This window comes from Lepisosteus oculatus, chromosome 16 (genome assembly GCF_040954835.1).
Source record: "Lepisosteus oculatus isolate fLepOcu1 chromosome 16, fLepOcu1.hap2, whole genome shotgun sequence".
NCBI lineage: Eukaryota > Metazoa > Chordata > Actinopteri > Semionotiformes > Lepisosteidae > Lepisosteus > Lepisosteus oculatus.
Window position 1 is genome coordinate 14,625,172 of NC_090711.1, and position 108,164 is coordinate 14,733,335.

At 41.5% G+C, this 108,164-nt stretch overlaps 2 protein-coding genes across 4 annotated transcripts; both read left to right on the forward strand.

Annotated features, from left to right (window-relative positions):
• Nucleotides 1–3,045: 3,045 nt before the first annotated feature.
• Nucleotides 3,046–53,267, forward strand: LOC102684030 (pleckstrin homology domain-containing family G member 4B). Of its 3 annotated transcripts, none has more exons than XM_015364689.2 (24): nucleotides 3,046–3,402; nucleotides 17,297–17,494; nucleotides 19,701–20,994; nucleotides 22,643–22,855; nucleotides 23,516–23,639; nucleotides 32,636–32,729; nucleotides 33,289–33,375; nucleotides 33,784–33,900; nucleotides 34,859–34,957; nucleotides 35,071–35,219; nucleotides 37,180–37,318; nucleotides 37,780–37,902; nucleotides 38,180–38,371; nucleotides 39,218–40,164; nucleotides 40,626–40,875; nucleotides 41,522–41,611; nucleotides 42,212–42,436; nucleotides 43,835–44,005; nucleotides 44,567–44,744; nucleotides 46,396–46,512; nucleotides 47,166–47,432; nucleotides 47,951–48,231; nucleotides 50,136–50,195; nucleotides 51,084–53,267. In XM_015364689.2, exons 1-23 carry the CDS (start codon nucleotides 3,400–3,402, stop codon nucleotides 50,175–50,177), a joined length of 5,400 nt encoding a protein of 1,799 aa, XP_015220175.2. In that variant the 5' UTR covers nucleotides 3,046–3,399; the 3' UTR covers nucleotides 50,178–50,195; nucleotides 51,084–53,267. The 3 variants fall into 3 exon arrangements, with proteins under 3 accessions (XP_015220175.2, XP_015220177.2, XP_015220176.2); XM_015364691.2 differs by having other exon boundaries at nucleotides 47,951–48,192; XM_015364690.2 differs by having other exon boundaries at nucleotides 33,295–33,375.
• Nucleotides 53,268–78,296: 25,029 nt separating this feature from the next.
• tgm2b (transglutaminase 2b) lies at nucleotides 78,297–107,954 on the forward strand. Its single transcript, XM_006639433.3, has 13 exons — nucleotides 78,297–78,597; nucleotides 92,122–92,301; nucleotides 94,596–94,826; nucleotides 98,218–98,336; nucleotides 98,864–98,992; nucleotides 99,527–99,704; nucleotides 100,760–100,895; nucleotides 101,236–101,339; nucleotides 101,882–102,121; nucleotides 102,968–103,243; nucleotides 104,136–104,296; nucleotides 104,841–104,977; nucleotides 105,748–107,954. The coding sequence occupies exons 1-13, from the start codon at nucleotides 78,588–78,590 to the stop codon at nucleotides 105,893–105,895; spliced, it is 2,049 nt and encodes a 682-aa protein (XP_006639496.2). The 5' UTR covers nucleotides 78,297–78,587; the 3' UTR covers nucleotides 105,896–107,954.
• The last annotated feature ends 210 nt before the right edge of the window (nucleotides 107,955–108,164 follow it).

A 108,164-nucleotide genomic window follows, 5' to 3' on the forward strand; every position in this document is an offset into this window, starting at 1 on the left:
GTGCAGATAAAGAAGACACGTTTAACACTAGACATGGAGAAACATGAGCCCCTTTTTCCCAAGATAAGAAAAGTGAAGTGGTGCAATTCAGTACACCTTCAGACACTTTAGAAACGGGAGCAATATTTATGAAGTCTTTTCTCTGTTCATTTAGCAGCCTGGGGAAATTCAGCTTGGCTTCCTGTCTGGAAGCTGTATTTACATACTGTGACTGATTTTGATATCTCGATGTTTAAGATTACTCCTCCGACAGTCTAAACAAAACTCCTCGGATTATAAACAACCCCGCATCTCACGGAAGGGCAAGCGTCTCTGAAAAGGGAAGCTGTGCTTGCTTCATTGGTTGTTGGGTAGCGCTTGGATACTTGGCTTTCGGAAGCAGAGCTTCGATTAATCTCTCTACAAAGAGCCGAAAGTGCAGGAAGGGTGGACATGAATTCTGAGCACACATTCGCGTCTTCTCAGGTTTGTGAACTGTAACAACAGCGGCTGGTATGCAGGACAGCTCTCGGATGTTTGTCCAGTGAGCATCACACACAGGAAATGAACTTGTTCAGATGCTGTTAGTGGGACAATGGAGAACTGAGAACACGAGGAGTTTTGCTTACACCTCCTTGTGCACTGTGTTCCTGACCACTTCTTGCAGAGTAATTGCTAAAAACCTTCCCAGCATTAGTCATCAAATGTGTCATTTGTTCAGCTGCCCTCTGACTTTGTTTATCTTTTATACTGATGAGAGAGGCTGAAGGACTCCTTGGATTTTCCTAATTACATGCAATGCCCAATTCCCATCATGTTTAGCCATGTTTTTATTCATTTTTTGCAAGCTGTTGAGTTTTGCTTTGTGAGCTATCGCTCGGATGTTTGACAAGGACCAGTAAAACACGTCAGCATTTCATTTACAGTATCACAGCAAATGTACCAAGGACTCACGTAAGATAAAGCCCTCTACATGTTATGGGGAGGGGTGTTCCCTCTCTTGTGTGATACACTCTTGTGTGGTTTGTAAAGGGAGTTTGTTGGCTTCTAAACTTTAATTGTGAAACCCTTACCTTGAGGACAGTGCAATCAAAACTGTCTTAAACAGTGTGGCTGCTTAGTTAGTGCTCAACCTCATAAGCCTCCTCCACCTGCAGCACAGTATCTGCAGGCTGAGCTACAGCTCATTTGTTAATGTTTCTCAGAGTCTGAGAGGTGGTCAGATGACTGTGCTGGTTTGTGCTCAAAGTTTAAATGTGTAGTCCTTTAGTCAGAGCCAGCATTCGCACCTGATGTGTTACAGGTTAGGACAGATATACACCGGGCTTTTTCTCTGCATCTTGCATGGCTAGATTAGTCTTTACACAAATTGGATCCTCCGAGGGTTGCAGTCACTGTAGCTCAGCAACATCTGCTGGTTAGTTTCACTTGGCATGAAAGAGCATCTGACTAAATAATAGTTTTGAAGGAAATCTTAATAATTGCCAGATTATTAATAAATTGCCCCCCCCCCCCTCTCCCCCGACATCTGGACTTTAGCAGCAAGGTAAAATTTGTATCTGGCATTCCTATCAGGTGACAAAAGGGGCACTTTTGCTAGCCTGATTAGAAAACAAACTATTGTCCCCCTCAGGACAATTCCAGATCACCCAGACAGCACCTTGTACCTCCAGCAACCTTATTTACTGTATCTCTTGCAGAAAATGCCCACACCTGAAGAAGGCTCCACGGCCGAAACATTGTGTTCTCTTTCTTCTTTTTTTCAGCACTTGTTCCTAGAAAACAAACTGTCAGCTTAGATGCAGACCATAATACAGAAGAATGTATGTTAGTCATGCAGGAGAAGTATTGCTAACAGAACATTATGGGTGGTAAAGTAAATGTGTTCTGTAATGCCCGGTGAGATGGTGTGGATTTGAAAGAGGGGTCTGTTTATACTGTATCTCTGTTTATTAAAACATAGAAGGGGTAAAGAAAAAGAATGCTTGGAATAATTCACAATAGCAAAGCAGTTCCCCAAGGGGTCTCCCAGTCACTGGAAAGGAATTGTCCGAAAGGATTAAGGCTCATCCCATGGCTCTGTCTTCCTGAAAACTGAAACGCTAAAAACAGAAAGAGAACTGTAGACTAAACAGCCAGAGAGTTACTGCACACAGACCTGGGGCTGTGTGTAATAGACACTGGCCATGAAAATGTGTTGGCTATGTTAGCAAAGATGATTGGAGCTGCATGATATGGTGTTATGAAAATTGGTTTCCAGGCCGCCATATCTGCTGTGTTTGTTTGAAGTGCTCTGACCCGGAAATTCCTCAGTGCCTGTGAATAATCTCATTTTTTGCAGCCATCCCTAGAGGCTGACAGGGTTAAATGAAACCAGAAAAAAAAGACATTTTATTCCCCCATGCCGCTGCAATGGTCTCTTTAAGCAGCTAGTCACACAGTTCTAAAGGAGACCTTGGGCAGTTTCTTGATCCCTCACGATAACATCTGTCTGTTTTATATCTCCTTCTGTTTCAAGGACTATTTGCAAAGCTTTTATTGTTTGCAGCTTGTCTTTTCGAGATCGCAGAACTGATCAGTGCAGCTTTTAAGATTTAAAGACAGACTTTCTCAGTTGCTTCTTAGACATACTTACCAGCTTCTTCTTTTGAAACACAGTGTCGAATTATGACATATGATTTGCCGCTGCTGATAAAAGTTTGATCTGAGTCTGCAAAAGACGGGCTAGGTTCTGGCCAGGGCTGTGCCAGTGCAGGACTTGTCAGCGCCTGCCTGGCTGTGGCACTCCAGCCCAGTTTCACAGTTCTTGTGTTTGCCGTGCAGGATTATAGTTGACGGCAAAATGAGGCAATAGTTATGGAGGCTATGGGATACTTCCAGTCCTAAACACTGGAGGAGAAGAGGTCCAGAAACAAAGGATTTACTAGGTAAAAGGGGGAAGTGCTTAGGTTTTCAGCTGCACAGAGACCTGGGGCTGCCACTGAGAAATGTCTGAAAAGCCTTGAGGGGGGATTTCCTCTGAAAGGGAAAGCAGTTCTCCTCCCCCGCACCAGTTCTCCACTCTCGTTCTCTCTCTCACTTACTTACACTCTCGCCCTGGCCCTCTCCGACTATGGTCACATCCTGCACAGTGCAGAAGGAAGGAGGTAGCAGCCGATCCAGCTGCTCCGGGCTCTGCCTGACTGCTGTAGGGTTTGGAGATCAGAGGACATGGGACTTGCCCCTGGCAGCCTGCAGCGTCCAGCCGTGACTTACTGTTGGGGATTCCTACACCCACCACCTTCTCGGGCACATTTTGATCAGCGTGGACCCAAGGCTGAACTATCCCCGGGGGCTGACAGCCAGCAAAATTCTTTTGGGCAGGATTACATAAAGAAAGATGACCAAACCTAACAGGATAGCCAAGGCACCTTAGGAAAGATGGTAACTGACTTTTTTTATTTATATCTTTAAAGGAAAAAGAAAACTGCAGATGTTTTCTTTTATGAGCACTGGGACATATAGCTTAAAATTTCAATATGCCCTTTAGCTATTCATTCAGGTAGGTTTTTGCTAAACCATTTTTTTTTCTTTGTTTCGAAAGAATTCCTGAACTGCTATTGAATGGAGCTCTCAGTGCTTTCCAAGTGTGTTTGCTTTTCTGGCTGTCACTAGGAGCTGGGGATGACTGAATTGCTGGGGAACTGCTGAATCAAGCAGTTTTAAAGCTTAGTTGGTCTGTCGCAGTTTTATTACTATAATTAAAATTATTGCCACTGACTGTTTCGTTTTAAATGTAAGATCTCCCGCTGATCTTCTTTCTGTTTTTCACTACGCTCACTGTATTTACAACTGGTTTGTCATGCACCTTGTTTATGAGCCCTGTCTCGTGTTTTGTCTTACTGTAGTCTCTAGTTTGAATAGAGCACTTTTTCGCATGTTTAGCACAGTGATGTTTGATGGACATGCTCGTCTTCTTCTTGATATACAGTATATGCTCTGTCTGTTCCAACACTTTTGTTCTGTGCAAAAGAAAAGATCTGCATTTTGGCTTTGTCTGAGGAGTCTATTTGTTAACTTCCTGAAACGATTTTGCAGAATAGGCATGTGGACTTTATCAAAAGATTGCTACTCTTTCAAAAGTACTTTACTTATGTCTGGACATGTCTGCATGAAAGTATTAATTAATTTATTCTTCTTTTCAACTTTTTTCACCCAATTTAAAGAAGAACACCTTCCATAATCCCTTTAAATTAATTACATTCTACTCCTGTTACAGTTGATTAATCAGGCCAGTACGGATAGAGTTACACTCTGATGCTGATGAAAAGGTTTTCACATATCACATTATATTTCCTCTCTGAACTGTAGATGAGGGAGGTGGACAGTTTTTCAGATAACAAGCCATGGCACCTCAATTTGGCAGGAAATACTTGTTTTGCTTTGCTTAATTGCACACTGTAGAGACACTAAGATGCTGTGAGACTCCTGCAATGAAACACTAGGAACACCAGGAGATATGAGTTGAACAGCAGCAATAATGGAAGATGCACCTAAAGAGAGAATTGCATAAGTACAGTTAGTCTTCTGGTCTGGACAGGTCCTGGTACAAACAACTTTAGAGTATTAAGATAGAATAATTAGAACCTAGCTGTGATAAGTCACCATTTGCAAAGGGGTGGTATATTAAGTTTATAACATGTTTTTCTTTCCTTTTTAATGACAGCTTGCTGGAACATTACTTAAAATAGGTGAACTCTACAAGTTGAGTGGTTGTTTCACATAATAATTCTGAATGAAGGAAAATGCAAAAGTCAATAATCATTCAGTTCACCTAATGTCCAAGTCAAGAATATTTCCCTCTTCTGGTTTCTCCTCTCCTAATGCTAGGAAAATATGCAAAGTGGTTGTCATGTTTCAGAATGGAAATTTTACGTTGTAGCTTGAGGTGAGTTTTTCTCGTTTGTCCCAGTATTCATCTTGCAGTTACCAAATCTGTACACGATCATTTCCAAGTGAATATTTGAGAATATATGTTATAAAAGTGGTAGTTATTAAATATCAACCTGACTGTTGCCCTTATGTACTGTAAGTGTAGTTATCTTATCTGTGGCAGTTGCTAGATTAACTGCCTTGGCAGAGGGCAGTCAGGCTTTTGAAATCCTGAGACATAAACTGCTTATCTTTACTTTATCTGGAATTTGTTACTGTTGTATAAAAAGTGTTGCCTACTATCAGACTTGCTATTGTGCTTGCAAAGATGAAGGAGACCTTTTATAGGCCATTTACAGAATTTACGCACCATGCTGGAAGATACCGTATTTTGGTTACAAGCAACCTGAATCAAGTTCTACACAGTAACTGTGATCTTGCCCTGCAGGGCATTGCAGTGAACTATTAGGCATCAGGACTTCAAGACTTTCAAAATGAAAGGAAAGACTAGTAGAGACACTGTGGAACCATGCTTATTTTTAATTCCACAAATTGGATTTCTTTTGGTAGGAGTAGTCCTTCACATTCCATTATTTTTCAGATTGATGGGAAGAACTCCACATATAGTATAAACAGGGACAGAGGTAGAAAAGGAAAATATCTTTGTGGATAAGCTAAAATGATTCTCTGTAGACAAACCATACAGTTGAAATTTGTAACCTTTAATCTTTATATTTTATAGTTATATTAACCTATCCACTAAGGGCCTATATTTTTCTCAATAATAATAATAACAATAATAATAATAATAATAATAATAATAATAATAATAATAATAATAATTGCTTACAATTATATAGCACTTTTCTGGACACTCCACTCAAAGCACTTTACAGCTAATGGAGACTCCCCTCCACCAACAACAATGTGCAGCATCCACCTGGATGATGCGACGGCAGCCATAATGCGCCAGAACGCTCACCACACATCAACTATCAGTGGGGAGGAGAGCAGAGTAATGAAGCCAATTCATAGAGGGGGATTATTAGGAGGCCATGATTGGTAAGGGTCAATGGGAAATTTGGCCAGGACACCGGGGTTACACCCCAACTCTTTTCGAGAAGCGCCCTGGGATTTTTAATGACCACAGAGAGTCAGGACTTCGGTTTTACGTCTCATCTGAAGGACGGTGCCTGTTTACAGTATAGTGTCCCTTTCACTATACTGGGGCATTAGGACCCACATGGACCACAGGGTGAGCACCCCCTGCTGGTCCCATTAACACCTCTTCCAGCAGCAACCTTAATCTATGACTGTTAATGTAATTTTGGTATTTTATTGTTTAGTATTTAGGTTTATTTAAGCAATAAACCAGGCTTCTACTGCATAAAAGTCCAGAGATATTACAAAATGAGTGGACATAATTTTGGTTTGAGGAGACATCATGCCCAGCAGAAATTGATTTTTTCACAAAAACAAGGTGACCCTAATTGGTTAACATCACTTCCACCACAGGTCTCTTGCTTGTATTTAACCAAAAGGATATCACACTGCAAACAGTGCCAGATATGGCTGTACACTTGCAGACTGGAGACAGCTAGGGAAATTGGTGTAAAGCCAGTCTGTTAGCAGCCAGTAGAAACACACAGCTGTTCTTCGAAACAGCCGTTCTTAATGTGAATCTCACTCCCTGGCCACTGACAACTCATCAGTAGTGAACAATACTGTTATTTGTTCTGCGTTCAAATCTACTTTGTTCTCAAAGATTTTCACGGAGGTTTTGCATTCTTTTCCCTCAAACCAAGCCTCCTTTTTTTGTTTGAATATTCCAACTAAAGAAATCGAAAGTTTAAGAAAATAAGCTGATTCGAGTTTAGTGTTTGATTCCTATCGCTGCCAGAACATTCTTCTATTTTCCAAAACAGAAACACACAGATGTACACAGCGGTTACTGAGTTTGCATAACCATATGCAATATATGCATATTTCTTACACTCCAATGGAAAAGAAGGAAGGCTAGTCAGAGCTCAAATGAAAGACATGGCAGTGTTTAATTTTCCACTCAAGTGTGGGGTGTGAAACTCCCTGCCAGTTCACATCAGGAACGCTGAAACTCTTTGTATCCACTTGAGCCTGAGATGAAAACATTTCTTTTCCAACATGTATTTGCACAGGTTTTTGGACTGTAACTGGAGTGGTTTCTCGCTTTGTGTCGCCTTTACTCTGTCAACATATTTAAACAGTTGATTTGCTTTGAATTTTGGATCACATGAGATTCGTTCTGCACTTTCTTATCCTGTAAGGAGCCACCTGTCCCAACACCCTCAAGCAGCTTTCCTGCTGCTCACAGTCCTATCATCGCAGATGCATCAACAGAGAATAGAGAACAGAGAATAGAATCCGCCACTGTTTCCTGCTCAGAAGAACACAAGTGTGCGCAGACACATGCATTTCAATACTCCAGGGTCTGTGTTAAGACTGAGTGTCCCCCATGTGTGGTCTTGTGGCATGCTGAGTTTGTTAGCTCGCATAGATATCACTACATCTCACACCAAGTCATATTGTGTGCTCTGTTCAAAAGATTGCTGATTGGTTACTATTACATTAACATCAATATGCTGCTTTGATACTTAAAAAAAATATTCCTCCTGAGAAAAATAAACATTGATTTCATAATTTATCATTTTCTGTACAATTGAGGAAGACGAATGGCTGCATTGAACCTACTGTAGATGCCGCAATTAACTCAAGTTGTAGGGTGGCTCAAAATGGGAGAAAGCTTGCCAAGACTGGTAAATAAAAACCTCCATCGAACACATTTCTTTTTTTCTTGTTTTTCCACGATGCTGGTAGGGGGACAGAAATAAATTTAATGGAGACATTTGATGTTTAGGATTAAAACCTCAACTTTTTAATGCTCAAACGCGTCCTCATCAGGTTTGGCCTGGGCCTGTCAGAGCATCCCACCCTGTGGCACAGTGGCTGTAGACATGTCAGTGTACAACATGATGAGATATACTCAGAGCACACCCAGCCATACACTGTGGAAGTGTGGGCTATTGTGAAGTGGGATTTTATGTCCCAGACCTGCCCTGTGGTCGGTCTACTTCTGTTCACCTTTTTTGGCTTTTGGTTCTTCACAGCCAACACGCTTTGCAGGTCTGGTCCACTTGGACTCCTCTTCTCATTACCATAAAGCAGCCGATTCTGCAGAAGAGAGCGAATGGGCATCATTTGGCATTCCTGGAATTCTGCGAATGAATTTTAATCAGACACTTATCATTCACTTTGCTATAATGATACTGTGGGGTTCTTGCAATGCACTCTGGTTCTGATGGGCTATTGTCTAAACAAGTCTGCTGCTTAAAGATTCAGAACTGGTTTGTTTCCAGAACAGAGATTTCATTTAGACCCTTTAGGCTCATTCAGATCCCATACTGCTCTGACTCGAACTCAGCTAGACAGCAGGGGTGGTACATGACTGGGTTCAATTAAGAACTAATGCAAAACTTCAGCTCTCTCTGGAGACATCTAGAAGAATTATTTTTTTGGCATTCGCTTTTTAGACAAAGCTGTAAACAAAGCCCAAGTGAAACAGTATTTATTTGAAATATAGGTTAAATGTTTCCAAACAAGATTAGACTTGGTTTCTTTTTTTCTCTGAGAACAAATCCCATATTGCTTCTGACTAAAGCATGCAAGCATTTCCTGTCACTCAGGCAGTCTGCAGGCAGCAGTACTAATCATCAAAGAAGTACAGTTATTAAAACTACGACAATTACGTTTTTCTTAATATTAACTATAATATAACAATGGTATTAGTTGTGTAATAGCACCTCAAAGCAAGGTTTTTTGATATGGGAAAAAATCAGCACATGGTCCCCATCTATCTTGCTTATTAGAGTGCTGTATGAATGCAAAGATCTTTCAACATAAACAGAAAAATAATATAAGCATGAAGCTAGATGCTGTAATTAGAATCTCAGCATCAGTATTCATATAGAATATAATTCCAGTGCTATATTTGGATGACTGCACTGTGGATGCCAGTCCTGTCACTGCACTCCTTAGCTCTTGGTGTGGAGATCCATAGGAGATTAGTTGTCATTTCTTACCTTCATAGGATTGTAGATGTGCATTCCTATTGCTGTTGTTGTATTTGGCTAATGTTTTGATCCATTTTATCCAACGGGTCTTTCAGTTGTACGTATTTATAAAGCTGGGTATTTTAAGGCTCAACATGGTGATACGAGGGTTGGCATTGCTGTCTCACAGTTTAATTCCTGTGGTGCTAACTGGATAGAGTTTGTATCTTCTCCCTGTGTTCACATGGGTTTATTCTGGCTGCTCTAGTTTCCTCCCATAGTCCAAAAACATATTGGAAGATTGACCAGCTTCTGAGAAAATGGGCCCTGCTGTGAGTATGTTCATGTTTGTGTGGGTGCCCCCTTGAGCCCATTGCTTACTGGGATAGGCTTCGATTCTGCACAACCCTATATTGGATAAAGAGGTTAGAAAATGGAAGGCTGGTATTTTATGGGCACAATCTGAGTAAAGTATCTCACTCAAGGATACTACAGCAGTGTCTCATTTGGGATTTGAACCCGCAGCTTCCCAGTTACAAAGCCAAAACGTTGCCCACAATTATAATACGAAGAGGTATGTGATTGAAAAGCTTGAACCTTACACAGTGCCTAACTTAAATGAAAAATGGATACAAACATGTGCTAACAGTACAAGCAGTCTTCAGGTTTCCCTGTTGTTAGTATTTAATACCCCTTGTATCCTCTAATGATATGATCCTCTAATTTATTGGTGGTTATTCATGTTTTATAATTGCCTATCATTATGAGTTTCAAGAGAGAGAAGATCTTACTGATGCAGTTTTCAAAAGTATTTTTTCAAAGGGAGGAGAACTCTTTGTCCCATTCAGCTAAAAGTTCATTTTCTTTACTGGAGCTGTTGGAGACAACATTGTAACGATGAGAAACAAGGAACAAGGCATTTCTGTGGCCTTTTAATTATTCTGAGGTCACATAAACTATAGGTCACAGAAGCAAAAAGGAATGACGATGAACATGGATACAAGCAGTTGAAAGAAGGGATGAAAGAGTTAATGGGCAGTAAAAGGAAATTCCGCGTCTCCTCTCTGAAGAGCCCCTTTTTATGTGAATATAGTGAGGAGGCCTTCAGAATAGGCTGCTTGAATTGTGAGCGTATTGCCAAGCACCAGAACCCAGCTAATAAGAGCCCAGGAGACAAAGCCCACACTGTCCCTGGGAATAGAGCTGGCTCCCCGTGGAATGGGAGAAAGGCTGAGGAGCAGAATGAAAGCTGGGAGGATGGGAAGAAACAAGAGGAGATGGAAGAGGGAAAGCAGCCAGCGAATTTCTTGAGCCCGCTCAGGACATGCACACACAGGCCTTTTGAACCTCAGTTTGTTTTCATTCACTTGCAGCTGCGTGGTGGTGTGGTGGCCCCGCGAGTGCTGGGTGAAGAAGTAAAGGCAGTTTTCCCACAGTGGGTCCCTGTGCTCTTTCCAGCGCTCAGCCACGGGTTGGTTTGCCCAGAGTCTAGGCTGTGCTTGTTTTCCTCCTGCTCGCAGGGATGTGGGGCCCGCTTGTGGGTCACCAAGGCCACATCATAACAGAAGAAAAACATGGATAACATAAACAACAGTCGCTGGCCTTAATACACTTAACAACATTTAAACACCTGCTGCCCGGCTGTATGTGAACACCAAAAGGATATTGGAAACGTGCTTTACATCAGACAGTCAGGGCTGTTGTTCGACGTCTGTGTGATGTTGGTGGGGGTGAGGGATTGTACTAGCCAGACAGAGAATTACCCCTCAAAAGAACTACAACAACAGCATCAAGGTCTTGACAGTATATTGTGTCAGACCCACATAGGAAATCTGCGGTTGTTTGGAATGGATGACCTACCCATGTTGCTGTAGCAGACTAGTGGATTCACTTGGCTTCCAGCAAGAAGCAGCTGAGCTCAATAAGCTACAGTACCACACAAGCAAAGTGATCCAGCTGCTCTCCTTTCTTCGTGTCCCAAAGCTGGTTGATGTTTCAAAATCAGGAGATCTCTATTGCTGTCAGTGACTTGTGTAGGAAGGTACAGTACCAAGGTTCTTGTCTTGTCTTGTATATTATTATCAGTGCATTTGTAGAGAGGGTATCCTCATTAAAGTGCTTTTTTAAAGTTCATGGAAGTTAAAAGAGATTAAAAGTTGTTTTTTTTGCTTTAATGTTTAATTTACAACCCTTAAATGAGCACACAAAATCAGTTGAAATAATCCCCTGCCAATTCACTGGGTCTTGTTTAAGAGACATCTCAGGTATTCATGTCCAACAGAGCTCTCTGAGGTGTACAATAAAACAACTCTCCTACACTAGCCCCTTTATCTTCACAGAGCTTCTCTATCCCCCCTTTAGCTCAAGAATTATATCATTAAGAAATACGTAACCAAAAGAGAGGAATACAGCACAACAGGATTGATACAGCGTCTGCAAAGGTTATTGGACTTAGTCATAGTTAGGCCTCTAAAAACACCTGTTATCTCTACTCTAAACCCACAAGCAGGCATGCATAGCCTGGAGGAGCCGCTTTCGAAGGAGAGATGTTTTTATTTCTTTTTCTAAGCTCTATTGCTCGGCTGCTGGCTATATGATATTGGCTGTGCTCTTGTGTCTGATCGAAGGGTCACACAGGACCTGCCTCCCCACTATTCCAGCTCCGATGAGTCACTGCGAGCTGCCTGCTCACCTCTGCCCTGGCCGCAGTGATGTTTCACAGCACAGTCACTTTTTGTGCTGAATTTCCCACACTGTCTCTGGGCCGGGGGTACTCCTTTGTACTGTACCTGGGGGGCTTCAGACTGCCGTCTCTGAGTGTGTTTAGGGATAAACCTGGAAGTCTGTTGAGCCAGCAGAGGCAGAGGAGGTGTCTTCAGAAAGTATAAGGACCTGGAGGGACAAAGGACCTTTCAGTGTGGATATTCTGTTTTGTTTTTCTAAAAATATTGATTCAAATAAAATCCAATTGTGATTTCCACAGAAATTGACTCAATGAGTAATAAAAATGAACTTTTTTCATTCTTTTTTTGCCACTGTGTGTCAGTACTCATTCTTCCCATGTAATCATTCTTCCACTAATATACTGTAAGGGGTCATAGATCAGGAACTTTGGAGTTCTTCAGAAATCTTAATAAAATACAGAACATATTTTTGGACTGGAACACAAACCGTTGAAAACGTAGCAAGTTGGCTTGATTTAAGGAGTTACTTTCTTCTTGTAATTGGAAAAGATACTGAATGAGATTCTGATTACAGTTTTAAAATTAAATAGTTACCCACTGCACTATTTATTTGACTTTGTGTTTTAATAGGTCAGGCATTTTATTTTCCTGGGATTCGTGGACGTACTGTACCATAGGAAGAATCAAAAGAATGTTCTTTATGATCCGATGGAACCATTGGGGTGACATACTGACTCTGTGAACATGTTTGGGGTCCACCAGATCCATTGAATTCCATTACATTTACAAAGTTTACACTACAGTCCCCCCCAATGTTTATGAGGATGTTTGAATGTTAAGGTACTGCTGTATACTATAGTTGTACTGTATGTATGGCATCTGACAACCTGAACCAGCCAAGCACAATACAGGCCTTGTCAGCTGGTTTATTTGGGCCTGTGAAATAAAGAGACTTAATGGGAGGTTAATAGGAGAGTCTCCAGGGCATTGTGAGAGTTTCTGACAGTGAAATTGTCTTAATTACAGCACAGACACAGACCTCACTCTGCCCAGTAATCTCAGAAGGACAGAGGTCTGACCTGACAGGCTAATAGGCCTAAATTCACTTAATGCAGCCTGTAGCCTAGGAAAAAAAGTAAATCTTTCTCTGAGACAAAAAAGACATGTCCCAGCAACACTCCTGCTTTTTGATAGGTGGTTGGTTTAATCACAAAGGCAGCCATTGGACTGAGAAGGCTGTCAGTTGTCAGAAACCTTAATCTCTGCACAAACAGTTCCACTGTGGTCAGGATTGGCTGACACTCACCTCACAATGCAGGGCACAGCCTTTCCTTTTTTTGTAAAGTGCCGCTTATTTCCCTGAGGATTCTGAGCAATTACAGCCGTCAACGGGGAGCAGGCAAATTCTGTGGTCTTGCAAGCCAAGTTTCAAAATCAAGCTCATTAAAGCTCCTTGCTTAGGATCATCAGGAAACAAATAGGGTGATTAATCAAGCTCAATTAGTTCAGCCCACAACAACCACTACAGTAAGTAAGAGCAATAAAGTCTGCACAGTATTGGAATCTGTTCCTCCAGGTGTGTCTCAGGACCTTAATAATCACCTAGTCTTACAGTTGTGGATGGGTCGATTTACTGAAGTTGTGTGGGTCTTTTAAAAGTTGTCCATCCTCAAGGCAGGCAGCAGGAAGGTCTGATGCAGGTTTTCTTAACTGCAGTCCTGCCACAGCTCCCCATGTCTCTTCCCGGCAGTGGTTCACCTTGATTTCTTATCAAAGCAGCACCTGATTTATTTTAACACTGACACTGCGTCATACAGTGTGCCAAGCCATTACATGTCCTGGAGTTTAAATAAAATGGAGAGGACATCTGCGTGTGTGATAGCCAATGTAGGGAAGTATGGATTTCAAATCAAAAAGAGGGCTTGCCGTATAAAATTCTGGATCACAGCCTTGTAAGCAGTACATCTTTTAATCAGCAGCTCTGCTTGCGTTCAGATGATCCTGGGGTCGCCTTTAGACAGAACTAAATAAGTCTTTGCATCTCTGCATGTGCTCTTATATGTGTTAGGCTGATTTCCATGTGTATTTCAAATTTCTTTATCCAAATACAGAGGCAAGACATGAAGGCATAAAATACTCACAGACTTCTGAGCAAAGCTCATGCCAGAGAGTTGCAATACAAGGCTTGGGGTCGAGTCTGAATAGCGTGCTGGCAGGGCGTCAGGCGTAATCGGATACAAAAGACTTAATGCAAACCTCCCTCTTCACTTGGCTGAAGATCAGCCTTTGAACTGGTTCCAGTTTGGTTGAGATTATGTGCTGTTTATATCAAGGGCTCTGGTCTCGGAGACCCCTGGATGGAGTACAAAAATGTATGTGTTGAACATGGAAACGTGGATGATCCTGGGGCTTAGCAGATTGATTAAGGTCAAGCGATCTCAAACAAGATACAGTATGTAGTGCTGGCTTTGCTCCCCATATGAGGTGCGCAGCCTGGCAAGGTTAGGGGAAATGCAGCAGCAGGTCAATGGCTTCTGCTCTGCATCTACAGCTGTGATACATTAAGTGCAGTGGTATTTTCTTATTAAAATAAACTCATCATGCACCAGAACGTCCTTGTGCAATTAGAATTCGGAGGCGTACATTTCCACTGAGGAAATTAAGCTTTGGCACGTGTATTGGAATTTCAGAGACACTTTTTATGACTGCAGGAAAGAGAAAAACAGCAATAACTGCTCGTTCTCTGTAAGCATGCTAAGGAGAAAGTCTGCTACAATGTTGTAGTTAGCTGCTTATTTACATTTCATAGCTATTGGAACTAGAGTAAAACACTGTAGAATATCTACAGTAAGTGGTAATGATGAAAATAACACTTAACTGTACAGTATATCCATGTAGGCTTGTATGAGCTTATCTGATTGTCATGAAACACGTGAGATTTAGTCAGATTGTCTGAAATGTCTTTCATTGCTTCATTTGAGTCTCAGAAGCTGTTAAAGAGGCTTGTGTATCAACATGAAAAAGAATCTTAAATCACAGGAGAATCTAAGCCATTGTTGGTCTTGTGCTGAAACTGTGCAATACAAAGTAAATGCTCATCTGTTTGTGCAGTACAGTATATGTAGGCTCAGAGGCCTGTTAAACAGGTGGGACAGAATAGCAGCTGTTGAATGGTTTTGAGACTGTGGAGGAAACTAAGAGACTAGTCAGTGGCACACTTGTGGGAGGAAATACAGTATTTAAATTTGTGTTTCATCATTATCCTTTGGCCTTCTGGAATATGGCTGAACTAAATCAAGGAGGGCTAAATATGGAATCATGCAGGTCGCAGGTCAGCAGTAAACTGGGATTGTGTTCTTTATACTATGTGTTTTATATACAGCTACTGTGAATTTCCAAACATCTCATATCAAGACTCCTAGCTATCTCCTTTTACTCTCAATATGCAGAGACTAGATCAGTTAGGAACTTCACCTCTGTTTTAAAAACAAAAGAGCTCGTTTTGACATTTGTCTGCTTTACTACATTAAAAATCTGCAATAAAAATGTTTTGATCTTAACATAAAAAAGAAACTAAATATGAAAGCCTTTTAGCTGAATTGCTTTTGCAGACTGAGATGTTTTGCAGCTGCACTAGGGAAAAAGACGAATTAAGATCAATTGGGTTCAATTCTTATTAGCAAGACTGTGTGAAACAGACATGTAAAGTAAACAGTCTCTCTGGACTTGAAAGTAGTTGAAAGTGTCTTTTTATGTTCCTTATTTTCCAGCAGGGAATAGTATGGTGTGTGTATGTATATTTTTTCTGTTCTCTTCTTTATTTGAGTATGTGAATTGTCTGATTGTATGATTTTTGTGCTTGCTTCTAATGTAGTCTTTTGTGTCCTTCGACTACTACAAGTCCTGGTAACTGGTGGGACCTTACGAATCTCACTGCAATTGTTTTATCTTTTTAGTTTTGCTTCATTATTGAATCTGAATCAAATTCTTTATAGTCTAACACTGTGCCACAAGGCTCCTCCCAGTCAATACTAAAGTCAAATTTCTTTGGAAAATCTCCCAGAAGAATTGGCAAGGGTCAACTTTACATTGCACAGTCAGGAAAAACATTTAAGTGGTGTTTTTGTAAAACCCTAGTTTGTCTTTTACGTATGCATTCATTTATTTGTATTTAGGATAGATAGACCCAATCTAACATGCCAAACACTTTCTGAATAGGAAAGTCTATTTATTTTCTGATAAGAAGATGTAAACTGGAGAGCTTCCATCTATGTTAGCGAAAAACACAAAACAAATGGGTAAGATGTTGTATTGACATTTTCAGTGTCCTTGGATAGTCAGAGACATTTGAAAAAATGCAAGATCCATCCAGCTGTTTTAAGCAGAGGTTAGAGGGAGTGTATGTTAGAGAAAGAAAATGAACAGACAAATTAGAAATACCAACCATGTGTTCTCATTCGAGAGGTTAAAATTCATAAATGAAATTATACATAAACTGAGGAAAATGGGGGAAAAAACTAACAGATAGAAAAAGGTGGCTTTTTACACTTCTGGGAAACATAAGACATCTTTTAGCTCCTTGTCTACAAAACAGACAATAAGGCAATAACACCACAGGACACCTCATGTCACGTGATTTACCAAACCGCTTTATACCATGTGGTGTTGCGGGAAGCCGGGGCCTACCTGACAAGCAACGAGCGCAAGGCAGGGTACACCCTGGACAGGGTGCCAGTCCATCGCAGGGCAAGTGCAAGCCAATCATACCTGGGGACAGTTTGGAGGCCTTGGTAAAGGCAGAGGGGGGAAATTTGGCCCAGACACCAGGATCTGCCTGGGGATCTTTAATGACCGCTAAGAGTCAGGACCTCGGTTTAACATCTCATCTGAAAGACGGCACCTGCTACAGTATAGTGTTCCCGCCACTATACTGGGACATTAAGACCCACACAGACCAGAGGGTGGGTGCCCCCCACTGGTCCCACTGACACCACTTCCAGCATCAACCATAGCCTCCCAGGAGGTCTCCCATCCAGGTACTGACCAGGCTCAACCCTGCTTAGCTTCAGTGGGTAGCCAGTTAAGAGCAGCAGGGTGATATGGCTGCTGTCTAGGACTATATCTAACCAAAATAGTTCAAGTAGGTAGCTGCATCAGCATGCATAGGCTGCAAAGGAACAGGTAACAGGTTCAGGTGAAGAAGGCTTCACAGCTGAAATGTTGTGTTTCCTTTCTTTTCTTTTCAGCATGGAATAAACCCATTACCTGTTCCTTATAACCAAACTAGAGCATTGCTTGCAGTAGTCTTTGAAAACAGAGGTTTCTGTTTCTTTCTCATATTTCTTTAATTTCTGCACCTTGATTTGGTCTAACTGCAACCCATCTGCCCATTTTAAACTTTCCATATAGTAGATGGTGAATTTCTCTTTATTGGTGGCTTTTGCCCAACAGAATAGTACCATCAGCTGGTACAGTACTTTTAGTATTTGTCCAAGTTGCAATTGACTGTTGTGTTAAAATTTGAATTGAATCTGTGCCTGTGTTTGTAAAGGAAATATTAGTTTTGAGAAGAATTGAGCCTTACCATCTACTTCTCAGTCTCCTACATTTTCTCACATTCAGTATCTTCTTCTGCAGAACCCAGACTCGCTGGACTCTTCCATTCAGGGTGCCCTTTCGGCACTCTACCCGCCATTTGAGGCCACTGCACCCACCGTCCTCAGCCAGCTGTTCCGGGTCATTGAGGAGCGTTACCAAGGCGACGCGCTGCAGTGTCTCCTGGACTTCCTCATCCCTGCCAAGCACATCTTGGAAAGTGTACAGCAGGCAGCCTGTGTGAGTGTCTTACAAAACAGAAAAACAATTCATACTATATCAGTTGCTCCACCATATGTGTTTTATTTGTCAACAAGGCAAGCTTTTTAGGGGGGGATGTTGGCATTTGAGGAAGATAGAAGATAGATGAAGATACAAGATAGATGAGAGAAGATGAGATGTTAATGTCAGATATATTTTATGAACATCTTTGACAAAATGTTGCACATAGCTTTAGTTCACCCTAACCCAGTTTGTCCCAGAGCCAGTGTGGACTCCATCTTCTGACTTTACAACCTGTAAAGATGGGAGGGGTGAGGGATGTGAAAACGAAACGCAAAAGGAGTGGGATATTTATACGTAGGTGGGTGGAAGTGGCCGAGATTAGGGTTTGACCTCCTCCTGAATTTTTGTGTTCAACTCCATTTGTTTGTTTGTTCTGCCTCTCAGCGGTTTGAGTTTGGTTCTGTACTTGGGCTGAACTTTCATGGTCTCCTCTCTTTCTCTGGCTGCATTAGTTTCTTCCCATCTAACACAGCTATGCTGACTTGCAAACTCTCAGTTGTCCGTGTGTGCATATGCATTCTTTCCAACCAGGGTGGAGTCCCACCTTGCACTGTGTGCTTCCAAAATGGACCTGATTCTCATGACCTTTACCAAGAATAAGTAGCTTTCTGATATGGATGGATGGGTCGAAGGTTTACAGAGTTTTCCGACAATCTTTTACTAATTACCCACTGAGAGCAATCTCCCATTAATTAAATGCATGGCAATGGCAAAACTAGAATTTTTTGAACAACCAAATAGTTGAAAAGTTGTCTGCTGTTATGAACCGTTAAGTACGACAAAAATAAAATTGTTTAGAAGCTAATCAATTATTGAGCTCAACTCTACATTCATTTCTCTGAAAGATATATTACCTAGACAGGAATACAACAGCACTGGGGAAACATGACTTTGTTTCTTTGTGTTTTTGAAACTGGCAGCTTCAAAGTTAAAAAAAAGCCTAGTTTATCTGTCATAAACATGGATGTTCCATCTTGTGAAAAAATGCTAATCACAGCCTAGGGGTGCTCTGCTGATTCAGGGTTAGGTAACGGGCTTTCTCAAGCATTTACCAAGTGTGTACACATATAAATAATATAAATTCACACTTGAGAAAAAGGTAAAAAGATCAGTTACTCACATTAATGTGATTTGATACCACACAAGAACAAAAGAATTTTATTGTCAACCAACTTAAAGAAAGTCTCTTTTATGTAGCCAGAGAATCAGCCTATTGTTTTGGGGATGGAAGATCCCAGTGGTTTTAGTGTTAAGAGACCCTGTAGCTCAGAGCCAGACAAGAGAGCTTGGGAGGCTTGTCAGTGTTCCAGAGGATTATATTGTTTTGTCAGCGGGATATGTCAATAGATGATGCAATGTTCCACAGATTCCCTTCTCAGGAAGATGGAAAAGCTGTCTTGTCCTGTGTGGCCTTGGTAGCTGCTGTAGCCCTTTAACAGCCCCTTATTCTTACATAGTTGGATATTAACAAGAAAAAACTGGATACCTTCTTTAGGAGTATCATCTTTCCAGCCCAAGTCCTAATTCGTGAAATACTTTTGATCCTGGTTTTGTAGAAATTATGCTTTTCTTTTTGTCTGTGCGCTGTACATGAGTTTTTTTCCCTCTGTCTAGATTAAGCTGCCTCTTCTTTACATTCTTTTGCTTAACCAGATTCTTCCTCGTTTAGTGGGTATTAGCTTCTAAAGAAAGGAGAGTTCCAGGCAGGGCTGTACCCCCAGCTAATCCAGCACTGCATCTGGATATACATGGAGGGTCACACTTCTTATCTTAAGCTTCTTTTAAAGGTGATTTATGAGTTAAAACAAATTCTGCAGCTGTCTGTAATAGATACCAAATGGGTGAGTTTCTGTTGGAGTTTGGATCAGTGGCTACTTCTGATTCCTCTGAACCTGCCTTGCACCATTAATTTACAATAATCCAAAAGGTTGTTTTTCTCAGGCAGACTCATCTGTGGAGAGAATGCTGTTATGCTGTTATCTGGATGTTTGGTTTTGTTCCTTTTGTGGTGTATTGACACGCACATCGTAAGGTTGCCAGAGTAGGTGTTAGGTTACGTCTGGATATGTTTTGAGGGAAAGGGCAGAAATAGGAATAACGTTTCTTTGCTGACGATGGCCTGTGAGCAGAAATAAACTGTAATGTTTGGCCCTGCCCGCAGGCTGTGTTCTCTGACGTGCTGTTTCGCTGCGAGGGCTGGCCGCTCTGCCTGCGAGAGAGGGTGGTGGTCCAGCTTGCCCCTCTCAACCCCTTCCTCCTGCGCCCGGGGGACTTCTACCTCCAGGTGGAGCCCTTTGGAGACCAGGCTGCGCGCATCGTCCTCAAGAGCCTGCTGGAGGACTTCCGGGAGGTGGAGGAGACCCCTGTCCCCGAGACCTCCTACCCCAGCATCTTCACCGAGGAGTGGCTGCGGGAGGTCAACCAGGGCCGCCATGGAACCCCACTGCGCACCTGCCTGCTGTCCACGGATCAGGGAATAGTCAAAGTACCGTGGGAGCAGGTGGCGAATCCTGAGTTTGTGGATAAGCCCAAAGCCATGGCTAGCTCGCCCATCAGTCCGGGGCCTCCTCCTCCAAGCGCACCTCCCTCCTCCTTTTCCGTAGAAACCCGGATTCTCCCTGCCAAGGACGGCATTGCTGTATCCCTGCATCTGATTGACAGCAGCTGCACCAGGCTCATCAAGGTGGACCAGTCCAAGCCACCCAGCAAGCCCATCGGCTGGGTGTCTCCGAACACCTGGGATAGCCGCAACCCAGAGCTTGAAGGGGACTATGTAGACCTGGTGGAGTTCAACAAGGAGAAAACCAGCAGGACCCCTCAAAGGACCAAACCAGACCCCTCTTCTTTGGAGGCACCAAGGCCTCCTCCCTCAGCTAATGTGAATCTCATGCCCTGCGGACGGACTCTCAGGTTTGCCGAGGAGCCCTGCACCCCGTGCTTGAGGAGGAAACTAGGACGGGAGTCCGAACTCCAGGAGCTGAGGTGCAGGTACCGGGAGTCCTATCTGGCAGCACTTCAGAATCCCGTCAGCTTTGAACAAGGGGGATTCGCAGAGATTTTGGAAGAGGCTGCTAGGGGGCTGGACTCTGTCTGTCAGAGAGTGTCACCATCCCAGACCCCTCAGTGCTGCCATGAGGAGCATCTGTACCAGGTTGCCAAAGATGTCAGCGGTTCATCCATGATCTGCAGGGAGGTGGGTGAGGTGAAACCTAAGCACTGTTGTACAGCACAGCACTCTGGGACAGACAGTAGCAAGAATAAAGGGAAGCCAGTACCCCCTCCCCCTGCACCAGAGCTCCTGGGCAAATGTTCTGTAGGCCAAAGGGTGGGTGCAGCTGGAAGCCCTGGCGTTTATACAGAAATGACACCGAGTGTCCAGGTAGTGCACTGTAAGAAGACAACAGCATTTGGATTGCTATCCCCAAAAGTGGAGAGACGAAAATCAGGTAAAAAAGGTAAGACCTATAGTGATGGACTGTACTGACATGACTCTGAATCGATATGGTCTGATCTAGTGCTTTTTTTTCTTGTGTTCTGCTTAGTATTTTTTTGCATTATCACAAATCTCCCCAGTGCAAGTTTATCAGGTTCCGACTCCTGCAAGCATGTAAAATCAATGGGCTTTAAGCAGAAACATTATGGGTCAAAATTGTTTGGCAAATCCATGAGAGATACTGAAAAAGAGTGCAGACTGAGATAGCATCGTTTCTGTTTGACCATTCTGAGGGGGCCTGAGGCCTGACGTTCTGTGTTGACATCTGTTCAGGAATCACTCTGCTATCAGTTCATTATGCTGGAGGCCAAATGACAATAAAACTTGCCTTTCAAAGAGAGATGATTTAGGCACAGCCTTTGATTGCTGCTGTGAAAAGACTTCTCTGTAATACAGACCCACTAACCACTGACCTCCAGCTAATACGAGGGCATTCAAGTTAACCGAGCGGCCCTAGCAGAGTCAGAAATAGCGATTGCTGAAAGATCTGTCCTAGCAGAGGCTGAGGAACTGCAGCATTCCTGTCCCGGAGTTACGTGGCTGTCAGTGAGGGGGAAAGGGCAGGGTCAAACAGTTCTGAATTGCACCAGGAATTCTAAAGATGGATGCAGACCCATATTAAATGGATAAAGGAATCAAGGGAGACTGTGTGCTGGCAGTAAGCGAATTCAGGAGTTAAAACAAGTCAGGTCTTAAAGAGCAGCAGACATATGTTAGCCTATAAACCAAAGAGGAGCAAAAGGAGAGCAACTTTAGTAAAGACAACATTTGCATTTGCTCAACCTAAAAGTGTTCACCATAAAGTTCAAAGCAAGAATTGTGCACTTTCTTTTCTCACCACTATTTAAAATTAAAAAGTGTTAGGACAAATGTGGAGCTGTTACACAGATGCATCAATGAACAGAATGAGACATGTAATTTGTCAGAATTTAAAATATTTTTTAATTATATAAATCATGTTTATATAATTGAAATGGTATAATTTGTTATAATTGATTGCATCTCTGGATGGTTCTACCAGTGATATTTAGTAAGCCTGCTGAGGTCCTGAACATCAGCATATACAGTACATACACTGAAGAGTTTCTTGTTGAGTGAGATTCACAATTCTAGAGGTTTCAGCCTGGGTGATAAAGCCATTCATTATTGTGACACAATGTGTTGCCATGTATCACACATATGTCACAAGAGAAGGGGAGTCTGTTGTGAAACAAGTGTGAAATGAACCCAGTGGTGACTATTTCAGCTCGCCACATCTCCTGCTGTCCATCTATGGAATTACGGGTCAGTGTCTTGATCATTACTCGTAACAAAATAATAGTGAATCTATTGTCCATTGCTCTGAATAATCCAAAGATTTTAAAAAATACAAACAGTAATAAAAATGTAATCATAATTTAATTCATAGTAGCTGTCTTTCATAACATGATCTTTTAAGATATGTAGATACAGTACATATCGATTTTTATGGTAATTGTTCCTCTTACTGTTGTTCATCTACACTTGGCTTCGATCAGTGTCTGACTTTATGACATCAGTGTCTGGGTGTCAAGAGAGATTTACTAACAGTGTGGACACTGGGGTGCAAAACTAATGGCGATACTCTTCAGTCTCCCCTCAGGATGCCAGCCAAACCTGCAAAGCTGAAACAGAGGGACCTGCCCTCCTAGATAATGGCCCTGAGAAAGCAGCCCATTCCTCCCCAGCTGAAAAGCACGTGAGACCACTGCCCCAACCAGGATCCTCCAGAGCCAGCAGCCTGATGCTACCATCTGCACAGTTCAGCAGCCACCTTCTGCACCTGGGAATCGCCTGTCTACCAGGTACAGGGTACAGTGGCCACTGGGGAGAACGAGGGTGTGGGCTAAGGGGCACAGGAGCAGCACAGCTATCTTTACAGATGTCACTGCTGGCAACAAATTGTCCCACATCAAAGGGCAAGAGCTGGCCCAGGACACTTGTGCTACACATTTCTGTGCCAGAGTCCTGTACCCAGCATCTGGATCAATGCCCTTTGTTTATACCAGCCTGTATAATTTGCACACAGCAGCAGATGCAGAAGGGTGTAGTATTCTTAAAAGCAAATTCTGTCATCATGTCCTCTTTAGGTGTTTTACTGTATAATTTGTAAGGCACTCTCTTCCTTTATTTTTTTCTGAATATCGCCATTAAAACATTTAAGCCATTCTGTCCCAGACTTAGCCCTCACTGGACAATAGTGTAAGTCTTGGACAGTGTAGCCTAAATGGTTTAATGGATATCCAATTGTTTGAGAGATTAATTTTCTTTTGGACCTTTGTCTTTGGAGCCCTACTATCTTTTCCCGTTGGAGAAGTCACTTTCTGATTTAGGATCATGTTGAGGGCTCCCAAGTCTCTTGAGTAAGTTGACTTGCGATGAAAGATGGTTGCGAAAAGATCTGAATGGCCTGCTCTTGTGTGAGACCTTTCTAAGTGAGCTCGTTCCTCCTTTCCCCACTGCAGGCAGCAGAGACAGGACTGGCAGGGCTGTGTTGGAGGTCTTTGCAGATCATAACGGCTGGAAGTCCCCGCTGGTCTCCAGCCAGGAGCTCTGCAAGCTGCTTCTCTACTTCCACTCCATCCCCAGGTGAGAGTCTGACAGGGAGGGCCCCTGCTTCCATACACTGGCCAAAATATTAGGAACCCCAGATTAAATGAGCAGTCTCTCTCAAGGTTGGTATTGTGTGCTTGGATTAAGGAGAATTAAGTGATCTCTCCACCAAATCTTCCGATTGCAGTCCTATTGAAGACTGGTGGAATGTGCAGTTCCCACCAATTCCCAGTGCCATCACAACCTCAACAGATGGTGATCTTGCCAGTGAAATGGAATGAGACTTGACAGCCAAATTTTTCAGAAACCTTTGGAATCCAGTTTCTGCTGTCCTTTTCCTTGCAGAAATCCAACATATGATTTGAGAGGAGCTTCTACTATCATGGCCAGCAAATGTATGTTTACCGATGTGATGAGGCACAGGAAGAATTGCAGTTTTCATCTTTTCGTCGTCAGTGGAAGGGATAGTCAACACAAAGACAGGGATTATCGCCCTCTTTCTCATTCTCTGCACAGTATCCAGCAGTCTGAAGCTTTGTCGGCACACAGCTTGATCTACGATAAAAACCCAGAGGCGCCAACATAAATGTGAAATCTAATCCTACAAATCATGCCCATAAATAAAAGCACAATTTAGTCTTCTTACAATATCATTAAACATGATCGGGCACATGGGGAGAAAATCCACCTTAACTAATTACTCAAAATGTTGTTTCTTTGGTTTGAGCTTCCAAAAGAGTCCATTGTTTTCCTGCTCAGGTTTCTAAAATATTCACAAATGGTTTATGACTGGTTTGAGTCTTGGCCTGTTCCCAGTGTAAACACTGAGCTGTTCAAACAAGGGGAGAAGGGAGGACATGTTAAACCTGCAAACAAACATATGAAACTGTTGAATGGAGCCTATAGGAAAAACTCGTCTTACATCGCAGCAGAACTCCTGGGGAGACGTTGTTCTGTTTGGCAATTGACAGTGTTTTAAAAAGGACAGTCAAAGAATCAGTCTGATGCGGAACTGACATCTAGTCACTGAACTGCAGTTGCCCACGGATTCTTACAAGAGCCAACATGTCACTCACACACTTTGCATGATTGCTGTGCATGTAGCTGACAGTAAAAAAACATCGCAGCATTTTTCCTGTCATATGCTGTAGTCAAATCTGTACTCCACAAGGGGGCAGAATGGTATCATGCCAGAATGAGTCAAGCGTTCTCTACATAATACTGTACCCTTTTTTTTGTTGTAGTTGCAGATTAATTCCCCCAAGGGGGCAGCAGAATATTAGCGCAGCCTTCAGAAAAGTGTAGTCCCATAAATGAAGTGCTGCTAAATGCTATTTATTGTCTGGATTCATAGTCCAGATATCAAACTAAATAAATTAAAGAATATCTGTATATATTATTTTAGGGTATATTATTGTTGAAATATATTTTTGTTAGCGTTCTGGATGAATCAATAACTTGCTTGAATAATACGTTTGATTAATTCCAGACTATGGGGGATCAAGCTTCCTGCACCGTTTATCTGAAACAGACATTTATAAAGACAACTATACAAAGCTCATTCTCAGTTATACTTCTGTGTTTATTGGACAGTCAATCTTTGCAGCAAGTGTCACAGGTCTCTTGAGTTTCAGATATACTGTACGATATCAGCACCTTGTGTTTGTTGTGTCTGAAGTGAGCTACAGCCGTACCACCTTATACCCTGATCTTGTTAAGCAAGCTTTCCAATGCTTATCCTAGATCAGGGACTAGATTCTTCTGAGGAAAATCAGGTTGCTACTCAAAGTGTTCGTGTTGGACCAGTAGGTGGTACTCTTCCCTATCATAAAATATTCAACATAATTTGTGTTTGTGGCTAAGTACCAGGTCAAGCTGTCGAAGCTGATTTTCTGGTTTCTTTAGAAAACAACTGAATAGGATCCTCACATACTGTATAACCATGCTGCCTTCCTGGACCTGAATTTGGTTATTGGAGATCCCATGGCATTATAAGAGTAGGATGTGTTAACCTCACTGTACTGCAAAAATTCCACTCTGAGCTCGAACAAGCTGGCTCCTCTAAAGACCCCCCTTAATTCAATTGTTGAAGCTGTTTCTCACTTTAGTTGGGCTACTGGTACAGGTGGGGGCTGCTCTTCTGTGGTGGGTCCAATCATATATGTAAAGTGCATTAGGATGAAAAACAAACATTTCTTAGAAGTTAAGAAGACCCTTAACTGACACTTCCTGGAAAGAATACAAGTTTAATACATTTAAGAAATGTGACAATGTGTAAAGTGTGTCTATTTGAGTCAGGTGCATTATGTCTACTAAGCTATACTCTGTTTTGGCACATCAAAACCTGGCCTCAGATATCCTGTGCACTATGCCCTGTATTTACACAGCTTTAATGACAGTCCTCTTAAGTTCAAGGTGGCATGCTTGTAAAAATATATATACCCCCTCCGTCTCCGGTAGGGGGTTGTTTAGTACAATATAAGCATTGTATTGCAAATTCCAATGAAATGGAACAGTTGTGTTGTCTAAGTAAGCAAGCTTTTCAAAAAACAGATTGGGTTTATTTTTCAGGGTTTTTGGAAGATGTCTTCTAGCAGTGTGGAAGCTCAGGGAGGGAAATTAACTAAAGAGAAATGTATGATGTGAATGTTAGTATAAGGGAGTGGCTTTGCTGCTTTGATGGGGTTGTTTTGGATACTTCTATGGTTATAAGGGTGATAGCTGAATAGGTACAGTGCAATACAAAATGCAGCCACAGACTTCAAAGTGTCTTGTGGGGAAGCAATTATTTTGCACAGCGCCCTACCTCAGTCTGAAAACAAAACAAATTATTCAGTGCACATCACTTAGGAGCCACAGATATGACAAATATGACAAGAATCACAGTGAGCATCAGACTATTTAGCAGCTGCTTTTACAGATCTGTGTTGAAACTGGAGAACATACCAGCAGAACAAAGCGAAGACTTAAACAAAGTAACTAAAAATGACAAAGAAGCACAGCAAAGTCATCAAAAAGCTCATTTGAAATCTTTTCAGCAGAGCTAACTATGGTCGAGATCTCTGCAGATGCCTCTGCCAGCAGATTAAGCTACAGTACCAAAGGGGCTGTGTAGTAATCTGAGTTATGGTCAATGCAGTCGGTGTTGGTCACACCTCACAGGAGACCTGTGAAACAAGGAATGGAACAGAGGCAGGACCTCCGGTGACAAACTGTAGACAAACCAGCGCCTGGTGATGCACAGGTCTGCCAATCTCTCTACATCAAGAGAGCAGGGCGGTTCATCAGGACAACTGTGGGCACCACTGCCCGCAGGTGGAGAGCACTCCATCCACAGGGGCTGACGGGTGGTCAGGATTCTGGACCTGCCCTGTCCTGCAGGGTTAACCAGGCTTTCTTCCGAAGGCATGAATTACACAACATTTTGTTGTCCTGCCACAAGACTTGTACAGGAGCAGCACACTTAAAGGCAGCCAAGCTGCTAAGCTCCTTTTCCTCTGAATTATATAATGATATGAGTTCTGGAGAAAACAAGGACAACTCTAGTCCTCTAGTAGTAAGTTGTTTCTTCATTTCTTCCTGCAATGTGAAGAGTTTTTTAAAGAGATATTTGTATTGTACTTCACATTGTAGGAAGAAATGATGAAACAACTTACCACTAGTGGACTAGAGGCATCCTTGTTTTCCCCAGAACTCATTTCATTATATAGTTCAGAAGAAAAGGATTATAGCAGCTTGTCTGCCTTTATGTGTGCTTCCCCTATACAAGTCTTGTGACAGGTCAATAAAATGTTGCGTAATTCATAAACCCAACATGCATTGTAAAAGGGCAAAAATAGGACAGAATATCAAAGAGCTGCCCCTCTCACATGAATGACAGATCTCTGAAGGAGTGTGATGTTAATTATCTGGTTCCAGAAGAGTTTGCGTGTTGTGTTAGGCAGAACATCTTTTTTCATCATGTTCTCCTGGATTCCGGCCCATTTTTCCAGTTATTCTTCATGCATATACAATTATATGTCATTTGCATAGTTTAACAGTGATGCTAATCTGTTAAAGCCATAACCCTCTGCAACTCACAACTGGCAACCCACTGAACCTAAGCAGGTGTGAGCCTGAGGTGTTAGTGGGGCCAGCAGGGGGCGCTCACCCTGCGGTCCATGTGGGTCCTAATGCCCCAGTATAGTGATGGGGACACTATACTGTAAACAGGCACCGTCCTTCGGATGAGACGTAAAACCGAGGTCCTGACTCTCTGTGGTCATTTAAAATCCCAGGGTGCTTCTCGAAAAGAGTAGGGGTGTAACCCCGGTGTCCTGGCCAAATTTCCCATTGGCCCTTACCAATCATGGCCTCCTAATAATCCCCATCTATGAATTGGCTTCATTACTCTGCTCTCCTCCCCACTGAGAGCTGATGTGTGGTGAGCGTTCTGGTGCTCTATGGCTGCCGTCGCATCAGGGGAGTCCCCATTACCTGTAAAGCACTTTGAGTGGAGTGTCCAGGAAAATGCTACAGTATATAAGTGTAAGCAAGTATTATTATTATTAAGGAACAAGTAATAGGTTTATTCCATGCTGAAAAAAAGAAGAAAGAGAACACAACGTTTCGGCCGTGGAGCCTTCTTCAGGTGTGAGAGAGACAGGGCAGTAGGCAAAGGTAAAGTAGCGGGAGAACAAAGGTTGAGAGGGAGGAGGAGTGAGAGGCGGGAGCAGGGGACAGAAAGAGAGGCCAATCAAGAGGTGTGAAGTCAGAATGGGTGCAGAGAGGTGTGAAATGAAACTTCCAATGAATGGAGAAAATTTAAAAGAACAGTAATCTGTCGTTAAGGGAAGGGAGAATGTGTGATCCTAGCTGCAGAATAATTTTAGTTTCGGTGGTCTTTCTAATGTATGAGTTCGGAAAACCGTCTTTGAGAACACAGACGGAGAGATTAGAGTGGTCGTGGCCGTCAGAGGTGAAATGAGAAACAATGGGCTTGGAGAGATCTTTAATCTTCACAGCCCTGACGTGTTCTCTGAAGCGGTCTCCGAGTCTCCTTCCTGTTTCCCCAATGTAGATGGCTGGGCATTTACTGCAAGAGATACAGTAAATAAGGTTGCTGGAGGTACAAGATGCTGTCTGGGTGATCCGGAATTGTCCTGAGGGGCCTTGAATGAGTGTGGTGGTGGCTGTGTACTTGCAGGTGATACAGCGAGCTCTTTTGCAAGGGAAGGTGCCTGGTGTGGATGGTTGCTGAGGGCGGTCAAGGGAGCTGTGAACGAGGAGGTTACGCAGATTAGGTGGTCGGCGATATGAGATGATAGGGCGATCAGAAAAGAGGGCCCCAATGGAGGGATCATCCTGTAGGATGGAAAAGTTCTGGTTAATGGTCCTGGGGATAGGAAGTGTGTTAGGGTGGTAAGGAAGCACCAAAGGAATGCGGTTGTTACGGCGGGAGTTCCTGATCGGGTTGATGGTCCGGGGGGTGTTTTTGGCTCGGGCAAGGGCCCTGTCAATCACACTGCTGGGGTATCCTCTGTTGATAAAAAATGAGTACATTTCGAGGGCTTGGTTTTCGAAGTCGATGTCGTCGCTGCATAATCGTCGTAACCTAAGGAACTGTGAAAAAGGAAGAGAGTTTTTAGTGTGGTTGGGGTGAAATGAGCTGTACAGGAGGTAGCTGTGTGAATCCGTGGGTTTGTAATAAACTGAAGTGGACAGTCGGGGGTAGTTGATAGACAAGTGGATGTCTAGAAACGGAAGAGTGGTGGAAGAAATGTTAACCGTATATTTGAGGGACGGGTGGAAGTTGGTGAAATGGTGCAGGAAGGATTCAAGCTGATCGTTGGAGCATGTGGCGGCACCGACGCAGTCATCAATATATCGTTTGTAGAGGTCAGGGACATAGCCAGTGTAGGAAGCGAAGAAGCGTTCTTCTACCCAGCCGACAAAAATGTTGGCATAGCTGGGTCCCATTCTGGTGCCCATGGCAACTCCACTGACCTGTTGGTAAAAAAGATTATTGAAAGAGAATGCGTTCAGTGTGAGGACCAATTCCGCAAGGCGTACCAGGGTGTGGGTGGGTGGATCAAGCACTGTGCGTTTGTCCAGCGTGTGCTTGAGGGCTGTAAGGCCATCATTATGGGGAATGACGGTGTACAGAGATGTGATGTCCATGGTAAAAATGTGGCATTCGGTACCCTGAAATCGGAAATCATTGAAAAGTTGGAGCGCGTGGTTGGTGTCTTTGATGTATGAGGGAAGATCTTCAACCAGCGGTCTCATGAGGCTGTCGAGAAAGGCTGAGATGTAAGTAGTTGGACAGTTACATGCTGATACGATGGGGCGTCCAGGGGTGTCCGGTTTGTGGATTTTGGGGAGGAGGTAAAATTGAGATACCTGTGGGTGTTCCATGATGAGCCGGTTCGCCTCCTGGGGGAGCTCGTTGCTGCTGATAAGAAGGGAAATGGTGGATACCACTTCCTTTTGGTAGTCAGTGGTAGGGTCCTGTTGGAGAGGGAGGTAGGCAGAAGTGTCAGTTAGTTGTCTAGAGGCTTCAAAGATATATAGATCTTTACGCCACACCACAACAGCACCTCCTTTGTCCGCTGGTTTGATGACGATATCATCCCTGTTGCGGAGAGACTGGAGCGCCTGATTTTCTCCTTGGGTGAGGTTAGACCTATGTTTACTGGGTATAGAGAGTGCCTTGGGAGCTTGATTAGTGCATTGGTTGATGAAATAATCAACTGGTGGAAAACGGCCAGAGGAGGGAGTCCAACAGCTCTGTTTGGGATTAATGTTGTTAATGACATCAATAACCGGGTTGTTATCAGCTGCCTGTGAAAAGGAATTGTCGGCAAAATGTGCTCTGAGACGGATCCTGCGGTAAAAGCGGTTAAGGTCGACATTGGTCTGGGGGATGTCCAGCTTCCTGGGAACTGGTACAAAACTGAGCCCTTTGCTGAGGAGGGATCGCTCATCCTGTGAGAGGGAAAGGTCAGAAGGTATGGTGACAACAAGGTTAGGGTTGGTGAGGGTGTCCGGGGTGTTGATGGTTTTCTTCTGTAGAAGATGACTGAGTTTTTTGTCCTTCTCTGTAGTGAGAAACTGGTAGAGTTTAGAGTTGAGAGATCTAATGAGGTTAGTTATGAAGGGAAGATGGTGTGGAGCTGTCAGCCGTAGAAATTCCTTAGCCTCTTTGATGTTGTTGTCGGAAAGGATAATCTGTTTTTTGAGGGAGAAAATGGTAGAGAGCATTAGTTTCCTAGAAAATTGTTTTAGAAGTCTCTGAGTGTTACTCTGGGTGTTATCAGAGTCAAAAGAAAAGGTATTAAATTTAAGGCGAAATCCTTTAGGGATGATATTATGTCGACGACATCTGTAAAGGAATAGAAGGTGGTTAGAAAGCCTGGTCTTGGAACAGATAGCTGTAAAGAGACGGAATGCTGGTTTAGTGAGAGAAGCGGGCAAGTGGCCCAGGGAGGAGGAGAAGGTATGACGAAGAGATCTAGAAAAAGATTTGGAGGAAGGCATAGTGGGTCGCAGCAGCTGTAGGCGGTAGTAGTTCAGGTGGGTAGCTGCGTCAGCATGCGTAGGCTGCAAAGGAACAAGTAATAGGTTTATTCCATGCTGAAAAAAAGAAGAAAGAGAACACAACGTTTCGGCCGTGGAGCCTTCTTCAGGTGTGAGAGAGACAGGGCAGTAGGCAAAGGTAAAGTAGCGGGAGAACAAAGGTTGAGAGGGAGGAGGAGTGAGAGGCGGGAGCAGGGGACAGAAAGAGAGGCCAATCAAGAGGTGTGAAGTCAGAATGGGTGCAGAGAGGTGTGAAATGAAACTTCCAATGAATGGAGAAAATTTAAAAGAACAGTAATCTGTCGTTAAGGGAAGGGAGAATGTGTGATCCTAGCTGCAGAATAATTTTAGTTTCGGTGGTCTTTCTAATGTATGAGTTCGGAAAACCGTCTTTGAGAACACAGACGGAGAGATTAGAGTGGTCGTGGCCGTCAGAGGTGAAATGAGAAACAATGGGCTTGGAGAGATCTTTAATCTTCACAGCCCTGACGTGTTCTCTGAAGCGGTCTCCGAGTCTCCTTCCTGTTTCCCCAATGTAGATGGCTGGGCATTTACTGCAAGAGATACAGTAAATAAGGTTGCTGGAGGTACAAGATGCTGTCTGGGTGATCCGGAATTGTCCTGAGGGGCCTTGAATGAGTGTGGTGGTGGCTGTGTACTTGCAGGTGATACAGCGAGCTCTTTTGCAAGGGAAGGTGCCTGGTGTGGATGGTTGCTGAGGGCGGTCAAGGGAGCTGTGAACGAGGAGGTTACGCAGATTAGGTGGTCGGCGATATGAGATGATAGGGCGATCAGAAAAGAGGGCCCCAATGGAGGGATCATCCTGTAGGATGGAAAAGTTCTGGTTAATGGTCCTGGGGATAGGAAGTGTGTTAGGGTGGTAAGGAAGCACCAAAGGAATGCGGTTGTTACGGCGGGAGTTCCTGATCGGGTTATCCTACCATCAGATTATTATTATTAATCTGATGGTAGCTGCAGAAAGCCATGGTAACATCATGGGATCATGACATTCTGTTACCTGCATTTCCTGCAGCTGCTGAGCTTACAGGTGTCCATCTCAGACAAGCTCTGCATGGTTTCCAGCACTGTTCTGGGAAGTGTCCAGTTTGGTCACATTCAAGACCAGGACTATACTAGAGAGCCTGATGTCCTCTCATTCACTGCTCATATCTAACTCTAACTTGTGTCTTACTGCTGTGGTTTCTAATTTGTGTCTGAAATATTTGTATTGGATGTTTTTTTAAGGGATTGTATCCTACACACCAAATCCCACTGAAGCCTTTGTCTCTTTTTTGTACGTATGCACAAACCTAACCAAAAAAGAGCAGCCCTTATTGGTGTCATGAGGCATATCATCAAGTTGTAAATAATGAAAGCAGAACTGTGTTTCTTTTGAAACACAGAGCATGCCATCTAACGTTCCTTGAGTGCAAGCATTATGAAACACGTCTTTACACTTCCTTCTGCAATTGCAGGAAAGAGGTCAGGGATCTTGGAATGACACTGGTCATAGATGCCAGGAAGAAGACCCCTCCTCCAGCCTTGATTCAAGCTTTGATGATGGTCCAGGTATGCAGATCTATATGCAAGACTAACCTGTACTACTACCTCTGACCACAAGGGGGCACATAAGAACATAGAGAGTCTCTTCTACCTCAGCTTCAAAACAAATGCGTAATCTGTCTCTCTGTCTTAAATAATATGGTATTAAATGTGCAGCAATGTATATATGTTGTGGACTGCTCTGCTCATAACATGTTGAACAGTTTAAAATATGTAATAATTGGAAGACCTAATCAGTTAAGCTCTTTTCTAGAGTATGGGCTACCTGTTTCAAGGTTGTGTGCATTCGCATTGTGTAGATACAGTAAGCGGAAGAAACACATTTGCCATTAAGCTGAGTGGGAGACATGAACTGTCTTAGAACATTTTTGCGTTTTCTTTGGAGTCCTAGTTACTGAACTAAAGAATTTGACTAATTGTTGTAAATCTATCAGACAAAGGGTTTTAACATCACAAACAGCTCACATTTCTCTGTGCAGTGTGATGCTGAGGGAATATGGAGGAATATGCTTGTGTAGTGTGTTGTATTGAAGGCTAGTTGTGCTCTTGTCTGCCGCTGGACCAGGAGCAGGTTCTACATGCTGTGCACTGCGTTCTGATGCTGGTGGACAAGGAGACAGGTCCACGGACAGAGAGACATCCAGGACTTCAGGTCAGAGCATCTGCCAGCACTGGGGTCTTCTTCAAGGAAAGGGTCACGATGGCCGCTGCATCTCTGTCCTGCTTGTAAACCTTTAGACACACTTCAGATTTCCACTGTGTCCTCAGTCGATTTTTGTATAGGAAAGAGAGTCTTCCTCTAAATGGGGTGGTAGAGAGAAAAGGATGCGATGCACATTAATCCATTCCTGTGTGAGTGAACAACAAAAACATTACTAAGAAAAACAAAGCGTCCACTACACACTTTTTTCATATTTAAGTGATGTATATTTGCTTTACACATATAGAATAAATAGTACCTTTTGCTGTTAAAGCAAATGAATTTGATTGTCATGATCAGGCCTTTAAGGACTAGGGACTCCTCTAGTAGATAAGAGTCTTTATGTCTCTGACCTTTCAGGTAGAAGTGATGACATCACTGAAGGCTTTGCACAAGATTGTGGAAGGAAGCCAGCTGACGTCAGACTTGGAGGGCACGTTCCCCTACAGCCACAGTGACTGGCTAAAGCTTTATCAGGTCTGATTGACATCCATTGCCAGCTTCCTGACCCAGGTCACTTCCTGAAGAGTGTGTGTGCTGTGGTTACCTGCAGCCCGCTGTCTCAGTCTCAGAGTCATTTCAAACTTTGATTAAAGTCCTTGGTAGATCAAATGTTGTTTTTGCCCAGAAGTGGGGACATATCCATGGTGCATATTAGCAGGTATACTGTGCAAGATAGGTTTCTTTTCTGAGGATGTGTTTACTCCTTGCTAAATCATTTTGGGATGCAATACTTTTTTGCACTACGTCTTCACAAAATTGCACTTTTTTCTTTTAAATGTAAACACAGTAAGTCAGTCAGTGTTAATTGAAAACAACCTTTTGAATATACAAATACCCTAACATGATGTTAGGAAATGGACACCCTCTCCAGTTTTACAATTTAGTAAAATGAGAACATGCTCTCAGATATTAATGTACATCTCTGAAGTACTGTATGTTATGGAAGGATATTATCTGGTGAGGAACAGCAAAGAAGAATTAACAGTTCTGTCCTCTACATCTGCTTACTGTAGTTCATGGTGTTTTAAAACCTGTACTGTAAGTGATTAAATGTTTGGCTTTATTGTTGTACATTATCACTGACGAAAAACCTTTAGCCTTCGTGGATTTTCGGTGTCCTATAAGATATACAGGTCTATCCTCTCCAGATGCAGGAAATAGTAACACGGATGTAATGGATTTCCTTCATTTAATTGCTAAAATATTGTAGGAAGTATCAGAAATCATTTGACATTCTTGATTCTTATCTGTTTGGTGGTGGTGGGGGGGGGGGGGGTTTGAGAGTAAGAGGAATGAATTTGTATCAATTTGGAACAGAAATAAATCTGTCCAATTCAGACACAAAACAATTTGAGATCAGCTGAGAACTAATACACTCAGGACCTGGACCCAACTTCTGAGCCAGTTCTTACAGGACCTGCTTCTCTTACAGAAACTTGGTCCTTTTATGGTCGACTTGCAAGAAGCCTCCAGCTTGCTCCAGAAAGCCATCAGCAAATTTGACGGCAACAAAAAGATTGACACTGTTCAGGTAATGACCCTCCGGCAATAACTTGTGAGAAACCTGCAAGCATACAGCCTCGTTGGGTGGACAGCAGAATAGTCGGCTCCGCTGAGCGTCTGGTGTGTTGTTCCCCGTGGCAGGAAGTCCAGCAGGGGATTCAGGGCCAGAAGACCATGATGAAGGAGGTGCTGGAGGATACCCGCTTGGTGGCCCTGCAGAGGGAAGGTGGGGCCATGCTAGCTAGACTGAGGAAGGAGGAGGCCCGATTTGCCTGCTCTGAGGATTACAGGTATCTCCTCTGCACTTCTTATCTACATCATAATAAATCTTAGAAATTACTCTTATTCTGAAGTGGTACCCTGGGGTACCTGGCACTCACAGTAAGTCATTGTGTTGAAATGTTACACAGCAGTTACACTGCTTGAAAGCTCTTAGGCCCGTGCTTCTTGAACTTAGTATTTGTGTTTCCTTTTGTTGTTGTCCCCTTGTTTGTTTTTGTTTTCTTTGTTCTGAGTCATTTGAGATATGTAGATGACTAATAAAAGGATCCTGACCTGCTTCCTCCACAATAAAAAAGAAACTGAAAAAATGCAGAAATAGATTGAACAGGTACTGTAACAAGGTACAACTTCAGTTTTCAATCAATATTTTCTAAGGCTCTATAGTCTCTTTCAATCTGGAACTGTCTCAAGGGACTTTACATAATTCATGCATTAAAAAAGAGGTACAGTTAACAGAAAAAAAATCACATATAAATGTGTAATTAAAATAATGGGCACAAAGGGAATACAGAAAGGTAATAAATGCTCCCACAGTAAAATTGGAAATTTTGGAACCCAGGACTGCCAAGTTAGTGGACTGCCTCCATTGTAACACCATCCTCCCAGTGGATTCATCCACAACATTCAATCCAGTCAGATTTTGGGAAAAAACAATCATTGTATGGTCTCCAGATTGGGCACTGGGACCAGGAAGCACATAGAATCCATGTGCACGGCTCTTCTGGAGGCCACTGCAAGTTGCAGGAGTTTATTTCTACAGACATTTCTGCTTCACTGACTGACAACTGCTTCTGAAAGAAAGCTAGTGATCCAGCCTTGTTTGCTTTGCTGATGGATCAGAGCTGCGGTTTTTCAACTGGATTATAGCCCAGCAAATGCCTAGCAGAGATGTGCCTTTTCAAGAGTGAGGAAATCATAGATGGAGGCTGTTGTTGTAGCTTGGGGTTGTGGTTGTGTCATGTGCTCCAGGTCCTCCATTCTGCTGGTCAATATTGATTACTTAGATGAAGGAAATGCTTCATTCCTGTTGAGTGGAATACAGTAGCTGTGCTACTTTCTCATGGTGACTCTACTTCTGACATTCCTTTGTTACAGCTGTGCAAATGATTTTTGTTTCATTTTATGCTCTTATGACATTCAGATCCTTTTAAAAATATGATCTCATCCCTGCTGGTACTCGCTGAGTTTGCTTGACTTCGGGTGCAGAGATAAATGTGTCATGAATCATGTACTTGAAAAATGGAAATCAGTGTGGCCACACTGGAAGTGACCAGTCTCTGGCATCTACAGAACTACAGATTTGTTTGTATTTTACTTCTGGGGTGGTAGATGTATGGGGTGGATATTTACTGTACCTTTCAGACAAATACTTTACCTTTTTATTAACTAGATATTAATCATATTCCAGAACTGACTAGATTTTTTCTGAGATGCTCCCTATGTCTCTGTTAGATCATTCTCAGCAGGTGTGTACTAACTGACTAAGCTCCTCTCTCATGTTTCAAACTCACTCAATTTCAAAAGAAGACAGTTCTGTAATAGCTCTGTAGACTAATATGTCTACCCTGTTCTGATACTCACAGCACTGCACCTTGTTCTATGATGATTATATTTGATGATGTATATCTTTTGTAATTATACAGTATATAACATGGGCAATGTCTCCCAATCCCTGTCTGCTAACTATAGATGATTAATAGATGCAGACTTGAACAGATTATCACATTTTCCTAATTCTCTTTAGGCTTGTGTCTCCATAATTAAATAATGAAAATGCTTCCCCCATTGATTTTTATTACTGTGATTCCTTTTTTCCACCCATTAGTTCATATGTAATGGGAAGCTACTGTACCTTCACCTACTTTATTTCCAGTCCCGAGTGAATTACTGTAGAAAGTGATGGCTCTCTAGGGCCAGTGAAGACAGTATTCCAATACAACGCTCATAGTGGCTGACCTCTCTCTTCAGGGATGCCATGAGCACTACCACCAACTTCTATAACCAGGTGGAGGAGCAAGTTCACACGCTTGTCATGAAGTCCAACGAGTCCCTGCAGCACCTTGACTTTCTGCTCAAACTCAGGGAACTGGAGGGCAGGTTTAAGAAGGTAAGAATGACAGTGCACTGTGACAGTTTCCTTAAATAATGCATTCCGTACAGCCTTGCATCCATTTCTATACGTGGAGAGCATTGATAGTTAGCTAAACAAGTCAATGATTGAAAGATCTCTATAAGATGTTTGTGAATGTACGCTAGAGTAGACAGTCATAGTATTACACAAGATCAGAACAGTTCTGCTTTGAGCTCGTACTACATGCAGTATGGGAAAGATGTGTTCTTGGATTGGTGATGTCAAGATGGGAATGGAAAGGGAATTCCCACTTTGATGGGAATACTGATTTAGTATGATAAAATGCCAGTCCAAGTGTAACCAGTGGGAGACCCACACTGGCATACGAGTAATAAGGAAAGCAGACAGTAAGTGCTGTAAGTCCAAAGCAAAGGTGACATACTGTATTGTCAAAGCATTGCTCTTCCTATGGGTCTGAAGTGCTCTCTCACCTGCAGATCAGGGACTGGTTTGATGCAGATGGGGAGAGAAGGCTGCTGGAGGCCGACTCAGTGGAGGACTCCCTGGAGAGGGTGGAGCAGACCCTACACAACTTCAACTCTTTCCTCGAGCAGGCCACTGTGAGTCTGAGATAGGCTTTCCTTTCAGGGACATTTCTACCAGTCAGTGCTGACATTGTTTAGTCAGGAATTCGTGTTATCATGTTTTCAATTACAGCACAACACCTCACAATGGAAATGATGGAAGCTCCTTACAAGGGCAACTCGGTGATCATCTGTGGTTCAAATTGTACCAGTTTTGGGCCCTGGTTATCAATATTAATGCTCATTGCATCATCTGAAGAGGTCACACTGAAACCCCAACCCTAGAGTTCTGCTCTTTTCCCACTCAATTTAGGAGCAGAAGAATCGGGCATTGGCTTTGGTTACAGAGGCTGGCAATATTGAGGCATCTTCTTACCCTGAGAAGGAGATCTTCCGCACAATGGTGTTCACCTTCAAATCCAGCCTGGCTGACTTTCTGTCTCGAGCAGAGCAGTGTCGCATTGAGCTGGAGATTATGGTCAATCTGTACCGGTTCTGTGAAAAGGTTGGTGAAGCACTACAGGGTTCCTCAGCCCTGCTGGACAGTAGGACTTTGATATGCGTATTTTAGACACTATACCATTGCGAGTTCATAAAGTTTGTTGAGGCTTCCTTCACGATGATGTACAGTATTGAGATGCTATGCAGCTTTGTCTCCCATGCACAAGAAGTGTTGTAATGTTCATAGAGCAGAGAGGAATTTTAGCTGTTCTGCCCCAAAATGTCATATTTTAAATGTTAGATTGATGCAACAAATACCTGTTGCCTTTCTGCTTGATATGCATTAACTGATAACTATCACGTAATGTAGAGAACAGTACTGTAGATAAGAGTATAATAATACTTATTGGCCTAGTAACACATTGACCTAGTGATCTCATCCTGTCATCTTATAAAATATCTGCCAGCATCAGCTATAGTACATCAGGCTGGCTACCAAGTTCCAGAAGCTCAACTCCCTTTATGGAAGAAAGTACTTCCTATTTTCAGTTGTGCAATCTCTTAATCTTCATTTATGTCTATTTGTTTATTTTGTACTGCCAAAATAGCCCATTGGGTTAATTTAGTTAATATCCATTAGGATTTTGAATATATATATCATGTCTGCTTCTTATCTCTACTGTTTGAGACTGAAGAGATTAAGTGTTCTTAATCTTAATTTATCAGCGTGTTACATTCCTTTTGTATCCTTTCAAAGTATTTCCTTTTAAAGTAATTAATAGAATCACTCTGAACATTTTTATCTGGGCAGAAATATTTTAGTTACCCTGGTGACTTACCTGCAAAAAATAACTCATGGCTACTCAGAATAATCAAATTGTTTGACAGGCATATATTTTTCTCCTTTCAGGCTACTGAGCTTGCCAAGGGCTGCAGACAGTATCTGGAGCAGGCTGGGCCTGGCTCTTGTGTAGCTAAAGAACACTTAAGTACTCTTGAAAAGTACAAGGAGAAATTCACAACCTTTTCTGCCGCACAGTTCCAGGAGGTGAAGGCTCAGGCCTGCACCCTCAAGGGCTCCAGGGGGATGAGGGTGTGGAACGTTGCCTGGCTGAAGTGCCAGGAAGTCAGGCAGCAGTTGGAGGAGAGGCTGCAGGAATCTGAGAAGGCCCAGAGGCCTGCAGTGGTTGTATCAGGACCCAGGAGACTGGTTCCAGAGGAGACTGCCTTCCTGCTGCCTTCCCCTAGTGAAGGCCCTGCACGTGGAAACCACACACCAGCAAGGACTACAGCAGAATTGCCTGGCAGCAGGGATTACCAAGCCAAGGGAAATGACTTTGCCACGGTAATGTGTTTTAATTTAAATTTCAAACCAGACAGCAAATCATGCAAGGGCCTGAAAGCTGCACCGGCTTCCAAAACTGAGGCCTCTGTGCCCCAGTCCGTAGAAGACAAGGAAGAAAACTCACAGGAGTTTCTCAGCACTCAGGAAAAGAGCCCAGACTTTCCACGTGGTGACTCCTCCAGCCATGAGCAATTATCCAGACAGCAGCAGGCCCTGGGCAGGTCCCTGAGCGAAGGCTCCGGCGTGTGCTCCTCGCCCTCAGAGCCGCTCGTCTCACCGACCGCAAGATCTTGCGGTCAGCCCTCCCGCAAGATCCTGCAGGCTGCCTGGGAGTTTCAGATGTCGCGGCACGGCAGTTTCTGCTCAGAGGAGTCCTACTGTTTGTCCTCACAGGACAGCGATAACCTGGGAACTGGACTCGAGGCTCCAGCCTCCGGTCCTGGGGGACACAGGGCTCAGGGAGGAACACCAGTGCCCACTGCAAACTCTGAGGAGAATGGCAGCAATGTTTTGTAAGTTCCATACTTATTACATATTAACATTTTCCATCAGAAACATATGAAGAACATCTGGCGTTTCTGTTAAAATTCACATTTCTTCTTGTCTCTTCTTCTTTCCAAGCTTGCCACAAAACCACAGAGGTATTATTGTCTTTTTCACTAAGCACACAGATAAAATTAATCTGAAACCAACCTTAGGCAATTCATTTAACAAGTAATTAGACATCAGCAGTGAATGTCTAATTACAAAGCATGTACAAAGTACTTTCTTTTCTGAAATGCTTGGACCAGTTTGAAAAGCAGTGCAGCATTTTCTGTTTTGTGCAAATATTCAGATATTTTATTGTGCTGAAGATGAAGGGTCTGGCCATGTGGATGGCTAGAGTAGCTGCTTTGATTTGGGCGACACCTGGGTCCACAAAGCCTGGCCTTGTTAACACTGGCGTTTCCTGTCCATTTGGGCCTGTCGGCAGGAAGTTGCAGCGAATCGTGGAAGAACTCCTCTTGACAGAGCGGGAGTATGTGCGCTCCCTGAGCTACATCATCACTCACTACTTCCCCCAGCTGGAGCGGCCGGATGTGCCCCAGGACCTGCGGGGACAGCGAGGGAGAATCTTTGGCAACCTGGAAAAGCTGCATGACTTCCACAGGCACTTCTTCCTCAAGGAGCTGGAAGGCTGCCTCAGGGAGCCGCTGAGAGTGGCTCGCTGCTTCCTTAGACATGTGAGTCCGGCCAGTGCCTTCTGTGTGAAAGACAAGCCTTCCCTCAGCAGCTCAGGTGATGTCAGGGAGAATGTGGTTGTTTGCCACAATAATACAATGTGGGCGGCAGTGTGACACAGCGCTGGGACCAGTTCCTCCGAGTGCACTGGTTTCCTCTCACAATCCAAAAACATACTGGTAGGTTAATTGGTTTCTGTAAATTGTCCCTGGTGTGAGAGTGTGTTTGTGTCTATGTGTGCCATGTGATTGGCAGTTTGGAAACTCTCAATGCCATGTGCGCTTGATCACAGATTTCTTCCTTAAGAAAAAAGTGGGTCATAGTTGAAATTCAAAATAAACAAATTACTGCTGGATGTGTCCTGCCTTGAGACATTTTATAAGAACAGTTTCACCGTGTGGCCATTTTTGAGAGGAAACCAATTTGTAGAGGTAGTATCCAGGTGTGAGTGAAAAGAAAAGCCAGATAGCTGCAAGTATCCCCATTTGTCTTACCAGCATAAAACTGCACGAGACATATAGAAAGACAGCCTTTTTAACACCTTAACAGTTATTAAGATTGTGGTTACTTTTAGCCGTACACTAAAATATTGGATTCCTGCCACTTTTCATTCACTAACTCTGGGTCTTGTGCCATTTTTCCATACAGCGGGAGAGCTTTGGGCTTTATGCTCTCTACAGTAAGAACAAACCCCAATCTGACTCTCTGATCATTCACCATGGTCATGCCTTCTTCAAGGTACGAAATCCCCTTCTGAGTCACTAATGCCTGTGCCAGCCAAGAATGTACTGTACAGTATGTGACATAATCTGTTTTTTGGAATATTACCCAAGACTGTTATTGGCCCATTCATGCCTGATGTATTGTTTGCAACACTGAGGTGACTTAAAAGACTGAATCTGTAATAACCACAGGTAAAGGGTTTGGAAGAAAAGGTTTCTATTATTCTGCTTGGGAGCGTTTTTATTCTACAGTAAATGTTTTCACTATAGTACTGTACATGTGCGTAGTGATTTCATGGATTTTTTTTATCACATCTTGCTGTAATTTTGCCATTTTGCTCTTTTGCTGTTTACTCTGAAACTGCTATGTTGTAGAAAAGTTGTACTTTTTGTTCTAATATGTTGTACAAAAGAAACGTTGCCCAGAGGCAAGTTCTCCTTCACTTAGGATCTCATCCAGGTGTTTACAGAAGGATTCCAGAGAATCTGATTCAACTACAGGGCTGAGCAGCTTGTCCAGACTCTTGGAAAGACATGCTTCTTGTTTCCCGTCTTTAATGTGCGTTTCCTTGTTTTCCACTGGCATTCTCACATGACGTTTCCTCCCGGAGAGCAGCAGAAACAGCTGGAGCTGGGGGACAAGATGGACCTGTGGTCGTACCTGCTGAAGCCAGTTCAGAGGATCAGCAAGTACAACCTGCTTCTGCAGGACATGGAGAAAGAATGCGGGCCCCAGCAGGGCCGGGAGCGGTCCGAGATCCAGGCAGCCCTGGAGGTCATCCGTTTCCAGTTACGCCATGGCAATGACCTGCTCGCCATGGACGACATCCAGGACTGTGATGTAAGAGCCACAGGACAGTCAGCTTGTGGAAGGGAATGCATACATGTTACATGTTACATGTCTTCACAATTAGGAGGAAAACCTCATAGTGCCACAAATTAGGTGTAGCAGTGGTGTAACGATCGGTTCTTTCCGGGCCCTATGCGGATGACACGATCCGGAATCGTGAGGATACAATAGGGAAAAATAGTCATGCAGGAGAAGGATCTGGAGACGGGGGGCGTGTCCGAGGAGTGCAGGTGTCCAGGGGGAGTGAATTCAAGGCGAACAATCCAAGAGTATATCCAAAGGGGAAATCCAATACGGGAGGCAGAGTCCAAGACCAGGGGATCCATCCAAAGGAACTAAAAACACGAACCGGGTCGTAACCGGTGGGGCAGGGAATCAGGAACAGGAAACTAAAACCATGACGGAGCCAGACGCGGCAGGACTGCAGGCTCTCACGAAACGGGATTCAATGAGAAGCCTCGGGCAAACGCCTGCGTCTGACTTTAAAGGTGGAACTAAAGAGGGGCTGGGCAAAGGAACAGGTGTAAACAATGGGGGAAAATGAGGAAGGGCTGGAGCGCCCTTGAGAGGGAGAGTAGCGATCGTGACAAGTGGCACTGTGGCTAAGGGTCTGTGCCTGAGGCTGGAAGGTTGCCGGTTTGATTTCTGCGGCTGGAAGAGGAATCCTACTCCGTTGGACCCCTGAGCAAGGCTCTTAATCCCAGCTGCTCCAGGGGCGCCGAATAAATGGCTGACCCTGCGCTCTGACCCCAGGCTTCTCTCACTGTCTGTGTGTCTCATGGAGAGCAAGCTGGGGTACGTGAAAAACACAAATTCCTAATGCAAGAAATTGTATATGGCCAATAAAATGATATTAAATGGATAAAACTATAAGATAATATACACAACACAACAGTGCACTCGGCTCTGGGGTGTGAAAGGGAGCTGCCTCTGTCTGTGAACTTGAGTTTCTCCCACTGTGGGAGAGTTAATAAATGTTCTCCAGTTTGACTCTAAATGTTTTTATTTTCCCCCAGAATCTAGGACAGTGTAAAAAAGAAACCCACTTTATACTTCAAATGTATCTTAAACGTAGCACTAGAATATCATTCTATGAAGAGCTTACATTGTGGCAAATGTTCTGTTGACATTACCACCATTGACCAACCACAAACAACCACAGACCTGCTTTTTCATTTTTCCATATCAGCAGTAGCGTCTGGTCTTTCATCTCTTTTCCTGGGTAGCAGAAAGTCACATTTTGCCCAGAGTGAAAGCTGGGGAGATTGACCTTTATGAGCTCCCAGCCGGCAAAGCCCGAAGAAGAGAATGAAGTGACTGTTGCCACAGTCTGTACTGTTCCAGATATTATTCTCAGGGCCGTTCAAACACCCCCTTCTCCCTGCGCAGGTGAACCTGAAGGAGCAGGGGCAGCTGATCCGGCAGAATGAGTTCCTGGTGTCGTTCAGGAAGAAGAAATGTTTCCGACACGTCTTCCTCTTCCAGGACCTCATCCTCTTCAGCAAGACCAAGAAGACAGAAGTGGGGAATGACATGTATCTTTACAAGCAATCATTTAAGGTACAGTGTCATCGTCCATCCATACATTTTCTAACTGCTTCTCCACTACAGGGTCACAAGGGACCCTATCCCAGCAAGCAATGAATGCAAGGTGGGACACACCCTGGATGAGACATCAGTCTGTTGCAGACAGTGTCACCAGTCAGGCAAAATGGAAAGGAACAGAACTGGATATTACTTGACTCCCCTCAGTCTTAATACCCAGTTTCTTCTCTTCAGTCCGACATTGTAAAAATCCCTGTTTTATGTTATAATGACCAGCCTCCTCATGTTGCTGCAAGGCTTCGTGTTGAATTATAATATTTTTTAAATGTCTAAGGTGCATTTTTCTCCTTAGTGTATTTGTTTCTTAGCAAATTTGCTTAATTAGGTATTTTAATTTTTAGTCATTTATTACAATTACTTCCAATTTAATATAAGATAACGTTTTGTCATTGACTATTGCTTGATATACTGGAATCAACTATATTTGAAGAATTTTGTGCAAGATGTCTTTGAGTGAAATTCCAAGAGGCATGCTGATGTCAACCAAGACTGCATAAACCGTGTTCTTTCATCCAGACCTCGGACATCGGAATGACACGTAATTCTGGGGACAGCGGCCTCTGCTTTGAGATCTGGTTCCGACGGCGGAAGTCCCAGGACACTTATGTCCTGCAGGCTGAGAGTCCGGAGGTGAAGGAGGCCTGGACCACTGACCTGGAGAGGATCCTGTGGGATCAAGCAGTGCGCAACAGAGGTCAGTGCTCTGCCTCTTGATCACACTCTGGGTAACTTTTGGCAGCCATCAGGAGAGATGGGGACTCTTCAAGCTCCTACTGGCACGAGCAGCAGCACATTTTCATTCCCGCTGAAGCCCCCTTATTAATTAACCTGTAATTTGTTCAGTTTTTAGAGTGAATTATTTTTAGAACGTTTAGAAGGGATTAGATGTTCAAGTTACAGTTACTGTTGGACACAGAAGTATGGGGCCAGAAAGGATGAGTTTTGGAAGCTGTCCTGGAAGGTTGAAATTTGACCAGTTTATCACACAGTGGTGTTAATGAGAGTATTGTGAGACCTGATTCTCAGCCACATCCCTAACCCACTCTGACTGGTGACACACAACTGGCTCAGCACCACCAGAATCCCTCCTCCACCCAACACCGACCCTCCTGTATGTGACTGTGAGCCTAGATGCAAAGACTCAATCAACGACTACAAAGCATGGACATACAGAAAAATATAAATGTTAGAATAAAGAAAAAAATTTATACTGCATCCTCCTCATGCTCAAGGTTGACATTCATTGTTTGCAAGTAGGAATTGATCAAATAGAACCAAACCATTGAAAATTACCCTTCTTCCTAATGAATGGCAAACACCTTAATGATGTGTGAATTTCTTTTCCACTTTTGAAACGTTAAAAAATCATAGAGTTAATGATTTAAGGTCTATGTGTACATATAGTAGCTGTACTCAGTATATCCTTTACACTTCTTGAAGTCAAAAGATTCTGGCTCAGTATTGAAAGGCCTTTATGCTGATGTAGGAATTCAGTGTGAAGTGTGTAGTTTGAACCACTCCAGTGTGGGCAAAGGCTCTACACTTCCTGCAGTGTCAGCAGTGACGAGCAGTAAAAGAGGAAACAGGCCTGTGTGTGACCTTGGTGATGTCATAGTTGTGACCCGGCTATGGACAGTGCCTTGCAAAAATATTCAGACCCTTGCACAATTTTCACATTTTGTTGCTTTAAAGCTTGTAGTCATCACAGTTTAAAGTAGCAATTAATATTTGTCATATACACAGCCTGCTCTAAACAAAGTAAAATAAAAAAACACAATTGTGTAGTAACTGCATGAAGTAATAGTGGATTACATAATTTCAGAACTTGCCTCAGAAGTTGTAAAAAGGCACAGTCCAAGAGGTCAGACACACTGAATATTCTTTTGAGCACACTGAAATTGATCATTAAGGGGTGAAAGGTATTTCATACTGGTGAAACACTAGATACTGCCTAGATGTCCCTTTCATTTTAGGTTTTGGTGACACAGTAACTTATCTTACCTGTTTCAATTTCAGCATTCAAGTTTTGAATAAAATAGTCGTTTAAAATAGTGTATTCATTGTTTCGTAATGTTACAAAATGGGACATCATATCATCAAAATGGGTCTGAATAATTTTGCACGTTATGCTATTGTTTTATGATATTCTTTAGCTTTCTAAATAGTCTGCAGATCAGATCTACATACTGTATGTGTTAAGTTAAAGTCAATCCAACACAGAATACAGACAGCAGATCAAAATAACAAAACATACTGTTTAAGAAAAGTTGACCCAAGTGAATATACAGTATGTTCTACTACTGTACGGTCCCTGTGCCAATATTCTCTCCCTGTGTGACATCCAGAGATCCGAATGCAGGAGAGGGTGTTCATGGGAATTGGAAGCAAGCCCTTCATGGACATCAAACCCAGTGCAGCCGCAATCTGTGACAGAGCGGTCAACTGCGTCTACTCTGGAAGAGGTAATTAATTGTTCATCAGTGTTCCCACAGAACCCAGTGACAACCTCTATTGCTGCCAGTATTCTCTATGGCCAGCAGCCATATCACCCTGCAGCTCACAAGTGGCAGCCCACTGGAGCATAGCAGGCGTGAGCCTGACCAGTACCTAGATGGGGGACCTTCTGGGAAAAAACTAAGGGTGTTCACCCTGCAGTCTGTGTGGGTCCTGATGGCCCTGTACTGTAGGAGGACACTGTACTGTAAAAAGGCACCATCCTTCGGATGAGACATTAAACAGAGGTCCTGACTCTCTGGGGTCATTAAAAATCCCAGGGTGTTTCTTGATTGAGTAGAAGTGTTACCCTGGCGTCCTGGCAAAATTTCTCATTGGCCTTAATCAATCATGGCCTCCTAATAATCCAAATCTATGAATTGGTTTCATCACTCTATTCTTCTCCCCACTGATTACTGGTGTGTACTGAGCGTATTGACGCACTATGGCTGCCGTTGCATCATCCAGGTGGGGCTGCACACTGGTGGTGGTGGAGGGGAGTCCCCATTACCTGTAACGGAGTGTCCAGAAAAGCATTATATAAGTGTCAGGAATAATTATTAAATTAATGTTGCTGTCTGAATGCACACTGCTTTTTAATAGGTGTTCTCCCCTTTTCTAGAATCCAAGGCAATGTCTTCCATCACTGTCCCTGCAACACATGGAGGCCTGTTGTCGATGAGGCCTAACTCCATAGACTCAGGCAGCAGCACGTCATCTTCAGGCAGTCACTCGTCCTCTTCCTCCTCCGGGCGGGGATCCCTCCCTCCTCACCGCTACCTCCCTGGCCAGCAGCGGCGAGGGGAGATGGGCCAGGGCGCCTTCCTGGTGACAGGGGTTCTGGAAGAGGACGATCTGGACAATGAGACGGAGAACCTTCATTTACTCAGTGAGTCATGGCTGTGCTGTGAAGTATTTAACATACGCAAAACATTTTAGCAATTCAAAACAGCAGTTTTAGGTGGAGAATTCTCCATTTGTCTGCCTTTAATCTCCTTTCTTTTTATAAAATGGAGAATGAAAAATGCATTTGAACTACAAACTACCAAAAGGGCTCAATGGGCCTACCAGCATCACATTTATAACTGTTCTTATATACTGTACAAACTATAAAACGTCTGTACTTTTTGAAATAGGTATTATGTCTTTTATATGCTTAATACAATGTATATGAAACCCTTCTGAATGGTAACAGCAAAATTGTTCCATGAGATTCACAAATTAAATCTCCTTAAAAGGCAAACACTAGTATTAGTGGATCTAGTCCTGTTAATAAAATAACTATAGATCGAAGTCCCTCCGGTTTCTGTCTTGCGGCCCTTTGTCTGTAGTGTACTAGAGACTGTTTCCTGTCTACTACTGTCTAGTGGTTCTTGTGTAATTGTTGTGGTTTCGATTTTTTCCTAGTGGACAGCTCTGAGTCATCTGGTGAGAGCATCAGTGGTTTCAGCAGCTCGGACCACAGCTGCCTGTCTGTGATTGGAGGAGAGCCGGACGACTCCTCCTCTTTCTCCTCCCTGTTTTCCAAGCCAAGCTCTGCCCATGAGTCTCTGCCTGAATTCCGCAGACGCACCTCTCCCGTTGTTTCCAGAAGTAGACCCTCTAGGACTCCTCCACCTCAGGCCAAGAGTATGGGCCACCCTGGAAAGGTGGGCTACTGCAGTACCACTGTGGACAGCTTGATAGAGGTTAGGCCCTGACGTTTCTCTGCGTATAGTCTGATTTTCACTGGAAAACATCTACAGTGCCTTGCGAAAGTATTCGGCCCCCTTGAACTTTTCAACCTTTTGCCACATTTCAGGCTTCAAACATAAAGATATAAATTTTTTATTTTATGTGAAGAATCACCAACAAGTGGGACACAATTGTGAAGTGGAACGAAATCTATTGGATTTTTGAAACTTTTTTAACTAATAAAAAAATGAAAAGTGGGGCGTGCAAAATTATTCGGCCCCTTTACTTTCAGTGCAGCAAACTCACTCCAGAAGTTCAGCGAGGATCTCTGAATGATCCAATGTTGTCCTAAATGACTGATGGTGATAAATAGAATCCACCTGTGTGTAATCAAGTCTCTGTATAAATGCACCTGCTCTGTGATAGTCTCAAGGTTCTGTTGAAAGCGCAGAGAGCATCATGAAGACCAAGGAACACACCAGGCAGGTCCGTAATACTGTTGTGGAGAAGTTTAAAGCCGGATTTGGATACAAAAAGATTTCCCAAGCTTCAAACATCCCAAGGAGCACTGTGCAAGCGATCATCTTGAAATGGAAGGAGTATCAGACCACTGCAAATCTACCAAGACCTGGCCGTCCCTCTAAACTTTCAGCTCAGACAAGGAGAAGACTGATCAGAGATGCAGCCAAGAGGCCCATGATCACTCTGGATGAACTGCAGAGAACTACAGCTGAGGTGGGAGAGTCTGTCCATAGGACAACAATCAGTCTTACACTGCACAAATCTGGCCTTTATGGAAGAGTGGCAAGAAGAAAGCCATTTCTCAAAGATATCCATAAAAAGTCTCGTCTAAAGTTTGCCACAAGCCACCCAGGAGACACCCCAAACATGTGGAAGAAGGTGCTCTGGTCAGATGAAACCAAAATCGAACTTTTTGGCCACAATGCAAAACGATATGTTTGGCGTAAAAGCAACACAGCTCATCACCCTCAACACACCATACCCACTGTCAGACATGGTGGTGGCAGAATCATGGTTTGGGCCTGCTTTTCTTCAGCAGGGACAGGGAAGATGGTTAAAATTGAGGGGAAGATGGATGCAGCCAAATACAGGACCATTCTGGATGAAAACCTGTTGGAGTCTGCAAAAGACCTGAAACTGGGACGGAGATTTATCTTCCAACAAGACAATGATCCCAAACATACAGCAAAATCTACAAAGGAATGGTTCACAAATAAACGTATCCAGGTGTTTGAATTGCCAAGTCAAAGTCCAGACCTAAATCCAATCGAGAATCTGTGGAAAGAGCTGAAAACTGCTGTTCACAAACGCTCTCCATCCAACCTCACTGAGCTCGAGCTGTTTTGCAAGGAAGAATGGGCAAGAATTTCAGTCTCTCGATGTGCAAAACTGATAGAGACATACCCCAAGCGACTTGCAGCTGTAATCGCAACAAAATGTGGCTCTACAAAGTATTAACGCAAGGGGGCCGAATAATTTTGCACGCCCCACTTTTCATTTTTTTTTTAGTTAAAAAAGTTTCAAAAATCCAATAGATTTTGTTCCACTTCACAATTGTGTCCCACTTGTTGGTGATTCTTCACATAAAATAAAAAATTTATATCTTTATGTTTGAAGCCTGAAATGTGGCAAAAGGTTGAAAAGTTCAAGGGGGCCGAATACTTTCGCAAGGCACTGTATCCATCCCACATTTAAGTATGTAGTAGGCAACATGTATTTGAAATGAAGCCATTCTGCCTTTTGGTTTTAGTACTTGTTTAGTATTTTATTAGTTAAAATGCCACTGTAGCCATCGTTGCTCTATTATGTTGTGCTCTGTGGGGGGGCATTAATGCGTGTCTCATGGCACGGACATGATCTTGTTTAATATGTTTAATATGTTTTCCTGCCCTAACAGAATCATGAAAAAATGGTCATTGGACGATCAACAGAGGTCTAACTTACCCTGGTGATGTGGGTGAGTGATCTAGGTTTACAGTATGTTAGGACTAATAGATCAAGAAAAAATGTATTGACACCTGTGATACTGTGGGGACACAGAGACCACAGAAACATACCAGTCTGATTCTCAAGTCCCAGCAGATGATGCATCTGGGTGAAAGAGTAATGCACATAAACAATAACCAATCCAAAAACACATATATTCTAAAACAAACATATGGTATCCCCATCCAGTGTATGGCTTAGTGTTAAAACCCTGATCGTCGCCGTCACAGATCTCCACTTGTTTCAGGTTCAAATAGTAACAAGCACTGTGTCTTGAACCCTTATGTAATTATATCCAAAACAATGACAGCAGATTGTGATAACCCACTACATCACAGATCCTTGCGACACTTTGCCAATCAGTAATATTGACACAGTTAAAATAATCACACTTTAAGTGAGTTAATATTTTTAATGTGAGCATTTGAAATCCATCTTAACTAGGTATTGCAAATTGACCATTATATTTAATGCATTCTGGATTTGATTTAATTCCTGCGGGAAACAGACTGTGCTGCAAGCTGCAAGCTGAATTTATTATATTTGTACTGGCAAAATGAAACAGCGAGCAATTACTGTTGAGCACCTGCCATTTTCCACAGTGAAACATTGTTTTCAATGGACCAAGAAACGTTTTCATTTAGCCTTTTTAATTTTGATCAAATAAAAAAATATTCCAGTCCTCATTCCTACATTTATGTTTATATAAATATGCTTCATCAGTTATTGGAAGAACACAGAGCAGCAAAGGAATTAAAACCCTTTGAGAATCACACAACAGATTTTGTACTCAAGATGTAGGATAATGTTCATATGCATGCCAATAGAGATGTAAGTGAGTTTCTTGAATATTTTGCAGATGGATGGTTAATAGCTCTGCTGATCTGATCCGATGGGATAAGAGCTGAGCTAAGCCAAAGAAGAACAGGGAAGAGGCACTGGGAAAGGTGCACTGAGATGCTGGGAGCATTTCCAACTATTTGGACTTTAAAGGGAATATCAGAAGATGCACTGGATTTTCAAAGTCATATATCACATACAGTATGCTTTCTTTGATGCTGACTGAATCTTCCACGCAGAGCCTCTTTCTAAGCTGCTTGTGATCACTGGGCATTTTTCTGAACTGTTGGCCAATATGCCTGTCAGATTATAAAGTTAAACTGCCAATCACCACCTGTACAGACATCCATCTACTTAACTAAAGTGACTCGATGCTTCATCTAATCACATATCTGTTTGGGATTCATACAATCTTTGCTGCATCCGCCTATAACCAAGCACAAGAAAGCTTATAAATGAAAGGAACCCGTCTGTCTTTGTGGTAATTTGTGTAAGGTTTGTTTACTCATCATTGTAGAAACCCATTTATGCTAATCGGAGATAAGTAACATTCTATTAAAGTATAAAGAAATGGTACACAGATGCAAGGGTATTTTGCATACAATCTGCGCTTAGTGAACTAAAGACTTTGCGCTTGTAATACAGGGTTTCTAAATGATACATGACCTGTTATTACCTTCACTCTAAAAATATGACAGCTGTATTGCATACCATTTGATATAAAGCATTGAGATGTGATTTTAGCATCCATCCAAAACAATTTATAAACAAATAAATAATGTATCCAACACAGGGTCGTAGGGGAGCCAAAGCCTATCCAGGCAAACAACAGTCACAAGGTGGGATACCAGTCCACTACAGGGCACACAGAGCCTCTCACTCACGCCAAGATCATGTGTCACAGGTCCAGAATTGAATCCGGAGCCCCAACACTGTGAGGCAGCTATGCTAACCATTGATTCTGCAGTGTTGTTTCATATCATATTCTTTGCTTTTTGTAGCATCTTTGCTATAAAAGTATGAATTTGTCAATAATGATATAAAAAACAAATGTGTAATGTTCATACTGTATATATATTTGCAAAATTTCAAAATAATTCAAGCCACTCTTATGTCAAAACAAAACTGTTGAGACATGTTGCAAGAAATGTTACTTGGATTTTAAAATGTCAGGATTTACATTTCTGTTTAGTCAAGATGCTTTCTTTCACAAGGACCAGACTTTTGTGAGAGCTGATTTCCTCTTTTGTAAATTTAATCCGCTTGTGGAAAACTCATCACTGCAGCACTGTGTAAGTAAGAGCATGGGCTTTGTTTTTTAACAATCGTGGTTAGACTCTCAAGAGTCAAATTCCTAATACATCCTTTATGTGTGCTTTTATACAGCAGGAACAATCATAAAAATCCACACATTAAAATATGCAAAGGGGTTCTATGACTGAGAAGAAAAAACAATGAAATTTTCTAGTTACTCTTGTGATCGTGCTGTTTCCAGAATAACTGCTGAAGTTTTTGTGTTCAGTAGTCATTGTTACTTATATCCTTATAATTTATTGTTATTTTAGGAGTGGGAGTATTTGAGCAGTTTATGACATCATGAGTATAACTAAGGCTGTATTCTAATTTAGTAACATAATTGACCAATTAAAATGCCACTTGCTTTGTCAGTCATACTGTACCTTTCTTTTATATTAAAGGTTCTATCAAGGCCTCATTTGGGACCATGATAAATATATTTTTTATGAACATGTGGTTTATTGTGGATAAAAGAAGGTTTTCTTCCTGTTTTTTAAAAGCTTTTATCACTCCATGTTTCATGCTGTCATTAGATTCCTGTGATCGGGATTTCCCGAATTCAACCTGCAAGACAATTCCAGGGGTGAGCTGATCAGGGCAATCAGAATATCCTCAGTTCGCTGCCCAACAGTGACCCCTATGAACTACAGGGGATCTACTGTATAAGTCAGCAGGGGTCAATGAGAGTTTCTTAGCTCCCCTTATCTATGGTTCGCTAACTTTGTCGTGGACACTGCGAGACATGGTGCAATACTGAGGTACAGTATACAATATCACATTTTCACAAATAAACGTTCAGCTCTGAGGCTGAGCTTTTTTCCATTTCTACAACTGAACAGAGGTGTACTTTTGTACTTTTATCTACTATTCCTTTTAACATAAAATAAAGCTTAAGAGGTGTCCTTTGCACATATGCAGAGCAGTGTTTTTATTACTCCAATAAATGAGCCATTACTGGAAAGTCCAAAGCGTTCTCTGCAGCTAAATTTGTGTTTCATGTTACTTAATGCTTCAGGATTGTCTTTCCAGCATTCTTTTCATTGTGCAAACTCTATAGCAACAATAGCCAAGGAGCCATATGGTAACCATTCCCAAAGTGAAGATAATCAAAGTAACCGACATGCTTAAGGGATATGTCTGCCTACAGTTGAAGCTAAACCCAATGACACGTGTCTCACAGAACAAAAAGGGCCAAAAAAGGAAGCAAAGTACCTTGGTTGTCATGCAAAACGCTATGTAGTGTAAGAGGAAAATCTGTAAATTGTTGCTTTTAACAGGACACTAACTTTTAATACCAATATTACTTTTAGCCTAAAGTTGTAAATTTAAGTCCTAGTTATACTGATAGTTAAGTGATTGCAGACTGGCAGTAACACTACAGGAACTGTCTGTAGTTTGTTTTGGGCCTGTGTAGCATGGCTACAACGTGTCTACAGTGTGTTAATCTGAGCCACTAGCAGGAGGAAGAGAGACAGTGGATACAACTTTCTGTGAAATTCTGCTTCTGTCTTCTTAAAACTAGGGATTGTTTGCTGGGTGACAATAGAAGTGGGTACTGTATATTGGCAAAATTAGCAAATCTAATTCTCAAAAATGCCATTTGGCTGCTCATGGTGAAGTATTTTTTTCATACGAAGGGCATGAGAAGGTAGTTTGTAACTACAGTATGCCCATTCAAAGTGAATGCTTTGATATGTCGAACAGCTCTTTCCAATATGTCTGGGAGGGATGAAGAAGGCCTTTTGTACAGAATCAGAGGAGGCAGACATTCCTTGATAATTACAGAACTACTTTTGGTAAGCAGCTTTGTTTTGAGCCCCCTAAAAGCTGTTAACTAGTGCCTTCTACAGTCTTGAGCTGTATGAGTGTTCGAAATCAAAGATGAGGGTTTTAGGTCATATGAGCTTGGATTAAATCTAAACATTGATCTAGTCTCCATCCTCAATTGACAGACCCCTGAATATTGTAGCTTGGTGCTTCTGGCCAGAGTAAGCTCTTCCTTTGATTGTGATTGGCAGCAGTAGCCCTACCCAGAGGCCATTCAAACTTTTAATGGCCATCTTTCAGGCTCTTACTCTGCCCGGGCTGTGAGCATGATTTAGTGATGTTACCAGCACCGGATTGCTTGTGCTTGATTTCTGCTGTTTGGATGCCAGAGGTCTTCACCCTGAAATAGGGCGGCTGTTGCACCGTTTCGCAGTAAATGTTTTGCCTTTACACCTTCCTTGGGCTTTGCCTGACCTGATGTGCTTATGTACTGATTGAAAATGTTTTCTTGCTGCCTAGGTCTGCAGTGGCCCAGCACTGTAATATAATAAAAAAGTTTCAGTAGAGTCTGCATCAATTTGCTGTCCCTTATGTGGTAATGGGGAACAGTGGGCATCAGTGCTTAACATTTACACAGCCAGTGTAGTCTTCTTAAAAGTAACATGTACTGGGTTTCCTCGGTGGATGAAAAGATTAAAAGCTACCCTTTTAGATTAAAATTTAAGGTTTTAATTAATATTCAATCAACATTAATAAAGCATTTACAGATATACAGTACTATCCCTAGTTCAACCTAGTTTACAACTGAATGTCTATAAAGATTATATGCCAGCAGCCATATCGCCCTGCAACTCACAACTAGCTAATTAAGCAGGTTTGAGCCAGGCTTGTACTTGGATGGTGGACCTCCTGGGGTAAAATTAAGGTTGTTTGAACAGGTGTTAGTGGAGCCAGCAGGGAGCGCTCACCCTGTGGTCTGTGTGGGTCCTAATGCCCCAATATAGTGACAGGGACACTATACTGTAAAAAGGTGCCATTCTTTGGATGAGAAGTAAAACTGAGGTCCTGACTCTCTGTGGTCATTAGTTAGGGTTGTTACCCTGGTGTCCTGGCCAAATTTCCCATTGGCCTTAACCAATCATGGCCTCTTAATAATCCCCATCTCTGAACTGGCTTTATCACTCTTTTCTCCTCCCCACCGAGAGCTGGTGTGTGGGGAGAGTACTGGTGCACTATGGCTGCTGCCACATCATCCAGGTGGGGCTGCACATTGGTGGTGGTGAAGGGGAGACCCCATTACCTGTAAAGCGCTTTGAGTGGAGTGTCCAGAAAAGCGCTATATAAGTGTAAGCAATTATTATTATTATTATTATTATTATTATTATAACACAACCTCAGCAGTCCGGGACCAGTGAGGCCTAACCCTGCTGTGGAGAAATTGATAATAAATTAATAATTATAAACCTCCACTGAAAATGTGTAATCTTTCAGACTGTACTGAATACAACGCTAAAGCACAGCCTGAATCAATATATTTACCTATCAAGCATTATTTTTATTTCCTTTGTAGTTGCTTTGCAATAGTTTACCACAGAGCACTTTACACACTTATATAGCAGATAATAAAAATAATGATGATGATGATAATAATAATAATAATAATAATAATAATAATAAAATTAAACAATTCATGGGTCCTGTATTTAAAAACCCTGCTGCAACAGTCTTGTCTGAGGCTTTCAAAACAACGAAGTAACTGATGTACTCAGACCACAGGATGTTTGTTTGTATAACAGCTCATTTTAAGTACTTTCTCTAAGATTTTAGATAAGAAGTGAAGATTAGTTAAACTAGAAGTGGCTATAACATGCCAAACTTAAGCTTTAAGTTTCCATTTCCTGTGAGTTGCTGTGTTGCTATTGCTCTTTTGCAAGTTCAGACAGGGCTACATTACTTATTTGTAAAGAGCAATTCCTGTCCTCTGATGTAAAATTTACTGGGATTTTCTTTTTAATTTATAGCTGATTGTAGCATTACAAAGCAGAGCATTTCCAGCACTTTAATGCACACTATGTAGTGCAGAGTATTGCTATTGAACACTTGTCCAGAGAATGGTAGACAGATGTAGGAGGGCCATTGTTAATAGGGCCATTTATTCAGAATTAATTACCCCCGAATGTACTGTACTTGAAATGGCAAATGTAAAATAAATTGACTAACCTTTACTCAGATTATTGTAGTAAGTAGTATAGTGAGTATATATAGTTGGACATTCAAAGAAGCTTTAGTATTCCTCCCTTAATAATGTTCTCATCACCAGAAGTAAGAATGTTTTAACTATACTGATTTGACAGTGTTATCTGCTCTAAACCAACTGAATAATTGTACGTCATAGAAAGTGGTAGTCATAAATAACTTAATTAAGACATTCAGCTCTTCTGACTTTAACAATGTTGTAGAGCTATTTATTCATATGCCATCTTGAATAAATTAATATCTGCTCGATACACTTAATGATTCACGCGATTAATGAATAACCTTGTAATGGAACAAGACAATACGTACAACTTCAGCAATAGGAAAGTAGATGTGTACATATTAATATGTTTGTAACAGAATGTATAAATTATACAGGATAAACATTTGTACCTTAAAACATGGCATTCTGTGTATAGAGTACCAAAACATTTATGAATACCCAATATAAATATGCGAAGTACAATTTCTTACTGTGATACCCTTGACTGTGATACCCTTGTATCACCTCTTTGGCTTTTATCTTGAATTCAGTTTATTAACTAGTTCAACACTTTATGAGACATAATGGTTCATGACTTAAAAAAATAATTATTAAGACTTAAGAATCAATGTTAAATAATAAGTAAAGCCCTAGCACAAATAAGAAGCTAATAAGAACGTTCTTAAATAATTGTTTTTTTCTTTGTATGAGCAGCACTGTCATAAAAATATCAGAATATTTATGAGGTTGGTCTTCGTGTAGTAGAGGTTTGTTTAAAATAATTGGCTCAATGTTTACTTGTAACCGTACATTGCGCAAGTGTACCTTGGCTATTAGGAATCAACCGACAGAAGAGCAAGGAGTCACAAAACAGAGCATACATTTATTGTTACATAAACCAATGTGTACATAAAAACATTCTGAAAAAATAAATGTGAGTCTGCCTGGAAACATGAGAATTATCAAGCTGTAGTGAGTATAAAGAAGAGTTACATAAAAACAAGGAAATTCTGTTTAGTATACTGTTGGTTACACTCACTTCTTAATCAGTCTCATTAACACAATCAATATTAAGGTGCTCATAAGTACTGCTACTTTCATGTAAATGCATTAAATTGATATCAACATGTGTTAAAAAATTGAATTCTCGAACGAAGTAACGGTGAATACTGGATTATAATCATCAACAACAGTGGATTTGTTCGGTGTTTCAGGACCCAGGTGGCTTGTCATAATTGATGGAACCATGAAGTCAGCACTTTATCAGCAAAACCTGAAGGAGAATGTCAGACTATCCATTCATCAGCTGAAGCTGAGCTGAAAGTGGGTCTTAAAATAATCTTAATAATCTTAAACATACAAGAAGATCCACCACAAAATGTTTGAAGAAGACGACTTTTTGCATTTTGGATTTTCCCTGTCAAAAGTTGAACCTAAACCCTATTAAAGTGTTTGGCAGGATGAGATGAGACGAGATGAGCCTGACAGGAGACCCTCGCATTGCAAGAATGTTACAGCAGTTATCGAATATAAGGGTTCACATTTTAAGATATATTCATAAAAGAACCTTCACTGTTGGGCCATTTTGTTAATGAAATAATCAAAATAGAACCATGTTGTCATGCAGTTTCGAGGCTCTGGCTAAGGAATAAAGGCATCCTTAGAGCACAGGGGCAGAGACAAGCAGGGATTAAATTCCTGGTTAGATTGTTAATCGATTGTTGACATGTGGCTGAGAGAGTCTGCCATAGTACGCCGGTGCCAGACTGTATGGAGCTCATGTGAGTACGATCAGTTTCCATGGCGATTGAGGGTTGGGAACTCTGACCCACCTGGGCTGAGGATTTGTGTTAAGAGTTAAATGATGTGATCTTTATCTTTTATTAAGACTTACAGGCGCCTGTAAACAGGCGCCGTCCTTCGGATGAGACGTAAAACCGAGGTCCTGACTCTCTGTGGTCATTAAAAATCCCAGGGCGTTTCTCGAAAAGAGTAGGGGTGTAACCCCAGCGTCCTGGCCAAATTTCCTGTTGGCCCTTACCAATCATGGCCTCCTAATAATCCCCCTCTATGAATTGGCTACATTACTCTGCTCTCCTCCCCACTGATATCTGATGTGTGGTGAGCGTTCTGGCGCATTATGGCTGCCGTTGCATCATCCAGGTGGACACATTGGTGGTGGCACATTGGTGGTGGTGGAGGGGAGTCCCCATTACCTGTAAAGCGCTTTGAGTGGAGTGTCCAGAAAAGCGCTATATAAGTGTAAGCAATTATTAATTATTATTATTATTATTATTATTATTATTATTATTATTATTATTATTATTATTATTACAGTACACGAAGATCTAGTTCTATACTATAATATACAGTATGAGAATGTGGACCTACCAAGAGGGTTCACAAACGTTTTTTTTTTCTGAGCACTGTAGATAAAAATATAAGAACAAAATCCAACATTATTACAACAGGCCATTATGGGGATGGAGTTAATTAACATGAGTGGCTAAAAATAACAGCAGAGAGTGTCTGCTTTTCCGGTGTTCTCTGAACAGAATGATCAAAGAAAATTCAGTGTCACTGGAAGGAACATCTGAAATTGTTATCTGTTGCTTATAAGCCACACTTTAGACTTCTTTATTTTTTTCTTGCATCAGTGAGAGCAATGGTCAAGTAATCTTGGATTTCAGGAAAGATATAACTTTATTTTCAAATTTCAATTTCCTTTCAGCTTTAGATGAATTACCTGGAACTTGTTTATGTTGATGGGTGTCTGTTTCTAGTGCTTGTTTTTATTCCTAGCTGATTATCCCTCATTCTGTTTATATTAAGGGCTGACAGCTCATGCCTTCTAAAAAAATTGTGCTTCTTGCACCATAGAAACAAAGCAAACTGTACAACCGAAAGCTGGAAGCAGTATAATTATTGACCAGAATCATGATCTATTATTATGCTATATCATGGGTTAAAAATAAAGCCTAATCCATCTCATTGCTAGTTTCATTTCTACTGCCGCATTATTATTGTACATATTTGTAAAAATAGATGTACTTTATGAAGTAAAAGTGGTTCATAAATGGAATATAGTATTTCTGTAAAATAGGACCTACTGTGAGATGTATTGTTTTCTGTGAGCAGTGTATTTTTACTACTGTTCAGTGTTGCTCTGACAGTGGTCAGTATTGTCAGTATTGACAGCTCAGAACAGTGATCACCAGTCCTGCTCCTGGAGTACTGCTGTGTCCGCAGGTTTTCCTGGTCTCTTCAAAGCTCCAGCCCCTGGAGAGCTGGGAGAAGCTGTTACAGTACATGGATCCCAGTAAGAGCCGAGTTGCATTTGTACTAGTAGGATCCGCACATACTGTACCTTCTTCTCTTGTAAAACATTGCTGGAGCTCTTGCCACCTGTCAGATCAGGCTCAAGTGCTGGTGTACGGGCAGTTGACCAGTGGATGAGTGACACTTTGTATGAATGAATAGCTATTGTGCTCTTGACTTTTGGAAGCTGGTTGCTACTGACAGTGATACTGTACAGGCCCAGCAAGGTAAGCCCAACCTTGCCCAACCAACCAGCCAACAACCCAGCTCAGCCCTACCAGACAAACATCTTTTCCACTCAACCACTCCTTTCCAACAGTCTGCCTCACCTCTGGCAGATTACAGCCCCCACACCACTATCAGTCACCACCCTGTACAAACATGATTATACCTGCCTGCGGCTATTAACTGGTCTTGTTGCAGTGGCTACTATTGCTGTCTGGATTCTAACCATTCACATAAATAAAAATGAAACTGCAACATTTTTTGAAAGTGCTGTGAACATTTATTTCTAGGGAACATGCATAGACATAGTAGTATTTGTACACGTGGTGGAATGGTGTTTGAGTAGCAACAGGGTGTGTTGAAACAGAGAATTCCTCAAGAACTGAGCATGATGGAGTGCTGGATAGAGAATGCTAAAAGCTGACCTCACTAGAGTGATGACTCACGCCCTTTTTGAGACAGCTTACTAACTGTGCCTACATGCTTAAACACATGCCTCTCAAAGAGCTGGTTATTGTCTTTTGAATACAAGACATTCTAGAAAACCTAGTCAAAGATGTTGTACAAAAGTCTTAAAATCAGGTGTTACAGTGTTGTTTCAAACCCTTGGCTAGGGGTTTTTGCCAGTATAACAATCTGAGGTTATACTTCATGTTCGTTATGTGAAGTTCTATGTTGCAACAGTTCCCTGAGGAGTATGAAACAAGCTAAAAAGCTTTGGGATCAGTTAGCTACTAAGTACCTAGTTCAATAATTGAGAGGCCTCCTCTGATGTGTAACTGTTCTTATGTTTGTATCAGTTGTGACAGTCATCAAACCAGCTTAAAATGAATCAGTGATCAGTGATCAGTAATTCATATTAATCAACATTTTCAAACCCTTTAATTGCAACAGCCTACAGTATACTGTATGTAAGCAGTCAATATGAAGTGTTATAGATGGTAATCTATCACAGGGTTCTGTAACCATATTCGCCATCAAATTTTGTTTCTGACTAAAGAAGGAAGAAACCGAGAGAAAAGAGCAGATCAAAGAAAAATGACAAAGACTTGTGCACAGCGGTGCATTTTCATAATGCTAATATGTCAGGGTGTTTTTCATTGGCATATTGTTGCCATCACGATAAAGTGATTTTAATAAGAAGCACGATGTGAAAGTAGGAAGACTGCTATTTTTTTATTACTATCCAAAACATGGGACTCATTAGGAACTGTTCAAAGAGACTGAAGACTGGAATCTGCTCAGCAATGGCTAGAGAGCACACAGTACTGATAACAGAGTCTGTGTAAAGACTTTCAGCCTTTTTTCAGACATCTTCATGGTAATATAATTCATTGCACTTCAAGTACAAATATAGTATAGGAGCAGCTACATACAGTAGCTCTTAACTTACCATCAACGCTACACTTGTGGTATAACTCATTAAGCTGTGAGGATTTGTCAATGATTTCTCTACTGTGTCTACTGAATACTTGTTAAAAAGTGTTTATGATTGTCTTAAACTGATTACACAAAAGTCCACTTTTTCTTTTAAATGACCTACCAATGGTATTATTTGGAGATTGCAGTACCTAATGTCTCCAATAAAATATACTGTATGAAGCTAACTATATTAGTCTGATAGGAAAGATAAGAAGAGACTTGAGTCGTTGGTCCATATTGCTGCTTTCCTTGATGTGTAGAGTGGAAACTGCACATATGAATATACTACATCTACCTAAACTTCAAAATAATTTGATAACTTGCTAGCTGGCTGCTCAATAACAGTAAGAGTGATGTCGGTGTGGATACAAGATACTGTTTGTACAAGATGGAGCATTTGAGTGGTAAACAGGTGCACTTGTCAGGAAAATCGATGAGAAATTACTAGGGGAATGAACTAAAACTATATGCAGTATAAGACTTAGAAGGAAATACAGCATATTCCTAATCTATCACAGCTGGTCTCCCATTTGACCCCAATTACGCATAGGAAAGCTTTCAAGCCACTGACTCTCAATGCAGGGTTTAAAAACAGGACACATTTAAAACCTTCAATGTGCACAACAACAATTTTAAGTCATTTGAACAACTGAGATCTGCATTTCTTTTACCCAAGACAGATTTCTTTAGATATCTACCGTACAGATAAGAGATTTTATTTTCAAACACTCTAACTTGGATAAATTTAATCCAGAAAAGAAGATAGTAAACCAATATCCAGTACATACTCTGTTTTAACTGCAATGACACAAGCTAATACTAAACATAACAAGGGAAAATGGGAATGGAAATTGCACAAGGAGATAAGTGATGATTGTTGGTCTGGGATATGCATGGTCTGATCTGCATCCTGGAGAGAATATCAATGGAAAATAATAAACAGCTTCTTTAGATCTCTAGAAATGGGGAGTGGTTGTCAATAATAAAACCAATTTACTGTATGTTATAGAAAGGATTACCATTTTTGTTGAGACTGCAGATGAGGAATTCCTCTAAAAGATGGTACAGGGATCATGGGTCAAATTATTGTAATTAAGTCTTGATGGGAAACTGTAAAAGTTAACTAAAGTTATGAAAATGAACATTCTCCAGTTTAATAGAAATATTAAAAAGAATTGTGCTAATTAAGATTCCTCTAGGTCCCAGCAATGTCACTAAGCAAACCTGTATAATTATGTATATGTTCTTTTGTTTGTTTTCATTGTAGATAATAAATTAATATATGAATACAAAACATTTTCGCATATATAGTAAATGTACACATACAATAATTTGCAGTAAGGAATCTATAAGTATATGTAAATAAGAATGTTTGATTTTGTGGGTGGGTGTGTCATGGAAAGGTGAAAAAGTGTCATCATTGTTCTCATACAAATGAGACCTGCTTTAATTCCCTGTGTCATTGGATGTAAACTTGCTACCACAAAAGCTCATTAGACTTAAAAGTTTTGTTAAAAACATGCTAGAATTTCGGAGTTTTGAGAATTATGTTTGGGTCACATAACTGAAACTGTTCAAATTAAAAATGAAAGAGCTGTTTAAAAAAACAGACTTGTCCCCTAGAAAACATGTTCTTATACTTTCAGAGTCCAATCGCCATTAAAAAGTGAATATTAAGTGATGTGGTCTTAGTGTCTGAATACAGTACTTTTAGGAAAAAAATCTGTAAAAAAATAGGAGAAATACTAAATTAAATTCTATTTGTAAAGTAAGCAGATCCTTCAAAAAAGTCTCACACAAAATGCAAAATATATGAATATTCTTACAAACTAATTAGTGAGAATAAACCTGAAACATTAGGATGTGCGCATTCTGCTGTATATCATCCTGAAACTGAAAAATCAATTAGTCATTAAAAACCCTGGGGCATTTCTTAAAAAGAGTAGGGGTGTTGCCCCGGTGACCGGGCCAAATTTCCCATTGGCCTTTATCCATCATGGCCTCCTCATAATCCCCATCTCTAAACCGGCTTCATTACTCTGCTGCCCTCCCCACTGAAAGCTGGTGTGTGATCAGTGTACCAGTGTACCATTATTATTATTAATAATAATACCGTCATCATATGAAAGGGATTTATGTGGTCATATTGACTTGATTAGACAGTTTAGGGAGCAATTAAAAAAGGCCAACAGAACACTAAGACAGACAGAAAACTGTTAAGCTTAACGTAAGCAAAGCAGTGTTCTGATTGTACTTTGTATTGGTAAGATCCCATTTAGAACACTGCATTAAGTTATCTACCAAAAAGCAAAAAAGGAAGAAAAGAGAAGAAGAAAAATATTGAAGCTCTTGGGAGTTGGACAGAAAAAACTTTAAGGGGTTTCATGTTTTCACTTTTCTCAAAAGCATTAATCAACCCAAGGGACAATGTTCTTAAGCTTGAGAATAAAGGAAGACCAGGTCATAGGGAAAATTGAAGCCAGGTGGATTTAGAACTGATTATAGGACACAGATGTTTACACAGAGAATATAGAACAATCCTCCAGTCGTTTTGGTGAAGTTGAACCTGTTACCTTTCAGAAAGATTATAATAATAACTTGCACTCGCAGGGTGAACACCCCCAGCTGGCCCCACTAATACCACTTCTGGCAGCACCCTTAGTTTTTCTTAGGAGATCTCTACTGAGCTTCAGTAGGTTGCCAGTTGTGAGCTGCAGGGTGATATGGCTGCTGGCTTTCAGAAAGGTCTGCTCTAGATTTGGGGGTGAATTAGTTAATGAGTTAGCAACGTACTCCCAATGGTCTCCTCTTAGTTTTCTTGTTTTCCTAGAATCTTGATAAGATTCGCTTGCAGCACTGAGATACAGTCCATGTTTCAAGTTCACTTAGTAGTCTTGGCAGATGATAAAGAGTCCTCAAGAGCCATTTTACCAGCAGAATAGATTATCTCTTATAACATGGGTGATATAACCACTGTCCTGCGGTGTGTCTAGGCCCATGTTTGCTCTTGGAAACCATTGCATTAACACGAGGGTTCATGGTTTTCCATGGCTTGTTGCTCTTACTGGATCCCCTTCTAGTGAGCAATTATGATTTCAATTACTCTATTGCTTTGTTTACCTATCTAATGGTGAGGCACAACTTTGGAAGCCCTTTGTCATTGTTCATTCCTGACTAAACTGTTCTTCCCAGTTGCAGTACTGCCTCCACTCTTCCCATTAATCTCAAGTCTGGCGGGCTGAAGCTTCAGGAGCTTTGCCCTGGAATGTAACACCCAAGTGGCCTCCCTTTCCTGTGAGCTTGGCAACATGAGTCTGCTCTGAAGGCCAGTGGGCGAAACTCCAAGAGCCAAGACTCCCCTATTCCACTTAACGGGCTGAGTGTTCAGGTTCCTGAATTCCAGAGATAATTGCCAACTACATTCGCTCTTCTTCCTTGAAACACCTGCACCTTCAAACCAGTACTGAGGCTGTGGTTCCAAGTCATCACTCTACTTCGTACTCCAGCCTGCATGGCAGCTCCTGGCCTTCACCCTGAAGCCCTGGACTCTATTCCGCTGGCCCTTTTTTGCTATTTATCATCCGACTCATTTCAGGGGATGGTCTCCGTCATCCAGGACCCCAGGAATCTCTCTGTGTAGACATCTCCCTTCAGACAAGTAGCCGCGTTCCTATCCTGTAGAGGGTCATGTTTGCTGGTCTTCTATTCAAGTGCATTCATCCCTGCTACCTTTCTGGCTTCTCTTCAGGGCCTTTTCTCTGGCTGTCTGGGTCACTTTTGTTTTTTTGTGTGTGTATTTCTTTCCTAGCCACCTTCCAGTAGTGGCTTCCAGCAGAGCCTCTCCCTTTTCTTCCTAGAGAGCCGGTCATGAGAAATTCACTTATGAAAACCACTCACTCGTGAGAGTCAGACCATAATGCTGAGCCCCCTGTGTATTCCTATGTTCTCAGCTCTGCCTGGGAGCGTCCCTGAAGCTGTGCTGATCCGGGTTCCAGGGGACCCCCTTATATATATAAGGGAATAAGGATAGGTTTCCTTGTTATCCATACCAAGCAGATGTCTTCCCCAGTTTGATCCAAGGGCACCTGGGTATCCTTTTCTATTCACACATGGGCGCTTCTATCGAAGTGAGGAACCTGGGAGAATGATCTGACAGTGCACGCCTGGCCTTGTCTTGGAGGAGACCCCCCACTAGGGCCTGTGATTTGAATCACTGGCTCCTCAGACCAAGTGGGGGTTTCCTGCCATACCGGAGCTCGGTGAGAACCTTCCTCTCAGAGAAGCCTTTGGGGTGAAGCACAGCTCTGACCTGTGGTGGATCTTTTCTCTGTTTAACACTCTGGATTGCCACTATGCCAGACTACATGCCTGGATACACAAAGGGGTTGCCCCTCTGTAAGAGGAATCTTCTCTGAGAGACACCCTTGCCCCGAGGCTGACAAGCTGAGGCAATGCTTTGTCCGCTGGCCAGTTCTTTATTGTCTTTCATTACTGTCCAGCCTGAGCTAATTAACCAGCCTGTAATCTATTATTCTATTAGGATTACCTTTCACTTCACTTCCCCTCCGTCCCGGAGCACTTGAGCCTAACCATTTGGGTCTCTCCGGGCTTTTCTGCCACTTTCTGGTTCCTTGTGGTTGGGTTCAATACACTTACCACCCCCATAGCTGTATCTGTATTCAGCCTCCTTGTAACAATAAGCTGCAAAACTGCAAAGAAATATCATGGGTCAAGAAATCAGAGGTTTTTTTTTTCATTTTCATTTAAAACCGCAACCTGACCAAATACTGAATGCTATCTTTGGATGTCATGCAATACATACTGTTATTTTATTTTCTAATGTTTATGCTCAGTGTTATTGTTTGTCTTTTTTATCCTCAGTTGAAACAGCATATTCCAGGAGCTGATAATGTGTAATTAATGGAAACCTTTAAGTAATTTGAGGGTAAAATTCAATAATGGAGGGAAATGGCATTTTTTACTGGGAAAAACATCTCCTGAAATTGAATCTATTAAGCAACCATTGCAGATTCAGTACTGGGAACAACAGTTGTTAATTCCGCTTTCTGGGCTCAAGTTTAACTTTTTCATTTTTTTACAGGAAATGGCTTGTTTTGCTCTTCTTGCTATTCTAAGTACCTTGTTTTGCTGTACTTGTACAGTGCATCTCAAAGTCTGTATTATATTTGACTTTTCCTAGTATTTAAACTTATATTCAATGTATTGTAGATGACAGCTTTTAAAAATTGACAAATAACTAAAGTAATTTTCTATTGCTTATTCTTTTGCAGGTAACAAACTTCATAATTAACATACTGTAATATACATACTATACATAATTATTATTTTTATGAAGCATTAAGCATTTGGAATTATAATTGCTGTTTCCTTAAAAGCTTTTCTCTACTACCAGCTGAATGACACCATGGGCAAACCAGCTTATTAGGAAGTTCATATTACATTTCAAGAAACAAATAGGGGATTCTATAATTCTATAATTGATTAAATGATAGAAAGGTTAATTGCTACCAACCATCTGTGCAACATTTTTAAACATTTTTTCAGTTGTTTAAAATAGTTTATTTCAGGGAAATGCCAATTTCAGTTGAATTAATCACTCCTCACACTTCTCACTGAGCTGCTTTCCAGTCTATTTCTGTTAGTTTGTAGTTGCTGTAAATGACCCTGTTGCCAACATAAATCTTGTTTACTAGCTCTGAAATGTAATTGCTCTTTGAGATATGCTTTAAAAGTAATGTTAATGTAAATGCCACAAATTTGTAAATATTATGCAGAAAGTGCTTGCTGACAATTTTAGTTACTTTAGGTATTATATTTTAATTTGTGGTTTATATTTTATCCAAATGGCATGGTACAATACAGGGTAGGGCGAGTAGAAGCTTTACTGTATACAGTATCTTGCCACTAACATATAAGATTTTAAGATAATAAAATTCAACAAAATTGTCACGATCGTTACTCCTCCTCTTAAGGGGGTCCCCATTCCGCACACCTGTTCCTTATTCCAGCCCCTCTTTAGTTCCACCTTTAAAGCCAGACGCAGGCATTTGCCCGAGGCTTCTCATTGAATCCCGTTTTGTGAGAACCCGGGGTCCTGGATCCGTTATGCTTTTAGTTTCCTGTTCCTGATTCCCCGCCCCGCCGGTCCCGACCCGGTTCTGGTTTTTAATTACTTTGGATGGATCCCCTGGTCTTGGACTCTGCCTCCCGTATTGGATTTCCCTTTTGGATTCATGCTTGGATTGTTCGCCCCGGACTCACTTCCCTTGGACACCTGCTCACCTCGGACACGCCCCCCTGTCTCCTGACCCACTCCTGCATGATATTTTTCCCTATTGTTTCTTCACCTTCCGGATCGTGTCGTCCGCATAGGGCCAGGAAAGAACTGTTCCTGACAAAAATAGCCTTTGGCTTCTTTTTTCTTCTAATTTTGCAGTGGTAGGGGAACAAAACCTGAGGTTTTCAGGAAACAATAACTGCAATGGCCAGCTCGAAAGGACCTGGGAGCTGAAAATGAAAATTGAAACTTATTCTTGTGGGACTGAGTGCCTGTGTGTGCACTTGGGAAAGCCTTTGTTCCAGTTGAAGTAATAAGTCATTTTTAATCATTTGTGTAACTTGTAAAAAAAGGAAATGTGTACAATGAAGCCTAAATTAGGTATAGTATCTAAAATAACAGGAATTGCTAAAAAAAAGAAAGATGATGACTGGTTGCATATATGAGAGCTTACAAAATGAAAATCTGAAAAAATGAACACATTTCTGTTGATATCTGGGTAACACTTTGGAATACAGGATACAAATGATAAATAATAAACAGTCTACAAAGGCTTAATAGAAAATGGTTAGATATTGAACATATTTACACATGCTGCGGTTATAGATGTGTTACGATCCCTGCCTCCCGGCAACGGAGGAGGCAGAAGTAGGCGTAGCCCCTATCCATCAGTTCACCTATCAGTTTTCCTATTCACCACCACACCCCCGGCTCATCCTACTTAAACACCTGTCCTTCCCTACCTCGTTGCTCAGTATTGGTTTTCCCTTTCGAGCTTCCTGGTTGCGCTACTTCTACTCTGTGTTCGTCTTGGTTTTCGGTTTGCGGTTTTTCCCTTTGGACTTCTGCTTTTTGGATCTCGGCTTGGATTGGTACTTTCACTCTGTTTTGGATCACTGGCTACACCTGGATTCTCGGATTGCTCTACGGACTACAACTTCGGATCTCGCTTCGGCTTCGGTACTCGTTCCCTTTCGGATTTCTGGCTTCCCCTGGACTCTCGGCTCGTTCCTACGACTACGGTTTGCTTTCGGATTACGACTTGGTTTTGTTCGCTCCTGCAAGTGGGTTCACTCACTGGTTCGGTCCCTATTACCGAACCCTTAACAAGATGAAGCAATATTGGGTCACAACCACTTAAAATTAAAAATGGGTACACGCATGTAAATAAAGACAATTTAAAAGAAGATTAATAATCCATTACTGTGTATGCTTTACTTGCAACTCAAATATATACAAAATATTATTGCTCTTAAAATAAAACTGCAGGGAATATGTACACAAATGAGATATTTTAAACTCAGATTGGATGGCTGTATAAATGACTTCTTTCCTTAGGACAATAGTTTTAACAACCTTGCTTTAGCATTATTTGCGGGTTCTGTGTGGAACCTGTCCTCATCCATTTAGGTGAAACAAAATTCAACAAATGGTCATTTTCTATCAGGTTTCAATTCTACTTCCATATCGGTGCAGATAACCTCTGGCTGCTGTTTCTGGGTCAGTAAAGTGTTTTCCCATGCCCACCACAGAGTTCCAGCCTCAATCTTTCAAGGGCTTGTTTACTCTATTGCCATCTGCTCACTGAAATTGACTGCATCATACATGGCTCTCAGTCACTTCAAACCACAGCAGACATTCTCTGATCAGTGTTCCTCCAACACCTTGCATACCTGAACCCACACATCTCACCAGTAGGTCTGTCATTTGAGATATCTACATTGATATTTTGTGCTTCCTGTATTCAATTTCTGGGGGCTTCAGCAGCCTTGATCTTACAGCCAAGGTCATTTCCTCAAACAGACAAGATAATGCTAGACATTAAAATTTTAATGTTTAATGCTGTCCCTCGCATGTCACAACAAATCCCTCGCAAATGGAGTTGTTAAAAGTCTGGGTGGAGTTCAAATCATAATCTTGCAGTTCTGCTCGGTTAGGTGTAAATATCTCACCTGCTTTCAAGCTTTTTGATATTTTTTGTCTTTTAAAAACAAAATGAAATAATCGCTTCTGTAATCAAGGAAATTATAAATAAGATGCTTTCCCCCTCACAATGAATCTGCATTTGACAATGATTAGATAAAGATTTGTTGGGGCTTAACTTTAAATTACATCCTAGAAAGGTATTTAAAGACGGGATTGATTTGTCAGATTTATCAGACGCGTGACATAAGAAAGAGCACAGTAACAGGGCTCTGAACTGTGCAACACAGGAACCTGCTCACATTTCACTTACTGGAAATAAACCCTGAGTAATGTGAGGGATTACCAATACCAAGATAAAAATAGAACATTTTTCATCTGAAACTTTAAGTTTTACTGCCTTCTTAATGAGATGTTATGGTCGCAGCTGTAACGAACAGTTCTTTCCGGACCCTATGCGGACGACACAATCCAAAGAAGTGGGGAAACACTGGGGAAACTTCATGCAGGAATACGGGGCTGAAGACAAGGGGGCGTGTCCAAGGTGCGCTGGTGCACGGGGGAGGTGTGGCCGAGGAGAACAATCCAAAAGAATAATCCTTAGAGAGAATCCAAAACACAAGGGTAAGTCCAAAACCAGGAGATCCATCAGAACAAGGAATTAAAACGCGAAGGCCGGGTCGGAACCGGCGGACAGGGAACAGGAACGGGACCAGGCGCTTCCAGGTCCCGGACTCGCACGATACGGAAATCAGATGCAGAGCCCGGATGAGCGTCAGCGCCTGGCTTTTAAGGTGGGCTGGGAATAGGGAGCAGGTGCACAGAATAAAGTCTCAAGTGAAAGGGCTGGAGCACCCTTAAGGAGGGGGAACTAAAATCGTGACAGCAGCTATTATTACTTCCGGATAATGGCAAGTCTATTTATAGAGTTTGACAGGTATTGTAGTACACAAACAAGGAAAGAATGGCCTACCAGCAAGACTAAATTAATTTTAGCAAGTCTGTCAGCAGTTTTCTTTTCTAAACAACATAATTGAATAAATTAGATAAAAACACAAGAGGCTTACAGAATTACATTTTCAACAGTAAGAGCATTTTAAGTAATCTCTTGAGAGTAGAGAAATGTGTAGAGCACTACATGATTACTGTGTATGTATAAAACATTTCTTCTATTCCCTTTTCAGTGATGATAACCAAAGTTAACTTTTGAATCTTTTAGGATGATATATTTATTGGGGTGCTTTTTTTATTTTAAACTAACAAATCCTAATGCAGGCTCACACTTTCAGGTCCCTACGGTAACCAGACGCATTTGCACTTGGGCTGAATCATCCACCAGTTCTATACAAAAATATTTACAGGCAAATATCAGTACCTCCTGCCACTAATTAACAGCTAGTGACCTTACCACTCCAGGTACTTGAGTCCTGCCTTTTCTTCACTTCAACTTCAATGCTCAGTCATTGATTTCGCTCCATTGAGTTGAACATACTGTACTCCCTAGCTGTGCTTCGCTGTGATACTTGTCTCAGCTTTATTCCTGGCTTTGCTTCATTGTGCTATGACCCTTGTTCACATCCTCAACCTGGTTTATTTCACAGTGTTTCGGAAGGCAGTCAAATTCTTATTTCTCACTTCTGGTCCCCTACATATAAATACTCCCTGTCAGCCAACAACACTGTACTCATATTTTCAAGCACTTGGTGTTTCAGTCTAGTTGGAAATGGATGTCTCTCATTTGGCCTTACCAAGACCTTATCTTTATCATGTTCACCTCCTCTCCTCCCTTCTCTCTCCTTTTCCCCACTTTTTTTCACTGCTCCTACCTTTAGTCCCCATATTCGTTGTTTTGTCTGTCCCCTTTCCCCAATCCTTCTTCTTGTGTTGTTCCTGTAGGAGCCACCTCCACCTGGTTGTTGACACTCACTCTACCCCACGTGTGTGAGCACAAGGCATTAGTCTACACTGGGCACAGCCTTCCTCGTTCACAGATTTGGCCATCCCTATTACAAACACACAGTTGTGAGAGTGCTGATGTTTAGCCAGAACTGTGATTCCTTCAGTCAAGTGTGTGAATGCCAAAGTACCTTATCCCTTTATACACTATGCATTTCGGTATTATTATTAGAAATTATTATTAAAATTTCACAGAGCTACTGAAATGGTGTGATTTACCCAAAGGTATGAAGGGAATAAAATTCCATTTTTTGCACTTACACTCCCCTGGATGTAAATATTACCTGAAATATAAGCTTTTTATGACACAATGAGAGCAGACAAGATGATGGTGACTATGGAACACAAATAGGAAACCAATATGAGGAACATGCTGTAACAAAAACAAAGTTGTTCATGACCTTTGACCTTTTCTAAAGGTCATATTCTAAAACTTCTTCATAAAACTCCTTACAGAGTGCACACAGGGTGACAGTTATTATTTAACACATGCAGGAAAGTGTATACAGTATACTTTTCTGTTACCTTTTAATCTCCAAATCTAAAGTACAAAACTTATAGCTCTAACAGAATGCATATAAGGTTTTGCAATCCAGGAACACACATCAACTCATAATTGTTCTATCTAAAATAAATCTGCTTATGACCTTTGATCTCCCCTTATCGTGAAATTAAAAACTTTTTCATAGCTCCCCAGAGTGTGGTAGGGTCATGGTTATTCTGGAACACATACTGTATAGGAAACCATATATGCTGTACTAAAAAATGTCCTTGTCAGTGAAAAGTGATATGTTACCTTGGCCACAAATGACTATTCCTTGCAACTGTATTTATTTATGTTTATTTGTTTACTTAATGTGTGTCTTCTGCTTTGCCAAGAGGTGGAAAAAAAACAAATTACATGGGAAATTCATCCTCTATGGCATTCAGGTGTATGTTACCTGAGGGAACAATTTTAGAGTTTAACATGCAAATACTGCATTGTGGTGATGTACTGTAGCATCCTCTCACGAGACACCAGTAAATGTAAGGGTTTGTGCTTAACTGGGACAATTATTAATTGTGGCAGTAAGTCACAAAATGATTCTTTTGATGGTATTAGAATCCAACCTTGTGGGATAACTCAAACAACACACACACACGGGTACTAATACACTAAAATACATTTATTAATACAGAAAATGTGCATATAAACATAACAGATCTTATCGTGAGCGTTAGCAAAATACACAGGTATATTCATTCAGTCACGAAGAGTTACAAATACAAGAGGGACATACGCTCAGTATATCATTCATTTACACCGTTTCGTAAATGAACTTGGTTACAACTTCTACACTAGATACTCAAAACAAGTACATCACTCATAGGAATTAAATTGATATCAACTGGGGTTGAGGTAACAATTGAATTCTCGAGCGGTAATGCAGAATGTTGAATACTTATCCAACCTGTGTGGAGTCAGATCTCCCGCAGACACAAAGAAGCAGTGGCATTCTTGCTGCTGTCCAGTCGGCGCTCTCTGGCTCTGTGCCAAGCAGTGCTGCTGCAGCTGGAGAGGAGTGGCTGCGATACGATGCTCTCTGAAGACTGGCTTGTTAGTGTTGGCTGAAACTAGAGTTTGTGCATAGGAGAAAAGATGACTGTGGGTCCCAGCAGGTCAGGAAGAAGACCGGTTCATTCCTGAGGAAGCGCTTGTTCTGAATACTGATTCAACTGTCCACAGTTCTGACCTGTTCACGGGCTTGCTCCTGATGCTAACCTCGGGTGGATCCTTTGGTTACGCGCTGGCAACCTCCGCTCCCGACTCTTAGAACAAAGGAAAGTTCTGGCACTCGGACACACTGGCCGTTACGTGGTGGTCCGGGCTGAGTATGAGTGTCCAGGAGGTGCGAGAATGTTCTGTGCTTGGAAACTGTGTTCCCTTGGGAACTGTTCTGGGCTTCCCAACTTGTGCTTCCCTGCGAACCGTCCTACAGGCGATCTGTGTTGCCTGTTTTTACCTAGAGGAACTGCAGGTTGTTCATTGGTTGAAAGTTTCATGGGCATCAGAGACACACGTGGGGTTAACCTGCCCTAACAGTTCCTAATTGGCTGATGATGAGTAACCATGCACTCTGACCTTAGGGTTGTAAACCAACCCTAAATAACACTTTCCCTTGGAATCTCAGATTTTTAGGCGCCAAAATGAGATTTGTTAAGGTGGTTGATGTGTACCAGCTTTTGGGAGCTGCTCCTTAACAGGACACTCTATCAGCTAGAAAAACACCTTAATTGTGAACTGTATCAGGCACTACTGAGATGAAGGAGAGCAAAACTGGCAAGGGAGCAGAAAACTTAATTCCTGTATTTTAGTAAGCCTCAGCGCTACATATCCCCCCTTTTTGAAGGTCACAAGGTCTTGAGACGTTGTTGTCTTCAAACCAAAACAGGGTTAAGTGATGTCCCTTGTTTTTAGAACATTAACCTTAAATGTCCACATTACTCCTCGAGAATTCATACAGGAACCAGCATTGGAAACAAACATGATGAATCTGGAGTATGTATAAACAAGGTAGGAGACATCATCTCAGTCTAGGCATTACACTTCAGGAAGTTAACTGTCAATATCTGATCTCTGTAATAGGCAGATATTTTGGAAGAAGACACTTCCTTTCTTTGACATGCTACCTTTGACACATTCATGCTACCCGGGGTACATTTTGATGTGAGAGTACAGCATCCAGAGTACACTGTCAGTCATGATCCAGCTACCCAGCAGCAGTGTTACAATAACAACAGTTCCTGTTCCCAGCCCCCCTGATGAACCACAACACTGTGTTGGGCACCTGCTAGGGTGGTTTGGAGGTTTGTTCCATTAAAAGCAAGCTAAACTACCTGTACCCCTTCACAGCTTATTGTTTCTTGGATTTCGATCCGATTCAATAGTGTGGCCCCTGAAGGCATCCACAACCTCAAGTTTAGTCTTATTGTCTGTTTCTAGACAGTACAGTGTTAAGTCACCAAGCTGTACTATGGCCTCCTCAGGAACCTGCAAAAAAACTGTTTGATTGGGAAGCTGCATTGTGGTAGCTGCATCATGCCTGTCATAAGTCATAGTGACAGTTAAATGTGGTATGCTGACCAGCCATTTACTTCCCACCTGCTCTCCATGGGGTCCATTAACCTCCCTCTGCTCGGTAGTAGCTTTACACCCTTCATTGGTGGATCATTTAGACACAGCCAATGGATAGCTTTGGTAGCCATACCCATCTCTAGGTAAGCTACGAGCGATGGGGTAGTTAACGTCATATGCTCCTCTACTGAGAATAGTGGAATCAAGTGGGTTGGGAATTGTGCCACGGCTAGACTGGCTACAGTGGCACTAAGCTCCCTTAACAGGTCTTGTGTCAATATTCTGGCCTGTTGCACATAAGCGTAAACCCACTGTATAACACTGACAATCATGTCCACTAGGTGGGGGATAAGATTTAACCCTGTTGCATAGAAAGCTGCCTGTAGGGTTTTCCCTAGGCTTTCCAACTTTTGCTGCTGTTGATACACCCTGTTACTACTTCTTGGGGCAGTCAGGGCGAGAGTGCCAGTAGCAAACAAACCTATCAAAAATAGCAAATCCACAACAGTGGCGGCAGCAATCAGTCCTCCCAAGTCTTTTAGGGTGGCTGATCCCAGTCATCTCTTCCTGAGTGACTGTTGCCTTTCTAAGCTGGCGCAGCATGTACATGGTGTCTTTCTCAGTCTGCCGTGTGGCATCCTGAGCACCAACATCCTGGAAATCTGGGGAGATTTGATGCAGCTGCTGATGCTGCTCCTCCATTTCCAGAGAATACTTAAGAGTATTACTTTTAAGTACGAACTCACAGTTTTTCCACAGAAAACCACAAGATCAAGCATGCAATCAACACATTAGATCACCTAGATCAAGCACAGTAGCTTAAAGAGAAAGGGGAACGTTTTTCCTTTTGGCTTTCAGCACACTCTGTATTGTCATGCACGAAACCCGCGGCATTTTCTTTTTGAATTATTCCGCTTGGTTGATTCATTTCAATCTTTCCATTTCCCCGTACGGGCCACCAATTAATGTAGCATCCTCTTATGAGACACCAGTAAATGTAGGGCTTTGTGCTTAACTGGGACAATTATTAATTGTGGCAGTAAGTCACAAAATGATTCTTTTAATGGTATTAGAATCCACCCTTGCGGGATATCTCAAACAACGCACACACACGGGTACTAATACACTAAAATACATTTATTAATACAGAAAATGTGCATATAAACATAACAGATCTTATCATGAGGGTTAGCAGAATACACAGGTATATTCATTCAGTCATGAAGAGCTACAAATACCAAGAGGGACATACGCTTAGTATATCATTCATTTAGACCGTTTCGTAAATGATATTGGTTACAACTTGAATAACACTTTCCCTTGGAATCTCAGACTCTTAGGCGCCGAACTGACATTTGTTAAGGTGGTTGATGTGTATTTTAGTAAACCTGTATTTTAGTAAACGTCGCCGCTACAGTGATAAGAATTGACCAACAAATCTCAAAGATGGCTTTTTAATATAAATGTTAAGTCTGGATCATACTAATCTATCCGTCTGTGTTTTCAAAGCTGGTTTTCCAAACTCCAACATCAGAACTACAACTACAGAAACTAAAATTATCCTGCAGCTACATGTAGGATCTCACCTTTACCCTTCTCTCAACGACAGACTAATTTTCTTCTAAATTCTCTCTATTCATTGTAGGTCTCATTTCACACCTCTTCACCTATCCTGACTTCACACTACCTGATTGGCCACTCTGTCTGTGATCTTTTCAGCATGGAACAAACCTATTAAATCTTAAGTCTTTACTTACTAAATTTAAAAAATTTACTCTGTTTTTTCCTACGTTCAAATATAATTGAAATGTCTACATACCTAAACAATTGATAAATTGTAGGATGCAGGTGGAAACGGGGTGGCAGAATTCAGAGTTGAGGTCCAACACTGCACCAGTTGGACATTAGCAGAGGGGGTATAAGAAGTCTGGGGACCTATAGCAGTATTCAATGGGGCTGCAACTGGTTTGGACACCAGGGGCGGGGAGGGAAGAGAATGAGGAGACTAGACCCAGTGTAGAGTGCTTTTGTGTGCTTCCAACCTTTGGGCAGCACATCTGTGATCAGTGAAAAAGAGATTGGAGAAGGGGGTCGAACATTCAGTTGGTAAAGGAAATGGAGAGAAAGGGGAAGAAATTGGGAATTGTGGAAAATTAATCAGGAAGGGAGAGAGAAAGTGAAATGGCAGAGGAAGGGGACACAGTTGTTCTGGAGATGTCTGTCTTTGGAAATGCAAGAACACTGAGCACTAAAAAAAATGCACGCAAAGAGGTGCTCTGCAGGTAAAATATTTAGACATAATACAATGTAAGTACAAGATTACAGTTTGAATTCTTTTCGAACTTCTGTTTAACAGCTCCATTAATACAGAACTTTATCCTTCCACTTTCTGAGGCATGGTGTTGACTTCTTCCTTAGAGAACACCTAAGTAACATTCTCATTTTCTAGAAATTTCCCATTATTGTCCTGATTAGAGCCAGATGGATCAGATATCTTGTTCCTTTCTAATTTGGATAATAACCTTAATAACCTGTGACATTACCAATAAAATGTTATCCTTAATGATAAATCTTTTTCAAATATTTTAGTGAAGCTCTTAAACAGTTTTGTACTGTGCTACAATATTGATCTGAAATGAGTCATGTTGACACGAAAAAATTGTTTTCCCCCAGTTGTTACAATAGTCAGGTGATAACATTCTGTGCCTAAACACAAAATGCACACTTCATATTGAAAATGATCACAAAAATTAAATGAAGCCATAAAACAAAGATTTAAATTATTTTTAGATTAAAAATGAACAGCACAAGAAATCAACAGTAATGCTGGTGTTCACTGACTTAGTACTTAGTATAGTTATAGGAAAGCAACAAAGTTGTTTCTTGTACAAAGGTGACCATTGCCAGGCATGAATTCAGGGGGATGCCAAATATGAACCTGAACACTTTTTCACATTCAGATAGCACTTGGGGACTTGTCAAGAATGTGGTAGTGGTTAGTTACAATATTATAATTAAATGCATTTTCTAAATATAATCACCCTTTTTAAATCAATCACACCTTTGACTTCAAACCGAGCAGCATGTGTATAAAAACTCCAGCATATTAACCCGAAGTGTTAGTGTGGATCAAAAAACTGCATATAATAAAGGGGATTTATCCTGTGTGTTGCTTTCACAGAAAACCCGTCAACTATTTCTTCTGACTATCGACTCTCGAGTCATTAATTGCACATATTTGTTTTCACTGGTCGAAATATTAACCAGTCGTCTCCCTTATGTTATTCATTAGTTCAGGAAATGTTAGCACGCAAAAATAAAAAAAGAAAACTGTACTAAAAACACGACTTGGACTCACAAAGAACCAAAAGCAGGTCAGTCTTCTTGAGCAATTAATGTATCATTGACAAATATCACTTAATTTACAGCTTTTGGTATTTGTAAGTTTAAAATGAGAGGTTTGTCACAGGTCGTGGTGTGCCACTGGACAATGATTTTCTCTGATTCATAAAAACTTTCATTTTAAAATTTGGTATTGCGTGAAAAAAAGAAGTTCGTGACCCTCCTAAAACGTGAACTCACTCTGGTCTTCCTGGCTGAACGTCATTGTCGTTCACTCATTGACCACATTCGGTCACTGGAGATGGGAAGAGAAGTTAAAAAAGTCGCCGCATGGTGATGCATGTGCATCCGCCTTACGCTCTTACCTACTTTTTTTCTTAAGTAAAGGGTCACTTTGAGGAAAAAGAGGTGGATGAGAAAAGACGTGTTTGAGTGAAAAAAAATGTTTCCTGAAGGAAAAAAAAAGTTTTCCTGGGGTTAGATGAGATGTGTTTGTTGCTTAAAAAATCCAGTGACGCGTGTTTCAGACGCGCTTATAAAGCGGACTTTGGTCTCGCTGTGTCCATAGCAGCACTGCAAGCGAACACAAGCGAGCGCATCTTCCACTCTCCACAGTTCAGCCATGGCACCAGGTAAGGCTCAGTTTGCGCTTAGCCTGCAGAACTTAACAATATGTAATAGTAAAATATGATGCTTAATTGATGTCGTGATGTGTATGTTCTCAGAAAAGACTTTCAACAGTATGTGGACTGAAATCCTCAAAAGAAATTCCAAGAAAAACGTTTTTTTTTTCAAAACTTTTGCAAAAGGGTATTTTGTTTGTGCATACTGTAGCTTCAGGGCAAAAATTCTGAAAGCTGAACTTTTTTGGGTGTCCCTGGATGTACAGTATTTTGTTCAATTAAATGTTTGAAATAAGCTTATGTACAGTACAGTATTCTGACAACTCCATAGCTCTGCAGGGAGAATTAGAAAATAAATCATGTCTTCTGTCGTGGGTTTGTGCGTTATGTGGATCCGCGCAGGCAGGAACAAGGCAGAATCACCGGGGTGTGTGTATTCGTAAAACTCATGGACTGACTGCCTTGTGCACGGTTACACTACTTTTTCCAATGCATCGTGAAAACTTAATATAGCTTTTATTACTGTAGCAACGTACTGTAAAGATATATGCCTGTTTTATTCATTGCAGAGCCACTCTAGTTTGAAAAACTGAATGTCGTTTTCCTTGAACTATGCAGCCTTTTATGCATGGTCCACAGCCGAAACCTTCTTCTTTACCTGTTCCTTTCTAGTCATTATTGTGTTAGTAGAGAAGTAGCCGTCTTTTCCCGGGGGTGAATACTGTAGGTACAAAAAAGAAAGCAAGAACACATCTCCAAAATAAACAAGTCAGTATAGTTAAACGGCAGTTGCAAGATTTGTAATTAAATATGTGCATGCATACAGTATATCTGTTTACATTTTTTGTAAATGTTTACAAAATAATTCATACATTTTAAACTAATGATGAAAAATCTAAGGATAGCTTAGCACTGTAATACAGTGTTAACTCAAAATTCAGTAGAAAAACATGCAATTCCACTGCCGATAATTAAAGGTAACGAATTTTTCAAGTGGGGATATTTGCAGCTGTCCATGATATTTTAATTTTAGCATCTTATAATGATTGGGCGCACCAGTGAAAGGAAAAACAATATAGCAAGAAGTATTGTTTTTAATGACACCTCCACCTCCAGTAGGTTTTTTAAAGGAACTTTTATAAGGTCATAGCTGCTCTGGGCATGTCATAGCTCAGGGTCTTGTACTGGCACTTCCTGGCTGTGATGCCTGTGGTGACTCTCAGACAGATACTGTAGTGATGTGAGATTCAGTATTTGTGCTTGGGGGGAAAAAAAATAAGTCCCTCCTTCCCTTTTAAAGTATGCACTACGTATTACTTATTTAGTTTGACCTCATACAGTCTTGTGTATATATATAATGGGTCTTACCAAATGCAAACCACAACATAAGGTGATAAGAAAGGTCCTTCACTCCATCTGGATCATGTAGTTACTAGTTACAGCTGTTTCTTGAGAGAAGCCAGAGTTTTGGCTTCAACCAAAAGTTTCACAACTTGTTCTAGACTCACAACTCTTTATGTAAAGTAATGCAGGCATATTAATTTTGTGTTGGACAATGCAGATTCCTGCACCCAGCATTTTTTTAAATAAAGCAAGGGACTACAAATAAGTTCAGAGAGGCAGTCTGTATTAATAATGCTTCTTGTTCATTAAGCAGAAAATCAAAAGAATATCTTTTTAGCTTAAGGTTTTTGTGAGTACTTAAGCCATTTGTAGCAAAATGCAGCTTAGCAGAACAAAGTTATTATAACAAAACATTGCAGAGACATTTTAGGAAGTGTAAGTCCAGTTTAATATCATTGTAACTCAGTCATTAAAGGTTGACAGAATACTGTTTAATACTGTTTACTGAAAAGTAGTAACTGAAATTGCATGAAAAAACATCTGAATGCCAGATCTCTTTTGATGTACACAATGATGTAAACTTCTTGGGAAATGCCTTCAGGATTCAGGTCATAAGAATAGTAGTTCCAGAAGTGACAGAATTAAAATACCTGGAATAAAAATTTTACGCCTGTTTTGTTTGTCCTTTTAAATACCTGAAATACTTTTAAAAACTCCTTCTTTAGGGAAGAAAAATCCATTGATCCAGTCAGTGTGAAAGGTTAGCTAAAAATGGGTGTTAAGTTTCATGCCTGCTTTGCAAAACATATTTTAAATGCCTAAGTGTTGATAGATCTGTTGTAGTCCTGGGCCCTTCAGGCTTTTATTAGCCCTGGAAAATGGCAGCTGCAGCACCAATTAGTCTGCTTGCTTCCCTGAAGCTGTGTGAGAAGAGAGATCAGATGAGAGCCGTCTGCGCTTGGGGAAATTCATGAGTCCCCAGGAGTAAAAAATACTCTGACCGCTTAGCTTCTTGAGTAAAAGCTCTGGTATGTTGAAAACAAAACATGAAATACAGGCAGTCAGCTTGGTGAGATTTGCAATGCTGTCTCACAGCTCTAGGAACCTGAGTGTAATTCTGGCCTGGGCTGTCTCTTTGCAAGGAGTTTGCAAGTTTTTTTGCCATGCTTTATGGGTTTCCTCTAGGTGCTCTGACTTCCCAAAGACATGCTGGCTGGGATACCTGGTGTCTCAGTAGTCTCCATGTGCGCGTGTGTGTGTTTGTGCGTGTTTCCTGCACTAGAAAGGTGCAGTCCCACTCTGGGAGATAGAAATCTGTCTCTTTTGGTCGTTTCTATTGGAAATGCAAAAATGTACCTGCTCGAATTAATGTATCAATAATGATTGAGCACTCCTGTGTACATTTGTGGCGATTGGCCTGCTGGTACATGTGCATTGTGATACTTTGAATAAGATCAGTGTCCCAGCTAAAACAGTGTAAAACCCTCATGAAAATTCCAGGAAACCTGGACACAGCTGTAATATTTTTTTCAAAACATACCTGTTTTGAAGAAAAATGCCCGTGGGTTTAAATATACAGTACAGTTGTATGCAAAAGTTAGGACTCCCATGGTCAAATTGCATGTTTCACTGAATCTCTTAAGTGAAAAGAACACAATCTCTACAGGGTACAATCGTAAACATTACATATTTCTGCACAATTACCATTTATTTGCTGAATTTAACCAAAAAAATAAAAATAAAACAGTGAATATGGCATGTGCAAATGTTTGGGCACCCTGTTAATCAGTGCTTGGTAACACCTTTGCCAGAAATGACATCTTCCAAATGTTTATTTTTGACAGCTGAGAGTCTTGCTATACTTGCTTTAGAATTCTTCCCCCCCCCCCCTCTTCCTTGTTGAACTCTTCTAGTTCAGAACTATTCTTGGGTTTTCTTGCATGCACTGCGTGTTTGAGATCTTCCCACAGATTTTCAATAATAGTCTGGGGACTGTGAAGACCTTTCCAAAAAATTGAATCTTTCATTTCTGTGAGATACTTCAAAATCAACCAGGAAGTAGTTTTGGATTGTTTTCTTGCTGAAATATCCAACCTCTTTTCAGCTTCAGTTTCTTCACTTGCTGTGGAACATCAGCTTCTAGGATTTATTGAGATTTAGTTGAATCCGTTCTTCCTTCCACCAGCACAGTGTTTCATGTGCCACTGACCACTACACAACCCTGAAGCATAACACATCCACCCCATGCTTAACAGTTGGCAAGGCGTTCTTTTCTTGAAATGCTTCACCATGCAGAGCATTTTGTTAACCAATCACTACTCCGGTGCCAGATGAACCTTTCTGCAGGCCTTTTGCAGTGATATGTGGGTTCTGCAGAGCATATCTGACCAGTTTATGAGCAGTTCTATCAGAGATTATCTCTGATTATATCAGAGAACAACTTCCAGATGTTGCCTTGACTTCAACAGTTCCCCTTAATTTCCATTTCTTAATGATGTTTCTGACAGTGGAAATTCCAAGCTGGAAGCATTTAGATATTTTTTATAGCCTTCCCTTGCTTTGTAAGAGACAATTATCTTTATTTTCAAGTCTTCAGGCAACTGCTTAGAAGAAACCATGCTTGTTGAGAGTAGACGACATCCTGTGAGGTTAGAAGGGTCCGAGTATTTATTAGACTCTGGAATTGTCTTCAACTGGCGTAATTTAATGCCTAAAGAGTCAATCAAGTTTTGAGACCTTAAAAGAAAGTATTAATGAATCAACTGTATGGATGTCCAAACTTTTGCATATGTCACATTCACTGCTTTATTTTTTCAATCTGTTAAATTCAGTAAATAAATTGTAATTGTGCATTAAAATGTGCAGAAATATGATTGTTTGTACCCTGCAGTGGTTGTTAACATTTTTTCCCCGATTAGAGATTCTGTGAAACATGCAATTTGACCAGGGGTGCACAAACGTTTGCATACAACTGTACAGTAGACACGTCAGTAATATTAAAGTTTCTATTTTCCTCCATGTTTAAATCCCTCATGTAGGCTCCGTTCAGTTGAGGCTCACTATACCTAGGATTAAATGTCGGACTTTTGGCGACTATCGTTTGTGTCGCTGCTCCATTGTTTAGCAATGCCCTTTCTTAAATGCAGCAGGAGACAAGTTCTTTGATTCTCTTTAAATCTAAACTCAAAACTCATCTTTTTACCAGGGCCTATGTCTGATTGCCCTACATTCTATCTATATAACCTGTATGCTCTTGTTTATGTTCTCTTTTACTTTTTTTTTTCTTTATCACTATGTACTTTGTCATGTTGGTTTTGGGAAGGCACTTTGTGAATATAATAATTTCACAAGTTCTTTTGTGATACTTCTCCTTTTTGTCTAAAGAAGAAAAATCGATGAGAGGTTTGTTGTCAAGAATCTCGTATGCTATGGTCAGACTTACCACATAGTGCCTACATACTTGCACTGTGCGGTTCAGATTAGTAACTTATTTTATTTTGCTGCGTTCTCATTTTTTGTTCATGAGAGCATCTTGCATTTGTGCCATACGTATTCAGAAGGGCTTTTACGGAGTTCATCTTTTTACTTTACTGAGTCATGTACAGTGTTTTGCTAAAGAATACTTCAGGTCAGTTTATTTTTATATAGCGCCTTTTACAACAAGGTTACCACAAGGTACTTAACAACAGCAATGGTCTAACCAGAATGTGAACTTGCAAACCTTCCCCATTGCAAATCCAGAGCCTTAACCACTCCTCCACACTACTGCCTGAGCCAATGGGAGCAGAGAACAAATAAAACTCCCACTGTGAGCCAAAATTACGTCCTGTGCTTTTATAGGAGAAAGCTTTTACTGTAAGCCTGGTAATGACAATCATAAGTAGGTATATTTTAGGTTTTTCCTCCTCTTAATGAATAGAGTCACTGCAGTGCCAATTAATCATTTGCTAAGGCAATGCTGAGCAGGAGATGTTGTAGCTAAGCTGTGATAATATTAGAGAGCACGGAAATGAATGCATGAAAAATGTTGGTTCATAAACCCTGCAGCGTCTGTGTTGGCTACATTACAGGGTTTGTAAAGACCTATTTCAAAGGCCCTGTCCATAAACCTTTTCCATTACAGCAGCGCTTCCTTCGCATTGGTTTTCATTGGCAAGAAGCTCATTTGGAAACGGATTGCAATGGAAGAGAGTTCTTTCATGGCCTCATCCCTGGGTCCACCATTCAGCCCAGCTCCTGTGAGACATAGCCATGAGCCAGAGCCAGGAGTGCGTAAGCAGAGACTCCTTTCCTCCCCTGAAGCAACACCGCACCCTCTGTAGTAAATGAATTTGATGGGAAATTTATTTCTAATTATCCTTACACTTAGTGTGCTTCTCTGGAAACTCCACTCAAAGCGCTTAACAGGTAATGGGGACTCCTCTCCACCATCATCATCAATGTGTGCCAGTACACTCACCACACACCAGCTCTTAGTGGGGAGGAGAACAGAGTAATGTAGCCAGTTCAGAGGTGAGGATTATTAGGAGGCCACGACTGGTAAGGGCCAATGGGAAATTTGGCCAGGACGCCGGGGTTACACCCCTACTCTTTTCAAGAAGTTCCCTGGGATTTGGATTATGGAGATTCAGGATGTCAGCTTTACATTTCATCCAAAAGACAGCACCATTTTACAGAATAGTGTCCCCGTCACTAAACGGGGGCATTAGGACCCACACAGACTGCAGGGTGAGCAACATCAGATGTGCGAAAACATACATCAACAGAATGAAATAAAGGATAGAAAATTATGGGGAGTGAACTTTTTGACATGTGAGGTAGAGGTAGATTTCAATGTGTGTTTGAGTTTTTGGTAAAAAAGAAGGCACTGTGAGGTTCAGATCGTAGGTGAGAGAGGCTGGGAGTTTAATAGTTTGATAGTGCGGGGGTAAAAACTGCCTCTGAGTCTGGTAGTCCTGACCCGAATGCCCCGGTGCTGTTTTCCAGATAGTAGAGGGTCATACACTCTGTAGCTGTAGGATGGGAGGGCAACCCCAGTGATGGACTGGACAGTTTTCACCACCTGTTGTAGGACTTTGCGGTCAGCAATACTGCAGTTGCTGTACCACACTGTGATGCTGCCTGTCAGTGTGCTTTCTGTAGTGCATCTGTAAAAGTTAGTGAGGATCTGGGGACATATCTTAGCCTTCTTCAACTGTCTTAGGAAGAACAGGCGCTGTTGCACTTTCTTGATCAGACAGGTGGCGTTGAGAGACCACGTGAGGTCCTCGTGATATGGACGCCAAGGAATTTGAAGTTACTGACCCTTTCCACTTCAGTTCCGATGATGTGGATAGGGACATGTCCATTTTGCAGTTTTGCTGACGTTGAGGGTGAGGTTTTTGTCTTCACACCACGTTGTAAGGAGATTGACCTCCTCCCTGTAGGCCCTCTCATCATTGTCTGTGATCAGACCTACAACTGTGGTGTCATCGGCAAAGTTGATGATGGAGTTGGTGTTGTGTTTGGCCTTACAGTCGTGGGTGTAGAGGGAGTAGAGTAATGGACTAAGCACACACCACTGGGGGACCCCAGTGTTCAGAGTTAGTGTGCCGGAGGTGTGTTTTCCAAGCCTGTCCGCCTGAGGTCTTCCTGTCAGAAAGTCCCGAATGCAGTTGTAGAGAGTGGTGTTGAGACCCAGTGCATTGAGTTTCTTGACTAGTTTCTCTGGAATGATAGTGTTAAAGGCTGAGCTGAAGTCGATGAATAGTAGTCTTGCGTATGTGTTATTTTTATCCAGATGGGATAGGGCAGTGTGTATGGCAATGGAGATTGCGTCATCTGTGGATCTGTTGGGCCGGTAGGCAAATTGGTACGGGTCCAGTGAGTTTGGAATGGTGTCCTTAATGTGCTTCATGACCAGCCTCTCATAGCACTTCATGATGACAGGTGTTAGTGCCACTGGTCGGAAGTCATTAAGGCATGACACTGTGGTTTTCTTCAGTATTGGGATGATGGTGGTTGTCTTGAAGCAGGTGGGGACTATGGCTTGGGCCAGAGACATGTTGAAAATGTCTCTCCCCTCAACAACTGAGCTGGGGATACTCTTGTTGATTTTTACCATTAATACAAAATAGTTGTACAGGTAATAGCAAATTGAATTCTTCATTTCAGTTTTTCTCTCTGTAAATGTTGAACTTTGTTAATGGAAATTTCACAGCCTGTCTTCTTTCAGTACTGAAAAAAGATTAGGCTGATTTTTTGTAGGAATCTTTCCACCTCTTTTTTTTTCTTAGGAAGAGGGATTAAGCTGGGTCAGGTTTGGAAGAGGAGGTTATGGTTAAGTAAGGTAGAATATATAATAAATGCCAGTGCCTGTCTCATCTCATGATGACTCTGATGTTATGATAAAATTGAAATTATGATGAAATAAATTATGAAGCACTTGTGTGTGCTTAAACAAGAGTAATTTTGGCTTTTCTGCTCCATGCCGTTACAAGTGATTCTTCATTACATATTAAAGTGAATTCCAATTTCACTGCCAATTAAGACATTAACAATCAGTTATGTAGTTAGTGTTGGCTGGATTCAAGGTTTGTAATAGCCTGGAAAAGCCAAGGCAGACTACCCACTTTGGAACATACTGTATTGTAACTCGGTATTATAACCTTTTTGGTATTTTTGTATTCAAATCGACCTCTCTGGATGTATTTTGTTTTCTTTGTAAAACAGCTTTGCGTAATGTTGCTAATAAGGGATCTAGCATGGGTGTATCGCTGCACTTAGCACAAGCTGCCAGTTCCAGGCATATGTGTCCTGTCAGAGTGGAGGAGTCTGAAACATTAAAGAGCTGCTTGTGCCTCGGATGGGAGTTGGCTGTTTTCGTAAGGTTACTGTGCAAAGCAAACGCTGACATTGGAACTAACATTTGTTCTTCCAATAACACAAGCCTGGGGTGTTGGTGTTAAGAAAATGGATTAGGATATGTTTGGGTCAAATGCCAGACCTGTTTCAGAGTCTCAAGACAAGTTTAAGAAGAAAATCAGCTGTTAATGTACTTGGTTTGGGAAGTCAGACTGAAAGGTAATGGGAGACTATGAACTGGGGCAGGACCAAACTGCACAAACAGCTTAGTGTAACCCCTCAGGCGAATCTGAAGTCCCTGTCACTGTTTTGCGACTGAGTCAACAGTCATCTTGGCCCAAGTAAGGAATCTTTAATAAAAGTTTGAGACATGGTGGAGGGGGGATTTAATAACTTTAAGAATTAAATAAATCTCAAATGGCAATGAAGCTCCTAGGTCTTGCTAATGTATGTCACATAGTTTACTGTATATGGGGACTGATTAATGAAGTGAGTTATAGTACTGTATACATTCATATTAATAGATTTCCTTTATATTATCCAATTGTTTTTTTTAACCCAGTCTTTCTCCTTATGCAGGCTATAACAAGGTTCATATTAAGAAAACTGTGTTATAGCAGTGGTATACAGTATATTATTAATGATGTCTTGTGTTACTCAGTATTTTTTTTTACATCTGCAGATTGATGTTTCTCACTTGACTGATTACTCCTCAGGATTAATTCCCTGGGGAAATCTGTCCAAAATATTTCAAGTTTCTGTTCATGATCCTTTGAATGCCATTTATTTAATTAATAATTTTGAAATGCATTACAGTAGCAGGTCCTGTAGCCGACTACGCCTCCTAGCAATTTTAAATGAGGACTCTTCTCCCCGCACAGACGCTCAGATCCCCCAGAGCAACCAGCACAAGATAGGCAAGGTTTAGCCTAACGTGCTCCTTGCAGCCATCAAAAGCTATCACTGTACATGCACCAGAGAGATACAGATAACTTTATTGGCCATACACAATTTCTTGCATTAGGAATTTGTCTTTTCACATACCCCAACTTGCTCTCCATGAGACACACAGACAGGGAGAGAAGCTCGGGGTCAGAGCACAGGGTCAGTCATTGTACAGTGCACCTGGAGCAGTTGGGGTTAAGGGCCTTGCTCAGGGGCCCAACGGAGTAGGATTCCTGTGCCAGCTGCAGGATACAAACCGGCAACCTTCCAGCCACATGTGCAGATCAAGAGCCACAGTGCCACGCACTGCCCCAAAACAAAATAGTATATTGTAGCGTATTCTTGGGTTTGTGCCCTTGCGGCTCCCGGCCCAGTTTTTCCCTCATCGCATGGGCTCGAACCCGGGTCTCCGGTATCGCTCAACAGGGGTCTTGCCGATTGAGCTAAAGAAAACCTTAAACACTGCAACAACAATGCAACTACCCAGTCCAAACAACCATGAGAAAAAGGACAGAAGAAACTCCCATCGTGCACTCACTGACAGAAACACAGTTCCATACTGGATCTCTCCATCTCGTGCCAGGATGAGTTTTTTTGTAATGGAATATCTCTCTGCCACACAGAAGAAAGGATGCAAACTGCTTAATACTTTGGCTAGCTAGCTTCTTCGTTCATTTTGACAGTCCCAGAGAAGTACAGTCCCCAATCCCGCCCTCTACACAGTCTCAGGAGAAGGGAGGAAGAGAAAGCACCTTCGTCCACTGGCCAAGGCTTATATGTCCTTATTCTGGCCAGATCTCCAGGACTTGAATGAAGGGCTGGGAAGGCCTGGGTGATCACAGGGGAGGGGGGTAGGCAGACATAAACAAGTGGGGGGGCTTCTTGAGGATGGCCTGTGTGCAGATAACCAGGCGTCATGGTGTCTCTCCTTCCTTTCTTCTTGCTCCCCCAGTCTCAGCTGGCTCCAAACCCCCACGCTTCTAATGTTGTAATTGGGTGTCCAGGCAAACAGTCTGTCACTCAGGCTGTTAGGGCTGCTGCCTGCTATACTGTCTGTGCGGGAAAAAAGGCAGGGTGTATTTAGAAGGAGGGGGAAGCAGACACAAGAGAAAAAAAGACAAACACTGACAAAAACATTGGTCATTATATGCAGAACTTAAGTAAATATAACTTTCCAAGCCACTGCCCTACTCCCACTTCTGTGACACTCTTTCAAAAACAAGTGCACAGCCCTCTGTAAATGACAAAGCAGGGGGCAGACCTACTGCAATTAATTCATTTGCACTAATGTATCTTTTCTGGATGTCTAACGAATTCTCCTCTCCAAAAATGTCACATCTCTGTCAATTTCATGGTTATTATGTTTCAAAATGTTCTGTTTCACAGTTTACAATGTAGTCTTAAAGTCTTTTGTTTTTTAACAAAACAAACATTTTAAAACAGCAAAAGAAATATCAACCACAAAGTTTTTAATTAGGTTTTTTGGTTTATTTGTCCTGCAGCTACAATCTGGAACATTGGTATTTAATGTTGCTTCTTGATGTCAGTGACTGAATATGAGCACAGAGCACCCAGCAGAGACCTTCCAATTTGGTCATTTGTCCACCAACTGTCAGGAAGGAGACTTCACTGGTCATATGATGGATTGTGCATTGAGGTTTTGACATGCAAATGATTTCATGGACAATTTACACCAGGAATGCACAAATGCTCAGGCTATTAAAGAGTTTTAGTAATTCTATTGCTTTTTTTCTGGCTTCTCTCAGACACTCAAATTTACAGAAAACGGGAAAACAAATCTTGCGAAAGTGCTCCAAATCCACTTGTTACGCAAAGTTGAATTGGAAACAAGTCATGCAAAACTGAGTCCCCGAGTTTTACAAATCTGTTTTACAAACCCAGTTATGAAATTCAAAGAAGGCGTTTTCAGCCTATTTATAAGTGGTGAGTTAGTGGGTTTCAACTACTGGGTAGATGTACTATATAATAAAAGCTGCAAACGAGATGAGCCCACTTAGCCCATCTTGCTTGTCGGGTAGTGTAGTGACTGAAACCAAAGTTTTATCTGATTATTTTTATCTCCCCAAAGAAAATGGGAGCCTGTAAATAGGTGTTCACTTTTCATTTACATAATGAATTCGTTTTCAGTTGTGACCCCATGTCTCTGTTTTTCTGCCCAATCTGAAGAAGTATTCTGGGTTGACCGTAATATTATAATGTGGTATGGTGACCAAAACTGAGCCGAGCACCTTATTCTAAACTATAAACTTTCTAATGTAAAATCCTTCCATTTTCTAATTACTTTATCCAAGCAACAGGTGCAAGGTAGAATACACCTTGGATGGGATGCCAGTACATCACAGGGCACACACTCATGCCAGGACCAATTTTCCCAGAAGTCAATTAATGTATTAGTACAGATGCAGCCATTCAAAGTGCGCGGTACACACACGTACCAGAGGTAATTGGCTACGGTGTCGCGCATTGTGACGCACGATGACGCGCGGTACCGTGGTACGTGATTGGTTGACCGACAGGGGCACTCGTGGTCCGTTGGTCTGTCGTAGAAAGATTTACAGTAAATGTCTTTACTGTGCCCGTTGTAGTATTGAATATTTATATTGAATTTTACCACTGAAGGGAAATCTTAGTACCTGAGCATAAAAAGAATAGGAGCATACTGCAACGCGTGTGAAGGCCATAAACGATATTAATTTTGGAACTTAAACATACAGTATATGGCTGGTCTCGGTACTTTAAAGAAAACATACACACCAGTATTCAATTTCTTCCTAAACATTTTAAGCATCGAAGTCTTTAACTAACGTGATACCGGAGTCAACAAGCATACTTTTAGAATTTGATTAAAAGGGAATATAATATGGAATTGCGTATCTAAAGAAATTAATAACGATATAATTATATTCATGTTGCAAAAAAACTGCAACGGACATAAAAACTCCCTTGCTTTTAACAGAGCGTTCCATAATTTCTAACTACGAAAATTATTTAAACTGCGACACTTATCATTCAACCAGAGCTCGAAATATCACAAGGATCCTCTAGAGCACAGCAAAGACTGTATTAAAAGAATCGCGTATCTAAAGAAATTAATAAGATATAATTATATTCGTGTACTGCGACAGGGCTGTGTAGGGCTGTTTCACCTCTCTCTTCATGTGACTCTATTCAAAAGCCATTTAGCAAAGAGGGGATGAGAAGAGTGACAAACTAGTATACAGTACTTTAAAACATTAATAAAATAATAATAATAAAAACAATAAGTCTTTGAACTGCGACGTTAATTGGCTTCTGTGCTGTCTAGAAGAAGATGTGATAAGGCTTTCCCTCTCTAAATCCATGTTAGCCATCTCTTAAAATGCTCAGGTTTTGTACATTTTCTCATTTATGTATTTAGTTTTCCTAACATCACCGATAACAAAAGCAAGACTGAAAGCTCTAACTAGCTCCTGGTTCAATTTTATCCCCCTTGTTAAAAAAACTGGTGTTAAAAATTGTATTTCTCCAGACGGTGGTTGTAGTTCCATTCCTTAGATTTAAAATATCTTAACAAAAGGTCTATGAATAACATTTATCATTTCCGTACTCAGATACCATTTAGGCTCCAGTGACTTACAGGTTTATTTTAAGTCGTTCAGCCCTTTAGATCTGTGTCTGCTATCTCTTGCTGCAGGCATGTTATTGAGGTTTTGTTGTAAAGATCCAGATGAAATATTTAGTTGTTATTATTTTATTTACATCTGTTACCATCTTAGTAGTAGTATTTTATTCTACTACAGTATGACAGCGCATTTTTTGTTGAAATACTGGGGGAAAAAAAGTTTGCATTATTTTTTGCCTGTGCTGAAATGTTCTCTTCTGTCTCTGCTGTTTTTTATTTATATGCACCTGTATCTTTTCTGCCTCTTTTTCTCTTTTTGAGCCCACTTTCCAATCTGGCGACCTTTATCCTCACTCTTTTTTTTTCTTCAATTAATCCATTTTGGCCATATTTTCCCAGTCTTTAACTTATTTGATTTAAGATAGAATATGTTGTGAGCTATTGTTTATGAATTGTAACCTTCTTCTTTTGACTTTGTATCCATCTGTTCCCTGTTTGGAAACCATGCACCTATAAACCAAATTACATTTCTTTTGTTTTTTCCAACTATTTGTTCCACTCAAGTTCTGATCTCTGACAAACGGCTGCTGTGGAAAAATGAAATAACAAGGCAGTTGAGCTCAGAATGATGGCCTTTTTGCTAAATTTGGCTTATAACCCTTTGCCACTATGTACAGATTGAAGATGCAATCATGCTTTGTAGTTTTCTGTGCAAGGATTAGTTTTGGTGTCTTTGGAAAAATACGCTACTCTCTGCCCGTCTCTCTCGTATCTCTCAGCTTTGGACGTTGAGCGTTTTGACCTTCAGTATGAGTTCAACAACACGGATCACCGGACGGACCTGAATGGCGTGGACCGCCTCATTGTGAGGAGAGGCCAGCCTTTCACCATCACTCTACATCTTCGCTCCGGGACCTTCCGGCCAGGAGTGGACACCTTCAGCCTTGTTGTTGAGACAGGTACGCTTGCCTCTTTCAGGTACTGCACAGGAGGCTGTGCCAAACTGTAGGATCATCTTAGCAGTGCTGCTGTCTTTAGTCACAAAAATACAACTACAGCATGTTTTCGTTAAAAAACCTTTGGGCACCTATAAAAGGAGGCTCTGAAAACTGTTAAGGTGGCTTGGAGGTAAGGAGGGAAATTATTTTTTCTAAAAAAAAATGCCATTTACTGTAAATAAACGCCACACCTTCCTTGCATTATTTTTCTCTGTGCTCTCACCAGTGTACCAACATCTTATAGGACAAACCGCTTGCTCCCACACAGGAAATGTGTTGTCCCAGATAGCAATTTCCATGGTGACTGGACTGTGGAAATGTTTATAGAGGGCTGAGAAGTGAACTTGCAGGTGACCTTCCTTTGGAGTTTTACAGAAAGAAAGCAAACAGCCCTTTGCTGAACTGTAATGGTGGTAATGTGAACTGGGGTGTGTTTGAAGGTCCTGTCACTTGGAGCAATTCCCAGACGGAGCACAATGGAATTCCTGCGTCCGTGTTTCAGTTACAGCCCGCTGCAGTCACAGAGGGAGGAGCAGTCCTCTCCTTTAGCTGATTAAAAGCACAAAACGTTTTTGCAGAAGAGCGAATAGCAAACCGTTAAGCTTTTTTTAGCACAGTTCTCTTCTTTCACCATAAAAGGGAGAGTCATAGTTTCTAAGTTAGCCTGCAGGATGCCCCAACCCAGATGTTACCATTTAAACAAATGGTAGTCTGAAAAAACAACAAAGAAATTCTGTGCAATGCAAATCTCATTTCCAGCTAGACATTTTTTCAATTTGTGCTCATTTTTACTGCACAACTTTCTTCATGTTAAGTTGAGCTATTTCCACAGTTTGCAAGGCAGGGATTGTAAAAACCACTTAATTCACACACAGTCTGTTAAAGGAATAAATACTTACTCACAGTGTGGAATTCTCACTAGCATGCCTGGACTTTGTCACTACACACTTCACACACTGTGTCAGTGGCTTATGCTATCTCATTGTAGATCTTTCTAAAGATTAGCAAAAACTAAATTAAGCAAATAAATTAAACCATGTAAAACTCCAATTATAGATAGCGCATGTCTGGAAGTAAAAACATCATGTGTGCTGAGGATTTATTTGAGCAGTACAGCCAAGTTGTGAAATCAATCTGTAACAGTTACTGCTGTGCTGACACTTGTTTGTCAGAGAACATCTGTGATCTTGGTGCATCCTCGCATTTCTTTTAAGACCTATCTAATAAAAACCTCATCACCTAAAAACTATACCCTCATGAACATAGACATTTATAGCCTTGTAAAATTAATCTTCTGAATTTAAATAATCTTTTTCTGCCACTTAAAACAATGAGATTTGATATTGTATGGCCAGAGAATACAGGCCCTATCTTCAATTTAAAGCTTCTAAACAAATCACTACGATTTCAGTTCACCATACACTAATATATTGAGATAAACTCACATTTTGGCCATATGCAGTTTCTAAGATTGCTAATATGCAGTATTAGAAATTTGTCTTTTCACATACCCCAACTTGCTCTCCCCGAGACACACAGACAGGGAGAGAAGCTTGTGGTCAGAGCGTTGGATCCCAGCCATTTATACAGCTCCCCTGGAGCAGTTGGGGTTAAGGGCCTTGCTCAGGGGCCCAACGGAGTAGGATTCTTCTGCCGGCCATGGGATACAAACCGGCAACCTTCCAGCCACAGGCATAGATCCTTAGCCACAGAGCCACTGCACTACTGTATTAATGTATGCATCTGAAGCAAAGTTTAATTAAACTTACATTCTGGGCCCTCATCAGTGCCCATATATATTAAGGTTTCAATTAATACAAAATTCTAGACAAATGTTATTGATCTTAAACTAAACAATTAAGCTTATTGCTTATTGTAATGCACCAGTAATTTCCATTTTTTTTTATTTTAAATGAGAAGGTCCCTTATTCATTTCTGACTTCATTAAATATGGAATTTCAAATAATTGTGTTGTGGCTTTAAGATAAATATTTATTTTAGCAATTTAAATGGAGATTATAGTGTTTTAAAGAATGGACCACACCTACTGTATGCCGTTTAGTGATCTAGGAATCTAAATTGTTTCCTTAATTCCTATAAATAAAACACTCCACTTGTGAAGTAGTGCCCATTGGTGTTTATCTTGACTTCACTCATTTGAATGGCATTCATGAGGCCTTGAGCAGCTTCCTGTGTTTGCCCAGACTGATCCAGGAGGGCAGTTCTAATGAAGCCCTTTCTCCCTTGGTTTGCAGGCCCATGTGTTTCCCAGGCCAGTGGCACCATGGCCACCTTCCCTGTAGGAGAGTCTGTTGACCGCAGCCAGTGGAGTGCCACAGCGTCCAGCTGTGCTGGAACTGAAGTCAACCTGTCCATCTGCTCTCCACCAGACGCTCCCATCGGCCTCTACTCTCTCATCCTGCAGGACAGGGACACTAGTGTCCCAGCTGGGAAGTTTGTGCTGCTCTTTAACCCCTGGTGCTCAGGTGAGCAAGGCTTGCTGACTGAACTGATCTCCCTCTGCAGCAGGATTGCAATCTGTGATCTTTGGGTCTCTCAAGACCTAGGAAAGTGCAGGTTATTCAAAGTTAAAAAGGAAAACCCATCACATTCACAAGGCCATTACACTTTCAAATAATTCAAAGGTAAAACAAAATTGATATCAAGAACTAGACTGTGCAGCTCTGCTAGACACCACCTTTTATTACATAAGAATAAAATGTGTTTTAGATGGATGCTATTTCAAATGAAAATGATTATTAGAATTCAACACTATAAGGATATTAATATTTTTTGTACAAAAGGAGTAGTTTTGAAGTTTGATGCAGACCTTCCCCACACATACACTTTGAATGACCTTTAGGCAAGAGAAACCGCAGTGGTAGACATGCTTAATGACAGCCTTCTTATCCAGTTGGCATATTTACAAGAGGAAATGCTTGTATATATCTTCTCATTTCAAACAATTAAGACAGAATGAGGCAAGCAGAGGTGAGAAAGCCACTGGGGAACTGAGATCATAATATGTTTTGAAGTATATTTTGAAACTGTACAGGTTCAGCCCAAAGCCAAAGTTGACAATTTCCTGAAAGCAGACTTTGAAGAAATGAGGCACAGTTAAAAAAGCAAAATGGGATAGGATATACAGTATATGAAAATGGTGGAAAATTGATGGCAGCAGCTTAAATAGTTTGTTACATTAACAGAACAATGAGTAAAAATTTTAGTGAGTAAATTTTAAAAGCAAAAAAAAAAGTGCTTTATATTTTTCCATTTCTTGAACCACCATTTATTTTTAATTAAATGATTAAAAAACAACAGTTTCTGGTAAAAGAAATGGAGAACTATGAATAGAAGCACATGTAAAAATGGATCTGGTCTTAGAAAGACCAAAAGATAAATTGAAAGGTAAAAAAATGAGGTTATTTCAGCAACAGAAGCTCATCAATGATGAGATCAAATTATTCCTATAATTGTCCAGGACAATAATAGGAAACTTCTTGACTGTGAAAGGAAAATGGCTGATGTACATGATGAGTGTTTTGCTCAGGTGCAAGTAAGGAAGAAGTCAACAACATGTCTAAGGCAGTGGAGGGACAAAGATCTGTATTGGATACAGCAGTTTCATCGTAGAAGAGGCAGAAGAGTTTTGGTACTGAAACCACTCAGATGAATTAATCTCCAGGGCCTGATTGTGTCTTGCCAGTTTTGCTTAAGAAAATGAAATGCTATCCAGAAGCCTCTAACAGAACTATTCCAACGGTTGCTCAAGACAGTGCCCAAGGATTAGAGAATTAGAGAAGTAGTATGTCCATCATTAACCAGATTGATAAAACTGAATCCAGTATCTATAGACCAACATCTGACTCTTCTGACTTCTAAGGTCAAACAATTATTAGAACTAAACCAGAGGCTCGGCTGCATGAAAATAACATCCTAGGGAATAGTCAACATGAATTTAGAAGAGGTACCGGGGAGGACAAAAAAATGGATACATCTAATGAAAACTTATTTGTCAATTAGTTACAATACATGTTTCACATTCATTTCAGTAGGAATTACCAGTATGTTTCTGCTATAAAAGATGTCTTAAAATCAACACATGTAATGTAATACTGTAAGTAAATTTCGAAAGCAACAGGAGAGATGTAACATATTTTAATAGAGATGAAGTAGTTGGTGCCTGAATTGCAAGTGTGTCACTCATAGAGGGAAAACAGCATCGGGAAAGAACAGTGGTCGCAAGTTGAAGCTCACAGGCAGGGATTGATGGACACTTAACAGGATTGTTAAAATCCACAAAATCAGCCTCCCAAATGATCACAGGACAGCCTATACCTCTGTGACCCAGTCTCAAGATACCCTGTATGTCATGAGATTCATGTCATGAGATTGGTAGGACTGCTATTCGGAAACCACTTGTAACCAAGGCAAATGCACAGCATCACATAATCTGGTTTAATGAGCACAAAACACAGACTTTTGAGCAGTGGAAGAAAGTAATGTGATCTGATGAGTCATCTTTTACTCTTTTTCCCAAGTCTGCTTGGGTTTATATTTAGGGAACGCAAAAGGAAATATTTGACTCGCACTCCCTGTTCCCAGCTGTCAAAAATGGTAGTGGATCTGCTATCTTGTTATATGCCATCTCATGAGAGTCCATGACTCGTATTATTCCTCTGCATGATAGAATTAATGTCAAGGAATGCAAAGCCATTTTAGGTGACCTGTAGTGTAAACATTTCCAATGTTCCAAGGCGATAGTTCCCACATAATACTACTAAATGGATCAGGAGTGGTTTCAAGTCCAACATCTTCCATGGCCTATCCAGTCACCAGATCTAAACATAATTGAACCTTTATGGACAGTTGTGGAACACTGAGTGCAGAGATTTTCAGCTTCTTCATCTAAACAAAGAACTGGAGGGTGTCCTTCTTGAAGAATGGTCTAATATCCCAGTAGAAACAGTTCAAAACCTGTATAACAGTATTCCAAAAAGGACTTTAGGCTAATCTCAATCCTTCTCAAAATCTAAATACGATGCATTTTTTAAGAACTCTTTAACAAGTTGTTTAGGCAGGACCTACAGGAGGAGGACAAAATAATGGAAACACCAAGCAATATATGAGTATTTATTAATAAGGAGTTTGCTTACACTTACATCATGTAGGAAATGTGGGGAAGTAATTAAAAAGACACAATTCTAGGCTATCTACTGTAGTTAAAAGCAGATAATTTAAGATTGAAGTTCCCAGTCCTGATCCTGGTGGGCCAGTATGCAGGTTTTCTAGTTCTGTTTAAAACCAAAGCAACCAAATTATGGGGAGAAGCTGTTAAACTGACCCATGTAAGCCAGTAACGGGCTGATTCAGGTTGTAACATGTCCAGCTTGACTGAAAGCCTGTAGATGCACCAGCCCTCCAGGACCAGGATTGGATCCACATGTTAAATTAATCTTAAATCTCAAATTGATTGGCTCCATGACTCCATGACATATGACTACCTTCATATGTGCTAATAGTAGTCTTGCAAATACACAGTTACAGATCTGTTATACTAACACGCACAAAAGGATTTGTTGTAGACAACAAAGGAAAGGAAGGTTGTATTTTTTACAGACTTTAAAGGCCTGTAAAGGTTAAAAGTGGAATTAACAATGAAAAAACATCAAAAGGACAAAAAGTAATTTAATCTTCCGCTTGTGTTATAAGCAGTTTCCACAGCACATTTTGGGCCCCAACTGCAGGATTATGCCCTGACCCTAAAATTCTGAAGACCTGGCAAATTGAATATTTTAGAAATCAAAATGTTAACATGATTTCTTGTAAAGATTCTACATAGTAATTGTTTGCATGAATGTTATCTGTTTTTCACAGAGGATACTGTGTATATGGCTGATGAAAAGAAACTGGAGGAGTATGTTTTGGCCCAGGATGGTCTTATTTTCCGGGGCAATTACAAATTCCCCGTTCCAACCCCTTGGAACTTCGGACAGGTAACATGATAGCTAAAATAATTACAATGTCATAAATATGGGCTCAGTACACCCTCTCCATGTGTAAAATAACCAAGTAATAGATAAAACGCACATTAGATCAAAATTCCAACTAAACTGTTTAAAATTAATTACAAGTATTAAATTAACAATACTTGTTATGCTATCCTGTAACGAGGTGGAATTTCTGCTAAATTGGGATCTAGTGAAGTCCCAGTGAGTAAAATGTAAAAGGCAATAAAATAAACCCTGAAAATCTGAAAATGCTGTGAAGTCGTAATTATAATGGTGGTGTTCAGGTGTGGGGCAGGGTGAGCATCCTTTGGAAGTGATCTTAAATCAAGGTACTGACTACGTGGGGTTTAAAAATCCCATGTCAGTGTTTTAAGAGTCAGCCTGTTAGCCTGAGGAACTGCTAACAGGTGTAGGGTGAAAGTACTTTGGCTAATTCACCTATTTAAGGGGGGGTCAGCTAGTTGCTATAACCAGAGGACCTTGTTGACTCTGTCTGTGCTCACTCTTGTCAGTTCGAACCCGGGATCCTGGATGCCTGCCTGCGCATTCTGGACATGAATCCCAAATTCTTCAGGAATCCAGAGCAGGACTGCTCAGGGAGGAGGAACCCTGTGTACGTCACACGGGTTGTGAGTGCAATGGTGAGCAGTACCTTATGACCATGCTTGTGACTCCTACTCACCCACCTCATGCCTTCCTGCTTCGAACCATGAACTCATGGGCACACTCTCTGCACTGTGCTGCACTCTTTTTCTGCGGTGGGCCCATCACGGTCCTCAATGTCCTCCCGTTCTCTTTAAGACTTGGTTTTCAATAGCTGGGATAAAACAATCCATAACATAATCATGGCTTAAACACATTCCATCAGATATCTGTTTGTTAAAATGAGTGAAATCTGTGTTCCCAGTATATTGATGGGAGTGCATTTATTGGACCAATCTAAATGATACAGGAGGTAGCAGAGATCTTGCAAAGTTTTGTCCTTAATGCCATCATCTAACATTCTGTTGAGGTCTGTTAGCGGTGGAATGAAAGTAATTCACGTTGAAAGAAACTAAACCTTCATGTATACTCTGTAGCCAGAGTAGAGGTACTACACTTCAGTCAGTTTAAATCCCAGAGTATAAACTGAATTTTCTGTAGATATTAAACTGAGTGAGCTTTCTCAATTCTAGATCAACTGCAATGATGATAAGGGGGTCCTGTATGGCAGATGGGACAACAGTTACTCGGACGGAGTGAATCCCAGCAGCTGGAATGGCAGTGTGGAGATTCTCCGCAATTGGGACTCCATGTCCTGCCAGCCTGTGAGATACGGACAGTGCTGGGTGTTTGCTGCTGTGGCCTGTACGGGTAAGCATCTTCATGGCTTTACTGCACTGGATACCCTGGGGAAGATCCTGGCCATTCATCACAACCAGCACAAGTGTTAAGATAAGATCACTGTATTTGCCAATTTGCAATTGCTCTCCACAAGATACACAGACAGGGATTAAGATAAGATCACTTTATTGGCCATATACAATTTCTCGCATTAGGAATTTGTCTTTTCACATACCCCAACTTGCTCTTCCTGAGACACACAGACAGGGAGAGAAGTTTGGGTCAGCCATTTATACAGCACCCCTGGAGCAGTTGGGGTTAAGGGCCTTGCTCAGGGGCCCAACGGAGTAGGTTTCCTCTGCCAGCCACGGGATATGAATTAACAACCTTCCAGCCACAGTCGCGGATCCTTAGCTACAGAGCTACCACACCACCCTAGGAGCAACTAGTGCTTGATTAGCCTTAAAGTAGTACTGAAGTTTCCTAACATCATGCTGTAAATAAATGAACAAGTGCAAGTATTTTACATACATTATATATATAAAATGGCTGGCGCAGCAGTTAGCATTGTTGTCTCGCAGACCAGGAGCCCCAAGTTCAGTTCCCAGGGTACTGTGTGGAGTTAGTACGTTCCCCCCATGTTTGCATGTGTTTCCTCTGGGTGCTCCAGTTTCTTACCACTGCCCAAAGACATACAGTACTATGATGAATAGCTTCTGGGAATATTGGCCCTGGTGCAAGTGTGTGCATGTGCCTGTCTGCCCTGCAATGGACTGAAATCCAGTCCCGTTGCCTGCTGGGATAGGCTCCGGCTCCCCTGCGACCCCATGCTGGATGAAGCTGAAATGGATGGATGCAGAGAAAGAAATTTGACCCAAAATGCTAATCTGGAACATTGGGGGGTACAAAATATGACACAATAGAGATATTTACCATCATTATTTTGAAGTATACTATATTATTCCAAATGATGTAATATTAAAAGCTAAAAGATTTTTTGCTGCATATACTATGTATTGCTGTATTTATTACATTGAAGTTAAATAATGAAGCAACATCATCTGAATTTTGGAACTGTTTGGCAGTTCTTCGAGCTCTGGGAATCCCAACTCGCGTCGTCACCAACTACATGTCTGCTCACGACACCAATAGCAACCTCGTCATTGAGCGCTACTTCGATGAAAATGGGAGTCCGCTCAAGAAAACCCGAGACATGATCTGGTAAGGAGGTTGATGAGTTCCGCAGAATTGCAGAATCAAACTGGACTCTGAAATTGTCTTATCTGCACTGGATCTCCACAAACACCATAGGAACATAGTTTATGTACAGTACATTTAAGAACATTCAAGCTAAAAATATGCCAAACAGTATTGTTACAGTTTCAGTAGGTATTGTTCTATTCTTTTCACAGCCAAACTGGCAAAAATATTGAATATGAAATAATTGAATATGTTTACTTCAAATGTCTGTCATCCTTAAGGACAACATGTAGACAGATTGTAAAACAAAATGGCTTTTCTTGTACACGGGAGGTCCTCTTAGGCTTGTGTGTCATTGCAGGAACTTTCACTGCTGGGTAGAGAGCTGGATCAAGCGCCCAGATCTAAGTCCAGACTTCAGTGAGTGGCAAGCTAGTGACCCGACACCCCAGGAGAAGAGTGAAGGTACTGATGACGATGAAGTCTGTTTTATATAACACTTTCCAAAAGCACATTTCACAAAATCAGTTACAATGTGGATATCGAAGATGCTTTTTGGGATCAAGTTTTCATGCTAGACATTAAAGCTTTTTAAGGAATGAGAGCCTGATTAATTTTGGGATGGTGTTAAGAACAGAAGAATGACCACTGTTCTGATCGGTTGTCTGGAGGGTTCTGTTCATCCAGTGTGAGCTGGGGCTCTGTGCATAGATGAACGACACTGACACACAGCAAACTAGATCATCAGATTTAAGTCATGAAAGGGTAAGCAGATACTGGGGAACCAAGCCATTTTTTTCACCTGTGCATGTACCAGCTTGATTTTCTCTGTACAGAATCCATGATGTATGCAGTTCCTGCTGAGTACTTGAAGTTAGTTAGACATGTTTGTCAAGACTGGAACCTGCTGAATATAAAGTTTATTTTTGATTCAGGGGAATTTTAAGACCTGCTCAGAGTTGTCCTGGGACTGCTGGGTTATTCTTTCACTCTCTTTCTGTCCACAGGTGTTTACTGCTGTGGGCCTGTCCCCGTAAAAGCTATCAAGGAAGGAGAGCTCACTTTCAAGTATGATGCACCCTTTGTATTTGCTGAGGTCAATGCCGATGTGGTCAGCTTCATAAAGCGTAAAGATGGCACTGAGGACAAGATCAGAGGCACTGTCACAGTGGGCCAGTCCATCAGTACCAAGAGTGTGGGCAGTGACGACCGGGAAGACATCACCCATCTCTACAAGTACCCTGAGGGTAGGTGGCCCAAAGACTGCTTTCAGCCTTCACAAATGGCTCAGTCAGTGACTCTCAGCCTCCTTGCAGCTCTGAACATATAAAGCAACCCAACTAGTCAGTAGATAATTGATTCTTATCTCATCCTGTTATGAGAATCCAAGATGTACACTACAATGGTATAGGAATTTTTGGGGACAAAATGTTTTTTAAAAAGATTATTACGACCAGAGTTCCATTATGTATGAGCACTGCTCTAATGGAGATTAAGTAAATGTATACATAAGAGACCAACTAAACCCTTGCTGTCTACCTTTTTTTCTATCATGTGGCTGTGTCTGGTGCTTGTATCAGTGGTCGTGTGGCTGTGAGGCTCGAATTGCTCCATCCTGCACTCCATTTGGCTTCACATCAGTGCTGGGAAAGCAGTTGCCCCTGGGTCACGTGTAGCCCTCAGAGACACATTTGGTGCTGCCAAAAATGTTTGGCAAAGGTTTCAAAAACTTTGCAGCCATCAAACGTTATTTGCACAAATTAAGCACAGTGTATGTTTGTTTTTGGTATGTCTTGTTAAATGTTTTTATTAGGGGAACCTTGAGCTGGGAATGTGCTGGGAATTTGGCAGCGGATGCTCTGGTGTCTGTGTGTGAAAGCGGTGTCTGTTATAGCTATAGGCATAGCCTTTGGTCTTGAACCATGTTTATTAAACCTCCTCCCACATACAATTAATTACAGCTATAGCTCTAAAGTTTTAACAAACTGCCACGTGCCTGACTATTCTTCCTGCTTGAAACAAGAGCCAGAGTTCTTGCCTACCTCCTGTCTAAGAATCAGACACACAGAGTTGGTCTGTTTTGGGCGTTGCAGGCTCAGAGGAGGAGAGGCGGGCCTTCAGGAAAGCCAACCACCAGAACAAGCTGCTGCAGCCTCCCCCCGAGCCGGGCCTGCACCTCAAGATCAAGACGTCGAAGGACATGAAGAAGGGCTGTGACTTTGACGTGTTCGCTGTCATCTCCAACAACACCCCCATGGCCAAGCTGTGCCGCCTCATGTTCTGCGCCAGGGCTGCCTTCTACAACAGCACCACAGGCAAGGAGTGTGGCATGAAAGACCTGCTCAACGTGCAGCTCTCGCCCAGTGAAGGTGAGGAATCGGCTGGCAGATTTCCACACAGGCTCACTGGCTTGCTGTTCTCTGTAGAAAAATAAGCTTCTTCTCAAACCATGTTGCTCAGAGGATCACACTGAATGTAAATAAGTGACGCCCTACTTGTGTAGCCCTCAGGATGAAGCCTTTTGGGTGTATGTGTCCTCAGATCAATTCCCTTCCACTCTGAGAACTCCTACAAAAAACTTTGTTTTAGGGGGAAAAATACCATTTGCATTTAATCTAACAAAAATAAGACAAGGGAGTACATTGCATTTAAATGCGTTTTATGTCTCCACACTTGATTTCATTGGCTGTGACATTCGAGTTTTTATAGCGCCAATCAATTGGAAAAGCTAAAATTGCTTAAAGGTAAAAGTCCGCAGATCTGTATATTCTGCCATTTTTCCTAAATAACAGGAGTGCAGTGAATCTCCTGTTGGAATTCATTATTTTTTTATCAGCCAAGCTCCAAATGGAGTCATGAACCTTGTGTTTGAGCAAAACTACAATTGAGGAGAAATGAGCAGTACTAGTAATTGAGTGAAACTACCTTTCTTGAATTGCTGCCTGGAAAGCAAATCTCTAGTATGTTCAACCTACAGAACCAGGACTTTCATTTTCTAAGAGGTTAGTTTTCATTGTTTTTAAATAAAGCATACCCCCTTTAAAGCAAAAATAGTTTGTTCTGTCGGTCCTTTTTGTTCATTTTGTGTACATAGTAACGTAGTTTTTTGTTGAAAGTGCTTGTTTTCAAGTGCCACATCTGCTCCAGAATGGAGGAGGATAGAAAATAGAATTCTGGAAGTATATATTTTTTATTTTAATGCTTTGTATTTCATTACTCATGCCTTCTTCCTCAAGCAATGTCAATGTGTTGTGCTTTTAGAGAAGACCGTTCCTCTAAGGCTGAATTACACAAAGTATGGGGAGGTCCTCACCCCAGACAGCCTCATCAAGGTCGTGGCTCTGCTCATGGACTACCACACCAAAGATGCCATCCTGGCCATGCGAGACATCGTCCTGGAGGACCCAAAGATCAAAATCAAGGTAAAGCCCAGCCCCCATGGCAAACCTGTCAAACCTGTATGTTTGTGTGACCTAGCAGAGCTCCCAGCGTGGAATCTGCCGATTGAACTCCCCTGCAGATTGACTATGAGGAATTCAATACAATGACTGTAAGCCACGCACACATTACGCAGTCTGAACGAACTGAATACCTAATGTAAAAATTAAAAAGAATTGCACTAAGAATATCAACTTCTTGTGTACACAAAGGGTGGGTGGTATGTCGAACAAACTGCCCGGCCAAGTTATTAGAGATGGTTATCTGGGATCTTTAAAAAGCTGGGGGGGGGGTGAGAATCCTGGATCGATAAGGTGGTAACCATTTCGCCCAAGGGGGTTGTTTTTCTTTCATCCGTCACCTTTCTCATTTCCATATGGGGGATGTTTCAGAAAGTGAGGATGCGTCTTTGACTGTAAAATGCCTTTTGGGAATATAAAGGTTAGAAAGGGAAAGCGTGTCTGAGGTGGAGGCTCAGTAGGTGAGGATGTCTGGCCTCCGATCTCCAAGCCGTGTGCCCCTTCCTAGATCCTGGGGGAGCCCAAGCAGAACCGCAAGCTGGCCGCTGAGATCATTCTGCAGAACCCGCTGGCGGAGCCCCTGGAGAACTGCACCTTCTGCCTGGAGGGAGCCAACCTCACCGGCGGGAGGACCATCAGGGAGACGTAAGTCCGCCACACACAGGGAGGCACAAGGCTTCACTTTCCTTACCTGTGACCCTTGGAAGAGACAGTGGCATATGAAGCTGGAACCCCTGGAAAGGCTGGTATTTCACGGCATAGTAGTGTGATAGGTGTTGTGGTGAAATAGTTTAAAGCCCAGAGAAACGCTGTAAAATCTCAGAAATCATCTAAAAGTAAAGACGAGTGCATGAGAGGAAGCGGGCTCAGCTTTCCAAATGGCATTTATATGGAAGGCGTGCTGGGAATCCACTATAAACGTCCTTGGCTGCTGCTCTGGGGGAGGAGGAAGAGGTTTTATCTGGTCATCCACTTTGTCTTTCCACCTTACAAGGTGCAAGCAGACAAATTTAAAATAGACCTAGAAGACTGGGAGGATACTGGTCCTCAAAGTGCAGATACTGACACAGACTCGCTGGCGTCACTTGCTCTGTGCTCTTCTGGAGTTCTGGACTCTCTGATGTTAATATCAGATTTGCAAGGCTGAGAGCCACAGAAATTGTTCCATGGCACTTTACACGCATTTAAGAAGACCGTATTGGCAGGAAATAAGGTCATTATTAACCACCAAAGGATTAGCGTCCTCGCCAAGAGTTTTTGCAATGTGGAACACAGTATGTCAGAATTTTGAGATTTCTGAAAGTACTGAAATATACACTTAATCCTGTACATTTTTTTTGCATTAGCGCTGGGTCGTCAGCCTGCTCAGAGCCCTGGGTGTACTGACCGCACCGTGCTGTTTGTTTTCACTGCAGGATCGGTTCCGTGGGGCCTGGCAAGGAGGCGAAGGTGAAAGTCTACTTCACCCCAACGCACTGGGGCATGAGGAAGCTGATGGTGGATTTCAACAGCAACAAGCTGCACGATGTCAAGGGCTACAGGAATGTCATCATCGGCAAGTAGAACTTCAGCTCTGGAGAAACCATCCCAGGCCGTCTGACGGAACAGTCCTGTGACAGATTCGAGCACCGTGAACATCTCTACAAATGTATCTAAACTCTATTACTGTCTTTTTTTTCCCTCCTGGAGTTGTGCTATATAGTACTTTTCTTACCACAGTTTTTAATATCTTGTAATGAAAATTTTTATATTTGAACTTGATCCAAAAGCTGAGAATTGACATTTTTCTGGTCCATTTAAAAAGACTCTTCACTTAAAATTTGCAAAGAAGCTTCCTTCCTGCTGAGAAGTGATTGGTTTATCAGATGAATGACAAAAGGAAAGTATTAAGGAACAGCCCCTGAGGCCGTGGTCTTTCAGTGTAAAATGAAAGTTTAACTAGTGAGACAGCTGCAGTTTCAACTCCCGTCTAAGTAGAAATTACTACATTTTAGAAATGCATGCATACAAGTGCCAAACTCTCCACACATATGGCGGCAAGGAAATAAAATCAGATTCAGAATGATGCATATCTCTATGTTGTGCAGTTCCAGAACTGTGCTTTCCCAAGATGAAATAAGACCACCAGGACACTCTGAGGCAGGACTGGGATTTGAAATCGTCCCTTAACCGAAAGCAATGAATGTGTAAATTAAGCATTACGCTTGCATACATGGGTGTTCCTCCTTAACTGCGTGCAATACATCCTTTATACTGATCAGCCATTCAGTATAACTGCTATAAATCAGACCAAAAATAAAACAGGTAGCACCTAAGAGCAGTTAACTCTCAATCAAAGTGCAAATTAGGTATTGTATATAATTATTCACAAATGTTATTAATTTCATAAGTTAATAACATAATTCAAACAATGATACTCAATCTCACAGAGCATTCAGACTTTTTAAAATCCCTTCCTGTCTTTGTGTCCCAGTAATCAGTCCTCCAGCACAAGTGTTCCTCATCGTCGTAGTTCTGAAGCTGTTTTGTGAAAGTATGCCTGTCAAATACATTCTCTTCTCACTGAGACCCAGAGTCATTTTTAGGAAGACTTAATTTAGTGAGAATTTCCTTCTTTTCTTTTCCCTCAAAGGGAAACAAATACCAAATATGTTTTTGTGACAAAGGTTGAAGCAGTACAGCCTTCCAGCAATAGCTTATAAAATATTTTGTATGACAGCTTCTCTGTGAAAGTTTTCTATACTTTAAAAATGTGAATGACAACAGAGTATTAAGAATATTATGCATGAAAAATGTGCCTGATCTGAAAATTGTTCACTTCTGCATGGCTCAGATTGAGACCTACTGTCAACTGTGGCTGAGACACCACAAATATTGATACATGACTGGCCAACCATCTCTTGGGTTGTTCTGGCTCATGATGTCCTCAGCTCACTGTGTAGCACACCAATATTCACTGCTCATAATTTCATGTGAAATTCGGTTGTTCACTTCATTGGTCTTTTTTACCAGATCTTATCCCATTGAAACATGGTGGACTGCTGTCCTCCAGGACAAAGGCCCAGGAATGTGCTGCTGGCATAGGAGTAACCCTGTGGCTGGCCAGACTCTTGGGGTCCTGATGGTCCTTAACCAATGCCCTGTTGAGTGTGAAAAGTGATAGACAGCTGAACAGTTTGCATCCACAGAGACAGGCTGCTATGAGACCCATCATCATGAGCAGAAATGACTGATGACTTATAAATCCAATTTTGGTTGGGGGATAAATTAAAATGTGTTGGGACAGTGGTGCAGTGGAAAACATTGCTGCCTTGCACTGCTGGAGTCCTAGGTTCAGTTCCTGGGGTGCTATCTGCATGGAGTTAGAAAAGGGATGGATATATAAAAATGTATGTGTACTACATTTTAAAACAAGAAACCAGTTCAAGAAATCTATTGATCATTGGCAGCATCATATTGCTTCACAGGAATAAACACAAATAAGCTTTTACAGAAGGGATGCAAATAAACTTGACCCAAAAGGTGTGCATGTTTCAATCGGCACCGTGTCCAGTTGTGTAAGAAACCATGGTGACTGTAAGCTGCATTACAGACAAAAGCTTCAATAAAAAATGTAAAAGAATGTTTACGTGATCTGATTATTTGTTTCTCCTGTTTGCTGAAGGCCTGGGATATGTATCCGAGTGGTTTTTAACATTTTGTGGAACTCACAGTTGCAGATACAGTGTTGTGAGCAGCTGTTAACCATGAGATTCAGACATGCACAACCAACTCATCCTGACATATTCCCAGGAAACCCCCTTAATAACTAATCAGTGCTTGTGTACTAAAT

Coding starts and splice junctions, on each gene's coding strand:
- LOC102684030 (XM_015364689.2), top strand. Junction 22,856..23,515: donor GGGAATCGCCTGTCTACCAG/GTACAGGGTACA, acceptor TCCCCACTGCAG/GCAGCAGAGACAGGACTGGC. Junction 48,232..50,135: donor CTGTGGACAGCTTGATAGAG/GTTAGGCCCTGA, acceptor CTGCCCTAACAG/AATCATGAAAAAATGGTCAT.
- tgm2b (XM_006639433.3), top strand. Junction 99,705..100,759: donor TGCTGCTGTGGCCTGTACGG/GTAAGCATCTTC, acceptor ACTGTTTGGCAG/TTCTTCGAGCTCTGGGAATC. Junction 104,297..104,840: donor ACCCAAAGATCAAAATCAAG/GTAAAGCCCAGC, acceptor GCCCCTTCCTAG/ATCCTGGGGGAGCCCAAGCA.